This window comes from Aythya marila, assembly GCF_965140915.1.
Source record: "Aythya marila genome assembly, chromosome: 17".
In the NCBI taxonomy this organism is placed as follows: domain Eukaryota; kingdom Metazoa; phylum Chordata; class Aves; order Anseriformes; family Anatidae; genus Aythya; species Aythya marila.
In genome coordinates this window covers 8,027,735-8,145,779 of record NC_139058.1, presented here as the reverse complement: position 1 = coordinate 8,145,779, position 118,045 = coordinate 8,027,735, and the positions used below count along the sequence as shown (strand labels likewise).

At 48.2% G+C, this 118,045-nt stretch overlaps 4 protein-coding genes across 10 annotated transcripts; 1 reads left to right on the top strand and 3 right to left on the bottom strand.

The window, feature by feature from the left end:
• Positions 1-452: 452 nt before the first annotated feature.
• SPPL3 (signal peptide peptidase like 3) lies at positions 453-62,206 on the top strand. Of its 6 annotated transcripts, none has more exons than XM_082774192.1 (14): positions 453-771; positions 33,088-33,165; positions 39,775-39,869; positions 42,831-42,950; positions 46,161-46,239; positions 46,998-47,110; positions 52,266-52,372; positions 53,315-53,478; positions 54,756-54,955; positions 56,035-56,144; positions 56,893-58,760; positions 59,520-59,580; positions 60,492-61,700; positions 62,077-62,206. In XM_082774192.1, exons 1-11 carry the CDS (start codon positions 749-751, stop codon positions 56,962-56,964), a joined length of 1,161 nt encoding a protein of 386 aa, XP_082630318.1. In that variant the 5' UTR covers positions 453-748; the 3' UTR covers positions 56,965-58,760; positions 59,520-59,580; positions 60,492-61,700; positions 62,077-62,206. The 6 variants fall into 6 exon arrangements, with proteins under 6 accessions (XP_082630318.1, XP_082630317.1, XP_082630316.1 ...); XM_082774191.1 differs by having other exon boundaries at positions 62,074-62,203; XM_082774190.1 differs by lacking the exon at positions 62,077-62,206 and having other exon boundaries at positions 56,893-58,526; positions 58,681-58,760; positions 60,492-60,611.
• Positions 62,207-63,612: 1,406 nt separating this feature from the next.
• On the bottom strand, positions 63,613-76,402 carry ACADS (acyl-CoA dehydrogenase short chain). Of its 2 annotated transcripts, XM_082774188.1 has the most exons (13): positions 76,154-76,402; positions 75,667-75,780; positions 75,041-75,152; positions 74,641-74,813; positions 69,516-69,658; positions 67,874-68,023; positions 67,554-67,665; positions 66,996-67,147; positions 66,556-66,726; positions 65,915-66,052; positions 65,547-65,642; positions 65,284-65,340; positions 63,613-64,922 (listed from the first exon to the last, which is right to left on the bottom strand). In XM_082774188.1, the coding sequence occupies exons 1-13, from the start codon at positions 76,362-76,364 to the stop codon at positions 64,770-64,772; spliced, it is 1,782 nt and encodes a 593-aa protein (XP_082630314.1). In that variant the 5' UTR covers positions 76,365-76,402; the 3' UTR covers positions 63,613-64,769. The 2 variants fall into 2 exon arrangements, with proteins under 2 accessions (XP_082630314.1, XP_082630313.1); XM_082774187.1 differs by lacking the exons at positions 74,641-74,813; positions 75,041-75,152; positions 75,667-75,780; positions 76,154-76,402 and adding an exon at positions 69,837-69,948 and having other exon boundaries at positions 63,625-64,922.
• A 3,365-nt stretch (positions 76,403-79,767) lies between these two features.
• On the bottom strand, positions 79,768-88,242 carry MLEC (malectin). Its single transcript, XM_082773867.1, has 5 exons — positions 88,034-88,242; positions 86,029-86,207; positions 84,481-84,657; positions 84,258-84,315; positions 79,768-83,552 (listed from the first exon to the last, which is right to left on the bottom strand). The coding sequence occupies exons 1-5, from the start codon at positions 88,233-88,235 to the stop codon at positions 83,323-83,325; spliced, it is 846 nt and encodes a 281-aa protein (XP_082629993.1). The 5' UTR covers positions 88,236-88,242; the 3' UTR covers positions 79,768-83,322.
• A 3,152-nt stretch (positions 88,243-91,394) lies between these two features.
• On the bottom strand, positions 91,395-116,573 carry CABP1 (calcium binding protein 1; the record flags this gene model as incomplete). Its single annotated transcript, XM_082773834.1, has 6 exons — positions 91,395-91,501; positions 93,249-93,396; positions 93,802-93,911; positions 95,152-95,295; positions 95,960-95,990; positions 115,962-116,573. The coding sequence occupies 6 exons, from the start codon at positions 116,571-116,573 to the stop codon at positions 91,476-91,478; spliced, it is 1,071 nt and encodes a 356-aa protein (XP_082629960.1). The 3' UTR covers positions 91,395-91,475.
• Positions 116,574-118,045: the final 1,472 nt, after the last annotated feature.

The window sequence follows — 118,045 nt, the reverse complement described above, 5'->3', positions numbered from 1 at the left end:
GGGGGCAGGGCCCCGATCCCGGTGCCCCCGGGGGAGCGAACCCAGGCTGTTACCGTCCCGGCACAGCTTTCGCTGCTCGGCAGCTGACACAGCCCGGACGAACCAGGCTCCCCCGGCACCCCCACCGCAAGGGGGACACCCGGACCCTCACCGTCCCTCACCCCGACCCTGCGGGACCCCCCCCCCCAAAATCCGCCCGCCCGCCCGGTGTCGGTGCGGCCGGGCCCGCCAAGCAGCGCCCCCTCGCCCTGCCGCACGCATGCGCGCTGCCCGAGGGAGGCGGCGGCACGTGAGCGTGTTGTGGGCACGTGACGCCGCGCGGCCCCGCCCCCGCCGTGCGCGAGCGCGGGTTCGCGGCGAGGCCCGGCCCGGACCCCCCCCCCCCCTCCCTTCAGCCTCTCCCCCCCCTCCTCCTCCTTCCCCTCACGCCTCGCCCGTCCCCGTCCCGCCCCTCCCCGCCGCCGCCGCCGCCTCCCCGCCGGCCATGAGGCCCCGGCGGCTCCTCAGCGCGGCCCCGCGGCGCGGCTGCTGAGCGTCCTCCTCCTCCTCCCGCCGCCATCGCCCTCCCCGCCCGGGCGGGGACCCCCCCCCCCGCTCCCCTCCCTCGCTCCTCACAGCCGCCGCCATGTTGGGCCGCCAGCCGCAGCGGGGCCGCCGCTGAGCCCCGGAGCCTGCGGGCGGCCAGGAGGAGGAGGAGGAGGAGGAGGAGGAGGAGGAGGAGCCCGGGGCCGGCCGGCCTGCCGCAGCCATGGCGGAGCAGACCTACTCCTGGTGAGGCGCCGGGCCGCGCTGCGGGCCGCGGGGGGGGGGGGGGTGATGGGGGGTGTGAGGGGAGATCTGTGAGGGGATCGGTGTGAGGGGATCTGTGAGGGGAGATCTGATGTGAGGGGATCTGGGGGGGGGGGGATCCTGTATGTGTGAGGGGATCTGTGTGAGGAGGGATCTGTGAGGGGAGATCTGTGAGGGGGGGGGATCTGTGTGTGTGAGGGGATCCGCTGTGAGGGGGGGGATCCGGTATGTGTGAGGGGATCTGTGTGTGTGAGGAGATCTGTGTGAGGGGGGGGGGATCCTGTGTGTGAGGCGATTTGTGTGTGAGGAGCGATCCTGTGTGAGGGGGGGGATCCCTGCGTGTGAAGGGATCCTGTGTTTGTGTCTGCGTGTGTGTGAGGGGATCTGTACATGAGGAGGGATCCTGTGTTTGCAAGGGGATCCTCTGTGAGGAAGGATCCTGTGTGTGGGGTGCTCTGTGTGTGTGTGTGTGTGTGTGGGGTGTGGTGTAGGGCTGGGGTGCTGTGGGGGGAGGGTTGGGGTGCCCTATGTGTGGAGGGTGGCAGTGCTGTGTGTGGGGCTGGGGTGTGCTGGGTGTTTGGGGTGCTGTTAACGTGTGTGTGGGGCTGGGGTGTTTGTGTGTGTGGCATTGGGGTGCTCTGGGTGTGTTGGGGTGCTGTGTGTGGGGTTGGGATGGGGTTGGGTTGCTGTGTGTGGGGCTGGGGTGCTGTGTGCCCAGCTTCTCTCCTGGCCCTGGTGCCTCACGGCAGTGCTGGGGCTGCCTGGAGCAGAGGATCTCCTCCGGCCTCACCGTCCTGGGGCTCCTCGGGTCCCCGGGGGCTGCCCGGAGCTCAGCACCTGCCCTCCCCGGCTGTGTAGGGCTGGCTGGGCCCTGTGTGTGTGCGCGGGGGGGCTCGCCCGGTGACAATGGGCTTGTTCTGTGTACAGGAAATAGAACGAGGAGGAAGAGACCAGTTCCTGTGGGAAGACATCAAGTATAGCAAATCAAAGCAGAGGGCATTTTTTTCGGCGTCCTGACACTGTGTTGGGCCTAGCCGGCGGTGGGTTGAGGAGCCGGGGGCTGTTTTCTTCGTGTAATGCTGGATTTTTGGTATTGTCGAGGATCGCAGCCGAAATACATCAAATGATTTTCGAGTGCATCCGCTCTCTTGACCTGGCCACTGCAGAGATTTGATTGTGATGCTCTCGCTGCATTTAAAATTCATTCTAGTGAGAACATCCAGGGTTGTTTCTTGCGGATTTTTTTTTTTTAAGAGTTATGATATTCTTATTAAAAAAGGAGTTAGATCTCAACTTTTGACCTTGGAGTGTGCTGGATGTGTAGATGGGATTTCTATTCTAAATAGTTCTGGAAATCTTTCCTATTACTTTTAAAACTTGGGAGCCAGCGGGGATTTCTGTCCTGCCACATGTTGAGACTTTGACAACCCCCACTCCTGTGTTCTGTCACTTCTCTCTCAAGAACCAGTGGATGTATGGGGCTTTTGCTTCTGGCTAGGAAGAGGATTAACTCTTCTTTAGGTCAGGTTCATTAGGGAAATGAAGCTGGGATTTAAGTTTTTCTGTGTTGCTTGTTAGACGGATCCCAAGAGCAGCAGCTCTTTGTTGCAGATCAGGTTTGTAGCAGAGCAAGGATGTGAGGCTAACATCTCAAAACACTGTAATTTTGTCGTGTCTGTATTCACTGACGTGTCCTCCTATTTTTGAGGTTTCTGTCACTTCCCATTTAGCCCTGTGATCAGTATTATCTGGAGGCTGCAGAAAGATCAAAATCCAGTTTCATCCTAAGGAATCCTGCCCTGTAACTTGCGCGCTCTTGTCTGCGTACGTGTTTAATTACTTACACTTCTAGCAACACTCTCGCATTTGCTTATTTTTAATTATGGCAATACAGCTCTGCATAAAATTGGCTGGTGCTTTAGGGCTTTTAGGAAAAGTGGGCATGTTAAGTTGTCGGCTAAGGAAACCGATAGCTCTATAAAGGAATTGTGCAGAACTGTGTCCAGTAATTCGTGCTGCTGTACAGTTTGGAAGTTGGCAGGTTTCATCCTGTCCATTTGCTGGACCCAGTCCTTTTTGTGTGTTGCAAAGGCTGCTTTCTCAGAACGAGCACTTTTTGTGTTCCTCGGTGTCGTGGGTAGCTGCTGTCAAGATTAAGTGTTTTCAGAGATGTCAGATCAGGTATTTGACATCAAGAAAAATCCTTTCACGTACCTACCTTTGGACAGATGTAAATTGAGAGTGAGGAAATGGGTTCCTGGCCTCAGCAGTGCTTCCCTTTTGTCCAGAAATCTGAAGCTTGATTGCCCCTTGTAGTGCAAAGCTATCAACATTCATCATCAAATCACTGCAGGTTCATAATAAAGTTGTTGCTTTCCTTTTCTGAATTGTCTCTGATGTGTTAGAAATACCTCATAAAATGTACTTTCACGCTATGATTGCTGGACATCAACACTGCAAACATTTACACAAAATAGGCCTGCTGACATCTGCTAGCGATGGTATTTTGAAGAGATGAGAACTGATTCTGTTTTTGCTATTGTTTTCTATGTAAAATTCTGAGATGTTAAGGTGGGTTTATATCGTTAATTACTAAGTGAAATTGATTGCAAGTATTTTCTTATATTAAGTTATTGTAAGAAGGAGGTACCTGTACTTTTCCCCCATGCCTCTCACAATTTCAAATAGATAAATTGTCTTCTGGCACTACTCTTGTGCATTGCTTTTTGCAACAACCTCTTTTGTTTCCTTTTTTTCCGCAGTAATGCCCACACCTATAACCATCCGTACTTGTACTTAGCTCCTTTTTAAATCTCTTGCCAGGATCTCAGATACAGATGTGTTCTCCCTGACAAGAGGAACTACTGAGAATTTTGCCACTGAGTGCTGTCACCCTGAAAAAACTAATTTTAACATGAAATGCGGGATAAATGCCAGATGGAAATGCTCTCTCAAAGGATATGCGCTCCTTTTTAAAGAGAAGGTGTTTGAATAGAATGCCTGTCAGTAGTGAATAGAGACTTTTTCTTTGGCAAGTACCTGCAATAATAGAAGGAAGTTAGGAGAGCTGCGTATGGTGCTGCTATTACTCAAATGTGTAAGCCACAGAGAAACATGACTGCTGCATCATAGGGTTGCTCATGATTTTCTATGTTAAATGAGAGCTGAAATGAGTTTTCTGCAAGTGGAATGGATTGGGAGAGGAAGGAGGTCATGGAATACCCACCTGCCTTCTGTGTCCTGTGGGTTCCAGCAAGGAGACGGGGCTGGGTAGTGACAAAAGTTCCTGCTGCAACACGGGAGGGGGGAATAATGGGGGCAGAGTTACTTGCCCAGTACCGATGTGGATGTGTGTGGGTAAGAGGTTTGTAAATGGCAAGGATTTGATTTTCAGGCACCCGCTGTTGGAAATATTACAACAGGTGAATCTGATCTAGATCACGACCCCGTGCAAACCTTGTTGCTCCTTGATGTCCAGTGCCTCATGGTGATGTTTTTGCAGTCGATGCCATTTAGAGAGCACAGCAGCACATGTATCTTGTTTGCCTTCAGTCAGTAGGTGTTCAGTGTTCTTCAAGGCCTGATGTAACACCCCGTCCCTTTTCACTGTTGCCCAGTCTGGCAATAGAGATTGCTTTGTGTTTTTTGTTTTGCCCTTTGAATGCACAAAAGATTTTCACAGCTTCTTTCATATGTGCGGAGAGGAGAATGAAAATTCTCCAGAACCAAATATATTTTTAATTTGTCCTTTCCCAGAGTGTTGCCTAAGAGCAATACGGGTTGCAGCACATGCAAACCCATCGGGGTAACGATCGGGGAGAGACGGGGAGGCTCGGCTAAGAGAAAAGGGAGCTGCTGTGTTGAGTCAGTAATCTCAGAACCGACTGAACTCCCTCTTAAACGTTTTAACCAGTGGAATGATTCTTGTGTTAGCCATCAATTGTTTGATGACTGAAATGGTGATATATTTGGAAACTTCTCTACGTAATGCAAAGGGTGTGGGAAATTAAATGTAATGATGTGTCAGAGTAATCCATAAAGCTCCCGGGTGCTGGGCTAAGTGTAGATGCACAATGCCATCTTTGTTCCTGGGAGAACTCCTATCGGTTGTTGCTAAATGTCTTTCTAGGTTCAGAGCTCTGAGAATTCGTTTTCCTTGCGTTTAATGCACAACTGCTGTGAATTAAAATGCGATCTCCTCCAGAAGACTGGGGGTTAGTGCTTCGAAGGCTTCGCTGGCTGGCTCAGAGGTGTATGTGGGAGGGCAGGGAGTAAGGGGAGCTGCAGCTTGTTCACAGAACTTGTCAAGCACTAGTAAAATCATTTTATGCATTCAGGTTTTTTACTTGCCTTGCGCTGTTCGGGTTGAGAGGCCCTAGCTGTCTAATTAAGGTGTTTTGAGGCAGGGAAGCAGCTTACATCACAAACAAACCAAACTGTTCCCCTGAATTTTCCAAGTGTTGCACTTCTTAGGAAAAGAACTGCAGAGAGCACAGACGAAGTTCTGTTGGGTGTGCTGCCTAAGATCTTTTCTGAGAGCTTGGCATCCAACCCCAGAGGTTGGCCTTCAGTTTTACCTTTTTCAGGGGCTGGCTGCGTCCCGTTGTAAGGCTTGTCAGAAGCCTCCTGAGGACAGGGATGTCCATTTAAGGCATCAGAGAAGTGACTTAACCGCGGTAAATTTGAGGATGTCGGATTTATGGTGAGTGCATTTGTCTTTCAGTACCAGGCTCGCTTCACTTGTTTGTTCTCCTCCCTCCAGCTTTTGATAGCTCAGACGGTACTTTGTGTGGGCAGGGACTGTCTGCAATGCTGGACTGAAAGACAAACAAAGCAAAGAGCGTGAGATTAGCTGCAGTTTACAGTTACTCGAATGTCCGTGTATGTACAGTGAGTGATTAGCGAAGGAAGATTCTTGCTACATCAATACAAAGGCTGCATTTGGTAATCTAGTAATCATTCTTCAAGAAACATCTAAAAGTGGAGACCATAAACCGATGTTTTCTTGGTGCTGGAGTGCATTCTGCGTTTTAGTTCAGAATTACATGGGTTCTGCCTTTTTGGAGCATTGTGGCAGTGGAAGTTACTGGTTCCTTGCTTTTCCCCAGTGATTTCTGAACTTGGCCAGGACACAGGAGATCAGTTCTGTCCCTGAGCGTTTTGGAGCTTGCATCCCTCACCTTGTGAGCGAGTGCTCATCACCAAACTGTGGCATTCAGAGGCTGAACTTTGTGTGTCCTTCGTGGACGTGTGCTGGGCTGGGAAGCAGGCATCGGACTTAATGGTTAAAAAATTGATTTGGGATTGCCAGGGATATAGGCTCCCCTTCCTGCCTTGATAAAATTGTAGGTTGAAAGAGGGAAGGGGCTGTATTCCAGGGGGTAGCTAGGTTGCTGCTCTTGAGATGAAGCTTTGGATTCCCACTAGTAGAAGGCAAGGCGGAGATGATTTCCTGAGTCATAGGTAAGTGAGCTGGTAGCTGTGTTAGGGGCCTACCGCAGTCACTGCTTCTCTTCTGGTTTTGTTTTTGTCAGGCTAGATGAAGCCTGGGAGCTTCTCTTTCTTTTACTGAAGGATATGATCCGAAGTAATTGCTTTTCTGTGAACTTTGGGATTTTGGTCTGTGTTAAGCAACCTGATGCTGTTGGAATTCGAGGGATTGTGGGGGGGATATTAGATAGGGCAAATTAATTGAGGATATTAATTTTGACAAAACACATCTAATCTCAGAAGAATGACACAGTTTTAAATATTAGATTTAGGTCCTGAAATCTGTCATTAATTGTCACTGAAACGCAGTGCCAAACAAATGTATTTTGAACTATGTTTTTTAAAATACAGTGATGCAGACTTCCTGAAATTTGGAAGAAGAGCAGAACCAATTCTGTTCAGATACTTTATTTCATTGTTTTAGTGATGTGATGTATCATCATCTTCTGCATAAGTGCCACCTTTGTTATTATCTTTATTGCCCTTTGGCATTTTACGATGGTGATAAACATTATAATATACTCCAAAGCAAATAATTGACACAAGCCATTGACACCAGTAACTGATTTAATTCCGGTGACATCTGAGTAAAGTTTCCAGGAAGAACCAAGGCTGAAATTGGTTAAAAGAGAAATTGTTGTGCACATTTTCTTTTTGCAGCTACATTGCTTTAGTGTAACTGATGAGGATTAAAATTGGGAATGATTCGGTCAGTTACATGGGCTGAGCGAAGCAGAGTGAAACACAAGTTAGTGCGCCAGCTGAACTGGATCAAGGCAATCAAACTGACTTTGAAAGGTGATGATTTAATAAGATTAATGGGGCATATGTGTCATTACAGCCCTTCCTGATCCCCTTTCTCCCTCTCTAATTCTTCCAAGGATGCTAACATTGGTGATCTTTTCTCCTGCCCTTTTCACAAGTGGTGTCTATGCTTGAAATGCTTTGATCTGCCACGTCTCCTCTCTACAGGAACGCTGCTCTCGTGACACAGCAAGTGTCCTTCTGTCCACCAGAAGCGCCACGATGAGATTATCCTGGAACTGACTAATTGTGTAGCTCTTGTGCTGTCATCTTCATTATCAGATTCTGTTGAGGGTTTCTTTTCAGGGCCAGCTCTGCACCTCAGGTCCTAACTTCACTTGGATAGCCTCTGTGGCTGCATGTGACATTAAATGGTGTGGAATACACAGGAGTGTGAGAAAGTAAGGGTGGTCAGCTGCCTTTTTGGAAGGCTATTGGGTAACTGATAATTTACAAGTTAGAACAGAAGATTTTTTAATAACCCATGACAATTATGCTAAAGTAATACATGTATTAAACGGGGCTAGCCGTGTACTGTGCTTGTGGAGATGGGGACTAGGGATGGAGTGACTTACTTTTTCAGGATGTCAGAACAGAGATTCCTTAAAATCATCACAGCCGGCCTCCTCAAGCCGAGAACACACTAAGAAATGATTTGCTATTGCACAGCCTTGTGCTCAACATGCCTCCCTTGTTCCTGAAGTTGCCCACGTAGAAGCTGGTGAGAGAGAATCATATCTTACAGTTTATGTATGTTAGCATTTTTCCCTAACCAGCGGAATCTGAAGGAAAATGATGGTGTTGGACTCACATTTTCTCTCCTTCTGCCTTCTGAAAATAGTATTTTCGTTTGTTTCTCTGCCTGCTCTGTATGTTCTTTCTTTCCTTTCCATAGCTAGTTCAAAGGTTTTTACCCAGGAAGGTATTTCCTTGTGCAGCATGGCTATGGAGCTGAACTGTGGAATGACTCCTTTCCATTTTTACGCCGTAGCTGCCTTTCTGCAGAGGTGGCGTGGGGGAAGCGGGAGGGACCCACGGGGTTGCACCCTCTGTTCACACACAGTCTCTGACTTTAGGCATGAGCTGGCAAGCTTATCTGAAGGAATAGGCTTGAATCTAGGTTGGTCTTCAGTTCAGCTGCTAAAAGAAGAAACTGGGCTGTGCACTGGAAGCCACTGTTTTTTCCAGCCCCCAGTCCTCTACTGCTACCCGTTAGTTCTGCCCTGCCAGGCCTTTTCTGCTTGCTGTTTTTTGTCTTGAAAGCCCAGATTTATTCCTTCACTCCTATGGACTCTGCTGTATTGGGACAAAGGTATCTTTAAAAATTCTTTTGTTATCTGGTAACTAGTCATAAGATGACTTCTAGTAAGCTCACACTGATTTTTCCTAACTCCACGCACCATTTTAAATAGCTTTAAAAATTTGGCAGAAGTTCACAGAGATGGTTGCTAGTGTTCCACTGAATCACAGAGTTTGGCAATTCGTGGCACGTGCCATTTTCCCATATCAATGTATTCCCAACTACTGCCACAGACAGCAGCTTCAAACTATAAGAGCAGGAGCACTGCACAAATGGATTCCCAGCACAGCCTCGTTTTGGATGGTGCCAGAAAACCGAGTGCTCTCACCCATGCGTTTGCTGCGCCCATCTCCACGGTGCTGGTGCACAGGTAACGTTGCAGGGGGGTTTCGTGCAACTCCAGCTGGCAGCAGGTGGCTTCATTTTCATTTCAGTAGATACTTGAATTAGTAAGTTCACTTGACTCCAGTTTAAAGCTTGAATTAAATCTTTGGTAACTTCTAGGGCAGTTAGAAATTCAACGTGAATTCTGAATTGTGGTTGGAATAAGCTGGTAGGACTTCCTACCCATAAAAACTTCGCCAGCTGGTGGTGCAGATATGGTGGACATAGGAGAGCAGAGCTCGGTGGTAGTGGTTATACAAAGGGCCGTTTTTACTAGTCCAATTTTCCTGCTTACAGGGCTACAGTGGTGGTTTATCTCAGCAGCATCTGTGTCAGACCCATTTGGCGAGATAAAATAGGTGTAACATGACTTCAGCCCGGTTAGTCATTGGGAAGTGCATTCTGCAGGTGACTGTTAGCTAAAGGTGAGGTTGGCGAAACAGCAGTAGGCAAACAGAGCTGGGCTGGATGGATTTCTGCGGCCAGTACTGCCGGCTGGTGAGGTGAGCGTGTCTTGCTTTCGAGGTTTGAAGGCACGAGGTCGTTCTGGTCCTTTTTGGACGTTCAGATTGGTGGTTGTTTGCTGGAGGGAAGATCGTCTGCTCTGTGAACCCTTTTCTTGAGATGGCTGATCCTGTGCCTTCACTTGAATTGCTGCTCCGAGAAGTTAATCACAAAGGGCTAAAAGCTCTCGTGGGGAATATTACGAGCTCTGTACGGTTTTGAAGATGAAGAGTAGAATCTAATTAAGCTTTTTGGCTGAACATAGTTTAAAGAGCTTTATTTTTTTCTTGAAAAAGGAAACTTTAAAGCTAAATAGCGAAGAGCTTTTTTTAAAAAAAAAATGCTATGAACTTGCCTACTTTTTAGGCAGATGCAGCTGTAAGCAGTTACAGATGGTACAGAACAGAAGGAACCTCTTTATCATACTTAAGTGCCTTACAAGACCCCCAGTGTTAGTTTTCCAACTAGTTATCTTTCTCTTTATTTTTTCATGGTTTTGCAGATGGAGCATGGAAAAAAAAAAAAAAAAGCTACCTTATAGCTAAATCAAAAGATGAAAAGTCTGCCATAAAAGAGAAATACTTCTCTGCAGGGTGCTTCTCTGCAAGAAGTTTCATAAGAATCCCAGAGCACCATCTCTAAAGAGTGCTCCTACTTGTTGTTGTTGCAAGCAAAGTTTTTTAGATATTGGGCTAGAATTTGTTGAAAGCCGTCTCCATCTGCTCTCCTGCTGCCTATTCCTTGCACGTGTGACCGAAGCCTGACAGGCAGTGTGTTAGTGCACCGTGCTGCTCTGGCATTTGGGCTGTAGGGCAGGGATCGGGCCTGGGCCAGTCCTACCACTGGACAACTCCTCTCATGCACGTGGTGTGTGTGTCTGTAAACTGGCCACATTTGCCCCTCATGAGAATTTTTAGTTTTTAAGTCAGCCTCTCTCCTCATTGGGAGCAGCAGGACCAGGGTGCCTGTTTTGGTGGGCTGGTGCTTTGTATTCCCATGGCAGCCGAAGCCCCTCTCTCTGCAGGTTGCGGGTGGTCTCGTTGACTGCCCTCTCCCCAGCCGCTGTCTGATATCGGTTTTTCTTGGTGCAGGCCTGGTACCAGGAAGGCTCCCGGCTTCATCTAGGCATGCTTGGGCTACGCTGCAGCTCTAACTTGTGCAGGAACGTGCCGTCAGCATTGTTGCTGAAGGTTCATGGCTTGGTGTTGGTGGTGTCAAGTCATTCTTTTATGGATTTCTTTATGAAAATAGTGTTTAATTCTACCCATAATCCTGTACTGTGTGGGTAAGTGAGCTCATCAGCAGTACACAGAGCTGCTCATGCTGTATGACAAGGTCGTATTGATCGATTTGACTTTGATTTTGGCTTGTTGATTCTAAGACCTAATTGGTAAACACTTAGATTGAATGGTTGGCTGGCTTTACTATTCCTTAGTACTCCTTAGTGCTCTTTAAATTTTATTTGATTTTGGTTACTGTTTGTCTCCAATACTGTTTCAGTTTTCCTAGGTGACAGCAGACTGCTGGTGTTCCTTTCTGTTCTGCTGCGTAATCTGAGCAGTGTTGAACCTGAAGACTCTTTGCCTAGCAATAAAACAGTGGTGGTAGGGACTATGGGGCTGTTCCTGGTGTCTAGGTGGGAGTAGCACAGCAGCATGTCTTGGCTTTATACTCCAATGTGCAGTTCTGCAACCATCAGGGATACAAACATGAAGAAAAATCAGAATCCTTTAGGCTATTTTAGTACCCTACGTCTCCTTCCCTTTGTTTCTCCGTGCCTCTGGGAAATTAGTTCCTCCCAGTGGTGCTGCAGATGTATGTCACACGTTTCTGTAGCAGTCGTTACCAAAATATCAATGTTTCATGGAGAAACCAGATGTAAGGTTCTGGTACACATACTCCTGCGTTTTCCCAGTCTCTGGACCGCTGTGAAGTGTTGGTTGTTGCACTTCCTTTCCGTGCACTCAGTGACTTACATAGAGGTGGGACCTGCAGCGTGCTCTGTTGTCAGAGTTCAGCTCTGTTCGATCGGCTCTATCACTTCCAGAAAGAAGCGTTATGAACATGCACGAACACCTGTTTGATTGGGCTTTGGCTCCAAGGAGTGTTAAAGGAGTGTTATGTGATCAAGGCTGGTGGCCGGGTACCTGCACTGCTGCCCCTGGGTGTGTTGGCAGTTACAGAGTCCACGACTGGGTACAGATTTACAGTGGCCCGGGGCTGCTGACTCTCCTGGATTGAAGCAGGACCTTGGGCTGCCCGTGCAAGACGAGGAGCAGTGCTAGAATGGGAGCCCAGCGACACAGGATGGAGCTCAGGAGGGAAGCTGGGTATATGGAAACAGGCACAGGACGTTTTTAGGTGGGAACTCTGAGAGTGAGTTAGGCCGCTCAAAATGTACTCCCTTGTACAATGTATGCCTTGAGCAAAGCTGTACAGGTAGAAGAGGACCAGCTTAATCTTTTGGCTCCTGATGAGATCAGATATATCATTCGGTAGTGGTATTCCTTTGTACGTGTGTGATGAAACCTGCATTTTTAATGTGTTCTTGTCTGTTGCTTCAGATGGGGATACTCCCTTCCTTAAGTCTGACCTTTGCTTTGGTCTGTTACCTGGCTCTCTGGGTCCCATAAGAAATCAGATTAAAGGTGTGTTAGGGAGTTTATTGTCTTAAATACTTAGATATTATTTTTGTTCAGTGTCTTGTTCCCTGTCCAAGCACAGCTGCCAAAATGAGTATCTATTTATCTTAAAATGCTTTTCAATAAGATTTTCAAGGTGAGGTCATTTATTAGGTCCTCAGAGGCAGGACGGGCTGTCCCGTGTAGTGCTGGGTGATTTGTGCTTAGCAGCAGAGGAGTGCCTGGCTAGCTCTTGCTGTACCCAACCAAGACTCACCCCGATCCACGTAATTAAGCCACGGAGCAGGTGCCTGACTGCTGTGGCCACGCTAAATCCTCACGGTGTGGATGGGCTGAGGACAGGCTCAGCACAGAGGTTCTGGTGTGGAGCTCTGCTCTTCGCCTTGGGATTTCTTTTGCAGGCTAGCAGAGGTCCAGGAATTTCCTTGAATATCCTGAGTCCCCTCTTTTTGTCACGTAATTAACCTGTTTTCTTTTGTCAGTGCCCTTTAACTGCTTGCTGGCACCGTGACAGCCGTGGCCGTGTTGATAAACACGGCTGGGACGATGCGCAGTGCGTCAGCCGCGTGGTCAGTGAACTTAGCCCTGGATCTTCGGAGGAAGTTGGGTGTTTGGGTCCTCACGGCGTAAAAGGAACAAGAGGAGGAAGGTGAAATGGAACTAGCGGTTGTATAGGATATTTATCTTGAACAGCCTTCTTCGGAAGAATGCCGTTTTGGTACTTGGGTGACTGACAGCCTCCGAGACGAGGCTGAATTGCATTACTAGAAGACAGGCTGTGCTTTCTGATGTGGAAGACTCAATTTTCTGGAACCTTGTTCAAATAACTTACTGCTTCAATTTTGGAAAACATTAATACGGTTTCTTTTCATCATGGTAAAGCATGAACATTTGTTATCCCTTGTTACTAATAGTAGCCATGAATTTGCTATTTATAGCTGAACTGTTGCGGGGCTGATTTTTTTTTTTTTTTTGTAATGGAAGTTTTCAGTGCTATTAGGAGACCTGCTGTTGAATATCCTGTATCCTGGTAATGCAAAGGAAATGGATAGCTTTGGATGAAGAGGGTTCCAGAACTCCATGGCAATTTATTAATAGGCTCTAGATGAAGAATGTGGAAAGGCTGCAGTGCCACAGTCTTTCAAAATTGAGACTTGCTTGTTGAAGTGAGATACTGGAATCTTCTGACCCCTCTGGACATCAAATAAATTCTCCAGTCATCTGAAGGGGTCCAACATAGTCTCCTTTTCTCTGCCTTACTAATTCTTTTACTGGCAATTTGTGCAAGAGAAAGAAAGAAAGGAAGTAATTTAAAAATAGTTGTAGGGAACTACCTGAACTTATGATTCTTAGGAAGTGTGGTGCCTTGTCATGGGAGTGGATGTCCCATAATTTTTCCGTGCAAGTTAGACTCTGCAAAATGCCCAACTAATAGAAAGCCATGGTGTTTGTTGGAAAAAAAAAAAAAAAAAAAAAAAAAAAAGGTTGCTTTGAGTAGTAGATGTTTTATAACTAAAAGTCTTGGGTCTTAATATGTTGACATATTTTTAGAAGTCAATGCCAAATGGACTTTTTCTTGATGATACGATGAACTTTTCAGTTAAATGTTGAGCACATGGCTAACAAAATATTTTTATTAGTCTTGGGATACTAAATTTAAAGGCCTTCTACCCCCATTTCTGATACAAGGCAAGTAGGGACCATAAGGCTAAGTAGTAATAAAAGGTCTGCATAGCTCTGTAATACCATTTGCAATTCTCGTAACAAAGCTCCTCTTTTCAGATCTTTTTGTTGGGGTATAAAGACACCAGATGTGTGTCCAGAACCTGCTTGTCACTTAGCAGTTAGGGCAGTGACCAGCTTTTGTCAGACTGGGGCCCTCTCTCCCCAGGAGGCCAGGTCCTAGGAACATGAAGGCATGCGGGTGAGGTTCAAGAAGTGTGCTGTGTTTCTGCTGGCATGTGGTTAGCTGCAGTTCCTAGTTCTTCTTAGGGTGTTGCTCCATTTTCTGTCAGCTACAAAACCTTGCTACTTATACCTGCTGTGCCCTACCCAGAGGGGAGTTGCAAAAACTCTCTAAATTTCTCCAAGAAACCCTTTACTTAACTGTTTTGGTTGGCTTTAAGGTCTGTGTTGTTTTTGTGATATTAAGAGATGGGAAGTCTGTGATCTGAGCAGAATTTAATAGCAAGGTAATCAATCAGTTACCTGCTTTGCTAATTGACCAAGCCATTGCATTCTGCACCACGTGTAATTGTCACCTTCAGGCCTGTTCGTTGCTATAGGTAAAACCATACGCTGTGTTTTGTAGAGGAATTGTTTCACTCAGCGCAGTAGTCTAGGCCTAGAAATGCTCTGTTTTTTCTTTGTCCTTTTGCTAATAAATTCTCAGGTGGTGTATTTCTAGCCAGTGCCTTCTGTTTGAACTTTCAGGGAAATCATCATTCTGTGCATTCATTCCCCTATTACCATGGCAAATAATTCATGCTGCTAATTATGACACTGTTACAATGGCACAGGAAAATGGGCAGGGAAAGAATACAGCCTAATTATACTCACAATTTATCTGTCTTATAAATTTGTAGAATTCATGCCAAGGTAGCTCCCAGCTTACAGATAAAATACAACCTTCTGACATGTGATATCTGCGTACTGAAGGTAGAAGAGAAGAGTCCCGTATTTTGAAGTGTCCCCTTTTGCCTGGTACACAAGGAGAGATGCGGTAAGGATGTGTTGTGCCCTGAACCAGATTCATGTTCCACCAGGGGAAAACAAGTTCAGAGAGACCCTTCTGTTTAGTGCTGAGGGCCTGAAACTGGGGAGGCCGTGAGTTCCCTAAATAGCTGCCTGCTGGCAGTTTAATGCTGGGCAGAGTTTACCATGCAGGGCTCAAAAACCACAAAGAACCGTTTCTGTAGTTGTGAGCTGAATGGGAAGGCATTGCAATGTCTGGAAGTAGATGATAAATCCTATTTTTGTGTTAGTTGGAGTTCAGAGAGCTGAGGAGGCCTAATTAAGGTATGTGCTAAGCACCTGAGAAGCAGCAGCAGTGAGGAAAACTGATAGTATCTTCACGGTCCACACCTAATACTGGAGACTCCAAAACTAATGGTAGCTCTGTTTTGTGTTGGGACTGCATATTGCAAAGCAGATAGCCTCTTTTCTTATCCTCCTGCTGTAAGTGTTGTGGATTCAGTTCCATCTTGTCTGAATAGTGATGGATAATTTGTCTCCTCTTTCCCATCTTCATATAATGTTATTTGTAATTAATTTTTTAATTTAAATTTGAAGATCATCAGCATTGCTAACGCCCCAGAGTCTAAGATGTCCTCAGTGTAGGAGTTCGCACTGCCCAGGATCTTCTACTGGGTAGTGCTGCCCCGTGCAAACTGCCTGGTGCAGGAGAAAATACGATGCCTGATGTTAAAGGACGTGCTTTTCTAGTCTGTCTTCTTAATAAAAGATGTTTTCTTTTGTTGAGGACCTATGTGATTAGATATTTATCCTCTTTCATTCCCAGGAGAGTGGACACTGTGGTTCATACTTTTTTAGTCCCTGTGTGTGAAACTTGATTTCATACAGATGATTACATTTCTGGAATCTCTGCAGCTCTCTTCCTAAGAGGAATTGATAAGCAAATTGGCTTTCTGAAACATGAAAGAAGCTTAGAGCAAACACTTCATCATCACATTCCTGATCATGTCCAGCATTTGCCTTTTGCAGAGTTCCTGGTATTTAGTAATGTCTGTGGTTTCCCATGGGGCTGCTTAGCTGAACATAGGAATTGAGAGCTGATCAGAGGGAAGAGAATGGAGAATGACTTCACCATAAGTTAAACTGGGTGAAAACTGTTTTGGATTGTGTGTATGTTTGTATTTAGTCTTCCAAAATCATGCTAGCGTTGACCCGTATGTTTCTTACTTTCACAGTAAGTTACTCATCAGAGAAAGAAAATACCAACTAGCATACAAAGTTTATGTAGATCAATTGAATTATTACTCATATCTGTTTCAGAAATTATTCACATCATCTAATTTTAGACTCCAAATTTAGGACTGTATAAATACCTGAACTGAATGGAGAAGCCAGAGGATAACACAAAACCCTTGGTAGCAGAATGCCTCTCTGCACTGACTTGGGGAACTGAAATGGTGAATGAAACACTGAAGACGCTCTTTGTAGGAGGACTTGAGCATCCATTTTTCGCCTCTATCCATTTGCCACAACTCCATTTGAGTGAACATCTCAAATAAGTTCATAGAGAATATGACAGTTGGGGAAAAAAAAAAGGTCAAGTTTTCCCCTTTGTGCAGTGAGGTGTCAGCAGGTACTAATTAGTCTGGAAACCTTGCCCCGATTTGCACAAATGCAGTAATTTAGGCATCTCTTGTAGGGTCACAAATAAATGTGAGCCCTTGTCAGAAGAGGGATGAAAATGTGCTGAGAGTTGTAGTGCTGTAGTAATTCCTGGAGAGATTAGAGGAAAACAGTTGAACAAACCAGCGTTATGTCCTGGATAAAGAAAAGTTCTCTTCAGTTTTTCATCCAGAAATCCTATCTGCAGCCTTTTTGTCACTATATCACATTAAGATGTCTCCCAACTTTATTCCTTTCACAGAAAGATTTGGTTTTTCTTGCATTTCAGATACCTTGATTTAGATCTGTTTTAAAATACGAGAAATGAAACAGGCAGGAAAAGTATCTTAAGCTTTGTGCTGGTGGATTTCAAACTGCTTGAGCCTGTGCTTTGCCTCATGTGACGTGCTGGAGCAGCTCGTGCCTTGGTGGCAGCCTCTGCTGGGCTCCAGGCTGTTAGAGAAGCCTAAAGGGAAAGTCTTTGTGTGTGTGTGCTTCTTTCCAGATACAGTGCCATGGGATTTCAGTTGTGGTTTGCGCCAGCACTTCGGGAAGCTTTTCCAGCCCCGCTTTAGGCCGCCCCTGGACTAGCATCACTTTAATCTTCATTTACTGCTCCTGGCAAAAATCTGGCCTGAGCGATCTGGGATCTCTGGTCTAATTCTCAAGTGGTCACTTGGATCTGGGGAGAAATAATGCCCAGTGGAGATAAATGCCAAAGCGCCTTCTGCTTCTCATGCAGAGGCTTCTGTGTTGTCATACAGCAGCTCAGCACTAGTGGCAGTTAAATGGTTGTCTAGTACCTATCAACTAGTAACTGAGTGGTTGTCTAGTACCTCTTAGTACTCGGAAGGAGACTGAATCACGCTTTCCATTGTTTTGGTTTGTTTTTTTCTCCAGCTTGGGATGAAGTTGTGCAGAGCTGATTTTTATTTTTCTACCTTCTTGATAATTTAATTTAGCATGAGTTTGTTCTAGCTAGATACTACTTATAAATTTTAAATGTTAAAATTATTTTTGAAGGTCGAGAAGCGTCAGCACATTTCTTCTACTGTGTTCTGCATCTTTGCTGCTGTAAACTTTTGGAATTGGTGTGTGTGGATGAGATGTATTTAATTTGCTTTTCTGTCTCTGATTGTAGTATTTGATTTATAACTTCAGGCATGGCTGATGAAAGTTAATCACTTACATATTGATGAAGGTCATTTTCTCTTCTTGTATTTCAAAAATAGCAAATTCTGTTGCTCATGTATAGACTCTTGTAACTTTTGTTGAGCTGAGGTTATCTTCCTGTAGTTCTGAGCTGAGCACTTCTGCCTGGGGGGCACACTTAGAGTCAAAGAGCGTTCCTGGGGTGAATTGTGTTATTTTTAGGAAGGTTAAACGTCTGGATGTTTACTACAAAGCCTTTCCAGGAAAGCATTTTGTTCCTGAGCAAGAAATATCAGCAGATATATAAACGTAGTACAACAGCGTGTAATCTCTGGCTTCCCAGGGGACCCCAGTGTTTTCAGAACAGACTGTTGCTTAAAGTAACTGAGGATTACTGAAGGATATCGGGAGGATTTACCTCTGTAGTATTTTTGTAGGTGGCTTTGAGACCTGGCAATCCAGACCAGCTATGAAACTGAGCTGAGGTGCCAAGTGGGATGGGAAGGGCTGGGTACAGGAGACACACAAAATCCGTTTGTAATGTTTCTGAGACTCCAGGTGTCTGCATTCTGGCTGACAAAGGTAGATTTTGACTGAGATAGGTTGAAAAATGTCCTTCATCTGTTTTCTGGATTCAGAAAATAGGTATGGTGTAGGACTGGGGAGGGAAGTCATAGAATAACAGGACCACAGAACGGCTCGGGTTGGCAGGACCTTAAAGCCCCCTGCCTTGGGCACAATGCCTTCCCCAGCCCAGCCTGCCCAAAGGCCCATCCAGCCTACCCTAAAAGCTTACCTGGCTCTCCAGTTGTGTGTTAGCTGGTCCACTGGGAGGTTGTTCCTCCCCACAGATATCTGCCTGCCTGCATTGTGACGGCACCAGACTGTTCCTGAGTTGTGTAGTTGTATTGTAGGTATTTTCTTTCACAAGGCAGTTATGTTTATTCGTCTTGTTAAAACCTGGTCACTTTTTTTTTTTTCTTTTTTACTACATATACTTAAAGAAAATGTACATTTAAATTCCTGCTGAAGGATCAGCATTTAGGTTTCCAGCAGGTAAATTTTCCTGGAAAGCTGAGTCCTCTATTACAGTGTCTGCAGCACGTCTTCCAAACCAGGCAGTATTTGTTCTACAGCAGCTCCCAGATGCCAACCATACATTACATCCTTCCGAGCCTGCTGGTACATGGACAGCCGTACCAAGCCCAGTGGTTCTGTATTTTTCCTAATAGTATCGAGCTGTTATTTTCCTAATCTATAACTACTGTAAAAAGCAGAAACTGCATTGTTTCAGTGGGCTTCAAGATTCATGCAAAAGTGCCAGCTTGCACTTTTCAAAGCAATTCTGTTAAAGATGGGAAAAATAGAAGTTAACCCGACTTGTATTTGTAAATTTTCCTTGCCCTTGTGGTTGGGTGTGTCACAATTTTTAATAACACCTGAAAATCTGATATGTCTGCTCCTAGAACTGCTGGGTTAGCCTTCTGTCTGGTTAGGGTTCCGTTGGTGGAGATTTTATCTGACTGCTGGAACATTTAATGAATACATAAGCAAAAAATGGTTTTGGAAGTGGCGCACTGCTCTGATGTGTTCCAGTTTGTCTAGCACACAACACCCATTCAATTACAATAATTTGAATAAATGAAGTAAAAGGAAAGTTACACTAACAGGCAGATGCGGAAAGAGGTTACCATCTCTGGTGCTTTTGCGTCTTTTCTGGTTTGGGATGACCACTGCAAGTTCAGAGATGACCTCTGAATGGAAGAGAACTTGCTGCCTTGTGTAATGTTACCTGGGTGCCCTTTAATAGAAGTTTGCCTTTAAAAAGATGAGCAACAATGTGAACCTGGTCTCCTTTGAAGTTCCTAGGAGATTTTGAGCCAGTTACCCCTCAGCTTGCAAAAATATTACAGGCTCACCCTCTGTGTTGTCCGACTGGATTTGGTGTGGACATTTCAGTTGTGCTTGCAGAAGACTGGAAGGTACTGAGATGAGGATATCACTGATAAAACTAGGTAAAATTGCAGGTGGCTGTAGTAATGGTCACGTTCAAATTTCACTTGGTCCTGTACATGAAGATCCACGTACTTCGATCTGTCCAAAAAGGTGATGTGATGTAATATTGCAGACCGCTGTTTTACAAAAGTTTGCTGTTGGTAAGCATTGCAGCTTTCAGAGGGCCAGGTTAAAGCTGAACATGTGAGTTTCCCCTGATAATCCACCCAAACATTATTGCTTCATTAGACCTCTATACTAGTTAGAAGAAGTGGGTGCAAAAGAGCAGTAGGGCATGTTCTCCTCCTCCTTGTTTCTCAGGATGGAAAAAACAAACTGGGTAATATGCTTGGAATGGGTCCAGGTGATTTTTTTTTTTCTTTTTTTTTCCTTCCCTCAGAAAGCACAATGCACAGAACTGGAAAAACTGCCGTCTCCTGTGTTGCCACTAGTGCTCATGGGACTACGGAGATGTTAATCTGAAAATTAACTCGAATTTGATGGGGTGGGGGGAATTGTTCAACTGGATCAGCACATTGGTTGGTGTCAGGAAAGAGGGTGAGTTCCCCTATTGCTCGTAGCACGATTTGGGGTCATTCTAATCCAGTAGTTGCCACACTTAGTGTTCCCTTTTGCATGCGCGCCCACTTGTCCTCTTACTGTGTATTTTTCTAGGCTAAACAAACTCCGTGCTTATCTCTCCTAATCATCTTAGTAACTCTTTTCTGCACTCGGTCCAGTGGCAGGCTGATAATTCTGCTCTCAGGAAAGCTATACTCGCTGAAGTACCACTGTCTGCCTTCCCCTCCCTAGCCCTCTTTCCTTCCTGTGCTGTCTTCATTGTTTGCTCTTATGAAACGGGATTAAAAAGAGAGATGACGACGAGAGAACACCTCAGGAACAATGTGAGCGCAGAAGTGTCTATGCAAAATACTAACATTAGGTTCCGTGATATGGAGAAATAGTAATGCTGCTAAGTTAAAACTGCATTGACTTCTGGACTGAATCATATGCAGCGTTAACGAGTTAATTGCATTAGAGTCTGTTCAGATGCATTTAGTGCCATACCAACAATTCAAGCCCATGTTCTGTTTTCTAGCTTTATGCCACACCGAGTCACTGAGCCTTCGGTGCAGGTACCTTGGAGATGTGCTGCACTAATTGCTTGTGTTTCTTTGTGGTGTATTGTGCTGGTGCTTTATGCTCAGAAATGGTCTTGCTGTAATAAATATACATAGCCCTCTGATTCACCTGCTTCTGTGTTATTTCTGTACTAAGTAAAGTAGTCATTTGTTCTCTTTGTGGCATCTTGTGTGCTTGTGGGTGTGAGAATTTTATCTCCAGTTAGTTGAGAGTCAATGACTTGCATCAGAACAAGAGCAAAGTTCCAGCTTTAAGCTTAATTTCCCCCACACACCTCAATTGTAACTGAACTAATCCTGGGAATCCGTGTGTGTTGAGGTGCAGCTTTGGAGGGGATCCATTCACTGGCAGAAGACTGCTCTTTGACATACTGGTGATGTAGATCCTGATGGTATTTCATGCCTGATTTTTTTTTTCCATTTAAAGTAATTTATTCTTTGTAAAGGGTTGCCTTACATTTGCTTTTTGAAATATGTATAGAAATAAGGAGTTATACTTCTGATTTTGTGGGCAGCAGAGCATTATTTCTCCACAACGCAGGGGGACCATGTAATATTACCATTACAGAACAAGGGTGTTATTCTCAGCCAATGCTTTTGCTTCAGTGGATGAATTAAACATACCTTAAATTTTCCGTATTCAATTGCTGGTTGTTTCTTGACTCACTTATGGCTCATTTTTTCTGTCTAGCACTTTCTTCTTGTATTATCAGGAGCAATGATGATACTTTCTGCTTATATCGATACAGCTTTTGATCATACTGGTATGTTTGGAGAAAAGATTGATTCATCTTCAGTGTTTGATATTTGCACGTGTGTGTGTCCCCATGTCTACCGAAGTCCTTTGATGCTGTTGGAGAGCTTTCAGTCTCTTACAGACCCAGGGGGCTTCTTACTGTTCTTGAGCTGGACAAGCGTGGAGCTGTCTTACTATCACCTACTTTCCTAAATTTAGAAAAATGTAAAGCATGAATGGCACAGTTTTACAGTACTCAAAGGTAAAGCTAGTGCAGCATGATCAATTATGTGAGCTTATTTTTGATGCACAGGGAATTGTTGATTCTTTGAATGCGTGGGAGGCGAGGTTTGCTATTTATTGTTATAATTTTAGGCAGCCATGGCTTCCCTAATACGTTGTTTAAGCTTTTTTTTTTTTGTTTTGTTTCAGTGAAGACATACCTTAATTATTTTTTTGTTCAAGACACTTTTACAGTTCATATTATAGTTAGAAGCTGTATGCTAATTCTTTGGCAGTAGCTTGAGAAATCAATGTGAATCTCTTAACGGGGAGACAAACATGAGATATTTGCTTGCCACCCTCTTCTCAATCCAGATAGAGCAGTAGTGAAGATTCAGACAAATACTTGCCTTCCAATAACAAAAACTCCCGTTTTCTTAGCTGAGACAGCTTCTAGTTACAGTTTGGCTCCTCTGAGATGCTGGTGGCTGGAAAGCTCCGACTCCTGCTGCAGCACGCATTGTGTCAGCAGCGCTAGGTCAAGCCCCAGCCTAGCTGTCAGTGTTGTCGCTGCTGCAGCAGCTTTTGCCCTGCTCTGAGGTCTTCCTGCTCTGGTGGAGCAAAACACCCCGCTGCTCTGCGTTGTGGCCATCTCGCTGTGCTGCCGAGGACCAGACTTTGTGAACAGCCGGCAGTTCTTGCAGGAGAGACCTGGCCTTTGAGCAGCGAGTGGATTTTCCTCCAGACAAAGGAGGAATCATCCTCGTGTTTTAGGTGAGTTACTGTTAATGAGCTTCTCTGTTAAGTGGAAAAAGGCTTACAGAGGTCAAAACGTACAACGTGGGAGCCAATGCTGAAGACTTTGAGGAAGTTTTTATCTTTTTATTACTAGAATAAAATTAAATCTAACTCTGCACGGTCTTATGGCTAATGCAGAGCTGTGCTACCAAGCGACTGAAAACTCCAGCTCGCATATGTGACAAGGATATAAATGGATACCTCTATAGCCCCCAACAGTCTCAGCTGTCAAAATTCCAGAAGACTTTCCTGCACTGGGGATCACCATTAACATCTCCAGCAGCTCCTCCTGGAAGCGCAGTGTTGCTTGGATCATGGTGAGGCTGTCTAGCATAAAAGCGTAGGCAGTCTGCACAGTGGTTCTCTGTTGATTTAAATTACAGTAACCACACCCTTGATTTGCCTTTTTTTCTGATGTAAAAAAAGGCTATTTATGGAAAATTCATACAGTTGCAAGTGGTAATTTAGATAGAAGAGCTGTTTCAGCAAAGCTTCGGGGTAGGCTAAATATTGGACTGACCTTTGCAGAGTTCACTGCTCTGGTGGAATCTGAAAATTTACATAAAGAAATATGCTTGTGGCTGTGATGAGAAGGGATTGTGCGTAACAGATCCTGATTTGACCTCTTCCCCCTCCTTCCAGTCCTTCTTTTGATTATTTGTGGAAAATGGAAACAGCTCCACAGGAGGAAAGTCTTCCTGTGCGGATTGTGCAACTTCACTTCATTCTTGTGGTCGAGCCATAACCATCTTGCTTTGTCAGACAGATCATGCATACGTGTATGTATGTTTTCATCTTTATATGTTTACTTCTTGTCCTGATACTTGCTGGTTTTCTCCTTTCCCTGAAAGCACTATCTTCCTGGTTTGGTTTGGCTGTCTGTGTGAAGTGAAGGCAACACTGAATCTGTCCTGCAGCACGCTGAACTCTTCTATAAATCAATAGATGTGAAGACAATTACAGGCCGTACAAGTGCTCCACTTATTCAGAGATCAGCAAATGAGTCTAATCTCTTTCATTCTCATAAACACTTTTTTTTTTTTTAACATACTGATGGTTTGGCCTTTGCAATGCAGCGTGGTTACCTTTCATATCCCACTGTATACTCTGTGTGCCGGTGATGCCCAGGTTGACCTGGTGGTCTCCTTGCTGGGTGGCCGGCACCTCAGGGTGCTGTGCTGTGGCAGGACCCTGCAGCTGCAGCAAACGGATCTGGAGAGCTGGGCATTGGAAGCCTCTGCATGCTCAGAGGGCTTGTGTGGACAGATAATTTTATTAAGGCTTTCAAGAGAAAAATGGATGCTGCTGCACAGTGCAGCTGTAGGGTTTACTAGTGAGAACAAATGGGAAAGGCTGCCGAACCCAGGCTGTTCCGAAGTGCCATAGGTTGCAGGAACCTCAGTACCTGAAGTCTGTTTTGAAAGCTAACTTAATTGAAGCAGTGTTAGCTTCTGCGTAGGCAAATAGGAGTAGGCAGGTTAGTTTTGTTTAATTGACTTAGCTCCAGTACCGCTTGGGTTACAGATGTGTGTGTTACAGTGTGCTTAATCACACCTAACTGCGAGTTGCTCCTGGAGGAGTTTCAGTCCCACCTCGTCCCCGGCCACGCTGACTCCTTTCGTCTTTGTTTCCCGTCGAGTAATTGTGCAGCTGCTGGCCGGAACGAAAACCTTCACAGGAGCGATAAGCTGTCAGGGCGCCTTGCTGTTCTGCTGGTGTCATTTTTCTACCTTTGTCATTTCCTTTCCATGAGCAAAGTAAGTTTTTCTAGAGAAAGGGCAAAGATGTGAAAAGGGGGTTTTGTTGGCAAAGCTCTCTTAATGCTCTGAAGTCAGAGGTGAGCTAACCTAAGGCAGCAGAAATCTACAGCGCAGGGCTGCCTCTGAGCCTCCTTTGCCTCAGACATCTGATTTTCAGGCCAACACAACCCAATCCTGTCCTGAGCAGGAGTCCTTTGCAGCAAGTGTCAAGAAGGGGAAGAAGTACTGCTTGCTCTCACTTGGAGCTGTCTGGGCTCAGCCATGTGCTGGGGCTGCTCTGCAGTCAGGAGCCAGCACCCTGGGACAAGTTAGGTGATCTGGGGCAGCTCAACGGGAATAAACCTGACACTGGAAATACAGAGTTGAGTAAAACACGCACTGTTATCAGGCTGTGTGTTTTGTTATCAGATGTGTTTTTCCATATGTTCTTGTTTGGCTTAACACATTGAACAATGCTGTCTATTTTCTTTGATAGGAATCCATTATTGCAGACATTGTACGGATGTTTTGCTTACTTTTTCCAAAAAATGTTTGCAGTCATTTATACCTGTGACACAGCTGTAAAATCTTTTGTTGGAGAGGCTTCCCTGCCTTGTGGTGACATATATCTGGCAGTAGAAACATGCCCTGTTAATCAGGACATCTTTTCTCTTTCTTTGAGAAAGGAAGAAGGGAAGATTCCCTGTTCTGTTTTCATTTGTCCATTTTGCAGCAAAAATCAGATCAACCAACCAACCGGCCCTCCTTAATAAAACAACCTCACAAAAGTGGATTATCTTTATGTTTAGGGAAGGGGTGAAAGTCCCCCCATTTAGTCTATAAATACATAATATGAAACAACAAAAGCCTGTATTTTCTATTGCAGCAATGTGAAGGGCATTCAGTGTCTCCTGGATGTTTATTTGGCTGCTGGATTCTCACACAAACACGTACGCCCAGTACAAATTATTTGAAGATGCAGTTTTTCTCCCAAGTTTGGTGGGGCATCACCGGGGAGGTCAGCAGCTGACGGTATTAGCATGCTTTTGGGGTGCAGGGCTGCTGCTCTGTGCTGCTTGGAAATAATGCTCTTTTTAATGAGTATTCTTAGGCGTTCGCACAGCGAGTGGAAGTTGTGCTCTCATTCCTGCCTGGAAGTGAGTGCTCCAAGCTGAATGTGAAATCTGGAAATCTTCCAGTTGCTGTGATTCTTAAACACTGTGAAACATATAATTCTTTGTTCTGTTGGCAAACAGTCTGCTGAACCAAAAGGGTTGCTCAGATAATGTTTTTAACAGAAAATGTGTTTTTGCAAGATCGCCTCTCCTGATGCCTTTCTGAATGTACACTTCAGTTTCGTGTCACAGTGAGCTCAGAGCAGTTTCCTCTTAGCAATTTAGTCGGGAGCTCGGCATTTGTTTGGAGGGGGAGAGTTTCAGAAAAGCAGCTTTCTGTAAAGGATAGAAGAGGGAATTGATTTTTTTTAATTGGATGTGTAAAGACATAGGTTTGGTACCTAATAATGTGAAAATGTTCTGAGATCTGTGTGTGATAACCAGCAGGATTATCTCGTCTGATAACTTAGAAATGCCTGCCTGCGACCTAGCTGGGCCCGCATAGGAAAATATGGCTTAGTGGGATGTCTCACGTTACTTGTTTTCACTTCAGACTCGCTTTAATTATTTTTTTTTTCCCCTGATAGGAGTTTCAGTAAATTACTCAGACTTAGCAGAGCTTATCTGTACATGACAATGAGATGAAATGGTAAGCTTACTTTAGAAAACAAGCTAGTCCTTTAACATAAGTGAAGCCGTAGCAATTTGCTTATTTTTCCTATGAATCATCCTAAAGAATGGAATAGTGTTGAGATATGTTTACAGCTGTGGGTGCCATGACTTCACGCTTAAAATTATACTTTTAACTGTTACACTCAGATTTAACTTTGGTTTGGCGTCAGGCCTAATGGAGGCTCTTAAATATGTATATATCTTGCACATGTAAGGCGGTTGAAAGAGGCTTTTTAGTTATACCTTCGACCTGGAATCCAGCAAAGGAAAAAAGCTGTGTTGGCTTTGCCTACGGAGGGAGTCCGCCCCCGAGCAAAGTGAATATTTGCACAATGAACTGTAAACGGGCTCGGTGCAGCGATGGAGCTCTTCTTGAAGGTGCCCCAGGGCTCTGCTCGGGAGCCCTTGAGTTTGCTGTGCTCCTCTTAATAAATTAAGGATTAATAATTATTAAAATAATTAAGTGTTGCAGGGACTGTGCACCAGTGACTTGTGCTGTAGCTTGGAAAATGAATTGCTTTCAACAATGAGCTGTCCTGATCACTCTATTCTCTTGTCCTTCTTTTAAGGAATAGAATAGTAGAATGGTTGACAAATGTTGAGACAAAGAAACAGAAAAAACACCACGTTTCCTCTGTGAGTAGCATACTTCTGTATGGTCAAAGGTGCAGGATCGCTGCAGCCAGGTGAGGTGCAGGTGCAGGCTGATTGCTGCCGGCAGCTGGTGGCTCCCAAACCAGGGGTGGGGCAGGGGAAGCGCGTTGTGAAATGTTCTGCTTCTTGCCTGGGATTTACCAACGAGTATTTCTTGACTTTCTGTTCACGTTTTCTCTGTTACAATAGCAATCACTGATGCAATAAGCGCATTAAATGGCTTTTGAAATAGATGAAACCCGTGGAGGAGGGGAGGGGGATGGGAACTTTTCCCATCCTTGATATTATCACTGGACACCAGCTTTCCAGCAAATCTTTGTTTCCTGGTTCTCTTTGAGAGAACTGACAGTCTGCTGAGACAGGACACCCAAACTGAATGCTGGCATTCAGCAGGTTTTGAAAATGAGTGATGAATGATAGGGCAGGGAAGGAGATGCTTCGTGGCTGCCCTTTCCGTGCTGGTACCCACCTCCGAGGAGTTCCCTTTGGAAGAGAATGGAAATTGGAAAAGGAGGATAGATGTTTTGATGGGCATGGGTTATTACCACTTACCTGGCGAGGAGACAGTGGGCATTTGATAGAGAAGTCATATTTTAAGCCTGGATGAAAAGTACCGTGTTGATTGAATAAATAGTTGTGGCTTTTCATGTGGGCTGGAGAGCCTGTGAAGCTTTGTGTGGCCACTTCTCAGGCAGCCACATCTTTCAGAAGCCAAAGCATGCAGATGAACTCATGGCTGGAACCTGCTTACCCCAGTTGTGTCTGGTGTGACACGGCCCCCAGGAGTGCTGAAGGACTTTTGTGGAGGATAAAAAGTTTGGACTGGAGCTGCAGTCAGAAGGACTTCCATTAGGTGTCAAGACAAGCCCTGTAATTTCACTGGTGGGTGGTTTCAAACAAGAGGTGAGATAAGTCATGACGGATCGATTGTCTTCCCCCAAAGTAAGATCAAATTATAACTCGAATTAAATGATCTGACATTCCTATCAGTGCCAGTTTTTGTGATTCTATCACAGATGCCTCCAAGTTGTAGATTTGGACCCTTTAAACAACGCAAAAGCTCTGTCAGATTTTAATCCATCCTTACACCAGCCTGTCTAGTACATTTACCTTCCTTTTGTAGTTTTGTTTTCCTTAATCTTGAAAGCGCCTGGACATTATGATCACTGCCAAAGGAAAGTACCTGATGTGATGCAATCTTTGGTCTCCATGCAGCCTGGGGTGAAGTTGGTCCATGTGCACTTCTCAAGTTGGTGTGAGTTATTTGCTGCTCTGGTGTATGTACAGGAAATGCAGAAGTTTATCTTGCTGCTGTTACAACAACTTTTGTGTGAGGATGATTCACGTCCAAGGCCCTCGGTGTGCATTGCTATGGAAACTTCTCCCTCCGCCTCAGCAGAATTTTTCACAATGATTTCTTGCACCTGGAACTCGGAGGAACGGCTTTTGCTCCTGAAACATTGTCTGAGGGACTGAATTTATTTGATTCTACATGGAATTGACATCTTGTGCAAACAAAAAGAAGGTTTTGTTTCAATTACACAAAACTTTTCCTGATCTCTGAGGAGTTTTGGGGCACTTAAGTCAATGTTGCTGCTGAAAAAATTTTCCTCCTTGATTTGTATGTCCAGCAACATGCCAGATTAGGAATCTGAAGCATTTGAGAAAACTTTCCCATCCTTTCCATTACTATTCAAGCAGACAAGTCCCTGATCTAGTTTTCCATGTAGTTTTGCAAACGGCTGTGCTAGCAAAGGTTGATGATGGAGCCGAGATGACTGGAGAAAGCTGAAAATAAGCTGCTTTTGCAACAGCAGTGCTGTGGCTTGTAGTCACATCAGGCTGGCCCAGGACAGGCAGGTTACGCAGCAGGTAGTGCCCTGCGCTGTCATCAGGACACATGGGGTTCCTACTTCTCTCTTTTTCTGGCTCACGGCTAAACAAATGCTCAGTGCTCAGCACAGGGCAAAAAGGTCCCTGGCTTTGCCTTCGGAAAGGCTGGTGGGACTCTTGGAAGAGTCTCGCCAACTCTAATCTTTTGCTGGTAAAGGAGATCTGCAAAGTGAAACCCCAATATTTTAATATATTAAATTCCTCAGCAGCCAGCTGGCAGAGCCCCCGCAAGGTGAAGGCTCACAGGCAGGGAAAAGCCAGGTGGTGTTGGATCTGGGGCTGCAGGGCTAAGAGAGCTCGTGAGTGTCTGTAAGCCACTGCTGCTGTCATTGCTGCTTGTATGAGCTGGTCACCGTCCTGCAGAGCTGGGACTGAAGCGGGTCTCTGTTCCCCTGGGCATACAGAGGTTCTTCTCTGCGTCCCACAGAAGGGCGAGGGCTGCGTGGCACGCCAGCTGTGCCGGGGGATGTTTTGCGCGGCCGCTGGGCAGCGGTGGCGTGGCTGGGTGTCCCTGGGAGCCTCTGTAGGTAAAGGCCCATGGAGCGGCCCGTGCCAGGCTGGGGAGCTCGCTGCTTGGATTGTTGTGGGGACAATGCTGGCACTGTGGAGCTGCGAGGCTGACCCGCGGAATATGTTGCAGAACAGTGCTTGCTGTGTCTCTGTCTTGGCACGCCTTAGCAGGCTCTGTGCTGGAAGCACTGCCCGTGGAGCTGCCAGGAATAGTCCCCACTGGCAGGGAAGTCACTACAATCACGCTCAGCCTCAGCCTTGGAAAGGTGCGGGGTCAGTGTGGGGTCTGGAGCCCTGGAGCAGGTCTTTGGGAAGTCCCCTCCCTGTCCTTGGCCAGTGTAAGGAGCTTATGGAGAAAAGTTCACCACCAGTGTGCTTGGTTTTATAATGTCCTTGGCCTGACGGTTGGTTTAGTTATTAGTTGCTTCACCAATGTAGCAAGAATCTGCCCAATAGCCCGATTAAATGACTTACTTCTAAACCAGCTTCCTCACAGGGATGTCGAATTGTGGGTGGGCTAGTCTGAGAACTGTGAAATGTTCTCAGCTGGGAAAGCCAGCGGTGTCTTCATATTCTGAGCAGTTCTGCATATGTAATAGAGCTTAGAAATGGGTTGGTGGTTCTCATATTATGGCACGCAGATGAACTGCATGAAAATAAGTCCTTCAGAAGACAGCAGCCCTTAGCATAGTCTTAGCCAGGATTAATTTTCAGAACAAGAATGAAGAATAACTGTCATTTCTTTGTATAGTAAGTACCAAGAATTGCTTTTAAAAGCACTATTTAAGTCAAAGGACAACTTCTATGCACAGGCATGCCATGGGCATTTTCTATGCATGCTTCCGTTAGTTCTGAGAACAAATTCTTAATTTTATAAAAGTACTGTAAAGGAGGAAAATGGTTTCATTTTTATATGCACAGTGAAAGGCAGGTAAAATGTTAATGCATAAAGTACACTCCAGCTCCCCCAAAAATTTCCAAAGTGTGGGGATTTTGTTTTGGTTTTGGCTGATACCATTTGCAAAGAACATGGCACTGGCGCCGTGCTCAGCAGTGGAAGTACGCAACTTGCGTATTTGAAATGTGTTTTAGGAGAATCCAGTTTTATGTGTATGGAATCCATTGGATGGTTGAGCTGTAGATAATCACTCAAATTTCAGTTAAAAATGCAAATGGGTGTGCAGATTACTGTCTGGCATTTTGCATTATATTCAGTACGTTGAAGTAATCTTCTTTCTCAAACTTCCACGTGATTCTGTCACCTGCTGATTGTCTCGAGTCCAGATTAATGCGTTAGGAAGTGTTTACTTGGAAGCTAGGTGTTCAGGCTGCTCGTGAACTGTCCAGTGCCAGATTCGAGGAAGCAGTTCTATTTTATGCAATGCCTTTTATAGTTTAGGGAGGCAAAATATTAAAAACCCCAGGATTTTATTACGACGAGACCCACTTCATCACTACGAACTTATTCCTGGAGTTTGCTTGAGGGCTGCCTGTGTGGGACACGTAGGATGGGAGCTGGATGTTCCTGAGTTGCTTGGTTCAGTCCCACATCGCAGGTACTCCTGGGCTTGCCGTGCTGGCCGCTTTGCATTGCTCTTCTTCCAGCTGCATCCCGAGGAAGGGAAGTATGAATATTTGCTGCCTTGACAATGAGCAGGAGCTTTCCCAGGCCGTATCTGTGACACCAACAGTGAGATTTTAGGATATCCTGCTGCAGATATCTTGAGAAGTCAGGAAATATCACTGGGTCTGCAGTGGGCAGATCAGTACCCTATTGCACTTCTCTCGTGTAGAACGAGAGGACTTGAATTCTGGCTTCTCCCTTGCACAGAAGCAGCAGATAGCTGCCCTAATCACTGCTGCAGCGTATCAGTAGGGTTATGTTGGGTCATGGTGTAGAATGGGTTTACATATATTTGATTTCTTTTGTTTTGTCTAAGGGCCTTCATTTTTTAATAAAAAAAACTCCATGGATTATTCCAGGGCTGATCCACATATCATCATTGTTTTATCTGTTTTACCATTCTTTCTAACACTTACAACCTTGTTTTGACTACTGTTTAGTAATTAGGATGAAATGTAATTGTAATTATCATAGCTTCCAAAGTTGCTACTGAGTGGTGACTTACTTGTACAGAAAACGTTGTTCTTCTCAGAAGCATGTGCCGATTTATGGATATAGGATTTTATGAACATCAGTTCATAAGTGTAGTGCATAACCCTGGACGTGTTTACACCCAGCTGAAATTCCATTCCCTCATTTCGCTTTTCTTACACGTTTGGCGTTCCTGAGGATTCTGTTAAGGGAGAAGTTCCACTATTAATTCTCAAATCCAAACAGGACACGAAGTTTCCTTTGCCTGTAGCTCAGAGTTGGGTGAGGCAGTGTTTTGCCCTGAAACTGAAGCTAGTAACAGGACATAGACCTAGTGCATTCATCCGTCTGCTGTTTCTTCTGTCTGCTTACATGCAGTCATTAGCTAAAGCTAATGTGCTCTGATCTATGTTGTCTACCACCTGAAGGCCATTTATATAAACTAATTGTAAGTGCTTATTTACATGGCATATTTGCAATTAACTGTTTTCATCTTTCTGGATGCTTTTAAAGCTTCTGATGCACAGCCTTGAAACTAAAGGTCAAACAAGACTGAAATCAATATAAAGATGATTTTAAGCTTTATAGATATATGTGTTGGTCTACTACGAGCAAATACGACTTCTGTTTTTCACTCTTACTGGGGGGTAACATTGAAGTTATTCATGGTAATTAACAAAAGCAGTTGGTTTCCCATTTCTTAAAAGCTTACTGCACAAGCATACAATTTAATCTAGAAGAGCAGTCTTTTTCAGTGATGTTTAATATTAAATTTCTTTAGTAGAAGATCATATTTGTGTTTATATATTAAAAAATATTTTTATGCGTCTGTCAAGTAGTACAATTTTCTCTAAATGGCTTCTAGATTGGCAGTGGAATTGTGTGATTCTCTGTCTTGTATCGTTAGTTTTTATTTGCTGACATACATTTACTTTGGAACTATCACATCATTCAGCTGTCTTTGTTCCATATCAATAATCTTGTTGAAATTAGGCCTTTTAATTGGCTTTCAGAAAAGCTTAGTGATCTTTTTTTGTAGTACAAGACTAATGCAGTTAACATTGTTCCTTATTCTTTTCCATTACTTCAGCACAAGTGGCTGTAAAACTGCTGGGAGTTGGGCTGTGGCTCCTGAGCCTCTCCTGTCACGTTGTACCCTGAGAGTCTTGGTGGTTCTCTGCTTGGCTCTCTCCAGTTACTGGGGCTTTCTCTTTTGGGGCCCCCAAAACTCTAGATACAGTTTCATGAGTGCTGAGTAGAGGGTGAGATCATTTCTCCTGACTTACAGGCTGCGTTCTTGTTGCTTTGCTCCTCAAGGTCCCCTCTTAATGATTTCTCTGTCCTCAAGTATGTCAGCCCCGCTTGTGCCAGCTGAGAACTTGCTGAGGTTGCTTCTCTCCCATTGTACGGGGCAAAGAAAGTTTTGGTGTAAGCTACGGAGTACGGTTTGGTCTGTCAAGGGTAGGAAAAAAGGGGAAAACTAGTATTTACATTTCTGTGCTTTAAACATGGAAGTATGTTATATTGGGAAATCCATCTAAATAAAGGTGGGTTTTAGTTCTCCTGCTGAAATTTTTATCAGAAATCCTCTATCTAGTGATGTGCAAGATGTAATAGAGAAGTAACTGCGTGTGGTTTAATAAATGCAGATTGCGGCTTATTTTGTTTGTTTTTTTCTGTACTGAGTGAACCTTGACTTCAACTGCCATATTGCAATTTAACTATTATCAGCTAAGGCATAGGAAAAACAGAGATTAGTGTTATTAACATGCAAGATGGCATGCTGAAAGCAATTCCACATGTTTGTGGAAAAAGGAATCTCAATGCAGTGAGTTGAGAACAAATCTCTACAAGGCTTTTTGAGCTGTTCATTGACTGTTGTACAGATTTTGTATGCTGCAGTCTTGAATATAAAAAGTTAATTTACAAGCTATGTATTTTATATTCCTAAATGATATAACAGCTTTAGAAATAGCTGTCATAAAGATGTCATTCCGTTCTCTGTTTGTATAATGCTAAGAAAAAGAATTCACAAATGGTACTGGAGAAATGGACACTCAGGATAACACACCTGCCTTCTCTCTTCCCATTCCAGGGCATATTCCCTCGTGGACTCCAGTCAAGTGTCTACTTTCCTGATTTCTATTCTCCTCATAGTCTATGGCAGTTTCAGGTAAGATTTTTCTTTAAGGCTTATGGATCTTTTCTTTTTCAAATAAAAATGTGACTACAAGTGACAGTTTATAGTTTATGCCTTTTGTTTTTGTTGTATCTTTGTTAGAATGACAGCTGAGGTAAATGCAGTATTTCTTGGTTCTGAAAAGGAAATAGAGACGGAAGAAAAAGAAGCCAGTTGAGGTTTCTGAAAGACATAATTGTATGACAAGTTGCAAGCACATATAAGATAGCTGTGAAGTCAATCCTTGAAGACAGTTCTGTAAAATTGTGTTTTGGAGGGTATAAAGGACCTGTTGAGAGATATATGGACGTAATGTTGTCAATAGTAGGCTTTTAGATACAGTGTTTCAGTGTTTGATTCAGAGCATTCTTACTCTGATTGCAACCAAATCTCGTAAAATAGATATTCCTGAGTGTAACAGCACAACAGAGAAGTGAGAAACACATCAGTGCTGAATTCTAGCAGTGCCTCAGACCAACTGCTGATTAGGTTTGAATCTTCAAAAACCAAATTTGCCCCACTTCAGGGGACTTGAGTATGTTTAGAGAAAACTTTGTTGTCCTGCTAAGCTTGCATCTTGTATCATACCCAGCTTTTAATGTAATGGCATATAAGGAAAGAGGTTCATACTGACATATCAAAAACAATTTACAACTTGGAAATATTATTTCTTTGAAACTTAAGTTCAGGATGTTTTTCTTCTCCCCTCCTTTTTTTTTTTTTTTTTCTTTGAAGAACATTGCTTCGTTTAACAAGTCTATGATAAAAAGCCATCCATATAGTATGAATTCTCTGCACCACATTGAATATTCCTGAAATAGATGATAACCATGGTCATAAGTATGATGTAAGCTGCAGCTATTAGGATAAGAGGCTTTAAATCCCAGTCATAAGTTAAGGAAATCATAAAATGAAAGAGCCAATTTTTGGTAAGAGCTGTCTGTTTTTGCTAGTGAGTATTAGGTAAGAGCACTGCTGCTTAAATTAAAAAAGAAAGCTTTAGGAAGACAAAATCTAGAGAAACTGCAATTAAATAAAAGGTTGCATTTGAATACCAATTAACAGTGTTTTTTTCTTTTCTTAAAGTTCTGAGTCAGTCTAGCATATAGTTGAGGGGCTACTTCAGTCTTTAATTTAATTCATGCAGTTCAGTAAAAAGGAACTATGCATATGGCTGCAAGACCTGTAGCTTTTATTAAAACCAAAATTAAATTGAGAAAACATAATTCAATATGGAACAGCAGGAGTGCTTGAACGTAAATTGCCTCTCCTTCTCAGAGCTTCTAAGCTTTTAAGAATTTTCCCTTGCTCTTTCCTGTCCTGTTGCTATATACGCGTGTTCTTTTACCATCTTATCCTGTGATTACATTTAGAACCGCTCATTACAAGGACTGAGCTAGGACTGACTTAAATTCAAAAGAATCTAACCTATTGGATGACATGGTAGAATGACGATGGATACAAATCAGTTGAGGAAATGCCCTCTTCTAGCCTACTTCTGCATGTGTCCTAAGGACTCCAAGACATAAGCTATTGCAGACCAAAATAGGGCCTGATAGTTTTGAAACTGTTTTCTAATGAACTGCCTACATTTAGCTTCTTTAGTAGATGCCTGAGCCGAAACCCACAGTTTCGATGATGACTTGGGTAAACTTCCAAGCTGTTTGGTCAACGAGTGAGGTTAAAAAGCAGTTATTTACAGAAGATTGTGAAGTGCTGTTAACAACAGCGCCCAAGATGCAATTCAGATTTGTAAGAAATTTAAGTGTGGTGCTAAGTTGCAAAATGATGCTTATCTGGAAATTCCCGTAGTAAAATAAAAACTTCTGGCAGTGGGTGGATTTCCTTAGAATAGCAACTTGCCGGAAAGACAAAAGTTACTGCTTAGGGTGCTCATTCTCAAATGAAAACAACATCTTCATCTAGATTTGAGTGCTTCATCTCAAATGGAGCCGTGGTAAGGCAAAAAGAAAATGGCACTCCTCACATAACCTTCTTGTTGTAGAAAGTGGGCATGGTTTCCAATTTCAGCCTGAAAAGAAACAAGTAGTTATTGTAGAGTTATTGTGATACTGCTGGCAAGTGACATAAACAGAAGTTCAATAATAGGATCAGAAAGAATTGGGTGGGTGAGTCATTAGGATAAAATCCTTGTGTGTGGTGGATCTAATCTAATGCAGGAGGTTTCAGGGGAACAAAGGAAAGCCTGGTCCAGTGTCCTTAGTCATACAAGTAGCATTTGTCCAATGACAAATAAATAAATAAAAACCATACCAAGGAACAAACAAAAAACACCAAAATACTCAGAAGAATGTCTAATAGATCCTGGGAAAAGTCTGTCTCCAGAATGAAGAACAGTTTATGCATTTGAGATCTCACTTCTCTTACTGTGGCTGGAAGAGCATTTCCTTCCTGCATTTGTGCAGGGTCAGGAATTTTATCTTCAAGCCCTTCTAAACATCTCCCATAAATGTTCTTACCGTCTCTCAGCCCTTGTACTTGATACGCTTTGTTGTTGGCTGTCAGAGAGGCAAGTATAATCTTTCAAACAGTTACAAGATGTACACAGCAGCATGCAAATGTTTGTTCTAGTTATGGATTTTTAAAGAGGTGAGCTTAGCTGGAAATGGGTTGTTTTCTGGGGGTTCTTCCCATACAGTCACCTATTGTCCAGGTGCTTTGCTGGGACAGAAGTGCTGGAGTTACTTTGTATGCATGTAGCAGCTAAATCTTTTTCTATCCTATCACATACTCAAACATGGTTATGTAAAGCCTGATTTAACCCATACTCTACCTGTTCCAGTTCCTGCTTTTAAGCTAAACTGTTACTGGATCCTCCTCGATCGGAATGAAGCCCAGTTTTGTTTTGAAAGTACTTGCAGAGGATTGTTTGCCCTGCTTTTAAATAGTTTTTGTTTGTTTGTTTTCAGTGCTGCAATATTTACTGTTTATAAGGTGGTTTGCTCTCCACTACAGAAACAGGGACTGCAGGTCCTCACAGATCCTTGCTGTCTTCATTAGTTAATGCAGAACTCAGGTGCAAGCTTTATCTCCTGCCTGCAGATGAAGACTGACCTTCCCATACCAAAGAATCTCCGGTCTTCCCATATTAAGTATTGCATGCTTGAGAGCCCTCGAGACTATAGAATATATCGTGGTACTCAAGAACAATGCGTATTGTTTTTATTTTCCTATTTTTCCCCACTCTGTCTTGCTTGTTTAAGTTGTAAGTTTGGTAGGAAAAGGTCCTTCTCTTTGGTGGTTCGTAAACAGTGCCAACAGCCATGATGAGTCCACCTTAGTTAGTTAGCAGGGTGTCGTGCATGTGTGTTTGAGCTGAATGTGAAATTTCAAAGTAGGTGTAAGAACCCTAGATTTATCTCTATGGCAGTGGCTCGAAATGCTCAAGTAAAACGTGTGACTAATTCTGGTAATAGTGTGTGGAGTAATAAAAATAGCTTCTCACTAAGAGAAAGGGTGTGCCTGGAGTTCACAAGCATCTGTAGCCACAGCACTGGCAGGGCAGACAAGGGGTCTGGAGAGCCAGAAAGATACCTGCACGTGTGTGAAGCGCCTGCTGGAGGTGAGATGCTCGCATCAGGGCTCTGGGACTTTGGCATGTGTGGCTCTGCAGGCATAGTCAGGAGCCGGTACTCCATCTAGTCAGTGAGAATATTTTTCCATGGACTTTTTGCTACTGTTTCCCCTGTTCTTATTCCTACTCCAGACCTTGCATTGCAACTTGTCGTTTAATCTCACAGGAACACTTTATAAGCCACTGTGGCAATGTTAGATCGTGTAACATGTTCTAGCCTCTCTCTCCATAATACGCATGGAGATTTGATTCATTTGAATTAAACTATCTGAGCTCAGTGTCTGACTGTAATTTTTTATGTAGAGCAGTTGAAATCTGGCAATTCTCACAGTCCCAGAGCTGTTCATAAGGGTGACTGTCTTCACTGAGCAAAGCGAGAAGGAACTTCTCAATATATTGCCTCTCCTGCTGACTCTTTAGAGATATGCTTGCTTTCAAATTTCTTCCTTTGTTTCATAAGAATATTTTCCTGCAGGGTTTCCCCGAAGCATTATTGCAATGGAAGTGATCCATAGCTGAATCTGAACTTTCATGATAATAATGTGCCAGCAGCTTACTCATTGCTTTGGCCTCAGCGTAACCCTACTGAGTGCTTCCCTGTGGGAGGCTTGCTTTGAACCACTGTGCTAGAAATCCTACCAGCTTGAACTGCTGGGGCCCCCAGAAGAGACAACTGTAGTTTATTGCCTGACAGGAGATGCTGAGTGAATGCTGCTTTTGGAATCCAGGCGCAAACTTGAACAAAAGAGCAAATGCTTCTCAACTTGCTGTTTCTTTCCAGCACAGTAATTTTCAGTATGTCTTGTTTTAAAAATACAGTTTTTAACTTTCACGGAAGATGTTCTAGTGATCACTTCTCAATTTTTATCATGTTAGTGATAATTTGCAGCAGAGGTAAGGGCCAAATCATAAAATGGGTGCTGATGATTCAGAAGTTGGTTTGGCTCACCAACTGTGTTGCTAAGTGACCGTAATTTCATGGTTTATGCTTAATTTTGAAGTGAGGATGTTTACAGGTGATAATGTAGTAATTGCTGATTCTATTGAAATGAAAGCAAATGGGCTGAAGTTGTTTGTGAGCAGTAGGAATAATAGTTTATTTTCAGTTTCTTTTGCTGATAGCTCCTTAAATTATGAGGAGTTCCCCATTGCCACAGTCAGGATGATGGTGTGATGCTCTTGCTAAGTTGAACTAATTTACAGAAGAATGAAATGCTGCTCTGAGGAGAAAAAAAAGAAAAAAAAAAAAAAAAGCTTGTTTGGCTGAATCTTGGATCCAGCCCTGGAGGGTTGTCAACCCTTTCTTGAATTTTTATATCTTGAGAGGAAAATTTTAGGGCTTAATGGGGTTTAATGGGGAAAAAGGAAATGTGAATGAAAGATAAAAGATGACAGACATCTTTAGAACAGATCTGTTTGTTAGAAGCTGTGTTCTCTGTTGCCTGTTTGAATCTTAGATAACTTTTCAGCTGACACCCAGGTTCTGCATAGCAGGTCTGTAAGTCCAAGCTTAAAGCTTCCTCGTATTTTATCTGAGTCCAAAACCGGTTTTAACTTCATACTGGGAGCATGTGCATAATAGAAGCAGAACAACAACATAATTTTAAACTGGAAAGCTTTTTTTTCTTTTTAATTTTATACAGCAAAACTACTCAACCTCACTTTCTTTAATATACCGTATCTGCCTAGATACTGCAGACCCAAATGTGCTTGATTTCAGGCTGTATGACTGTGACACAGAACTGCTTACCTCTGCGTTGCAGTAGTACACACTAAAATGAAATAACTTTGATACAATCTTTTATACAATTCTGTAGGTGTTTTATTTTTTCCTTGTCTGTCAAATTAATAGAATTTGCTTACTTTTCATAGTGCAATCGCTTGCAGCTCAACTTGGAAAACAACAAAAATAAAAGTTGAATGCCTGTTGACCTGGAAGTTGTATCAAAATACGTGGTATTTGCTGCTGCTGCAGTCTGAAGGGAAGAGCCATACTGTGCTTCTGATGGTTCTCTGTAGCTTATTTGAGCAAATAAATCTGCAGAGAAGTCATGGACAACGTGCATGCATGTTATGATAATGAGAAACTATCATGGTAATCTTGATTGCTAATATTTTTATATAAAACAACATCGCATTTTTGCGATGTTGTTTTATATAAAACCAGCATAGAATCACTTTTGCCACAGCTCATCACTTTGATGCAACTTCTAAATTACATTCTAGCAAATTTTGATTAACTTTCTGAATTTCATTTAGGATCTGTTTTGGACAGCAATTATTTTTATGATTAAATTCTGTGTTATTTTGGAGTCTTTTCGGTATATATATCAAAATGAAAAGACAAAGAGGTGGGTACACTGGGAAATGTCAGCTGCTATGGATGAATTAATTTGTACTATTTATTCAGAGCTTCCTCTAGATATCTGAAATGCCTATATGGTTATTTTCTAGGCTTTGCTGAAGCTATTTCAATTAAATAAGAACTTGTATTCAGCAGGGAATTACTTACAGGCAAATTTTGGTCATCATTCATTACAAGAGTTAGAGGAAGGAAACAATGAATATAGTTTTAAACATGAAACCAAATAGTTAAATTTGAATGAAAAGGATCAAAATGATAACTTGGAAAGAGTTCAAATACATCAGAGAATTTAAACTTTTACTGTATTTCCATCATGTTCTACACTTCCAAGCAACACAGATAAGTATCTTCGTTGTGGTTTGTTGTCAACACTTAGCAGTTCAGACAGTACAGTGAGTAGTCTCAGTATTGGACCAAGTGTGATTCTGTGCCTTGTCTCTAACGGTGGGTGTTGTTTTTTTTAATTTCTGGCACATGTTTTTTTTTTTCTGTTTTGTTTTGTTTTTTAATAACCAGCACATAAAAAACAAGACTTTTCCAGGGAGAGAGTGCTGTAGCAGTAGAATGGTAATGAGACCGTAGCTGATAAACCTAAATAGGAGTTTGAAATTTGCCTATTAAGTTTGCTTTTTTTTTCCTGCAGGTCTCTTAACATGGACTTTGAGAATCAAGACAAAGAGAAAGACAATAGCAGCGCAGCTGGGTCTTTTAATGGCAACAGCACCAATAACAGTAAGGGTTAGCTTTACTCCTTATCTTTCTTTCATCACTTCAGTGTGTTGCATCTTCTTTTGTTTCATCCGGTCATGTGTTTCATGCTTTGTAGATTCACCTGATATAATTGAACTGTTTAGTCTAGGCACTTGACATTTTGCTTTGCACTAATACTGCTATCTAGTTCATGCTCATGGAAGCTAAATTTAAAACATCAGTGTAGTGTTTCCATAATGCATAGAAATTGCATGCTGCGCAATTTGTCAGGTCTTCCTGGAAACAGAAACTACCTTATTTTTAAAAATACAGTTATGGAAGGGAATGTAATTTCTCTTTGTCTGCTGGTTGTCACTATGACATGACGTATTAGCCTGCCTGTAGACAACTAAAGGTTTAATCTCATGGTATGCTAATGAGTCTATACGGATGATTCAGCTTTATCAACACAGAAATTGAAGTATAGATTTCATGTGGCTTTGGGTGACTCATTTAAAATGGACAACAAAGTATGTGTCTACACACAGTCTATTCAGAGTGGGGATTAACTTGTCAGCTCTTATGCGGTGATTGTCCCCTCTCTTACTGTAAAAATAGATTCCAGACAGCTTGGCCATTTGAGATGCACTTTTTTGCAAGCAAAAGCATGCATGTGAACAGTTGGAGTGGACTGTGTTGTACACAATGTGCTGTAAATTCATGCCTGAGTTTAATTTACAGTAATTTATGTGGCTATACTCTGAGACTAGGAGTCTAGAATGAAGTTTCAGCGTTTTCAGAAAACAAGACTGGGACATGCGGGCAGCCCTGCACACAAAACCTTGAATGCTAAGGTTGCTTTGTTTAAAATGAGAAATACAGCTTAAAAATTACTACACAATAATTTACAGGGTGTTGAATGTGTCATGCATTTTTTGCTTTTTGTTTTTAATTCACTATCTTGCAACTTACATTGTTGTCAGATGACCGTTTCCGTTGACAGCACAGTTACAGAAAGAGGTGGTTAGTGATTCAGCAATGAACAGTTGAGGCTTTGGGAATCTGGGAAGTAAGAGAAGACAGTCTGGGGTTGGGGAACAAGCACATTAATGGGATTAGCTGTCAAAATGATCAGAAATAAAATGAGGAACTTTGACATTTTACATTGCACGCACTAATTCCCATATGCTAGGGTGGTTTGTAATATGTCATTTCTTGTTTTTCTCTTGGGAAATTGAAGGGCATGTGAATAAATTTTCTTTCTTAAAGCAGGAGGAACTAGATTTAAGACACAGATTAGAACATAGGAATTTCTGTCTTAACACTGTTATCTCTGGGCTGTCTATATTTTACCATTTTGTGTCACACCTCAGTAACAGAGATACATGTACGATGACTTGACCGTGACTTGCGTTCTTCTGCTTCTTATTTTTAAAATTTATTGTGCTACTTATGTTTGAAAGTAAGTTCTTGATCAGAAATAGTAAATAACCATGCAGTGTAAGCAATGTGTCCATGCTCATTGTTCAAGTTCTCTTGTTTATAAAAATAGTGGAATACATATGGCAGAAATTAGTGAGTGTATTTTGCTTGTGTTTGAGGGTTTTTGACATCCTTAGATACCCTGATAACGGTGATTTGTAAGTAACCCATTACCTAGACAACTTGCCACTCTTCTCCAGGAAAAGATAAACACACATTTTTATACACATACACACATGCTTACAGCTTGTGTGTATGAGTATACTTGTGTATGTTTGTGTATATGTTCATCCATACATATATAAATATTCTGCTTAATAACGTAAAAGCTTATTCTTAAAATCCTGTAACTGGTAAAACACTGCTTCATACAGCAAGGCCTGATTACTTTGGGGTAATACAGTGATATTAGGCTGGTTTTAGGTCTCACTTGGTTCTGAGTCTTGTACTAATTTTGTCATTAGAGGCACTTTGGATACTAATCGAGTGACTGGTCCAGATGTTATGTGTCATTTTAATGCTGTACAGGTATAAGTATGTCCTGTATGGTTCCTCCTGCCCTGTCACAATCAAATGTAAATACAGCTACAAATACTGGTTAAGTATCAGTATGATTTTGGAGGATAGATGGGCTTTCAAAGCCTGATCTTTAGTTAGTAATTCTAAAAACTTCTAGTGAATTATAGTAAAAAGTGGCCTGTCCCATTGTCAGTAAACCTGTGTAGCGACTCTGCATGGTTGATTTGGGGGAAATAACCAGAATAAAATCCTTTAGTATCTCTGCACTCTTTAAAACTGCTTCTAGCTCTTAAATGTAGGCATGATTTTTTGTTGTTTTTTAGGATAAAAGGTGATTACAGTGCATGCTGATCTGACTTAGCAGTTTCATAAACAGGTAGATGACTTCGGTGTTTTTCAAAAAGTGCCCTATGTTGGTAGGCTCGATGGTATCTGGTGATTGCAATCGGTGATACAATTTCAGTGCATCACCCAAGCAGAGTTTGGAGCTGTAGCACCCTTTGCATGAGCTAGGTCAGCCTAATGCTCTGCAGCTCTGCTGCTGATCAGGCTCTTGTCCTCATGCTGAGTGGTTAAACCGAACCTTTGGATGCTCTCTTCAACATGTACGTGTGGCTTAGGGTAAAACATGGCACATAGATCATGTGCTGCATGATTCACAGTCCCTAGCTAATGTTAATTTTAACTTCTTATCCACTCTGTCATTGGCACAATGGCACAAAAACCTGAGATCTGTTTTCAACTTGCCGTTCTTGAATTGCCGCGAAGCCGGCGTGTTGGTGTACACACCCAGCTGCTGCCAAAGTGCTGCTTGGCTGTAGTAATTTCGTGCTGGCTGCAGTGCCTGGGTGTGGCAGTGCACAAGGCTCTCAGGGTCAATTTCTATTGCACCAGCACTGAAGTGAAGTCTATTGTTAAGGGCCTGAATTAACATTGGTGAGGACAGGCTTTCAGAATGTGTGTGGTAAGAAGTAGCCCAAATTAAATGTCACATTCTTTCCTCCACAGGTATTCAAACCATTGATTCTACCCAGGCATTGTTCCTGCCGATCGGAGCATCTGTGTCTCTCCTAGTTATGTTCTTCTTCTTCGACTCAGTTCAAGTTGTCTTTACAATATGCACAGCAGGTGACTAAGTTTTCTTCTCTTTATAATAATTTCAATAGAACAGAAAGCACTGATGTGATTAATTGTTGGTGATAATTATAATGCATGTCATAGTACGTATTAAGCAAATTAATTAGGTTTCATGATCGTTTTTTCATGTCTCTTTAGCTATGAATAGAGTGACAAATACTATTCGAGAAGTATTTTCCACTTAAAAATTTGCTAAATATAATGAACTATAAATCGCAGGAGTTTTGAAAGATGCTGGATGTGTTATTTTAAGTAAATAGTTCACTTGTTATAAGTCAGTACTCAAAACTGTTCATGCTATTTCATAACGCAGGTACTTTGTAGGATCATAGCATAATTCAGGTTGGAAGGAAGCTCTGGAGATCATATCCAGACATCTTTTCCTAGTTTAATTTTGGATTTTGCACTTATACAGATTTTCTTAGTTTCAAGGATACTTCATGTCTCCCTATCATTTTCAGTATTATTCTCTTGCACTGCTTGAATTTAGAACAAAAATGAGATGATTGTCTGCAAATAAATTGCAAGTCCTCTGATTCAGTTTATTATTATTTACATTTTGTCATTTAAGTAAATATCACAACTTTGATTTTTGGAAAATTTTAGCCTTTTGATCTTTCTGCAGTTTTTCAAGAGACCAGTGCTGTTCAGGGAAACAAGATTCTTTTTAACTGCTCCAAATGTGTAGGAGCTTTTAAAAGTTGTCCTCAGTCCACACGCTGAATCTGTGAAGACTTTTAAACCCTTAAATACTTCTCTTCTGCTATCTCATGTATACACAATGCATGCTTTTCCCTCGTTTTTTAACTCCTGAACTCTACATCCTCTCCAGCCTCTGAAACAGGACTGATGGCGAGGGGTGAAATCAAATCTCTCCTCTGGAAATGAATCTTGAGACTTCAGCTCTAATTGTAGTGGCACGCTCCTGCTGGTACTGCTCTTACAGCTTCGGCCTCTGTCACATGCATTCTTCCCTACTGAAAGTAGATCATTACTTCAAATAAATTCTAACATGCACTAGATACAGGTGATAAGGGAAACTTTATGATGAGAAAAAAATGTTAATGTCAAGCTCATTGCTGCCTGTATTTCCAGAATGACCCTGACATTTGTAACTTTCTTTGTGACGCTGGTGGCATGTGGTGCGACTGCGTTGTGTCAGCTGGGGCATGCTCCAGGTTTAAGAGGATTGTGCCTACTTGCACTAGTGCCCTGGGGTATCTTTATTCTGCAGGCTGTGTTTATGATACTGTTTCTCTGATCTTGCATATGAGGGTGTCATTAAGCACGGGGGACCTTGGCCCCAGGAGCTCTGAACTTTGTGACTTTAGAGGCTACAGAGCTGGGCTGGGGAACTGGGGCTGGGGGCTTGGCCCCTCTGAAGCTGCAGTGGTTCTATTTGGCATCCTCCTTTTTGTAGATTTTAGAGGCTGATGTGGGTGTGTGCTTTTGAATTATAGCTGGTGTCTGGTTTCTTAAACCACTCATAAATCTGCCTGCCTCAAAGGTTTGCCTTTGGGGAACAGTCGAGAGCAAGGGAGGACCCGCAGGCAGGCTGAGGTGCAAGGAGCAGGCAGAGCTGGAGAGCTGGTGGCTGCCTGCAGACGGGAATTAAGCCGAGGGATTCCCAGTTGAATGATGGGTGCTGAGGCTGAAGGGAAACAGAAACACCCAGCTGGAAGCCTGAACAGTAAGGAGTGAGATCGGGTACTCCCAGACAAATGTGTCCTGGTGTAATTACATCTGAATTCATGTCCACTCCAGGAGAGCCCGGCTGCAGGCTGCGGTGGCTGTGGATGCCGGGACAGGAGGTGCAGGGTCCCCTGATGAGCAGAGCCTGGGGGGAGGAGGGGGAAAAGACAGATTTCAAGGCCAAAGAGGGTCAGTTCAGCTGTGATGGAGGCTGAGTGGGGAGCAGGGCAGGCAGGCAATGGGGATGTGGGATGCGGGGCAGCAGGAGCACAGGTTTTACTCTTGGCCAAGCACTTCTGAGAAGGGTCCTAGGCAAACCCATGCAGAGTTCTGCACTCTTCATTCTTTCTCTACCCGTTCTGCCTTTTTTTATATTTCCTTTCTGAAATATTGATAGAACTGTGAGTTTCCACGGTACTGTTTGCTGACACTTTTTTTTGGCGTGAATTTATTTGTTTATTTTATCTTCCTCGTACCAGAAGGGACAGAACCGAGAGGTGGAAAGATGTGGTTTGAACAAACCAAATTTTCTCCAGTTGACTCAGGCTGTGTAATAAAGAGACTCCCTATCATCTTAGCTTGAGAAAATAAAAAAAAAAAATTCCTTCTAAAAAGCAAAAACTAACACAAGTTTTTAAGGAACGAGTAGAGAACAGCATCCAGAAAATGTCAAACGATCCTTCTGTTTTCATGTTGGTCTGTTCTTGCTACAGCAGTTCTGGATGCTGTGTGAGTGCTGCTGACAAGTCCGTTTCTCCAAGTCCTCAGTCTTTTAAACAGCCCTTAATACAAGTTCACTGCTATTATTAAAAAAAAAAAAAAAAAAAAAAAGGAAAGAATGATTATAAATACCAGCACTTACTAAACGCTTTTACAGATGTTTGGCTGGAATAAATATGCTTCTTGGAAAAAAAAAAAAAGTATTTATGGAAATAACCTTTTTGCTTATTTGTGTGATTTTATCATTTTTCCTGTTTTCAAAAACTTAAGAATTGGTAAAATATGCAGTGCTTTAAGTTGTAATATATTTCAGTAGTCAATAAACAGTTATGAGTAAAAAGGGAGAATAAAGTGACTGAGTTGAAAAGCCAGAGAACCCCTTTATTACGCTGCCTTAATCTGTCATATGTTAAATAATTTTAGAAGAATCTCACAAACAGTTTGTAGCAAGTTCTGATGTTTTTGTTGACTCCTAGAATATTTGGAAACTGTTTTTCTTGCAGACATTATCATGAACAGCTTTGAGTCTGACTTTTTTTTTTTTTTTCTTTTTACACTTGGAGATAGGAGCATTTAATTTCTTTGAGAGCTTTTATTTTGATTACAGTTTGAAAGCAATAGAAGTTCTGCAGAAAACCTTGGAGTCTTTAACTGCTCTTGCTTCAATAATACTGCAGCATATGATAATAGGACATTGTTCCAAGAGCTTTTTCAAATTGGTGAAGCTTGTTTGTGTACTGTAGAAATCAGGTCTGAATGTACTAATATTACCTTTTCTTCCTTTTCTAGTCCTTGCAACAATAGCTTTTGCTTTCCTTCTGCTCCCGATGTGCCAGTACTTAACACGGCCTTGTTCGCCTCAAAACAAGTAAGGACTTGAGAAATGTTTTGTTCCTCTTCTCGTATGCTGTATTCATTTCTTTTAATGAGGATTCTTTAACAGAGTCTTTGGTTATGAGCATTAACCTCGGGGCTGAAGTTCGTGCATATTTTTTGTGTGTGTGAACGCTGTGTTTCCACTTTGAAACTAGGAAGCACAATTTCTGCAAGTCACGCATGCTTGGCAGCCTGGGGAATACAACACAATTGCGGGAGACTAGATTTCCCAACAGCAGCATTTAAGAAGTTTGGGTTATTTTGGCTGAGAATTCAGTTTCAGAATTAGTACTGGGTTTTAATGTTTGTTAACATTAAACTCTGGATGATAATGCTGTTTTTTCAGGGATTGTGGTTATGCTAGTGAAAATGACGATTGTTCGAGCCATGTTTTGAAACTAATTCTTTCCTTACCTTGTGACTGGAGTTCATGCTCCAAAAAGCACTATCATAGATGGTACTAGGAAATAGCATTCATACTAACAATTTTAAGAGACATGCCAGGATTTACAGGTTTTTATTATTTTTTTTTTCCATCTTCGTAGTTCAGGCTTTACACACATGATTTGAATGTGAGGAAAGCTTGTATTTTGTTGCTGTTTTGGTACCTACTTGTGGCAAAGGAGCTTCCCCTCAGTTGTTCTTGGCGTCTTTCATCAGCAGTTGAGCTCTGTTCCGGTAGCATCCATTTTCTGTTCTTTAAATGGAAACATAAAAGTCTTGCAGCTTATGTTTACATGTTGTTCCTAGGATTTCCTTTGGCTGCTGCGGGCGTTTCACTGCTGCTGAGTTGCTCTCATTTTCTCTGTCTGTGATGCTTGTACTTATCTGGGTCCTCACTGGCCACTGGCTCCTTATGGACGGTGAGTATGTGAATCAAGGGATTTGACTACAAGTTTGTGCCTGTTCTGACACATCCAGTCACCTGGTGATGATCGGTGAAATTTGCTGTTATTAATGCCTTGCTGGATTGTAATGTTTGTGGTAGACTCCCTGAGAACAAGCCCTGTCAGAAACACGCCGGGGTAATGTTCGGGACACCTGTTTTTCTGGTTTGGAAAAGCTTCCGAGGAATTGCCAGAACATCCATGAGAGATGATCTGCACTCGTGTGGTGTAGGGTGAATTGCCAGTTTTAGTTAAAGATGTGTGGAGACAGCAGTTACTTATGAATCATAACTTGGTCTCAACAATCTGGTTAATTTTTGCTGTGTGTCATGTTGGGTTTTGGTTCAGATGATCAAATAATTTGTTGTGAGACAGTTCACAGTAGCTAGCTGTCTTTGATCTCTTTGATGCATGCCAGTTAGGGTGGTGAGATGGGTGAAGCTGGCAGGCGTCCAGTTGGCTTGAAGGGGTGATTTATTTATTTTTTTTCCTTCTGGTTGAACTGAATTTACAGCTTGCTGTTCCTACAAAGAGCTTTCCTCCTTCCCTCCTGCCTTACAAATCTCTTGGGCTAGCTCTGGCATTCGTTTAATCACAGGGCAAACTGATTCAGCTCACTAGAATGGCAGGGTACTCTTTTGCCAGGCTATTTTTCTGCTGCTTGCAGTGAGGTGAATTGGATTGTTGTGCAGTCAGGTATGTGCTAAATTTGGCAAAAGGTAAGCGGTGAGAGGACGGAGTGGATACGATAGCAAAGGGATGAAGGGGTAGCCAGGAGCAGGACCTCTGCTCCTCAGCAGTGTCAGGCAGCTAAATTGGCTGAAGACATCTCGTGAAGTGGCACCCTGAGGTGGTGATTGCTTGCGGAAAAATAGCTGGAACAGCATTACCTACCCTCGAATTTGCTTCTTGTGATAAAAAAGCCTACATCCCATCAGCTTTCTAGCTCCTCCTAAATGAGATGGCAGCAGCAAGTCCTTAGCACTGGAAGCTGCCATGGCACCTTGAGTGTTTCTCTTGTATATGGGGATTATGTTTCATTCATGTTTTTTGCTGCTGTAAAAGTTCCACCTGTTACATACTAGGGTGTACCTTATAAAATACTCAAATAAAAAATACTCAAAAAAAAAAAGAAAAATGTGGGTGGTGTTTGGTTTGTTCAAAGCAGACTGGCCCACCATGAAATCAAGGGTGCTTGTCACTCTGCAGTAGCTACGCAGGTAAATGTAACTTCAAGCGTGGATTTTGACACAATCTGAAAAGACTTGTCTACCCTGAGAAGCTGACAGAAGCATTTACTTAAAATGGTTATTTTTGTGAGCACTTCACTCTGAAATAGCGGGCTGTGAGATAATTGCAGAGTACTGAACTGGCACAGAGTGGCTTCTGGGGTTTATTTCCCTGTGGTTGTTTATGATTTACGTGTAGCTTTGGAGTATTTTATGTATTTTATATTAAGTGAGATTGTACAATACAGGTAAGCCTCCTTTAGTTTGTTTAAATGCAATTACACCGACATCTGTCAGTGACATTGAGCAGAGAACAGCATTTATTGGCATTCATCAGAGGACCGAGTCGGTTTACTCCTCGTGCTGTACTGCTGCAAGCGGGATCACGTCATCTCTGCCTTTACCCTTCTCCTCTCTGTAGCTGCATACTTGAGACCCCAATTCACCTTGTTTGGAGCGAAGCGTGGGCAGGAGGTGGTGCTGGGTAGCACAGGCAGGCGGAGCGCTCGCTAGCCTTTGAGGCTGCGTCTGCTCGCGGTGCTGCGATCCAGCTCCTCCCCTGCGCGTTGATCTTTGGGTTCGCTGTCAGCAGAAGCGAAGCAGATGTTGTGAATGTGCCTCGCATCGCCCGGGCTGCTGGCTGGAGGGAGAAGTGGGGCAGGGCTCGTTGTGCGGTTGGCTCTTTAGGAGAGAGTATCTCTACTTCAGGGCTAAGTAAAAAGGAAGAGAAATACTTACTGGCCTTTTCCATTTCCTGCAGAATCGAGGTAGAGTGCTTCCTGTCAGAACAGCCTTCATTGTGCAAATACCACAGTTCCCTCATCTCTCCAGCAGCTGGTCAAACTGTTTCTAAAATCTAGGGATGTTATCAGATAGAATGAGGAGACGTTGTCTCCAGCGGGTTGCTGTGGCCTGTGCTGATGTACCTTCATGGGTCTTGAAATGCTGGTTCTCAGGGGGGACGGGCTGGTGACAGAATCATCTAGAGTCATCGCTGTCAGCTGGTAAAACTCGCTTAGAAGCTTTCCTAAATAGTAGAAATACCCAGAGATGAAGAATGGGAAAGCAGTAGATTTATGCATATCCACCCATAGCTATGGGGCGAACTGAAGAGGCTGGGATGCCCTGCGAACTGCTACAGGCCTTAACGGCTGCAGCAGCTGGGCAGAAGCTGCTTCATGATGCGTGCTCGTATTTCTGCTTTTTAAAATACACTTTGAGGGTTTTGTAGATACGCAATTAGATCAGAACTTCAGCACCTATTTGTTTCAAAGGTCAACTGGTGGCTTGTGGGGAAAGTTTAACCCCTGCCAGTTTGCATAATGCTTTGTAAGTGAGAAACCACAGCAGCAGAACCTCGGTAGTTTCATCTGTTCTGGCTGCACTATCGCAATAAGACTGAACAATACACTGCGGCTGAGTCTCATCACATACGCAAGAGTATTGTTAATCCTCAGAATATCCTTGTTCCATAAGAGTGTGCTTGCAAGGACTTAGAAGTCAATCCATTCACTTGATCGAAGGTTAACTGTTTCAGTTAATGCTTTCACATTCAGCTCTGAGGAGCAGTGCAGCAGCGCTTCCAGCTGAGCTGCCGTTTGCACAGTGTGCTCCCCTTCTTTCTGCCTCTTTAATTTAGAGTGCATTTCAATGGAAATTGGCCTTACATAGTTTGTCAGCACCATGCACAAACTTGGGTATTGTTGACGTGGTTTCTCGTGTGATGTCTGAATTTTTTCATTGGAGAAGGAAGCTGGCTTCATTTTACAGAAGCACATTGGTGGCTTGGCTGCACTTCGGCCTGTATTACTAGCACTTGCTCTTGGGCATTCTGGCTTCCTTTTTGTTTTTTAAACTTACCAATATTTCTTAAAGCAGTTGCAAAACTGCATGATTATTAGTGTGTGCGTTTCACTCTGATGTAAAGGAGTTTTTTCCATTCCCTTTTAAATCCAGTACTTGCTTAGTATGATGGAAGCGTGTTGCATATGTGTGCCTGTGTTTGTTTCAGTGGCACAGAAATTGAGTGTGTGAACAATAGCTAAAACTCCACATTGGTTAAAATATTCCCTCTTCTAGTTAATTATAACCTGGAAATCCTCTCTTGAATATAGGCTAACTTGAGCTATTATTAGCATTGGCTTTAGAGAAATCTCTTTGATTTAAGACAGACTGTTCCCTTGTATTTGCTCCTCTGCCAGACGAAGCCTGTAACTGAAGGCTCTATTGAATTACTGAGAGCAGTTCTTTTTCTTGCTGCTTTGCTGTGTCAAATTCTTTAAACCTCGATAATTTGCTTATGTTTTATATCGAGTTGCAATTATGCAGCGTGATTTAGGGTACATTTTTATCTGAATAATCCTATTACTTCATTAAAACTAGCAGCTGTGCCACTTAGAGTTATGTTAAGCTTGTCAATTCTCAAAAGGTAAGGTGGGTTTGACCAAGTCCTGGCCAGGATGCAACCCCTGGGCATTGCAGGCGGCCACCTTGGCAATTGCTTCGTGTCAGCTTTTTCTCTCGAATCTGCACTGAAATGTTTCCATAGTGTTTTGATGGAAGAACTCCACATCTTACAGATGAAATGCAAGCATAAAACATTTTTACAGTTCCATAATTATAGCGTTACAGTGTTAACTCGTGAGCTTGGCGGCTCAAGCTGTTAGGCTGGTGGGCTTGTACTTAATGACTATTTTCCCTAGGGTTTCACTTGGTCAAAATAGGATCTGATTTTTTTTTTTTTTTATGAATTCTGTGGCATGTTAAATGAGTGCATTTTTTTTTTTTTTTTAGAATTGTCTGCGTACTTAACTGAAATCTGGTCCCAACAGGGCTCTGTTATTCCTCGTAAACAGCAGAGATGAAAGATTTTGGTTTGGTTTGTTTTTTTCTCTAGGGATTTACTTGTAACCAGTTGAAATGTATTTATAGTCCGCTGAGTGTCTTTGGCATCTAAGGTTAGACTCAAAGAAGCAGGAAATCACAAATATGAGAAAACTGGGATTTTTTTTTTAGTGTGACATCTTAGTTTTCTACTGTGCCAAAATATATAGGGAATTTGATTAAAACTGCAGAGAAAGGGCTCCCCCCCCCTCCCCTATCTGAACATGCAAGTTACATTTAAGGTTTAATTTTGCATTGCATGTGTCTGATCGTGGAAGAGAACTGACAACGCTGAGCGTGCAGCAGCACTCAGGTCAGCTTGTCAGTCTGACTGAAAGCTAGGCCTTGGGAGAGAATTTAGAAGACTTGCCTGCATTTTTTTTCCCATTGTTGGGTAGGCTTTCACATTTATTAATTGTTACTGGGAAATCCCTGTGTAGCTAAACAATTGTACCCCATAGTGTTTGGGCAGCCTTGCACAAGCTTGTTCAAGTAGCGGATTGGTTTGAGTGGTTTCTTTGGCCGTATCATGTCATACTACCATGCTGATTTCTGAATTAAGAGCCAAGCATTTTATTTACTTATTTTACACGTTTACTGTATAACCTCCTGGCAGTGTAAAAGTAGAGTTCTCTGTTTGGTGTTTGTTGTTCTCAAGTGGCTTTCACAGAGGAGATGTCTCTGGGATGCTTGTCATGAAAATGTTTCTTTGTAGTAGATGGTAGGAGTGGAGTGCAATGGGTAGTTGTGTCTGAAGAGGTATTTCTCTTTGTACAGGGACGTGTTCACAGATGGCTACATTCCTGAATGTATTTTGTCTTTTCTTAACTCTGCTAAGAATTTCACTTTCTGGAAATACTAGAAAATATACTGGAAAATAATCTGGTGCTTGCAGTGTTGCACAGTTGCAAACTTTTTTTTTGAGGGGGAGGGAGTGTTGGTTTGGTTTTGTCATTGTTGCCTTTTTTTTTTTTTTTTTTTTTCTCTTTAATGTACTAATTATGTACTTGCATTTGTAGCTCTGGCTATGGGCCTGTGTGTTGCAATGATAGCCTTTGTCCGGCTGCCCAGCCTGAAGGTTTCCTGCTTGCTACTCTCCGGGTTACTAATTTATGATGTCTTTTGGGTAAGTGTTTTGTTTTGTTTTGCTAAAACTGTTCTCATCCTTTGGATTTGTAGTTGGCTTTGGGCCATTTTTACACGAGATGTACTAGTATGAAATCGATGAGCTTCATTGCTCCGTTCCGAGAAGTTAAAGTCTGCAGCAGAATACAAAATGATCTCCTCCCTAATTACTTAACAAAAGCGGGAACATGATCAGAATATTTCAACTTTGGCATATTGTAAGAAAAAGTTAGACCTCAAATTTTGAAACCTTGGCTGCGGATCAGAATAAGTGTTTCCAAGTAAATGGGAAGCCTTATCCACGCTCGTGCAGGACGTGCATGCCAACTTCTGATTAGCAGTGGAATCTGCAAAATAGAAATGCAAACTGATTTACAGCCAGTCAAGTTGGCATAAAATCTTACAGCAGTTTTACAAGAAACCTGACAGAATGATGTCCTTTGTAATACTGAAAGGATTTGGTTTTACCTTTGCATAACAGCGAGCACTGATTCAGGAAGGCACTTGTCGACAGCTCTGGCATTGAGTCAGTTTCCCAGCACGATGAGCTGTAGTGTAAAGGCCTATTTGAAATAAGTGTTGCATCATGCATTTTATGAGTGAGCACTGTACTCTCTTCTCTCTTCCAGCTTTCTCATATTTTCAGTGCCCTATTACCTGCCTTTGCTGGTGTTTGTAATCTGTTGATCGGTATCTTGGCATCATACAGTATATTCCAGTTATTCTACAGGATTAATAGTGTAAAAAACTTCATCTGATTGTTTTTAAAATACATTTTGTTTTTTATTATCAAACGTAGAATGTTTGTGTCTGGAAAAGTAGATCCTTTCTTTTCTTGAATAAATGAAGCAAAAAGGAAAAAAAAAAAAAAAAAAAAAGCAAGCCACTTTGAATTGCTGTGCAATTGCAGTTTGTCATTTTTAATGATTTCCTTCTTCTGTAGGTCTTTTTTTCTGCCTACATCTTTAACAGCAATGTTATGGTGAAAGTGGCCACGCAACCAGCTGATAATCCCCTTGATGTTTTATCCCGGAAACTTCACCTGGGACCAAATGTGGGTAGAGATGTTCCCCGCCTGTCGCTGCCTGGTAAACTTGTGTTTCCAAGGTAAAATCAGCAGTTCTTTTACAGTACTATATAAGAAAAGTATTTCCTGACTATACTTTTTATTAGCACTAACTCTTGGAAAATACCAGCTTAGTTCCCTGTTTAGTCACTCCTCCTTCATGATGAAGATCTGTAAAATAATGAGTTGTAAGGATTGGACGCTTTGCATTTGCTGTCTCATAGCACACAGATATGATGCTAATTGGGGTAAAAGAAGTGGCCAGTTCGGACCAGGATATTTTTTTGACATAAATGTGAGTTCTACCATTTAGTGGTCACTGTTGTAGTATGACCTAATGCTTAAAAGCAAAAAGAGCGTAAGTTTACTATAATGTTAGTCTTGATTAATGCATACTTGTGGGATGGGAGTTAGAAACTGATCTAAGCAACAAAGGTTACTGGGTTAAATGCTATGTTGAAGGGAGATTATTCCACATCTATCTGCTGTGGGGGTTCCTTGATGTTTCAGATTTTGAGCTAGTTACACGTAGGCCTGATACAGCAATAAACTCAAGCACTTCAGAAGTCGTGCAGTAGGCTAAGTTGGCTAATTTACTCTGTTCTTGTTTCTTTAGAAGCTGGGGTTCTAAAATTGCAGGGATTAGGAAATCGTTCTCTGCAATGATAAAAACAAAACTGTTTGGTTCATTCTGTGACAAATTAATTTGATATCATTTCATGAAAAAGATCCTGGGTTTAAGATACTGGCTGGTTTTAGTTCGTAATCTGCTTAGCGGTTGGCTCTTTTCTGGGAATCTGATAAAGCTGTAGGTTTATGTGCATTTTGTCCGAATTAAGCCAAAGATCATAAATCCATAAACTGACTTACTGTCACATATTAGAAGTGATCTACGTACACTAGAATGGAGGTGCAGTGTCCATCAGCGACGGTCAAATAGTTTGGTGAAATTGTTGGCTGGTACCTACCTCCCAGTCACGTTTAGGAGAGAGATGACTGAAATACCGAGCTGATGGATCTGTTACATCGAGTGACTTAGAAGAAAGAAGTTTAAACACTGCTGGTAGAAATAAACAGGTTTGGAGCAAAGTGTTATTAGTGTCAAAATAGGTAACGTTTAAAACTGAGCTGGAATGGTGATGATGTCACGTGAGGAAAAACCGTTAGTAGCAGGTATTTATGTAGGAGCTTCTACTACATAAAAGCTGGCCAGTTGAAAGTCCAGCCTGTGCAAAATGAAGCTCAAAAACAAAGTGGAGGAGTCTAGAGCTTGTCACCCTCTGTACTGGGCACAGACCCAATTTCAGTTGCTCTCCAGTTCCACAGGCAGCCACTTCTCCATGCTGGGGATCGGAGATATTGTGATGCCAGGTCTTCTGCTCTGCTTTGTCCTGCGTTATGATAACTACAAAAAACAAGCCAACAGTGACTCCTGTGGTGCCCCAGGACCAGGGAACATCTCTGGACGTATGCAGAAGGTCTCTTACTTTCACTGCACACTTATTGGATATTTTGTAGGTGAGTAATTGGTTTAATATGGATAGCTGCTTAGTTAGCAGGAGTGGGATTATTGTAGTAGGTTTAAAAGATGATGAAACAAAGGGTAAAGAGGCTTTGGGAGACTGCTTGGTTATGTTCTTTTTTGATCTTCCTCTCTCCATTTTCATTGGCATGGTCTAGGGAGAACAACTCTTCTAGAGTTCTGTTTTAAATTATTTTTGGTGTATTTTATTTAGAGGATGAAAGAGATTATCAGTGTATTTCTGTGAGAACTTTTTATACCTTGCTTTACTAGTACTGAAGGTGTCCTAGCTCACAGCTGGGTTGCACAGAAAAATATGGGAGTTTCTAGATGGGTTGTGCTGTGCAATAGTACATCCTGAGAATTAATTTTATAGATTCCCGCCATTTTTGTATTCTAATGTTAATTCTTATGATCCTGTGACATTTTAGCTCATGCAGAAAATTGTAAATAGCCACAACTAGAATCTGTTTATAATTTGATGTAGCCATTCCTTTCCTCACTAACACAAAATAGATTTTCCCCGAAGGTCAGGATATGTGTGTGCATATCCGGAACCTGTGTAGTCCTTTAGAAGATGAAAAGGAAAGATTGTCTCCTGCTTGCCTCCCCCCCCGTCGCCCCCTGCCTTTCCCCCATATGTTCCTTTTGGGCACGTATCCAGGAAAAGCATTCCTGGTGTGTACAATCCTTCCTTGCAGCCCCTCGTTTCTCAGGCGAGAGGCCTCAGACCAACAGTCTCGAGAGGTACCGGTGCTGGAGGAGCACATAAACCAATTTGGTGTGTGCTTTCAGCTTCCTCCCCTTTGCCTTTTATTATGTTTGTGTTGTGTTATTATTAGCTTAGTTTTTGAGATTTAAAACCGAAGCAAGTGGCTCAACAGAGCCTAATACTAAAATAGAGCAACTTCCCTTTTTGCTTGTTTTGTATCTCTTCAGGGAAAGCTAAGCACAAGCAGGTAACTTTTCCGTAGACTGTCTTAAAATGGTGGGGAAGGAAACCACCTGTGGATGAAATGATAGAGAACATCCATGAGCTACTAAAGATATTTATAGGCACTTTTTTCTTTTACAGGTCTATTAACTGCAACAGTAGCTTCTCGTATTCACCGGGCAGCCCAGCCTGCCCTCCTGTATTTGGTACCTTTTACTTTATTGCCGCTCCTCACCATGGCCTATTTAAAGGTAAGATAGGATTATATATTCCTGTCAGGAAAGTGGGGATCAGCTGGAAGCGAGATCAGTGCTCGTGCACTGGGCACCGGTTCTCACAAGGATGCTGCATGCCCTTGCTCCTCCTTAACAGCCGCAGCCAAGAACTGAGGTACTGCTGCTGCTGGGGTGGATCCTCATTTTGGAGGACTAAGTAACAGACTTGTTCCTGAACTAGAAAATAATCTATGCATGTAATACTTCTGAACTTGTTTAGTTTACGTTTGCTGGTACTTTAAGTGCTGTTTAAATTAAATAAATGAATTTCTCCTCACCCAGCTGGTTGTGAAAGAAAGCATTTGCGCAAAAGCTGGATAGAGAGAGGAGAGGCAGATCCTTATTTACCTATTTCCAGTCACCTGTTCTGAAGTCAAATTTCAAAATGTAACCTTTACTGTTTCAGGGCTATTGTTGAAACACACATCTAGCACTCTAGACTGAAGCATAAAACAGGGCAAAATTTTCCACCCACATAAAATGTTTTTCTGATGGGAAGGAAATACTGAGGTCAATCTGTCACAAAAATAAGGCATTTCGACATGTTGTGGGAAGGATGTATTTTATGGTCTTTATTGTAATCTGCAAAACAGGTGGAGAATAGATTTGCTTTAAGATATGCTTACGTGCATTTTACGTATATACATGTATTTTTAAATCTGGATTCTAAATGGGCTTTATGGTTTCTGAGTGAATGGTCCTCTGCTGTTTCACTGCTGTTTAGGGCGATCTACGTCGCATGTGGTCTGAGCCTTTCCACTCCAAGTCCAGCAGCTCCCGTTTCCTGGAAGTATGATGGAACAGATAGAAAGTGACCTGAACTTCTGCCTTGGTCCTTTTCACTTTGACTTGTGGCTTTGTCATCGCCGAAAGCTGGACAGGCTGGTACTTGGGAAGGTACCAATTACAGGACTTGTATGAAAGGACTTTGCATTGAAAGGAGGAAAAAGAAAACAAGCTAAGGTTCTGGAGCTCCATGCGACTCCGTATCTCCCTGCAGATGTGGAACTGGGGACCCTTTGTGCAACTGCAGCCACTTTCCTCTTTTCCTCGCTCTAACGGATTAGTACCAGACTATTACCTATGTGAGAGAGGAAGAGACAGACTAGAAACTGAAAACGGCTTGAAGTCGTTCAAAAACTTGTGAACACTAAAAGAAAAACGGTTAGGCAAACTGAAGCTTCTTCAGCAAACGCTCATATACATTGGGACCAGTTTCCTGTTGGACTTCGGTTTTGAAAAGAACTGAGACAGAAGGTCTTCTGTCACAATATTTTTTTTGTTGTTTTTGGTTTTTTTTGATTTATTAAATATTTCCTGTGGTGTGAGGTTACTTATTAAATCCACAGACATTGAGTGACTTCTTGCAGTAAACATATAAAAATTTGTTGTAACAAGTTACGTTTCCACCCAGATGTCATGTTGCAGTGAAAAAGGGCACGATTTTTATACATATATATATACACACATATAGATATATATATGAATAAATAAAAAAGAAAACCTGCTAAGATCATGCTATGTAGCAGACAGGGGCTTGCTGTAATTTTTAGCATGTAGAGCAGTTTACTCTGGCTTTCTTGTATATGAATCTACAATGAGCTGCTGTTTTTTCTCCCCCCTCCTGAAACTGAACCTGCAGTTTAAAAACAAGTGTAGTATTTGTATTGGTTGTACTCACGGACTTTAGGGGATATTTGATTTTGATCAATGTAGCAAACTAGGGAAGAAAAAAGTTGAAACCCACCCCTGTTGGTTTGAGGGGGGAGGGGATGGGAAGGGTGTCTTTTTTTTCTTTTTTTTTTTTTCAGTTTTTTTACAAACAGCTCCCTTGCAGGTTTTTAGTAGATCCTTCTTGACCCAGTGCATGTATTATAGCAGCAATTGTCTTTGTGCTTTCTGATCATAGTAATGTATCACTTGTAAATACATTTTTTCTATTTTCTATTTTTTTGTATTTTTTTGCATTTTGTTTCATTAGTGTGCTGTATTTTTTCCATGCCCCTGCCCCTTAAAGAAAAAAAAAAAAAGAAAAAGAAAACTGTCCTTTACTGTTGTGACTGGTCAGAGTTTGTGTGTTGACTGCTTTGTACCTGACAGCCTGTTAAAATGTGTTGTGCTGTTTTCTTAAGCCAGCAGTTCCAGTTAGGTTAATTTATTAACTGAAAGGCCACCCTGAGATAACCAGAACTTTCGTCCATTAAAATATTTTACCAAATTGTGTTTGGGGGGCAGCTCTGCTAAACTTGTACCTCTTGTTAGTCTGATGCTGATAAGTAGCTAGCTGAGCAGAAGGAAAGCAGGATGAAACCTGACTGAGCAGCGAGCTCCCTCGGGGTATCGCTGCTTTGCAAACAGGTAAGGGAGCTTCGGTGGAACGTCTGACCCTTTCTGCTCTGTCCGTTCTTACAAGAAGAGCAAATTCAGCCTGGTAGAAAATATCGTCTGGCCATGCTTCGCAATGCAGCTGTCTGGCCTGTTTCTAATTAACGTGCTCCTCTCTCCTCCTCAGGCAGGTCTGTCACGGCTCACGGGCCGTGGGGCTGAAGTGGCCGAGTGGCCTCTGAACCAGCTGTGAGTGCTCTGACACAGGTAGGGCACGAAAAAACGTTGGAAAGCAGCACGGCAGTTCGGGTGGGGGGGCTCTAAGGTTTTCAAGTGAGTGGGTGGCAGGGGGGATGTTGTGTTTTTATTTTTTCCCCCAATTCCTATCTTTAAGTCAGTTGAAAACATTTCATTATCAGCTCAGTTTTATTGAAGTAAATCTTTTTAAATTAAAACTTTGCATTTACAGTTAATAGCAGGTGTAAGAGCCCGGACTTGCAGTCAGCTTGGGCCAAAAGGAGGGTGTTGTTTTTTTATCTGCACACCTCAATCTTAAATTGAACAAAATATTGATAAGGGTGTTCAGAAAGAAAAAACACTTTTTTTTTAGTGGTAGCAAGCAGTGGGATAACATTTCTAGATCCAGTATCCAACTGGTAGCAATGCACATCTCAAGTGCTTGCTGTTTCTTGGGAGCATCTTCCTGCCTTTAGAATTAAAATAAGCGGTCTTTCTCTGGTTTTGCGATGGCATTTTCTAGTCCGTTCCAGGAAGCATGCCTGTGAGTTTTCTACACTTTCTACATTTTCTACACTTAAAAGGCATTCTGGAGAAAGTTCTAGAAGTGTCAAGTGACAAATGCTTAATGAGAATTAATCTAGCTTTCCAGAAGAGTCTTGGCCTTCCTCTTTTAAGCTGTATTGCCCTGTGACACCGTGTAAATCTGACTTGCACCAAGATTGCAAGCCACTTTCTCTTTACAACCAGTTGGGTTGTAAACGCAGCCGTTTGTTTCTGAACTTACAGGTGGTATCTGCTGCTCCGAAATGAGCCCCTGGCTTCCCAGGTGGACACCTGCAGCTGCCAGGTGAGCAAAACTGAACTGACAGATGCTTGCTGCCCCTTCAGCGTGGAACAGCAGCCCACCGCTGGTAGGAAAAGGATTTGGTGCTTTGGAGGGGTTAACTGAGGCATGACTGTTCTAAATGCAAAGCTGTTATATTTGCAGAGGCACAAAAACATTCTCCTGTTATTTATTTAAGTTAAAGCTGTAAAACTTTGTCCTACAGCTCTCCTGTCAACAACACCTCAACTTTTGGGGCGGATTAGAACAGGTTCCTACCTCAGCACGTAGCTGCTGGCACCCTGAGCAGACACACGTACCTTCTGGCCTTGTTTCTTCAGCGTGGCCAACTGCACATTTTCTCAGATCAAGGATGAAACTGTACAAAGTGCTGGGTCCTTTGGCTTTCTGAGGGTGCTCTAGGGCCTAGATTCCCTGTCCCTGTTAGGTCCTGTTCATGCCTTCTTGGTTTTACATTTTGTTACACTCCTTCATTAAATACTTGATACAAATTTGTGCATTGTAATCTCCAGCCATCTGCTCTTTCTTGTGAAAAGTTGTCAGAAGAAATATTCTAGAAAGTATTCGACTAATAAAAGCTTTTATGTAGGAGGTTAAAAGGATACTGGCAATAAAAAGTGATTGACGCGTGTGTGTTTATAGCAAAGTTAGGACAGGGACCAGAATTGTGAAATGCAAAGCTGTTAAAAGTTCTGGATCCGGTTTTCTGCTGTGCCTTTAGGAACAGTCAGCTTAGAAATGTCACTGTTCGTCTCTTGAAGTTTCCCCTAAGGTCACACCCTTAGTCTAGAAAAAGATTCTGAGTTCAGAAAAGACCTGGAACAGTTTTGCCAGCCAGTGCAGATGAAGTATTTTACAGCACTTCTATACTTTTACAATACAGGCTGCTAATTCTGTCTGTGTTGGCCCAGCAGGTACAACCTGTGAAGCCTCGAATCCGTGCCCGGACCTCTGCAATATTGCACGGCGCTGCCTGCACAGGCTGAGGAGCACATCGGGGTGCCAGCGCTGTGGTTTCCATCGCCTCACACAGAAGCCGTTTGTGGAGATGAATGTTTCCTGTCTTGAGCGTGGAGGTACGGTGTGTTCTCAGAGAGAAGGGGAAGGAGTCACTGAAGCAATGAGGAAACACAAACTGACTGTTGGGTGGCTTCCCCAGCTTAGGGTTGACCCCCGTTGGAGGGGGAAGTGCATGCGCAGCTCCCAGGTATTTTTCTTTTTGTACAAGTAGTGAACGTGTAGAATTTGTTATTAATATTTAGCTAAACAGCAGTAAGCTGCATTTTCATTCAAGTTGTAACACTGCCAGATTTTCTTATCTCGGTTCCATTTATTTTTGTTATTCTTACAAGTATTTTGCCTTTTAACTTCAGCCAGTCTTTCACATTTGTTATTTTTTAAGCCGTCCGTGATCACTAACAAAACCAGAATGTGTGACTACGTTGTCTGTGCTATTTTATGAAGGCTCTCCAGTTAGGCAGAACAAAATCTAATTTAAAAGCAAAATCATTTGTCCTATTTTTCTTAACAGTAAAGCTGACAGAAAAGACCAGTAGAGGAGAAAAGTGTTCTGGTGTGAAAGCAATACTGTGCTAACTTCAGCTGAGCCCCAGCAAAACCTTTCATACACTGCTTAAACACGAAAGACTGAGGGCATTGCTTGGGTTTGTGTCTAAGAGGTGTGAAGCTGACAGAGGTGAGCCCCATCCCTGTGCTGGTAGGAATGGAGAAGTCAGAGAGGGCTCCAGGCTCCAGCAGCTCCTCGGTGCCACACCGAGCGGCAAGGCCGGGCCAGGAAGGATGTGGCTAACGCCTGCGCTCCCCAGGAAGAGATCTGTGCTTCTCCCCTGTGTGTGCTCAGCTGTGACAGCCCAGAACAGCTCGTCTTCTCCTTTAGTCTGCTGAGAACTCATGGAGGGATTGTGAGCCACATATATGTGGTATGAAGTGTGTCAATTCTAACTGGTGGGTGAGGGGAAAGCAGCTCCCCAGTCCTGGAACTGTGTTTCTTCTGCTGAAGGATTTGTTAGGGCTCCACAGGAACTGCTGGAGCAGGAAATGCCAAATAGACCTGCTGCCATCGTGTGATCAGTCCTCCTGCCCTGGAAACTGGTCTTGAACTGGTGAGTTTACCTCCAGATGGAAACACTTCCAAGGTTTCTCCTGCTTCATTCCCTGCAGTCTGTTGTAACCGATCTAATGTATGTTTAGACCATTTGGGGGCAAAAGTGTCCTTGAAAAGTGCAGCTGTGCCTTTTTTTTCCCACTCTTAACTTTCATGTGACCTGATTTTCACATCTTGGTGCCTTAACTTTGCAACCTTTGCCCAGTTTGTAAACTGACAAAAACGTTCAGCTTCAACCTGAAATAGAGCCTTTCCTGAAAGGAAGCCTGGCCCTGCCCACCCTTACCAGGGGAGCGCTCTGTCTGGGGGTGGCTCTTTGTAAGAGCTCTCTATTTAATGCTGCAAAACTTGTTTGTGTTTTGCTCTCTCAGCAGTTCTCTTCTGTAACAGCCCCGAGGAACAGACGTTCATGTGTTAAAGCCAAAATTACCTGACAGCAGCAGAGAGGAGTCGGGTCTCAGCATCCTGCTCAGGAGAAAGCCAGCTCTTTGCTCTGGGAGCTCTGTGGAGGTCTTTGTGTGTGACTGTGCTGTTTAACCCAAAATATTGCTGAGAACAGTGCTCTGAGACAGGTTACAGATCCCTGCCTGAATCTGGCAGCAAGGAAGGTATTGGAAAAGCTTTTGTTTGAAAGACTTTGCACCCTTGCAGCATGGTGGTTTTTTTGTTTGTGTTAGTAATAGCAAAAGGGAACTCTGTAAGAGGCTCTGAGCACATTCCTAGGCTCCTGAAGCTGATTGTAATGCTGTACCTAGACCAGTGATTTTTGACCAGCTGCACCCTTGCTGTAATTCAATGCTGTGCAGTGTAATATGATTACAGACTATGGCAGAGGTGCAGCACTCAGCAAATTGGCATCAACTCTGCAGCTGGTAGCCTCAGTTAATATGTTGGCTAGGTCAGCTGTCGCGCTGATGTCAGAGCCAGCAGGCAGCTTGTTAACAGGCACGCAGCACACTCTCAGCAAGTTCCCAAAGGTGGGCTGTGGGCACAGGTGCAGCAGCAGGGCTCCCCAGGAGCAGGCAATTACTTGATGCTGCCCCTGCGTTCTCTGCAGAAGGGCCACACGGGATGCTGGTGCATCCATTTGTAGTTTGTAGCAGGGTGCTGTTGGCTGAGATGCTCACAGTTGGACTCCCGCTTTGTGAGCGTGCGGGGCAGCTCCACTCTGCTCTGAAGAGAAGCAGCAGTCATTTAATGGGGTTAAGTGAGGGGGCGTGAGGGGGAAGAGGCACAGGCTGAAAGCAATGAAGGTGTGGGAAAGCAGATCTAAGAGAAGCAGCGAGATGAGAGGGAAAACAGCAGCAGGTGTGCCCTAAGAGTGACTGTTCTGGTTCACTGCAGCTGCAGCTGGACCTCAGTGGCTGAGACCAGAGAAGTCCAGCACTGAACAGTCATGGTGCGGTCCCAACGTCTTCCCTTTCTTGCAGCAGCCAGACCTGCAGCACCTGCTGCAGCAGAGGAGAAAAAGTCTTGTGTAAATAATCTCTTGCCCCTCCACAGCCATGCAAACAAGCCTTCCAGTGGTACAGGCAGAAAGCAAGCCAGAGGAGTGTCTCATGGCTAGAAGCCTTTCATAATTTACAACACAGCTGAAATCACTGCCTGGCTGTTTCTGGTAATTGTTGGGTCTGTGAGACCAGCAAGGAGAAATGTGACGCTTTGCCCCAACGTGCCATTGCCCTCTAGTGCCCAGCAGAGGTATTTGTGTTACAGGGACCTGTGCACGAGCAGACACCCCCTGCAGCTCCAAGTGGCGTAACGTGTGGGCAGGCCAGGGTGGTTTACGCCTCGACCTCGTGGGACTGGAAGAAACTACTCTACATGAACTCACCTTTGAACTAAAAAACAAAGTGTGGAGTAGAGGTGCTTTAAAAAAATCAGGTTTTATTTGTCTTCTGTGTTCTCTTTTATGTAATAGAATTGTGCTGGTTTTTGGCCTTTTTTTTTTTAATTTGCCACACAAATGACACCCCAGGAACATAACCATTTACATCTAGTGTATGCATTCTTTGGACAAGGGTGTGGGCCACACAGGTTTTAGTCTTAGTCCTGGCCCTCTTTTCCTGATTTTAGAGCTTCTTGTTTGGCTGTTTCATTGTCTAAAAGTTTTTTTTGGCCAAGGATAAGTGGTTGAGGATATGTGCTACTGCCAAAACTTCCTGGTAAGGTTTTCTGTATCACCTGCGCGTTTCCTAGATGTTGCCCAAAATACATTATAGACTAAAGGCTGTTACTGCCACTTCATTCACTTTCTTTCCTGTTAGATAGTTGTTCGTGTAATAAAAGCAGTTTGGGGGACATTTATTCTCAGTGTCTCAGCTATTGCAGCTTTTCTGTCCTTTGCTTTTACAACTACATCCATAATGGCCTGAGCAAGCAGGGTGGGGGCTGTGTTGTGCAAGATGGGTTTTCATTTTCCTTACCTTTGTTTTTCCATCCACACGCACCATCACAGCCTGTGTCAGAGCCCTTTGTGTGCAGGCAGTACCTGTGGCCTCCCCTCTAGCTCCACTGCTGCTGGCAGTGGGGAGCAGTGCGCTGCTGCTGCACTTCTTGGTATGGCCTGTGCTGCACAGGGAGCCCACCACAGAGCAGCCCACACCTGAAATTCCTGAATCCAGCAGCCAAGGCAGCGTAACCTGCAGCTTGGGACAGCACAGGGGGCACATCCCCGTGCCTCAAACCGTGGCACTGAATATCACATAGTGCTCGTGACAAAGCCTCACAAAGGAAGCCACAGGGAAATGCACAAGAAGGCAGCTGACTTTACTGCACAGCAGGGTCACTCGCTGTGCTACCACAGAAAAATGCTCTGCTAGGAAAAGGCCTGTGCTCACCTACACCCACAGGGTGCCTCCTCCCTCCTGCATTCAGGCCATTGCTTACAAACCAAAGTATGGTCCATGCACCATACTTTGTCCGAAGAAGAATCAGCACATTTCAAAAAGAAGGGCAGTTAATCACTGGTGAGGAAAACTTCCATCATTGTCCTCGTTCACAAGACTGGATCGCTGTTGTGCACCGCTAGGAGGTACTTTGGGGCACCGTGGTGCTCTGACATTCTTCAGCCACGGTAAGCCTTCAGCAGTTGACCTGCTATCACCAGTCTTTGGATCTCGCTGGTCCCCTCGTAGATCTCAGTGATACGAGCATCGCGGTAGTGACGTTCTGCAGGCATCTCTGTCACATAACCCATCCCACCCAAGATCTGGATGGCCTGAAACGAAGGTAGCAGGTTACAAAGGCAGCAGGTCAGTCCCAGGACTTTGTTCTCCACAGCCGCCATAAAAAGAGTTAATCGTACTGCGTGCACACCTGGAGGGGGCACACAGGGGAATTACAATTGCCGAGTAAACAGGATTAGAGCTGGTTGTAACAGCAATATCGACATCCCAGGCAGCAAACAAACTACTTCAGGGGTATTTGTTAGTTCTTCCATGGTCAACTCTTTTTTTTATATGATATATTCTAGCAAAGATTAAATTCCACTCCCCCCCCTTTCCCTAGGAGCTTTCCTCAGCTTGCTGTGTGAAACGGGGAAGTACCACAACCCGGCTTCCAGCATGCTGTGTAGTTACCTGATGAGCGATGCTTGTTGCAGCCTCTGATGCCGCCAGCTTGGCCATTGCCGCTTCCTTTGGGGAAGGAAAACATCACTGAGGATGCAGCGATCACAAAGAAGGAACGCCCCATTTGGACATTGAACCCACTTGGTGGTTAAACACCAGCAGCAGGGGCTGGGCATGAGCTGAGTGCAGCACTGCCGTACGTCACAGGGGTTTCTTGCCTCCTGCCTGTGCCCAGAGCTGTCGCTGCTAGACAGACAGAAGGGTGTCAGTACCTTCGTGAAGGGCTTCCCATTGTCTTTCAGCATCGCAGCTCTCCAGGTCAGCAAGCGCGCCCCCTCCAAGGCCACAGCCATATCTGCTAGCTTAAACTGCAACGACAAACACTGCCTTTGGCCAAGGTGGCTGCCTCTGACTGCACAAGCACATACACCCGAGTGTCCCACCTCTGAGGCCAATACCGCTGGAAAAGGAGCGGCTCCACCCTAAGAGTCTAACTGTTTGAAAACATAAACAATTACCTCGCGTGCCCCAGTCAGTGCTGAGTGCACACTGTGCCCCTGGAGCCAAGTCCCAGTGCCCACGTGCACCTTTCTGCCAACCCCAGCAACATGTGCACCTGACGGGGCAGGCAAGCGCGTACCTGGATGGCCTGCAGCTTGGTGATGGGCGACCCAAAGGCCGTCCTCTTCTCAGCATAATCCACCGCACAGTCCAGGGCTGCCTGCGCTATTCCCAGTGCCTGGGAGGCGATGCCGATCCGGCCTGCATCCAGTGTTTGCTGAGCAAGACAAAGTATGTGTTAAATCAGGTTGTAACTGATCAAATGGTACACACTGACACACGCACACAGACATGCGCATGCGCCCTGTCTGATTTCATCCACCTTTAGAGATGACCCAGGACAGCTCTCCTTGGCCAAAGTGTTTAGGGAAAATGCAAGGTTTTCCCTCAATCTACAGGTACAAAATGGAAGGCTAGAACATTGGGAGATGAAAAAAAAAAATAATAAAAAAATAAAACCGTTCCTGCTCACACCATGCCTCAGCATCATCCCTCAATCAGAGAACTGCCACACTGGGTCTATGAAAAAAACACTGTCATTCACCAAGCTCTGTGACCGTGGTCTCACGTGCTGCCCAGAAGGGGCTCTGCACTAATACTACAGCTCACACTGGCAGCTCTCACCAACGTTATCCTAAGTCTGAAAATGGATTTGGAAGTGGCCAGCTGGGGAACTACTGCGTCACACGGCCACAGCTGCAGCGCTGAGCTGCCTCTTACCATGGCGATTTTGAAGCCCATTCCCAGCTGCCCCAGCAGGTTGGCCTTGGGTATCCGACAGTCCTCGAAGATCAGGTTGGCCGTGGAAGAGGCGCGGATGCCCAGCTTGTCTTCCTTCTTCCCCAGTGACAGCCCCGGGGTTGGCATGGGAACGAGGAACGCGCTAATGCCCTGCAACAGGAGCCAGACTCCTAGGAATGGTGACGACCTCCCACCCACCTGGGTGCCAGCAGGCTTCCTGCAGATGCTTTTCACAGGAGCCGTGCGACCAGAAAGAAGGGGAGGGCTGAGGCAGAACAATAAAGCCTGCACACATCAGCCCTGCTCTGCAACGCCTGCACAGCTTGAAATACCCTGCATGGTCCCCCCAGGGCTCCTTCAGAGCGGTGCTCCCGTCACTTCCTTTACTCCCACTCCTTTTCCCGACTCGCGGAACACACCCTGTGCTTCAGGGCTTTATCTGTAGTAGCAAACACCACGGCGGCCGAGGCATCCCAGGCATTGGTGATCCAGGCCTTGGTGCCGTTCAGGACCCACTCGTCACCATCCAGGCGTGCCACTGTGGTTGCTGCTCCCGCATCGCTGCCATTTCCTGCGCAAAGCAGCACAAAAACCATTCAGGTGGTCAGCGGCAGCTGATGGTGCAAAGCCAGCGCCTGCCTGCAGCCCTGCTGTCAGCTCGTGGCACCACCTGGAGCTGCATGGTGTCACCACTGTCACCACCGTCCCTCCCACAGTGGCTCCACACAGGAAGGGGAAAAGTCAGTGGCAGAGCTGCCATCTCCAGGGCTCTGCTGGCACAGAAGGGATGAAACTTTTCAGCACGGGCCGCATGGTGCCACGCGTACCTTGGGCGCTGAGACTTCATTTAAATGAAGCGCTATAACCCAGCTGTCTGCAAACTGTTAGTTTGACAGACCTAAAGTCTGTTCTAAACCCGACTAAGGAAAACAGGTTACCCTGTGCCCTTTGCAACTGAACGGGAACAGTCACATCACCTGGCTCACTGAGAGCAAAACATCCGATTTTCTCCCCGCTGGTGAAGGGAGTGATCCACTGGTGCTTCTGTTCCTCAGAACCAAACTTGAGTATTGGCCCTAAATACAGAGACTTTGAGAACGGAGAGCTGAGTTAATGCCTGCTGAAGGCACGAGCAACCCACAAACCCCTGAATACCTCAGTGCTCCCCAGCACACCAGAACCCACCCCAGGAACAGCTCCTATTTCTCCGTTTCTCCCGTACGCCCCTCTCCTACCACCACCCTGGTGCCAGGCTCGGTTCAGGCCTGTTCCCCTGGCGCATCCCCAAGGCACTTACATTGTTGACGCTGACGATGACGCCCGTGGACGCGCAGCCCCTGCTGATCTCCTCCACCGCGATGGAATAGGCCAGGTAGTCCAGGCCTGCGCCTTTGTACTCCTCCGGCACGTCCATGGCCAGCAGCCCCAAGTCCCCCATCTTCTTCACCTGCACGGGGAATGGAGCAGTAGGGCGCTCTGCTCCCCCAGCGTCCCAGCACACACATCATGCAGACACACGGTGATACAGGACAGCTCATGGCAGGGCTGCACACAGGTGAAGATGTGCCTGACTCCTGGTGAAATGGGAATGTGGCTGAGCAAACTGGTAGGTGACCCCAGTGGCTTCGACAAGAGCTGTACATGGTCACTGCTGCCTGGGATGAGCTCCTGCTCAAAGGAGGGAGCCCTCTGAAGGCGAGACAGGCAGCTACACCCTCACCAGAATTACCTCAGCCTCCCACTGTTCTCCCCTCACAGTGCCCCTGTGGGTTGGAAGCCCTGCATGGGAAATCTAGCTGATAAAAATGTCAGAACTTTACCTTCCAGTCTGCTGTGGTTCAGCCTAGGACTGCACAAGGAAAGAATTTTACAGAATGAGTGACCCACAGAACACCGCATGAAGGCAATTTTTCATTCCCATTAGAGCCAGGTCTTGCTTTCCTGAGAATTTAATGGCTGGTCACGTTCCAAATTATTCCAACCTTCAAATTATACCCCACCTTCCTCAGCTGGACCCCAGCTTAATTCAGAGCACTGCCTTGCTCTACATCTCTTATTAATACCTGGCAATATACAAGGGAAAAAACAAGCTGTCCTCTATTTTTATATTTAAAATGCAATATAACAAATTTAGCCCAAGCTTTTTCTGTTGCAGAAGCAAGTGTATTACCAGGCTCTGCTTGCTTTAATAGGACCTGTGAATTTTAACATTTTTCCATCCTGTACAGACACCCCAAACACTCACCCTTCTCTTCAAATCCAGAGGATGAATGAAGGACAGCAGCTAGTTCTACACATGTTGCTTTACATTAATAAATATTGTTTACAATTTGAGTTTTCCCCTACACATTCATGTGAAAATATTCAACAATCAAATGTAAAAATCTCAGGTAAGACCAGTGAAGTAAGACAGAAGCTGTTTCTTCCTTAGAACAGGTGTGCCTTTCCTGGCTATCTTCCTTACTCCTGAATAGGAAGGAGGAATGTAATATAAGGAATAGAATAAAAGGAATATAACAAAACTTGCATGCCTCTGACACTGCTTGCTTGGAGCCTCTTGGCTAATGGTGTAACTGTTTATTTTTCTTGGGCTTAGTATTTCACCACAATGACACCGGTGCAGCAGCCTGCTCCCCACGGCACAGACTGGCTGCAGTGATTTGCACAAGGCCTGAGCAGCGCCTCCACTTCCTCACAGCCCTGGGGGTGCCCATCAGCTGCCTCCCGACCTTCACACAGCCAGAACCGTGCCCAGCTCTCCTGGGGCTCCTCACTGCAGACCACGTTCAGGTTATGTGCGTGCAATAAGAGTTTCAGCGCCTTGAGAAGTCAGTGCTGTTACAGCCCCCGGGGCAGTCACTCAGGGAACTTAAAGAGCCCGGAGGGTCCCTGAGCGCCCGGCACCGACACGGGCGGCGGCGCTGCCGATAACCACGCACCTGCTGCGCGGGGAAGCGGTGCTCCCTGTCCAGCTGGGCCGCCAGCGGCATCAGCTCCTTCTCGGCGAAGTCGCGGCAGGTCTGGCGCAGCATCAGGTGCGTCTGCGGCAGCTCCGCGCTCTGGTACACGGTGTGCAGCCGCGCTGCGGGCGGGGCAGGCGTCAGGACGGCGGCGACGGCGGCCCCGGGGTCACCCCGACACGGACCGGCCCCGGGCGGCGCCGCAGGGCCCGGGCCCGACCCCCCCAGTCCCGAAGGGCCCCGCACCCCCCCCGCGGCCCCAGTGCCCCCCCCCCGGCCCCTCCCCGCCCCCGGCCTCACCCCGGGGCGCGCCGCGGGACAGCGCCAGGGCCAGGGGCAGGGAGCGGGACAGCGCCGCAGCCATGGCCGCTGCCGTGCCTCAGGGCAGCGCGCACCGCGCATGCGCCACGTGCCGAGGGCGGGGCCGGCTTTGAGAGACACCCCGCCCCCACAGCGCCACGGCCCCGCCCCCCGCATGGCCCCGCCCCCCGCGGGCAGCACCGGGCACCCGCAGCGGCCCAGGGCGCGGGCCCGAGCTGGGCGCTCAGCGCCCCCGGCCAGCACCGCCGCGACACCGCCACCTCCCGCAGTCACCTCTAGCTCGAAACCACTTTATTCGTCCCCAGCCCTCAGGCAAGCAGGTGAACGTCCTCGAGCACGGAGGGCAGGCTGCTGCCGGTGCTCCCCGGCAGTGAGGAGCCTTGAAAATCCCAAGGAGAGCACGCAGAGGAAGGCGGTTCCCAGAGAAAGCGGGGGACAGGGACAGCAGCGCCCAGCCCGGGACCAGGGACGCCTTCCTTCACGAGCTGCGACATGGACATGTATTCCTCAGTCAGTCCCCAAACAGCTGTCCAGGAAGTTCACTGGCATGAGTCCAAAGCACTCACTTCAGAAGTGTGAAAAAGAGGTAAAAGAGGTCCTGGTCCTAAGAGGACAAACACTGGAAAGATTCAGGATGCGTGGGGTTGGTCCCTTTGTTAGCGCACAGCACGATCCCAGCCCTCTTCCAGCTCGGCACAAGGGACCTATGAAGCTGCCTGTGCAGGTTCCTGTCCTCGTGCTCAAGCTCTGCCTGGCACTAAAGCATTTCCCCTGCTGTCAGTGCCCAGCTGGGGCTGTTCACCTGACAAGGGGGAGATGCCAGCAGAATCCCTTCCTAGCTCACGGGCGTGAGCACCTTTGCTCCATCGTTACAGCATCAGAGCGCACGGAACCGAAGGAAGCTGCTGTTAGATCTGTTAGATCACTTCACCAAGGACATCACCCCGCCTCAGGGATGAGTGCAGAAGTCCCTGACCTTTTGGATTACAATCAACTTTTTCAGTGCTGGGTTGCCCTCTTGTAGGGCCTTATTTCTGCAGCATGCTTTTTGGGCAAAGACCTTCTGATCCGGCAAAGCAAGCATCCAGCTAGAAACTGAGGGATGCCAGCGCTGCCTGCAAGCCTCCTGGTTTTCCTCCAGCTTTCCTTCCCTTATTGCTGAGTAGATGATACATTCACCAGTGGGAAAGCCACTGCCTCGGTGCTTTTTTCTCATCACGGCTGAGGTAATGACTGCTTAAGACAGGAATCAGCTTTCCTCCAAGCGCCCACGCTGTACGTACCAGCAGGGTGCTCAGGCTGGCCCGCGGCACTTCGCAAGGCAGCGGCCAGATGGCAGCCGCGGCCCGAGCAACGCTCCCGGCCCCGCAGAGCCGCCCGCAGCCGCCCGCAGCTCGCACCCGTCGGCACTCACCCGTGCAGTGACTGCTGCTGCTCGCTCCGGTCTGCCTTCCCCTAAGTATCTGTACTCGGGGACACGGAAAGCAGGCAGGAAACGTCACACCCATAAGAAAAACAGTTCGCTTCATACAGAAAACGAGATAAAAGGAACGTTGAAAGGCACCTGGATTTATACTACATAAAAATTCAGCTCAATAAGCTAAAACACCCTGGGAACAGCTAGCGGCCTTCTCTGACCCTACCTGAGCAGCTTCGAATGCTTTGGGGTGGAAAGCACACCTCTGGGCAGCTCTGCAAACATTCTTCCAGCAGAACAAAAGTTTCCCATCTCAACAGCGTGACATGAGGCTGCCCAAAGGGCTGCTGCAGGAGGCACCTCGAGCTCCACCTGTACTAACCCTGAAATAACTAACCAAGATCCCCTCGGTGCCTTTGGAGATGCTGGCGGGGAGCGATGGCAGCACAACTGTTCTTCATCTTTCAGCCACGCAGACCTCACCCCTCCACATTCCCAAGGCATTTGTTGTGGTTGCTCATGATTAATGCTCCACCCAGAACAGGTCATTTGTTGTGGTTAATCGTAATTAAAAATCCTTCCCAAGAGCTGGAGATTCTTTCGTGACTGCCCCCCCACATACTCTCACTGCTTACGCTGCTGCTCGCTGATCCTCTACGCCAAGGCTCCCATCATTAATCTGTGAGGGAAAGGCAGCGGCTTCCTAGTGCTGTCTACGCACGAACACGCTGTGATGCCCGCCCCAATTAATCCTGCTCACACACAACCTATGCAAATCAGCCTTAATACAGCAGGTATCCGACTGCATCTGCCAAGGGGTTAGGTTTCAGCTATCCCAGGGAACGAGTAGGACTAACACCAGCAAGTGTCTCTAGCCCAGACACAGTTTAACTCCCCCGCCCAGCAGGCAGGGCTGACCAGCCCAGAACGACCAGACTTGAACCAAGCAAGCAGAGAAGGGTTCTGCTCGCTGGGGTTCTGCATGGTCAGGAGCTGGGCACCAGCGCAGCTGCTGGGAAGGCAGAGCTCTCTGCTACTTCCTATCGCCAGATCCCAAACGCTGCTGTGAAGACACCCTCTGGTCTGGCAGTCGCTAACTCAGCAGGAGACTTCCTCAAATATAAATAAGCAGCCAAGTAAGCAAAGCAATGATGGGAACTCCGACAATTACAAAGAGAATGTCAGTTCTCACGTTTTGGTCATTAAAGATCCCCCTCTGTAACACTGAATAATTTGACCTGGGTTTTTTAGCTGCTAGCACCTCAGCTGAAACAAAGCAAATGGTAACAGCACCATCCCTCCTTCCAGCACCTCCGATATTCAGGTTTAAAAGGTTTTAAAGTATCCAGAGATTGAAGCCTAGGAAGCTTTGCTTCCTAAGTGATTTTCCCCATTCTCCCTTTCTCCTCTAAGCCCCACTAAACCGACACCTCCCCTGCACCCCAGCTAGACTGACAGTGTGCCATTGGTCCAAAACCAATACATTCTGTAGCAAGAGCTAAAAATCCTACACAAGGGGAATCAAGAGGAACGATAAATATACCGAGATTAAATTCAGCTCTAAGGTTGACCCTTGAGCTCCAAAATTCAGCAATTTGCTTGCAAAAGCTCAGACAGAAATGCTGTCAGACTGACTCAATGACCAAACTGGATAAAGCCTCTTTTTCCCCTCATCTCTTCTCCCTAGTGACATCTCTGGTAAAATACAGATCGAGCCATTCCCAGGGGGCTGCTCAGACCCCTGGAGACAGAAAGAAGATTCCTGCATCACTCAGAAGCTGAATTAGTCTCTTATTTTATCTTTCCCACTGGAGAATATCGGGATGCACCCTAAAAAGCAACCTCAGCCACGCTACAAACTAAACCACTATGCACGGAAGAGATGATCTATCCAAGTGAAGAAGAGATCTGCTCTTCAGGTGTCAGTGGTACCCGAAGGGGGCAAATTGTCCTGCTAAGAAATAGCTTACCCGAATAATCTGACCTCTTGAAAGAGGGTATTCACCCAATAGGTGAAACATCAGAAGCACTAAAAGTGCAACCTAAGCTATAAAAACTGTAACAGCAATAGTTTTCTAACAGTGCCTCTGATCCATAACCTAACCAGGGTACCAGAAGGTATCCAGAAATGGAGAATGACAGAGGCTGGATATGTTAAGAATGGTGGATAGTGAAGCATTGCAGGGAGAGTTCCTTTACTTTTGGGAGCTGTCTTCGTTGCTTCGTGTGTTCACCCTCACGCAAGGAAAAAAGGTTTGACGAGAAGTCTTGTTGCATGAGACGACAACTCCAGTCTGGTCCTGGACATCTGGAATGGTAACGGCAGCACGGCATCCACGGACACACACGGTTACTGTCCTCCATTGTACGCGTAATCGGCCTTGTTGTGCATTATCAACTTGTTGTCCACAAAGTAAAAGCTGTCTGAGCGGGTCTCATATGGATTTTCAACCATCAGGCGGACTGTGAAAGAGAAAGCTCAATTACATTCAACAGCCTGCCACACTCCGGTGGGCAGCACGAAGTCAGAATAAGAAGGGCCCTGCCGCTCTGCTGGATTTACCAGGCTGATGCTCTGCCCTACCCAAGTAAGAGAAGCAAACCACTCTGCTGGGCACGCTTCAAAGGCTCCGGCCTGCCCTTCCTATTCACAGGACAAGCACTGCCAAAAGCAAACAAACAGGGGTGGAGTAATCTCTCACAAGGCATGGAAACTGTCAGAGCCTCCGCTAAGGCAATCAGTAATCATCGTCTGTAGGCAGAGAGGCTGCAATCTGCAAATAAAAGCAAGGGGCTGCACTCCCCATGTGTACACAGAGGAGGTGCAAACACTGCGCCTCCTCCTGCAGCCACAGAAGGGCCCACGCCACACGCCCCTGCTCTATCCACCCCCTGAGGTCAAACATACCCCGCACAATGTGTATTTGCAGAGATTTGGGCGGCTCAAAAACACACCTCTCAGAGAAAAGCCAGATCTGTTCCAAAGCTGGAGGCTCAAGCTGTAACAAGCAAGCGCTGAAAACAGCCGTCTGACTACTGGGAGAACCCTTCTTCAAGGCTTCCTTACCTTCTGGACTATTCTGTTAGGCATTAGGCACAGAAGCCCTGTAACTGACCAGTTCTTCTTGCAGTCTGTGACTTGACAGTACAGGTTGTCTTAGGCTTTCATTCCAAAGGTGGAGAATTTGCAGCATAAACGTGTGACTCAGGATTAAACACAGCCTAAATGAGGAACGTGTATCTACCTATCCCTGTCCCTTCATCCCAGTCACAACTCTGCACAAGCAGAGAGAAAACAAGAGGGAAAAAATCAGCATATATGCATACAAAAACACAACAGCTCAGTATGGAGAGGGAGGTACTTACTAAGGTCTTCTGAGAGCTGAGGGAACTCATAGATGTGTTCGCATGTGTTCCTGCTACTGGGGATGCAGAAGCCAAAATCAAAGTCAAAGTTCTTCAGCAAGCGATCTCGGAAGTAATGTCTCTCGATCATTCGAAAGTTTGACACTGGCTTTTCTCCCACTGTAAATTCCACTCTGTAAGCCAAAAGTAGGAAAAAAAACAGCTAAGAGAACCTTCCTCTCTTCCTACTGAGAAGAGCCTTTGACCCAAGACTACACAAGAATCCAACAGATTGTTCCAGGAAGAGATGCTTAGATATTCTAAGTGCAAGAAGGGTTCTCTCTAGCCTTTGACTCTAGTTACAAACCGCCAGTGACACTGTATAAACATCTCATTCTCCCCTCTATGAACTCTTACTCACGTTGCACCGACAGTCCGAAGACGAAGAAACGCCGGGGTGAACTGGTAACGAACAAAGCGGCCTGCACTAGCGTCAAGTTCACTGTTGTCATCTTCATCGTCATCGTCTTGCTCTAGAAAATGCACCAGCTCAGAGTTACTCTGCCAACAGCATGCATGTAAAGTAATACCGGCTAGCAGGAATATCAGGACAGCCTTGCTAGTACTTAGGCATTGAACGTGAAGGTATTTAACAAACGGTTTGAGACGCACACTAGCATTAAGAACTACAGAGAAGATCTGATAAGACAGCTGGCTCAGCCTTGGTGGTTCCGGAGCTAAAACCGCCCTCAATCTCACAGGATATCCCCCCTAGTAATTGCCAAAACACATGTAAGAAACTCTGTGCCCTGCCCAGCCAAGAAGGGAAGATTCGCAGCTGATAATATTTCCCCCATCACACTACAATCACATTTTTATGGCAAAGCTAGGAAACTCCACAGCAGAGGAAAACTCAGTGTTGAGGTAAAGCAAAGGGATTTAGACACCAGGGATACTGAAAGCCCTTTCTGCTTAGCATGAGCCCTGCACTGCAGCTTCTCAGTTCCCGAATCCCTCTAGCCTCTTTGCAATGTTAGGATAACATACCTGAAGCAGAAGGCTTTGCAATTTCAAACAGCACTGTTCCAGTCTCGAGGTCTCGGATCTTGAACCTGGTGAAGTCGATGTTGTAAATGTTGTCCTCAGGTTTGCATAAATAATCTAGAATAAAGAGAAAACACATAGTAGCATTTCAAATGATCTCTGAGTAACTAGTAAAGGAATCTGTGTTCCTTGTTTTTCTTTTTTTTTCTTTTTAACTAGCCTCTTAAGATACATACTGCAAATTGCTTTTCAGAAGCTTCAGGCAAGCAGGACAAAACTGAGGCTAGAAGAAACAAAAGCACGCTAGGTGCCAGGGAGCAGAGCAAGAAAGGAATCCGGAGAGAAAGGCAGAGAGCGGCATCCCAGAACAAAACCAACAAAAAAAACCCACACAACTTTCTGAAAGTTGTAAGAGGAGCGGCGTGAGGGGGGCCCAGAGCGCTGCCCCTCAGCCCCCTCAGCGCCCGCAGCCCCCTCAGCCCTCACTCACTCTCCGTCACCCGGCACAGCCCCAGGACGTGCTCGGGCCGGACGGTCTCCAGCGCCAGCAGCTCGGATTCAGTCCACAGCGCCCCCGGCCGCGTCGCCCCGTCCCCCGAGCCTCGGCGGCCCCGCAGGCGGCTGAGGGCTCCCCCGGTGCCCGGCGGCGGCTTCTTCTCCGGCCCCGCCGCCGCCGCCGCCCTCGCCTTGGAGCCGCTCATCGCCCCGCCGCCGCCGCCAAGATGGCCGCCGCCGCCCGCGGTAGCTATGGGAGCGGCGGGCGGCGCTGCGCGGGTCAGAGGGCGCGGGCGCTGCCTAGCAACGCCGAGGGGGCGTGAAGCTAAGCAGGGCCCGCCGCGTGCGCGGCCCGGAGGGGAGACCGAGTGGGGCTGTGTGTAACCCCCGCCTCGCCGCCGTTTGGCACCGTGTACCCGCCCCAGGCAGTCCCGGCCCCGGTCCCGGTTCCCCGGTCCCGGTTTCCCACCTGCTGGGCGGCCTCGGCCCAGTACGGCCCAGCTCGGGGTGCCTGCCCCTGTGCTGGGAGCCCCTCCATCCCGGGGCAGTGGGGCATGCCTCACGGAAAAGCCTGGAGTTACCTAGGGAAATAAAAATTATCTGGGGAAATAAAACCCAACCGAGTGGGAAAATAAAGCCACCGAGCAGGCAGCACGGCCCCGGTTCCCTGGCACAGGGCCAGCAGCACCACAAGCCAGCCCCCACAAAGCGGCTCCCAGGCCTCACCGTGAGGGAAGCCACATCTCGTTAATTGAATCAGGGCCCGAATCCCGCAGGGCTGCGGGTTAATTACAGGGAACGGGAGGCCTCTGTCCTCCAGGGAGCCCTGCTCCTTCTAGGAAGCAGCAGCACGCACTGTGCTGTGTGCCAAGGCTGCGGGGCAGCAGGGACTCCGAGCCCACAGAGCCCAACGCTGAATGCATGTGGGGTGACTGGAAACATGCTTAGAGCAGCAGGTACTGATGGCTGCTGCTGCTGCTCATAAGCAGCTATTGCCAACAAAGTGCTCTTTCTGGAGCCTGCCCGTGTTGGTGCTCCCAAATCCTCCTGGCTGAGGTGGGTTCAGTCCCTCCCAGCCACAGGCAGTGCCTCAGAAAAGGCACAGGACCAATGTCCCTCGTGCTCCAGAGCAGCTGGGATCGGGCACCCAGGGCAGGAACGTGCCACGTTCCCTCTGCTCCACCTACAGCCCCTTCCAACTGCCATCATCTCAAGCCAAGAGTGGGACAGCTCACAGGCAGATGGCATCTCTGGCACTCCTGAGGTGAACAAGGGGCGAGGAGGGCAGCAGCAGTGCTGTCGGGAGGATGTTGTGCAGCACAGGTCACGGTCTATTGCCCCGACCAGCCGGGGAGGTGGCAGCAGGGCGGTGTGGGACAAGGAGCAGCAGGGACAGGGGCTCAGCTGCAGGCTCAGGGCTGCAGTGGTGCTGGGGGGCAGGGTCCCCCCTTTCCCCAGCATGACAGAAAACCAACCATCTTGTCCAAGTGACAATATAATTCTGTTTATTTTCCTTTAGCACACTGCTGGTTAAAACTGCCAGACAGTAGATTTCAGAACGTTCCCTCAACCAAACATCCTGGGGAAATTAAAAAATAAAACAGCTACTGTGTACCAAAAATAAAATAACCCACCCCCACACCCATCTTTTCCCCAAAACAAGTCTCTGCAAAGCCAATGCAATCAGAAATAGACATCTGTGCTTTTCACCCAGGGCCCAAGCTTGCTGCAAAACAAACTAAAAAAAAAAAAAATGTCACTGCAAGTTGTTATAACACAAAGCAATGGACAGTAAAATAAAAAAAATCCTCCTCCAAAATCCTTTGTACTGGTGACAAGCGCAGGTGGGGATCCCTCCCCACGCTGCTTCAGCCTTTACAGACAGCTCAGACCTACAGCTTCGAGTAGTTTGCGATGTGCCCTCGATGCCATGGGCACAGGTCATGGGGCCAGCTTCCAACATTAAGGATGCAACACCCACAGCACCCCAACGTTACCGCTGAACCAGGCCAGCAGCTCACTGTCCTGGCCACTGCTTCCCGGCACGAGGAGCAGATCCTGCCTCTGCTCTTCCTTTCTCCAGGGCCGCTTCACCGAGCAGGCTGGTTTCAGAGTGGGAAAGCCCTGAATGCCCGTGAAAGCCCCAAAACAGCAGTCCAAATTCAGAGAGTTTCCGGATGATGTTTCGCTCCAGCATTGGAGCCAAGAGCTGTTACCGTGTGACAAACGGCCGCGGTAGGACAGGCGAGCACATCCTCCCTGCATGCGACTACAAACAACTCCGGGGCAGGGATCTCGTGTTTCCGAGACGCACTCGCCCCAGTTAAACTGGTTCAAGCCGTACTTTGCCCCTTGCCTTGAAACCTCCATCGCACAAACTCTTTAGCAGAGACCTTTGATGTTTGCAAAAGATTATTCACATTTTCTAATCAGCCAGCACTGTTTCTAGGAGGGAGGAAAGCACTTCTGTTCGTTTTTTTTTTTTCCTTATTTTTTTTTATTATTTTTAAATAAAGCACTTTTTGGGAAAAAAAATCAAAACCTATCAATAACCTGCAGTAGCGTCCCACTGATCAGCGAAGGGACAGCGCTGCCACATCCCTCCCCCTCCCGCACCTTCCCCCCAATCTCCAAAAATAGTATTTAATATACAGCAATAAACTCTGAGCAAGCCAGAGTCCCGGAAGACATGGACCTGCTTTCACCTCTCCCACCCAGCCCAGCACCATTCCCACGTGCTTGCTACGACGCTCCTGGGACGAATCCCTTCAGATCCAGGGTGATGCACGTGCCCCAGCCCCGCTGGGCCAGCACGTGGAGCAGAGCTGCAGCACAGGAGGCCTCTTCCACACAACCTCGTCTGAGCCTTCGCAGCCCCAGCCCAGCGTTGTTTGTGCCGCTGAGAACCCTCGGCCGAGCCTGCATGGGACTAGCCAGTGAAGCCAGACTGGTGCAACCAGGCTGACGTTAAAAAAAGCATCCTTGAATTGTATTAGACTTTGGCATTTGTTGCGGAGATGCAGAAGCGCCAGTAGGTAAATTAGCTCAGCGCTGGCCCAGCTCCCATTTCCCTTGGACTCTCAGCAAGGATATTTCCTTCCCTACCACATAAGTGCACGGAGCAGACAGAGCTCTCCCACATTTAGGCACCAAACAGAGCCTGAAACACTCGGTACTTTGCAGCTGCTCAGAACCTGGCTCACATCAAGGGCTGAAGCTGCTCTGCTGCTCCTCTCCCCTCCTCCTGCATCAACAAAAGGCCTGTTCAGCCCCGGCTTCCAACACCAACACATCTCCCTGGCTGTTGCAATTTCAACTTAAAGGAAGACCAAAGGACAAAGCGCAGGTTCCTGCTCCCTGTTCAGACTCCAACGGTGCAGGGGAAGCCCTTGGCAGGCGAGTTTTGGGAGCAGGACCCCCAGCCACGCTCAGCACACAGCAGCCCTACACAGCCCACGACTACCAGGACCCAGCTGTGACTCACCCTGCTCCCAGCTGCACAGACACGCAGGCACCAGGCTGTCTGCAATTCTCCGTCCTGCCTTCAGGAGATGCCTGGGGGAGACCAGACCTGAAGGAGCCCTTCCAGTTCTTCTGTTCCCTGCAATGTTTTTGTTTTTTTTCCCACTGGCCCCAAGGGCTGGCACCAAAGATACTCGCTTGCAGTTCTGTGCTTCAGCTGTGACCTCCGGAGCTGGCACCAAGGGACAGTGAGACAGTCCCCAGCTGATCACAGGGGCAGGGAACGCCTGTCCCTTGGGGGGATAAAACAAACAAAACAAAACAAAAAAACACAACACAAAAACTCAGAAGCTCCTTAAAAAGAGAAGCTTCTTCAAATGGACTTTTATTCAAAGCCCGACACAAAGGCACCAAAAAGACGGGAATTCATTTGGCTTTCTGCTCCCTGCCACCTGGGATACTCAGAAGGGTCAGAGCTGTTGTTTCAGCCTCGCACACAGACGTGGACAATGGCCTGGCCTAAAGACATGGAAGCTGAGAGCACAGACTGTGAGACAACTGCCAGCTGCGCCCCTGCACGCCCGGGGGGGAACGCAGGGGCTGATGAAGGGGAAATTAAAGCAGCACTGCCCTGAGGCTGGATCCAGGCTCAGAACATGACCGACAGCGTTGCCTCCCCTTTACTGAAGGGAAGCTTTATTCACATTGCCCTACCTGCCCCTCTCTACACAAGTGCTCCAAGCACTGAGCTGGGCTCTGTCCTGACCCAGGGACTCGCACTTCAGCCGCCTGCTGCTGGCTGGAGGCAACAAAGCACGGCCAGGCTCATCTCTAACTGGCTTCAGCTAAACACTGCCTCGGATATTCCCTCAAACACCCGCGCTGGAAGCTCACAGCCAACACAAATGCCTACTTTAAGAGCCAGGTACCTCCTTCCACCCATCTGGCCGCCTTGCAGGTGCCAGGCAGATGATGAGGGCAGCCAGCCTGAGCACACCGCTCCCAGCGAGGTGCTGACGGGTTATCCTGCGCCCTCCTGGGTACCTACGGGCTTTGTTTGAAGGCTCCTCCCGAGTCAAACCTGGCAGGGGGGACAAAGAAAACTGCTCACAGCACCATCACGGGGGCAGGAATGCCCCAGTCACCCAGAGAGCTAGCATCAGCTTTGCAGCAGTGACAAAAACGCAAAAATCAGAGCCAAAACGACTAAACCGAAGCCAAGACTGAACTATTTCTCCTCCCTATTCTTATTCAAATGAGACAAATTCATCTGAACTGAGAAACTAGAAGGCAACAGACCAAACCCTGCACAGCTTCGCCTCAGGGTGCTGGTGGCACCAAGGAGGTGCCCTGGATGCCGGGAGAGGCAGGCAGAAGCCACCCTAGAAGACTTGGACACCTCCACGCACACCCCTTCTCTCATGCTGTGCAAGCTGTGGAGATTACTGGGTAAGCCACAAGAAGCTGAGTGATTCCTTGCTTTGAGGATGCTCAAAAAAAAAAAAAAAAGGCAACCTAAAAAGCCTGGAGGAGAACACCTCCTCACAGAGGAGCCTGCTTTCAAAGCCAGGTTCTTTGCTTAACAAAGTAGGGCAGTTTATGCTTCTCAAACTGATAAAGATCTACATGTCTCTGTGCTCCAGTTAGAGTAACCCAAAAAACACCGGGGAGATCTTTGCAGGCACCGTCACTAAACAACACGTAGCTCATGCTGAAGGCTTCTGTAAGCACCTGGATTTTAACAGCAGCTGGAAGATGAAGCAGACAAGCTCAAGCCTTTTCATCCTAGGGTTTGTTCTTAAGATCTGCTCTCTAAAACTTGCCTTTTCCTTCCAGCATGGCAGGGACTCACTTCTCCCAAACCCTGGCTGTTAGTACTCGTGTAATTGCAGAGAAGCTAATTAAGGTTCAACAGCTTGCTTTTTAGCTCCCTCAGAATTATGGCCAGGCCCAGAGCAGCGATGAATGCTATCAGAAGGCTCAGTGCCACTGCTGCAGATACGAGCACGGTGACACCTCCCCTAGCTCCTGTTTCAGGACCCGTGAGCCCTGCTTGTATCTGAGCCCTGCTCATATCGCGGCTCGAGGGTTAGGGAGAAACAAAGGCTTCAGCTGCTGGGCCCAGCAGAGCAGGAAGGCTCTGCTCAAATGCTGCCAACCACTCTCAGCTCAAAGAAAGGCTGAGCTGCTGCAGAACAAACCCAAGAACAACCCCTAGGAAAGTCAGGTGCAGGGAGGAGCAGCAGCACCAGGTGAAAAGAACACTTGTGAGATCCAGCCAGCACGAGGTAAAGCTCACCAGGACTGAAGCTGACCCTACCTGGGCCAAATCCTTCTCCCTGCCGCCAGCCAGGAGCGCTCAGCACAGCAGCACGGGAAGGCAGCTCCTCGGAAGGTACCGCGAGGGCTCTCAGGGCTCTGCTCAGCCTCTGCATGTGAAAACAGAAACCTCCTGCAGAAATCTTCCCCAGGGGACAGCGGGTGACCCGGCTGGCCAGCCTGTCACCAGGCAACCGGGGAAACCGAAGGCAAACCGAAGGGCCTCGTCTGCAGCGCTCTGCCTGCCTCAGGGTCTCCAGAGAGCCACAAAGCAGCTCGCGCCACAGCACTGAAATGTCAGATACCTGCCCCTCCATAATGCACAATCACGCGGACTCTGATGGCTCTGCACCTCTCACCACCGCAGGCAGGTCTGGTGGGACCAGCAGGGAGCGAGAGCTCGCAGGAGCAGCCACCGAGCTGCCCCTCTCTGCACGGGGCAGGGAGGGGACCTGACGGGCAGGGAGCTCAAGGACCAAGAAGCTCCTCTTTAGGCCTTCTGCTTCTCAGCTTCTTCGGAAGGACAGGTCGCTTGCTAAAAAGGGCAAAACAAGGAACTGGGCTTAAAACGAACCTTTGAAAAGAAAAAGATACTAAAGGAAACAAAAGCCATAATCAATACAGAAAACAAGTGCATCTGATCAGACGCAGGCGCCAGCCTCCTGCAGGCTACATCGGAATCCCTCAGCCACGGCTCTAACATTACAAGGCTAGGAAAGTCTCTCCCAGCTGGTGCAGCACATCAGGCCAGATAAATCCCTCTGCTCCCGGCACAGCTTGCACCCTCAGGAAGGGAAAGGTCCCCCCAGAGGCTGAGCAGCCAGCTGGAGTCTCGGTGTCTTTATGCAGGCGAGTACCATACATCGTGCTGCACGTTCAGGGAGATGCTGAAGAACCAGCCTCTATCCTCCACGGTCGTCGGTCACCCAACGGCACCACAACACCTCCAGGCTCCCGGACAAGATGTGCACCCAGGCCTCGTTTCACGAGCTGCGTCCCTGCTTAGAGAACCGTGTTCCACCCAGCGACGCAGAGATCTCGCAGCACATGGCTTTCTTTCAGCGTGGGACATGGCCCAGGACCGCTAGCATCAGCTTCCAGTAGCCCAGTACACAGCCAGGACTCAGTTTGCTCTTGGATGCCCCAGGGAGGATCAGAGGCTGCACATGGCGAAGGGGAAGGTGAGGGCCTCACTGCTTGCTGGCAGGGGGAAGGTAAGCTTCCTCTTACCCGAACCTGCTATTCATTCCAAATGAATCACCTTTTTTTTTTTTGTTTTTTTTTCCTTAAATTATGAACAGTATGGAGAAATTGAAAGCAACCGTGTTTGGTCCAACTCCTTCCCTCCCAGCCCCTCGGCTGATGCTCTGTGGGGCTTTGCTCTCACAACCGGCAGAGGCAGAAGAGGGTAGGAATAAAGACACCAAAGGCCACCAATATAGGGAACATGAGGCTGCTGTTGTCCGAGGCATAGGGGTTTGGTGTGCGTGGGCCTGACTGAACCCGGTTCTTATTTGCCTGTTTTTTAACGCTGGAGCCATCGTCGTATTCATCCTCGTCGTCGTCGTCCTCTTTTTTCTCCAGACCTGGGTGTGGCTGTAGCTTTGGAACATCTGGTGAACAAGACCAAAGGTTGCAGGATTAACCCAGGAAATAACCCCAGCAGCCCCGTTCCCAACCACCACACACACACCAGGTACAGAGCACTCAGCGATCCCTGAGCACTGCTAAGGAAAACTGAAACACCAGTCACAGGGATCCTCAAACTCCCCTGTTCAGGAGCTAGAGGGGCTCCAACTCCAGCACAGACTTGCAGAGAGGTTGAAAGAGCGAGGACTGTGCTACCAGAGGAACTGAGATCTGAGAAAAAAACAACACTGCCTCGTCTTCAGAGCTGAGGAAGCAAAACAAAGCTCCAGGTAAGAAACACAACTACCAGCTAGAAGAGCTCCATAAATTACTTGTCTGCAGGGCCACTGCTGACATCTGAGGCCAGAGGGAATTCATCTGCAGCTATAACCCAAGACTGACCAGACATGCTCCCTTCTCTACCCCGTACTCAGGAAGCCCTGAACCAAATTCACAGTACTCATTCTGCCAACGACGCAGCTTTGTGCGCTTACAGGGTAGGAAAACACTGACACCTATCTCATTCTGCAACTGCACCCTGTGGGAACTTGCTGAAAAAGAAACAGTTTTGGCAGAGGTGGGTCAGCAGGAACTATGATCTCATGGTCTGAGAAGCAACAGGCTGCTCTCCAAGGGGAAGGAGCCCTCTCCAAGGGGAAGGAGCCTTCTGGCTCAGGAATGAAGCTCACCTTCCACTGTTCCTTGCAGAATGTACAGGGCACAGATTTTCGGATTGTCATAGTAGCCCTAGAGAAAGTGAAGAAGGAAATCAGTGAGCACATGAAATAATGACAGAAGAAATGATCTCCCCACCTCCCATCACCTCTCCTCCCCCAGCACACAGCCACATCGCACGGCTGGGGATGAAGGGGAAAAGGAATCTCGGGGCTCTGACCAGCAAAGCCTTGTTACCTTTACAAACTCAATGTGGAGCTTTCCTGTGAACGTGGAAACCTCTCCCTGGACACTCAGCTTCCCCTTTTTGATGCTCATGGGAATGATCTCATCGTGAGCCGTGCTGTGTCCAACTCTGTCAAAAATGTCCAAGTCCTTCACCACTACGTGGCCATTCAAGCGAACATCAAAAACCTTTGGGGCAGAAGGAATGACACTGTCAGAACGGATTCAGGCAGGCAGCAGTTGAAAGGGGAACAGAAGAGGAAAGGTCTCTGCTTGTTCTGCATCCAGAACAAGAGAGCACTGCAACATACACTGTACCACCACGCATGCTCCACTCCCTTGGGGAGGATTCAGAGGCCAGAAGCAGCCAGAAAAGGACACTGAAGCATTAAGGTTGCTTTCAAATACCCTGAAATTCGCCTCGTACCTTCAACATAATTCCCAGAGGACAGACCAATTCTGCTGTTTTATTTGTGCTTTTCTTTCACAACTTTACACCTACTGGCTGAGGGCCTGCTCCTACCACCCCGGGGAGGATGCGGCACACCACAGCGAGGGAGTTGGGCCGTTTCTAACAAACTGCCTGAAGCAAAGCAGGGAACAGGAAGCACTCAGTGAAGCTATTGACAGGATGCAGGGGCTGAAGGAGGTAAAATGCTGAACTGCTAACCACATCTGAATTCAAAGTGAAAGTCCTCCTCGGGGCCATAATGACTCAAACTTCGCTCAGCACCTGGGGAATCCCAGCAGAACCACATGAAGAAGAACTCGGCCAAAGATGCCTCAGCTCTTCAGCCTAATCTGCGGTTGTTTTTTTGCATCCCATCTGTAAGCCAGCCCCACCAGTTCTGTTCCCAGAAGTACTTCTCTGGCAGGAAGGTGGCACCCTGTTTAAGAAGCAGGGCTCTAAAGCAGCTGACTGAGGGGGGGAAAGCCAGACCAAACCACACACCACTTCTCTCCCAATTTATCACAGGGCTTTGGGTTCTTTGTTCTGCTGCTTCCATGTCTGTACAGGAAGGATTTCAAAAGTAGGCAAGGATTATTTATCTCCAAAGAGCTATAATGAGGGTTGAATTTAACTCTATGCTTCCACGGTCAGTTTGAACCATTATCAAGTTTTATTACATTTGTAAAGATTGTTTTGAGTAGTTTATTTTACCCAGACCACTTCCCTGACTCAGTGTGTGCAATACTTGCTCTGGCACAGGCATGCAGTTGCATCAGGAGCCAGTGGCCAAGAGAAAGGTAAGAACATTTCTCAAACACAGCACAGCCTAAACAGATCCTAAGACTTTAATGCAAGTCATGCAGAGGTGCCTGTGTTTGTTTGTGTGAACACTCCTTTGTAATGCAGTTTTCCAAGCCAAATGTGTGTTTGTAATGTGAAAGAGAGCTCCACGTTCCAGACCTCCCTCTTCAGAGCTCTGTGAAGCTGACCACTGGTGCCTCACCTCACACCTCTCTATGCAAAGCAGCAGAGGCAGCCTGAGCACGCAGGCTCAGCCAGGAATTTGCATCAGAGTCAGTAAAACTCAGTGGCACGGAGCTGTTGCTTACCTTCTGCTGAGACTGTGCAAAATACACTTCTGCAAACTTCAAGACCAGCACATAGTCACCCTCCTCCTTGATGGGAACTTCGTAGCCAAAGGTTTCCTCGTTGTAACGCTCCGTCTGATACAGAATCTGATCTTCCGCATTGGACCGCAAGATCGGCAGCTTCATGCCATAGTCGGAAGCTGGATTTCAAGCACAAAACAGCGAGAGGAACGGTTAATTGGTGAGGCACAAGGAAGAGACACTTGAGTTACTCTTACACGCTTAACTCCCGCTGTGGCCTTAGCACTTGCTGCCCCAGTAAGACCCCTCTGCCTCCCTGGGTCAGACCAGGAGGAGGCACTACTGGAGGAGCAGAGGTAGCCAAAATCCCAGAACCTGGGTCTTGTAGAAAAGCAGGTCTGGGCCTGCTGCAGCCTAAGAGAGAGCAAACTCACTCGCACCATTTTAAAAAGAAGACTTGGTTTCACAAACAGGGCACAGAGCCAACGGACTTGGCCCTGGACTCCTGCTTCAAAGAGGAAAAACGCCTGGAATATTTTTACAACGTTTCCAAAGTACAAACTCTGAGTGCGAAACCAAAGCAGTCACTTCAGGACTGACTGGACTCATTCATTCAGCACATCTGAAGTCAGGAGGCAACGGCATTGGGTTTTAGAGACGTGTGCTCCTTCAGCGAAAACCTGGGGGGTGGCAGAAGGGAGAAAAGCATTGCACAGATCTTACGAAACCCTTTCTTCTCACCACAGCCACGCAGTAAGCATCGGCTGGAAGACAGGAAAAGAATGCAGGAGGGTACACGAGGGTTTCAGGAGCACCAGCAGCTCCATCAGCCATCTGCAGGTACCTGTAGAGCCCCCAAGAAGGGCCCAAGCAGTACAACCAAACAGGTTTTTCTTTTTTTTTGTGATTTCTGTTATTTTCTCAGGTGTTGTCCCTTCTTGCTCACTAATTTGCCACCTCTCAAGCAGCCCTCAGAAGGTCTAACCCTGCCGTGGCATCCTGTTGTGTCAGGGTTACTGCCCAAGTGCAAACCGCTGCGTGCCCTGAGGGCTCAGGATCCATCCCCCACCAAGCAGGGGCAGCGAACACCCTCTGCCCACCGGCACTCCACTCAGAAGCTGATCCCGACCAAGTTCTCCGCTGACACTTGCCATTTCCACCCCTATTTCCATGGGAACAGACACGGCACCGGCCAAGACAAAGCAGGAACCACCAACCCGGCACACATTGCCGAAGATGGAGCCAACGCAAACGAGCAAGAGGAAATTAATACCAGCTCTCAGTCTCCTGTTTCACACACAGCTGCTCTTTACCACTCAAACCAGGGCACAGAGACCGGAGGCTGTGATCAGCAGAAACACAGAGGGCGAGGAGCTGAACCTGGCCTCCCACCCGCACATTTCGGGTCAGATCATAGTGATAACAAGCCCGAGGCTCCACGAAAGTCAGCTCCTGTCAGAGGGAAGCCTGAGTACGGAGAGAGTCCATGAATAGCCACGGAGGTAACAGGAGAGGAAGAGCCGGCGGCCACGTAGCAGAGGCTGCTGGCAGAGCTGTGGCAGCGAGCTGGGCTCACAGCACGGGGTGTGCGCGGGGCGGCTGAGCGGGGCCAAGCCGTACCCACCGCATGCACACAGCCCCCAGCCGTGCTCTGTGCCCTATGGGGCCTATAGGGCTGAGGCTCCAGCAGCCCAGAGCAGCGGCGTGCTCCCAGGCAGCCACCCCACAGCTGCCTCCCAGCCAGGAGCAGGGCAAAGGGGCGATAAAAGCCCAGGGGGGGAGGCACGGCCCCGAGGGGTGAAGCCCCCTCCGTGTGCCCGGCCCCGCGGGCTGCCCGGGGGGGGCTGCACCCAAAGGGGGCATCGCAGCGTGCCGGGGGGGGGCCCTGCTCCCTGCCCGGTTCCCGGCTGAGCTCCACAGCCACACCGGGAAGGGACGAGCCCCGTGGGCAGCGGTCCCCCCGCCCGGTCCCCCCGCCCGGTCCCTCCGCCCCGGTTGCCCTCACCTCGGCCCACGCGGCCCTCGAGCGGGTCCTTGCGGAAGTGGATGCCGTTCACGTCCACATGGGCGTCCCCGCCGGCGTTCACGGCCCACACGACGCTGTCGGCCAGGCCGCCCGCCGCGCCCCGCACGCGCCCCGCCGCCAGCAGCAGCAGCAGCGGCAGCAGCGGCCCCGACAGCGGCAGCGGCGCCCCCGCGCCCCCCATCCCGGGCTCCCGGCGCCGCGCCCGCCGCCCGCCCGCCCCTTCCTGCCGCCGCCAGGGGGCGCCCGGCTCCGGTCCCGCCGCCGGGGAGGGCCGCGTCTCAGCCAATGGGAGCGCGCCGCCGTGAATATCTTAACGCCCCGCCCGCGCGGGATTGGGCGGAGGAGGGGTGTGTTTGCATATTCATGAGGCGGCAGCCAATGGGAGGGGGGGGAGGCAGAGCGGCCGCGGGGACGGCGGGAAGGGGGCGAGGCTCCTCCGCCGAGCCGCGGCGCGGAGAGCCCCGCCCACACGGTGCGGGAGCCCCGCCCACCCGGGGCGCTCCGCCAATCGGGGAGCTCCAGCGCGGCCGGCGCGCGGAGCAGGGTGGGATGGCGGCGGGAAGCGGGGAGCCGGGCGGGTTGCCGGGGCAACGGGCGGGGGGGCGGGGCGGGCTGAGGGGGGCGGGGGGGAGGGGGGGGCCCGGCCGCTGCCTCAGGGGCGGCCCCGGGGCTGTGCCCGGGTCCCCGTCAGGGGCTGGGGGAGACCTCCCAGATCCAGCCTCTGAGCTGCCACCTACCAGTCCTCCCCACAGCACTGAGCCCTACATCTAAACGGCTTCTCAAGCCCTCCAGGGATGGTGACTCCACCACGTCCCTGGGCAGCCCGTCCCAGTGTCTCACAGCCCTCTCAGTAAGGTTCTTCCCAACTTCCAACCCAAACCTCCCCTGGTGCAACTTCAGCCCCTTCTCCCTCGTCCTGCCCCAGGTGAGGGTTCCCCCGCAGTGCCCAAAGCACCCACAGGTTGGACACCCGCTCCCTGTCACCGACCCGCTGAGCCACCCAGCTGAAGGCCCCATCTGCACCAGTAACCAGCCCCAGTAACCAGTAACCCGCTGCTTACAGTAACCAGTAACCCACCGCTGGAAGGCTCGGGGCTGTCTTCCCACCCCCTGGGCCAGCTCCTGACCCCACAGGGCTGTGGGGCCCGGCTCCTGGCCGCCCCGCTCTGCTTTGCTGCCTGGAGCTCTTTGGAAGCCTCCCTGGTAGGGGTTTGAAGAGGAGAGCAAAAGGATTATCTCTGGAATTAGATTATTTAGATTGGAACTCTAATCTCTGACCCTGCCAGCACAAGAAAGTAGTAAAACTCCCTGGGATTACTCGGGTTTTCTTATGCAAATAAAGCCAGGCTTGCAGCAAGAGCTTCTGCTGGAGGAAAAAACAGAGCTGGGAGATCTGCCCTGTGTGACCTGCTCAGTGTCACCGCAGAAACTGGCAGAAAGCAGCCAGGGGTCATTTGGCACAGGCTCAGCTTTCCTTGAAAGCAGCTGTGGCTCCAGGGCTGCCTCTGATATGGCACCAAGGTGCCCTGTGGCCGCCCGTCCCCTAACACCGGCGTCCCCGTTTCTTGGACAAACACGGTTCTGCCAGGCTGCAAACACAGGGAGCATGGATGGGAAAAGGGCAGCCCCTGCTCGGCTGTAGGCAGAGCAGTTGGTGTGCAAGCACTGCCTGCTCCAACAGGTCCTGCTCCCTCCCCGGGGTGAGCACAGGCAGCTCACCCGTAAATACAGAGAGCTGTAAATACACATTTTCCAATTTCTTGGCTCTACGAGTGGGCCAGCTACACAAGGAGAGGCGCAGAGCCCGCATGCACCCAACTTGCAAATAAACCCTGCTGCTGCTGCGCTCACAGGTACCTACCTGCGCTCCCTGCCTTCACGTGTGCACACACAGACCTTGCCCAGCGCACACGGCTGTGCAAACACAGCTACACACACACACAAACAGAACCACAGTTTTCCCACTGCTGGGATATCAGTCACTGCTGCAGCTGCGCTGGCTGGCACAGCAACAGCAAAGCAGAAGAGAAAATCCTTGTTGGGGACACGGATTTGTGGGACCAGAGAATGTGAGAGGAACCTGGGAAGTGAGAGATCTGAGATGAAGGAAGCAGAAGGATATCGGTCCCTAATCTCTGAGTTGAAGGAAGAAGGCAACTGAGAGGAAAACAACTCCCATTTACACCGAGGAACCCACAGAAACGCTGAAGCCCTTTGAGGCAGAGCAGAAATTAGTTCTGGTGACTTGTGACTGGGACTGCATAGGGAAAAGGGACAACTGCAAGTCCGGCAGGGTAGGGGAAGGGAGTGGGAGGTTGTGAGCATCCTGGTGAAAGGGGGGACTGTGTCTGGAACCAGCACGTAGGGCATGGACACTGCTGCCCTGCTCGCTGCTGCAGACAGGTGCAGCACTGTCTGGTGGGATGGAGCCGCAGCGTTACAGCACAGAGCCCGCAGCACGGCCCTGCTCTGTGCATACGCTGACAGCGGTGTTTGAAATGGTCTGGAAAGGGAGGTTTGGCTGTTGCTGCCTGTCCCCCTCCCACCCAGCCCCACTCCACGCCATTCCTCCCACTGCTCCTTACCCTAGGTCCACAGGGGTGGGGAGGAGGGGTGGGGGCCCTCCACGCTGCCCTCACCTCCAGGCCCCTCAGCACGGGGCCAGCAGAAGGCATGGCAGAGCCCAGCTGCAGGCTTCATGGCCAGCTTCGTTCCCATGTCCTGCACCATGGACTCGTCCCCGGACCCCGGTAGATGCCCCGGTATCCATCTGGCCCAGCCCCTCTCCCCCAGCCCCGCCGCCTCTCACACGGACACCCAGGCTCCACCTCGTTTCAGCGTGCAGATTTATCGCTTTCCCCCCGCAAGACATGTATTTGAATTTTCTCTTGGTAAACATAACCACAGGAGATGCGAATATGTGCCGAGGAAGCATAAATAACCCCACACAGATAGACACACACACAGACAGCAAACACAGACACGGTTCACCAAGGGAAACCAAGAAGTGCAGAGCACGCCCTGAGGCCGCCACCAGTCCCAATGGCTTTGTTCTCATCCACCCAGCCACCAGGATTTCTCCCGCTCTCGCTTTGCAGCAGCTGGTGGGAGAATAAAGCTGGGGAGGAGGAGTCTGAAGTTGCAAATATCCCATGAAAGCATCATGGCAAGTCCCGGCTCTGCGGTTTCCTGCAATCATCTTGAAGGAATGGTTCCAGTTGTAGGAAGTTGCAAGTCTTTCACAGTGTGAAAGGGTGGAGGGGCATGGGGACCACCGTGAGGAAGGAGCAGCAGGTCATCTTGCAATGTCCCAGTTGCAGCCAGCCGATTAACCTTCGTGTGGGAACATCGGGGCTAGATGCTCCATCTAGGTCCTCTTCTGCCCTCTCTAAGGTGCTGATTCGTTAGCTGAGAATAACCTTCAACGGGACATCATGCGAACAAACTCTGCAACCGACAAGAAAAGACAGCCCTGAAGCGGAAGGTCCCCACCCCAGCTCTCACCCCCTGGAGACAGCATGCAGCCGGGGTGGAATTGGGGAAACCGAGTCCACACAGCAGGTCTGTGCTGCTCTGGGAGCAGCCCTGGAGAGCCCCCACACACGAGGGGCTCTGATCCTTACGTTAGGTACAGCCACACAACCCTGCCAGCAGGGCAGCGCATTGCTCCGACTCCTTCCCAGCCAGCCTACACGCAGGCAGGCTTGTTTGTACAAGCAGCCCCTTGCAAGACATCGTGGCAAGTGTCGCCTCCCTTCGCCGTAATTTCAGGGAACATTGATTTAGAGCCTTGGGAGCACGGCAGGTTCTTAGTGAGTTTGCCAGCTGAAGGAAACACCGGTGTTGGAAAGTGTTTTGGTAGGTACCGGTGCTCTGGCAGAGAAAAGTTTACTTTGATGGATTCCTTGCTTTGGAAGATACAGGTTAGCGGTAAGGACACCCTGGATCTATTTCTTCACCACCCTGCAGCTTGTGGAGTCAATTACACTTGTTAAAATTGAGTGTGGATGCCATCAAATAGAAATGCGTTTTCACTCTGCGCTTGAATTGCCCAGAAATTAATAACTCTGCAAAGAGGAGGGCAGTGGAAATTACCCCCTTGACTTCTCTTTTTCCGTTGATGGAGCTGTCCTTTGACAACTAAAGCAGCAGTTCACAGAGAAAATGATACTGGGCTAGCATTTCATGTATTTTAGCTGTCTAACATAATTTAGCTGTGGGAAACAAGGAGAGCTACTGTCAGGTAATCAGCCAGTGCATTAGAACTGCTGCAGCTACCCGATGCTTTCTAGGGAGGCATTTCCAGTTTTTAGCATTTCCAAAGCCCTCAGAAACTTCAGGACTGAGACTCCTTGCCATGCAGGAGATCCAGGAATGCCTCTGAGCCAAAAAATTACATGCATTTTATTTTAATTCTGTCGTTACTGTGCTTCACCCTGATTGCAAAGGGTTGCACCAGGAAAACAAGCAGCCTGCCACGCTCTCACACCTTCCAGCTCTATTATCCTCTTAGTTGTCTGATGATATCAACTGCTTCCCTTGCCAGGAATCCTGAGCTCTATCAACATCACTCCTGCCACGGCTAATGGCTAGGATAGTAGCCGAACTGCTTGTATTTTTTCCGACTCCTTCTGGCACGGAAAGTGAAAGAAGAAATGAATTATCTGTGGGATTTAACATGACACATCTAGATTAGATATATACAGTGCTACTGAGCACATCTGGCATGTGACCATCTCCTGGCATAACAGTGCAGAAACAAATTCTCTATAAACCCAGATAATAAGGTGAGACAGAAGAAATGGAAGGTGTAATGTTTTTTTTCCAAACAAATACAGCCTTCTCACAGCTCTTGCAATAGATTTAATGGAAAGGAAAATGCCCTGTAAAAAGAAGTCTGATGCTGCACGGGTTTAGCAGAAGCTGTTTCTCTGTGGCAGGGCATCTCCCTTTCCATGTGAGAACTATGGAGACCTGGCTGAAATTGAGGTGCAACAAGATAAGATACACAAATGAACACTTCAGCTGAAGAATTGTATTTGTTTTTGTTAGTTAGTTAGTTAGTTTGTTTGTTTGTCCACATTTTGGATCCCTGGGCCCAGAGCATGCAAATCTTCCCTTCTGCTTCCGCCTCCGAGCTGAAACTCTGACTCACACTAGAGCAGCTGCACAGGGAGCACTCATCCCCTCTCACCTTCAAAATCAACACGCCCATCGCCGTTCAGGTCCACGTCCCGGATGATCTCTTCGATATCCCGATGCCCCACCTGCTGCCCTAGAAGCTTCTTCATGGCTTCTCGCAGCTCACTGGTGCTGATCTCCCCATCGCCGTTGGTGTCAAACTGCAACCACATGAAAAATACCAGCCGGGGAAATACAGTTAATGGAAATGGATCTTTCTCTGGGTTGGACTTTGTACTGTCCTGCTCCTGAGTGCCCTATTTTTTCTGCATTCCTTTGCATCCCTCCTTTTTCTCTTTCGGGCTCCTTTTGGTCTGGATCCAGCCTGTCTTTTGTCCTCAGAAACCCCTCATTACTGCTCTGACTGCATCCATTTCCTCTTCCTTGCCTCAAGGGCTCCCTTATCTTAGTGACTTTCTCTGCTCCTCCCTCATTTCATGTCTGGCTTGACTCTTAGTCTTCCACTGTGCTGCTCTCTCCTCCTCTTCTCTTCCCCAGTGAGTCTTCTCTCTTTCCTGTCTCCTGTTGCTCACCTCTTTGAGGGGCACACGGTGGGGAGCACTCACCTCTCGGAAGGCATCACGGAGCTCTTTTACACCAATCATGTCTGCAGTTTCTGCCAGCAGCTTTGGTCCCATCAGCTCAACAAAATCTTCAAAATCCACATGGCCACCCACTTGGGATAAGACGAAAGATTGCGTGTAAGAACTCCATACATTAGCCAAGCCCAGTGCTCACTTTGCACTTCTGTGTGCCTGGAGGGCTTGGTTCTCCAGGAAAGCAAAGCACAGAAGGTGCAGGAGAGTGGAAGGAAAAGCAGAGGTAGTTTTACACTGCCTGTTGTATTTCCTGGATTGTGGGATATGCAGAATGAGCCCAAGCTACTCCAGCCTGTGTTGCCATGGACTGCTACATCCTTATGGCATCACGTACTGAGTGTTAGAGGCTTGGTCCCACTAGAGCTTATAGCAACCCTCTGCTGCACTTGTGCCAAAAGAAATGGCGAGGGCACTGCGTGATGTTCCTGCATGCCCTGGCAGTGCCCTGCAGCAGTGGTGGAGTCTTGGTTCATTAGCAGTGGCCAATGTATGTCCAACTGTTTAATTTTCATATTTATCCCTTTTCTTGTTTGTCCCCCATCTGACAGCTGGCAATAACACTCTCAAATTCCTAACTCCTTGTGTGCCGTGGTTATCAGCTGTTTTTATGCGCGAGCGGTTGTGTATGTCACAACTCCTTCCATTTCCCTGTCCAGGTAACTCGTCTTTCCTACATCAGCCTATGTCAGAAACAACATGCACTGAGTTTCCCTTCTCCCACCTGGCTGAGGGCTAATACCCCGCTCTGTCATGGACAAGTCGTGACAAAAACGACGGTGAAAGACAAGAGGCACAAGCACAGTGACTCCAGCAGCTGCCCCCCACCCGGCGCTGCCAGCACAGCTTGCTTGCAGCCTACCCGCAGGGGCACAGCAGATCACAGACACCCACAGCAGTGAGCAGCCCATCCGCCTCCCACTCTGACCCAAACATCTCCATCTTCCAGTCGTCGCCTTCAGTCCGACATCATCTGACACCAGCCTCAGCATGATGATGTCCACGAGCTGAACACCAAGGTCTAACTGCCCACATCGAGGGCAGTTTTACACCTGGCAGCATAAGCAGGGAGGACAACTCTTCCACATGCTGCTCCCATACGGCACGGTCCACACAACCCATTCATCTGATAAGCAATAAAAAGGGCATCAACTGCTAAGGGCTACGAATGAGCAGAGGGATGAGAGGGAGCTAAAATGACAACCAAAAATGAGAGGGAAAGGAACACCAAGTAACAGAGACAGCAGGAAACAAACAGCCCAAAGCAGCAGCGCGGGCACGGCAGCCACAGAGAGGTTCAGCAAGGTGGGCGTTACTCACGGTTCATGTTGATCTGCTGGGAGAGTTCTATCAGCTCCATCTCAGTAGGCATGTAGCCCATGGTTCGCATGCAGTTCCCCAGGTCCCTGCAGTTAATAAACCCATCCTTGTCTTTATCAAACTCCTTAAAGGCTTCTCTTAATTCTGTGGGAGTGGATCCAAAAAGAACAATGTTGTCAGAGACGGCTTGAAACACCAAGAAACCTCCCCAGTGCCAGCAGCACTTTATGAGGCCGGTCTCTGAGATCCTGCAGGTGTTCCCAGCAGATCTCGCTGTGAAGAAGCAACGACTGCAGCAGTGTCAAGCTCTTCTAGCAGCAGCACTGCTGACCCATCCCTTACAGGAAAGCGTGCTGTGACTACAGAGGCTTTGAAGTACCACAAAGTGATTTTTCCTGAACTGCACTCCTTAAAGGCACTGGAAGCAGTGAGTTTTCCCAACTTTTACCCCTACACGATATTCCATAGCCATCACTGTAGGGGTTAGCAGGTAAAACAGCTTCCCTACAGCCATCCTTTACAACGCTTTCCATGGGAGCTGGGGTGTACAGCAGTTCTCTGGCAGCCCATATGCCGTTACCTCACTCATCCTCCCACCTTGAAGAAGCTGCATTAGATGCAAATTCCTCCACAGCCAGCACTCTTGCAGTTTTACATACTATTTCTTTTGCTTGGGCTGCCAGGAATTATTCCAGTAATCACCTCCCTTGATTTGCCACAGATTATTTTACCACCCCTTGGGGGCCAACCTGGAAATGGCCAGCCTGGACAGGGAGAAAGGTGACACAGAAGGAGCGACAAGTTTTACCTTCGATTTCTTCTGGGCGCAGTTCTCTATCCTGCAAAAAGAGAACACACTGTGTTAAAGTCTTTGGCTTGCCGCAGCTGCAGTTTCAGAACAGCACTCGGTGGTGCAAACAGTTCTGGGACGAGCCAGAAAGTGAGAGAAGAAACAAGAAGGCGATGACATGTTTAATACCATCTACCTAGCAAGGCTTCCCAGCTCTCCTCCCCACCAGGGCGGGTTTCAGCCTGCACACTTCCCCGTGGAAGCCCCTCTCCTTGTCTGCTGGACGGGGGGTGACAGATGCTCCCCCGGGACAGAAGGAACCTGGGCCAGCACAGGCCCTGCGTGTGGGCTCCCCACCTCTCAGGGCTCCTGCATCGCTCCCCAGCACCGAGTCCTGGAGCAGAGACCGGCGCTGCAGCAGCTGCTCTATGGCTGTGACTGCATCCTCCTGAGCTCCTGCTGAAACGGCCAGATCAAACCAGCTGGAAGCTGCTCCTGTAGCCAGAAGCTCTGTAACATCATCTGCCTGTGTCCCTGCTTGATTCCTGTCCTGCTGGCAGGACAGGGACAGCCAGGAGCTCTCTTGCAGCCCACGTCCCAGTGCCATCTCCTGCAGTCCCCCCAAGAAGGGAGGGACTTGCCCCTTCCCCCCAGCCTCGGCTCCCCATACAGGCATTCTGAAACCAGGCATGAAGGCAGACACACGACAGGTACATCGTCAAGGTCATCTACAAACGAAACAGGACGAGGATTCACCATGTTCAGGAAACACTGCAACTTCAAACATCCAATTTCAATTTCGTGGAAGGAGGGGGAGGATATAAAAGAGCATAGGAAAATTCCACCACTGCACCAAGAAGAAGAGATGAGCATGGAAATGCACTGCTTTCGGGTTTAAACGCCCTTCCTAATTCCTCTCATCGCTCCCAGGCAAATCCAAAGCATCTGAGAATTTGGAAACACAGAAACGCCATCTCTTTTGTCGGCTGACTCTCGGCTTTTCCCCTCAACCGTGGGGACTTTCTCCTTGCCTTCCAGGTGTCCTGCAGCCTCCCCACACGGCCCCGGAGCCAGTGTCCTTGCTGGGTTTGAGAAGGATGATCCTTTGCTATTTAACCACGGGCTCCTCTGGCAACTAATGGCGGCTGCTCGGAGCGCACAGCAAACTAGGACACCCGCTGCTTTACGTCTGTGCAGAGGGGGCTGTGCCAGAGAAGTGACCAGCTCGCCGCTCATAACCTTCCCAGAGGCATCTCTGTGCTGGATGGAGCTGCCGGAGCGCGCTGCCTCCGCGGCTTCATCCCTCACAGACCTGGTATTTTCAAACATGTCATCCCATTTGTTCTGCTTCCATCAGCGCCAAGAAATAAAACGGCTCCCCCCCAACACCTGGGGCCGGGCGCAGGAGGCCTTACCGCCCTCCCACCCCGTTGCAGCAGGTGACCGACGGTCCCGACATCTCCAGCGCAGCCGTCACGAGAGCGTCCTCCTCCCCGCTCACCGAAGGCCACGTTGCGACCGACACGCGTCGGGAACGGGGGCTCCAGCACCGGCTCGGGTGTCGCACCCCAGGGCATTGGCGCCGGCGGGGCTCTGCGCATATCCTCGCACGCGCGGCTTCGAGCGTCACGGAGCCGCGGGCTGCGAACGCAGGAGGAGGGGGAGGGTTTTCTGTCCCTCCAAAAATGTGACTCAAGCGGGAACTAACGTCACGGAGAGGTTTTCTGGTTTAACTTTGAAAAAAAAAAAAAAAAGATCCCCTAAAATGATTAAGGAGGAAAAGCGCTCGGGAAGAAATGGGCTGAATCACTCTAAGGCTCTTGGAGAACATATGGAAAGAGGAACAAAACTGTTCAGAACCTAGATATGAGCAGAGGTGACCCTCAGAGAGTCATGGTACGTCATGGCCTTACTCTCACTTATTTCTGCTCTATGCACAGTAAGTCCTGCTGCTCTACAGCCAGTAGAAGTAAAGCTGTTGATCAGGTACACTTATGCTACACCAGGGTAGAGACATCACTGATCTCATTTTGGAAACTCTTTGGGGTACGGTGAGTTCCCAGGGCCTGAACAGGATGGATTCTGTCAGCATGAGCCTTCCACTGGAAGCTGGACCCGTGTCCTGTGGTGGGGAGCCAGCACCAGTAGGTGCACTGGTGTGAGAACACCATGCCCTGTGGGTCAGTGAAGTGGCTCAAGGCATGCGTGATCACTTAGCGGCTGAAGGTTAACAAGAACAAAGGCCCTGTGATCAATAATGACTGACGGATCCTTTTTAGGTTGATGGTTGAAGATGAGGTTTCAGAAATCAAGCTCTAGGTGTCTCCTATGGCTGCAGATAACCGTGTCCATGCAGAGGGATATGAGACATTTCTTATGGGGGCGAGAAAGCCCTGACTCTCAGGAAACTGGGGTGAGCTTTGTTTCACCAGAGGATATGGAGTGCACTGGATTAATGTAAAACAACACATGTCCACTTACGCATATCCATAAAACGTGTGTTAATGATTCCTTTGCGTAAGTCTTTACGTTCATGTTACTGTAGAAATTTAATGTATATGTGCAGAAAATATGCTCTACTGCTTATAAAGACACTGAATTTACGTGAAAATACCTACTTTCTTTGCTTATATATAAACATTTACATCAGAAGCATATGAGCACAGTTACAAGGAGGTGTGACGGAGTGGACAGATGTGGTTCTCTGTTTATTCGTGTGTGCAGGGACAATAGCATTTGGTAGCCTGGCACTATTTGCAAATATGAGGCCAGACTGATGTTCTTTGATTTATTTGGCTAGGATGGCTGCAGTGTCAGGCTGTGCATGAAAGCGTACAAAAGACTGCATTTGGGCTTCTGTGAGGAGGCAGATGCATGCTCATTTCTGCTTGTATTAGCGTGCTCACTGGGAGCTGACAGGAACAGTAACAAATACGGGCATCTCTGTGGGACAGCTTGTTCCCAATATGGATACTCTGATTTGCATCTAAGTGGCTACTTAGGCCCTAAATGCTAATTTGAGCCTCTGGGAATGAGATGTGAATGTCTTGTTGGAATAACAGCTTTGAACACTGGACTCCTCCAGAGTCCATCTGATTATACAAGTCCCGGGGTCTTAAGTCCTTCTCTTGAATCCATGTGACTACATCTACTCGAGTGTAGGCTTGGATCTATCTTCCATAGCTGCATTTTTTTTTGTTTAAATCATCCTTTCTTGCCATTTAGGCACAGGGACCTCTCTGCACATGCTTCAGCTTTGACCTTTGCCTGTGACTGCGTTAGCTGGAGCCGGGATGCTCCAGGACCCAGGGCTGGGGGTTACGGAGCTCCACGCACAGGGAGCACGCGGGCAGCTCCGCGTCCCCGGCTCGCGTCCACACGGCTTTGTGCGTGTCTCGCCCGGCTGGGTGTAACTTACGTACAGGCTGCCTGTTTTCTGCGAAGCCCTTCCTCAGGAAGATGCATGCTGGCCCCAGCAGGTTGTGCATGACGGCGCAGTTCTGGGCCAGCACCATGAGCGGACCCTGGTACTCGCAGGCCGACGGCCCCTCTTCGCTCGTCTGGACAGCCTTATAGCACGTCTTCTCCTCATGGCGGATCTTCCCAGCCAACCAGCAGCAAGCAAACAACACAACAGAGGATGTTACCTCCCCGTCTCGCCCAGCCTCGCCTCTGAAGTTTTACTGAACCGCCTCGCAGAGCCATTATTGCTAAATTTCCTTCATCTGCTTCACGCCGCGTCCCCCCCGCTGACCTCTTACGCTTTGTGTGGAAGCCGTAAATCCGGGAGTTCACTTTCAAAAGCCGACAGAAGTACGGCCAGCCCGGGGAATTTCGCTTTGAACCGACATCAAACCCTCCACGAGCTGCTCACGTCTACCCAGAAACAGCCCAAAGGGCCGCGCTCCCGCTACCAGCCCCGCAGTTCAGGATTCCTCGAGCAAGTGTGCCCCACGGCACCGTACGCGTGCCCAGGGCCACGCTGCTGATGGCTGCAGTGGCCGGAGCCTCCCCAGGAGGCGAAATGGAGGCTGCACAGAGGCAGCACGTTGGGCTCCAGGCTGCATGGCAGCAGCACGGCTGGGTGACGCTACCACGAGGCCGCTGGCAGCATGGGGTGGCTCTGCCAGCTGCGGCACGCATCGTGCTCCACTGGAACTAGCTGCGTCCTCGGGGTCTCGGGCACTCAGCGCGCTGCCCTCTCCTAAATCGCTTGCGGTTCGGGGCGGAGGTCAGGCACGAGCACGGTTGGGTCTGTTTGCCTTTGCACGTTTCTGTGAGTGCACACGGCTTGCTAAGCTGGGGCTCCAGAACGCGCTCCAGCACTGGATTTTATAAGGAGGCACTGCTTTCCTTTTATAGAAATGCATTTCCCTGGCTCTGCAAGAAAAGTCTTATCCTGATATTCCCATGCAGCTATAAAAAGCCAGCACAACCCACAGGACCCTTGGTTTTATAGAATAAACATTAATCATGCATCAGATTCCTCTTCAGGAACAATTCTACTTTTACAGCCGGTGTTCCCAGGGGTGATCAGAGAAGCTCTGTCAATTGTCATCGGCTCCTTTATTAACTCTTTCCTTAAAGCCTGAGGTGCTTTTTCAGGCTAAAGCACCAGACGCGCAGGCACACCCCAGGCACACTTGTCCAAAGCTATCGCATCTCCTCGCTGTGCCTGCCATGTGCTATTACCTTGTGCACACAGTCTGCGTTTCAGACAGCCTTACCCCAACCTGCTCGTGTATAACGTCATGTGGATATCAAGCACCAAAACAAACAGAACCCAAAAAGCAAGCCACGAAGAAAGAAAATGATGGAGCAGAAAAGCACTTTTGTCGCAGTCATAGCTGAGGAGGAAATCTGTCTCTGATTCAGCGTGACACATCGGACACTTGTCCTTAAAAACCTGAGAGATGAGCATCCGTCCGCAAATGGCATATTACTAGCTCAGCTAAATGTCAGGGCATCTGTGTTGAACTGCATAGCTTCATGACATCAGTGCAAAGTATTTGCAAAAATTACCAGCTTTTTTTTTTCTTGGCACATTTTTGAGTTTAATATACCAAATAATGTGACTCACTGAAAATAGCCCACATCAGTTCTGCATTGAATTCCAGCAAAGAGACACGAAAGCTTAAAGGTCCCATAGCCTCCACCTAATCCTTGCCTGCTGACCCTTCCAGGCAATTTCTTACCTAGCCACACTGCAGCACCAGAGCACGGTCATGCCGTTATTTTTCTGTGTGGATAAAGATCACCAGCTCGATCAAACAGCTGCCCAGAGCCACAGAAGGTGGCTGCCTTACTGAGAGACCGATGGGGGCTCCCTGTCCTGCAGCTCCAGGCAGGATTTACAGCAGGCGATGCTCCCTCTGCCCAGCAGCCTCCAGGTTTCTCCTGCAAGCACCCCCAAAAATGTCCTCCAGCACACTCCTTTATCCAGACAGAGCCGGGAAGGGAGCTGCGATACGGGTACAGGGCAGAGCAACGCCAGGTGCCTGCTACAGGGGAAACAGCGGCATGCACAGCACAGAAACACAAGGAAAGGACAGGGGGGCTCAGGCTTTCTCCATCTCTTGCAGGAGCAAAGGGGCACTACCATGCCTGGCTGGGTCAGGCCAGATCTTGGAGGGCCTCTTTGAGGGAAAGGCCACCAAGGCTGGCCACCAGGGGCACCGGGGGAAAGCGAAGCTGCCAGCAGCCAGCACTGGGGAAAAAGGACCGAGCGTTGTCACCTGGACAGGCAAGGAACCAGCCCCTGGCTGGGCCAGCCAGCGCCTGGAAGTGGTTCCCAACCTCCCGGTTGATATCACGCATTGGAGGGATCACACCTCCCATCACCCAGGTTCAGCTCCCACCCCCACATCGCCTACAGCCCCTCCTCACCACTTCAGCAAAACTCAAGGAAACCATAAGCAGGCAATGTCCATCCGCCAAGCTCCCTGGGGAATGGGCATCAGGTACAAAAGGCCTTCACATTGCCGAGCCGTGCCCCTCATCACCTCAACCCTGCTCCCACTCGCTGCGGCAGGGCCACACAGTGGAGACGAGAGCAGGAGGAAAGCTGTGCCTGCCCTTCTGGCTCAGTAGCGCTCAGATGCGGGCAGCTCCTCAGCCCCAGGACATTCACACTCAGAGGAGCTTTGTGGAGGCAGGGATGGGGTGAGGACAGGGACGAGCAGCAGGCAGAGAGCGAGCGCTTCCTCCCTCTGTAACTTGGTACCACCCAGGGCCCAGCTCCTCATCCTCCAAACTGAGTTTCCTCTGAGCTTGCCCCAGGTAAAATCTGGGAAAAAAAAAAGACCAGGGTCACAAAGCAGCCAAGTGAAGCTGTGTGGTGTAAGGCTGAAGTATCCCCATAGCCACAAGTGTTGTGATCCAGAGGTCAGCACAGCCCCACAGGAGTGGTGCCCGAGGCTAGACCGGAGTTGGAGAAATCCTCTAGTTCAGCTCTGCAACTTCCTCTCTTTAGTCCTGCCAACCCAGGCCTTCTAACGAGGCACAAAGTGCATCTTCTGAAGCAGTTTTTAGGAATGAAAGCATAAATTACCTAAAAAAGACTGACCACACAGAGTTTACAACTTCTTCAGTCCATTGCAATTCAAGCAGCCTGGCCACATTTCAGGCTTTAATTGCAATCTCCTTGATCGTGCTGAGCACAGCTGCAGCCAACTCCTTTTATTGCAAGTTGGAGACGACCTAGGAATAGCCAAATTGTTTTTTGTTTTTTTTAACCTGTGATGTTTGGGTAAACCTCAGCTACTCCTGCCCCTTCCTGGGGGTCACCCTGCCACAGGACTGGTCTCGGCACTGTCCAACTGCTCGATGATAAATTCTCTCCTCGTCTATCCCAGCACTCCTGCAGCAGCACCGAGCCTTGTTAATAGGAGCCAAAATAACAAGGAAACTGTTTACGAGGTAAATCTGAGGCCAGAAGAAACTCCCTGCTAGGACACCCTCTCCACAGCAGATTTTCCTGAGGGCAAGGCCTCCTGGTGGCACAGCCCCATGGCAGCGCCTTCACTGCCAGCAGGGTCTCCCCAGAGCCAGCTCTCCATCGCTGTGCTGGGGATGCTCAGCGAAACTTCATCATTCCCGAGGAGTGAATCGAACAGCTTTCTGCTGAGTTATCAGATTTTCAGCAGTGCCAAGTGAGATCCGTGGGGCTGACAGGTACACGGTGCTGCTACACCTCCCGCAGCCAGGCAGGAAACGGTACTGGGGCGAATCGTTCCCGCCTGTCCCTGTCAGCAGAACGGTTCCTGAATCTGATCAGTCCTGGGGTTGTTTTCAAAACCTCAGCTGTCTGGGGATTGCAGCCTCACAGACACAGAGCAGGGCCAGGCCCAGGCCCCCGTGCACATGGGCCGTGCTGCCAGGCACGCGCTGGATGCACACACACACGCGAGGGATGCACACAGGGGTTAGGCCCAGCGTGTCCCCTCACAGGGCACGGCCAGACGGGTCACAGAACATGCTGCTGTGCCCGAGTACATACATCCAGATGAGATGTGTGCGTGCGGAAGGATGGGAGTACACAAAGCCACATGCAGACTGCTGTGAAGAGGCACCCCAGCACCCGGACCATGCGCGTGCAAGCAGGGAGAAGTGTGTGAAGCACACGGCGAGCACCACGCGCCTGCTCACAGCCCTCCGGATGGGTGTGTAGAGGCACAGACAGCTGCGGACACCTAGCACAGCTCGGATCCTGAGGTCACACACACACACACACACACACACACACACACACACACACACACGGCCACTCGTGCACAGGAACATGTCCCTGCAGGAATGACACACGTGGCTGGGCTCGTGCAGACACCCTCGACTGAAGCACATGCACACCCGTACACAAGCTCACGTGCATACACATACCTGAAGCTGCCTGCACAGACGACGTGTGCCAGTGTATCGAGCACATCAACGAGCACAAGCGTGCATGGACGCAGTGGGCACGCACCCACGGAGCAGGACACACGCCTGCTGATGTATACACACGTTTATTTACACACACGTGGTGGCGTTCAGCATCCCGGGCTCTAGTGGCTGCCCTTGCACGAGCAGCTCTTACAAAAAAGACTTGTGAAGAGAGCTGAGCCCCTCGCACGCACTGCTGCGGCTCTCCCACCTCCCTTGCCCGTCTGCCCACGACGTTGCCCGTCCCAAGAAGCAGGGCTGGAAAAGCACAATTCACTTTGATTTAGGGAACATACCTTTTTTGAGAGGTTTCTCAGTGGAGACTTCACACAGTTGCCCATAATATGTTGAGTCTGCCTTTCCGGTGAACTTGGTTATAAAGGAACTGAAGCAAATGATCCCATTAAAGGTATTCCTTGGGAGCAAAGCAAGAAAGGCAGCGCCAGGCAAATCCAAACAGCTACTGGCTGCTGGGGCTTCCCTCTTCGGGGAGCTTTTTCTCTCTCTGCCTCTCTCTCTCCGTGTTTTTACTTTATGTTCACTTTCTTGAAGAGATGAAGCAGGAAGGAGAGGGAGGGGAGAGAAACAGACAGAAAGAGGGAGAGAGAGGGAGTGAGAAGGGGAGAGAGAGGGAGGCGGATGTATAATCTACATCAGATTAATGTTCAAATCCCTCCCACCCCCCTCAATCTGCAGGCAAGATTGTTTCACTCATGGGAGAGAGCTGATTCAGGGAGAATTAAAACAGAGAGGCACCGCAAGAAGCGATTTTAGTGATGAGTTCAGTGAATCCAGCTAGTTTGGGTCCACACAGCCTCCGAACACTGCAGCCCTGCCCACCCCCCTCCTACCTCCTCTCAGCTTTTCAATCACCAGAGAGCAAGGCTGGCCAGAAGGCAATCCACTTAGGGGCTTGGGGCAGAGTCCAGTGCTCGTTTTGGAGCAGAAAGGGACCATTTAGCTGGGTGGGACCTGTTTCAGCTTATAAAGACTAGCAGACCTGCAAGTCCCTCATTCTTTTCCTGCCACAGTGGAAGCAAGCCCGGAGGCAGCAGTGCAGGGTCCCTGCAATGCTCTCAACCCCAGGACAGAATTTTTTAACCACAAGGGAGAGACCTTGAGCCAGTCTTAAAGTTTTTTTCCACCTTTCTGCGAGTAGAAACCAACCAGAGGTTTTCCTGTACAAGTCTGCCAAAGATGGGCTCGCCCCTGAATCCTAAATCCAAACAGCCCCAGGCTGGGTAATGTGAAAGCAAGAATTTGGGCATCAGACCCAACCACCTGAGTCCGGGGATAAATAAGGGGCTCCTAAGCCCAGCCCCAGCTCCGAATTCTGAGCTTCAGGCCTGCTGAATCATTTCTGAAAGAAAGGGGATGAGTCCCCAGTACTTCCTCTGTTCTCAGGCTGCACATAAGAGCATTCAGCTTGAAAGGAGATTTAAATTGCATAAAAACTCACCATCAGCCCGGGCAACAGGACCTGAGCAGGGCAGGGAATGCATCCCCAGCCACAAAGCCACCACCGTGGCAGCAGCTCAGGGAGGTAAGAAGCCACGGCATGAGGAGCTACCTCCTGCAAGGGATGCGAAGGCCAAGCTGGCACTGATCCTACACCTGTCCATGTACAGAGAAGATGAACTGTCTGTATCACAGCAAAGCAGGGCTTTCTCTGCTTCCACCCAGATGGTGCTGTGGCAAACTCAGCATGACTGTAAGGTGAACCACCAGCTGCTTTAGAGCCTGGAGGCTTCTTCCACCTGAGGAGATTAGTTTAGGAGGCCAACCATGACAAGAGTCAAGAGCTTCTCCAGTTCCAGACACAGCCAGAAGCGCACGGCAATGTGGGGTAGTGTTTCTTGCTCTTCCTCGTAGCAGCCACTTTCCAGGAGTGCAAGCAGTGGAACAGCCTCCTCTCCTCTCCTCTTCTGTCAGATCTGCTCGGTGCCTTCCTCACCGCACGGGCTGGGAGGAGCTGCACGAAGTCCCACAGTTCCCCCAAAGTGGGAAGCTGCGGTAGCAGGCACTGGAAGATGCCCGTTGTACCCAGAGCAAACAGACCGGGGGACAGAGGGGATGGGGAAACTCTGGTCTGGAAGGTCTCCGTATCGGAGCACACCCATGGGGCTGGGAAGGAAACCTTCCCTAAGCTGGCCCTACCACCTCTTGTCACGGTTGGGGGATCCCTGACAGAGGGGAAATACACGGTCAGCCCTTGGGGCAGGCACAGCCCGGGGCCCCTGCAGCAGGAGGATGCCAAAACTCCCAGCTCCTCTCGAGGCTGCCATCTTTGGCTCTATTTCTCTTTCCCTTCTTAAAGCAGCTCATGGGAGGCTGATCTACCCTTGGCCGAAGTGCTGGTCGTTAATAACGTCCTCTGTCAGCTGGAGCCATTCCCCAGGCTCCTTGTTTATTGACGAAGTGCTTGTCTCCCTTGAGCAGAAGCTGCCATACAGCGAGCGAGGCGCCTGGACTCCCTCCCGAGACAAATGACTCCAATTCCGGAGCAGAGAGGAGAGAGAGCATCACCTCCCTGCCGAGCATAAATCTCCCCTTGGCAGGCAGCGCGGAGGCCAGGAACGCCCCGCAACTGAGAAGTGCCCGTCTCGAAAATCCATCGCAGCTCCAAAATGCCAGGGGGCTGTAAAGGACAGGCAGGGAGCACGGCTGGCAGGCCTCTCAGTGCCCCTCAGCAGGAGTTGAGGTGGTCACCCCTAACCGGGAGCTTGCACAGGGCGTCGGGAGCCAGCTAGCACGACACACAGCTGCGTTTCCCTGCTCTCCTACTTCTCTTCCCTGCAGTCGCAGCAGTCGCAGAAAACGCGCAGGGCAGAGAGAGAGCGCTGGAATCGGCTGCCAGGTTCGGGAGGGAGTTCACAATCCGGGAAGGGAAGGGAAGGAAGAGGCAATGGGTGGGAGCCCACTCGCAGCAGGTTCGCAGCACAGTCAGCCCTCGGGCTCTGCAGGAGCGCTGGCAGAGCCGCAGCGGGCCTGAGAGATGTGGCCGTGAACAGTTTCTTTATCCCCTTATTTACCCTGAATCTCTTAAGAGCAATCGGGCAGCACATCGCAATCTAGCAGGCAGACCCTGCTGACCTTCCAGGAGGAAAATCACTTGGACATTGGGATCTTGTTCATCGCCACCAAGGGCAGCTTAGAGAGACGCAGGGGAGTGGGGTTGGTGGAGAGGTCATTAGAAGATTAGGTTAGAAGGAGCACATTTTCTCCCTTCCTCCAAACGAGGCTGCTGTAAGAGAACAGGATGCTGAGAATAAGTGTGTCAAAAGCATTTGTGTGTAGGTGCTGATCTGTGGGTATGCCTATATCTGGGGTAGTCAGGGTGCGTGTGGGAGGGCTGCACATGCATGTATACCGGCTTTCCCACACTGTTCTTTGTGGCAATCACACTGTTCTTTTAAGGCCTGGGGCTCTGTTGTAAACTTTCTAAAAATCAGGAGGAATTTTGCGAAATGCACGCCTTGCCGTTGTGCCTGCATCCCCCCCTTTTCCCTGAAACCCACAGAGGAGAGCAGAGACCTTCACGGATGCAGTTTGGCACAGGGTGAGCTCCGCTCCCAGGCAAGGAGCTTGGCACATGGACTGACCTGGGCGAGGAGCAGGGAGGAGGCTGGATGGCTTGGCATTGCCAGGGAGTGATTTAGGTGGCTTCATGCGCTTGGATTCTTTAAAAAGCAGCAGTGCTTTGTTCAGGCTGGCACCACGGGTTCGAATATTTATTCCATAGGAAAGGGTTGGACCCCAGCACGGCTAATCACTCGGTAGCTGTAACAGACTTCATCCAGTGACAGCAAATACCCGACCGCTCCAACAGAAAGGACAAAAATCAATCCAAAATGTGGGACTGCAGGTTTGCTTGGCAAACATTTCCCGTGGAAGTACAGAGCTGTACAGGAAGACTGCTCGGATGCCAGGCCCGTTTCAGTACATGGACCTTCACTTGCTGGAACATCAGATCAGGTCATTGCTCGTAACGTAGCGCTGCAAAGGGCACCCTCAGCACCTGGGGGTGGGGTAGTCTCTGAGGAGAGCACATGGCACAGCATTCCTAGCATCTCTTCATTGAAATCCACAGTTTTCCCTAAGAACTCGCTTCATGCTTGGAAGATTTAGTATCCTAAAATACGCCGCCTTATTTAATTTCCCCTAGCAGGCTAAGAATTTTTCATCTATTTTTTCTATGCCGGAGCAGAGAGTGCACATACTGCTTATTAGCTTTCAAATCTGCTCCCAGCCAGCCTTCAGCTGATGCCTATAGATCTGTGTTTTACAAAAAACAGCCCTGTCTTGTTTACTGGATGACCTCAGATGAGCCTTAGCATTTGGATTTATTAACATCCTTCCTCTGCCAGTGCTGTCAAGGGCCTTGCTTCAAAGCTCCCAGCCACTGGAACAGGCACTGGCACTGCAAACCTCTGTGCCTGGCTTCCCCTTCATCTGTGTCAGGCTCCCGAGTGCTTTTCCTGCATCCTGAGTTATCTAACCTTGGGTGAACCTGGGATGGTTCCACGCTGCCATCAGGCAAGGACAGGTCCGTCTCAAGCAGAGGCACCAGCAAGCACTGGCAGATGCAGCCCATCCCCTCAGCTGGGAGGAGGAATATTTCTGCAGAGAGTTTGGGAACTTTCTTTGCTGTCAGCTGTTCCAGAAAGAAAGTGTTGCTGACTCATGCTGTGCATAATATTCTCCTCCATTAGAGCAATTGGATCATATTCAGTCCCAAACAACAGAAAGGTTATTAAAAAACCAAGGATGCTTTCCATCCCTCTCAAGGTAACAAACCCTGAAGAGCCAGCTTCCGTCTCACACAGCTTTGTCTGTAATTAGCTAGCTTTATTCCGTGTTTGATGAAAAGAGATGGGAACGTGCCACCTCCTGACACCTTCCATGCAGATCTGGTACTCGCATTTTGCACTGACCCAACAGGAGATGTGCTGGAGGAGCACTACGTGCCAGGGGTATTTTCTGCTTTTAAAGACCCTCCATGGGCTACAGAAGGACAAGCAGCAGCTTGACAGCCCACAAGTTGCTAGAGCAGTTTGCCAGGTATATGCAGTATGAAGAGGGTTTAAAACCAACCTCAGAGGGTCCCTTCCCTTCATTCAGACGTACGAGAACTGTGAATCGCTCTCTGTCAGGGCAGCTGGTGCAGCCCTGGGTGTCTCACCTCTTCCAAAGGAAAAAGGGGCAGGGGCTCAGCACCCGCTGGCACGCTGCGGTGCTGCCGGTGTGGCTGACTAGTGGGTGGGCAGAGCCCTAGGAACCATACCAACCCCATACTCCAATCCAGTCCTGCAGCAATAGACGAGATACAGCATAAAACTGAGGTCTGCCCCATTTCTGTTCTGAGCAGGGACCTGACAGCACCTTCAGAAGGACCAAACTGCATATCCCAGATGAGCGCTCTGGCTCGATCTCAGTGCAGCTGGTCACAAACTACCTACACTCTTTTTTTTTTCTGTTATTTCAGCAGAATACAGGGGGGTTGTTGGCCATTTTCTGCTTCCTGCCCTCAACTGTTGTGACACAATACCTCACAGAGGTACACGGCTGCTTGTTTCCTTCCAAGAGCAGGGAGCGTATTTCATCTGAGTGGGCTGAAGCAATGCTATGTGTTCTTTCCAAAGGTGGTTGCAAGGTGCAAAGTACTCTAAAGGAGGAATGGACAGAAGAGAGATTAGAATACTGCAAATGACTTCATTTAGACATTGTATTGAGCTCATGGTCTTATGCCAGTGCAGAGGGCTACTGAAAAACTCAGTGTGACTGTATGAGCCACGACAGCTGTTTGTCTTTATTTCGAAGAGGGGCATTTGACTGAAATTGAAGGATTGCTCGAGCTCATGGGCACTGCTGCTGCTCTGTAAGGTCACAGGAATGTCAGAGGATTATTGAAAGGGAGCCCAAAGTTAGCTAAGCGCCTTTTACTGGCTGCACACCACATAGCTGCTTGTTATTGGAGATCAATACCACTCATGGACTCATCAGGGAAAGCCATCTCCTGAAGCTGCAATGCTAGAAAGAACCACAACGAATTCAGCTGCCAAACCTGCAGCCCTTCCACTACATCTCCGGCTAAACTCCTCCCTGACACTTTGTTCAAAGCCAACATTGCATCAAACAAAAACCAAGGCAGTATAGGGTGGTGGAACACACAGAGGGCTAATTTAGATGATGGCTAATTCATTATTGAAAGATTTTATTCTCTCACAAGCTAAGCTGAACCCAACCAGAAGGGCTGCGCGTTTCAGTGCATCAGCTCATGTTGCTGTATATTTCATGAGCTGAATATTTAATGAATGTTCCTTTAGCTTGGTTTTATTTTGATGCCTTTCCATATCCTTTTAAAACAGATTTGTTTAAAAGTAAATCACTGACAAAGATTAATGTTTGCTGGCAGACCTGCTGCAGGCAGCAAGCTTATCCACTGCCCCTCAGTGATTCTGTGTGTCTGGCTGCCATCCCTCAAGCTTTTTAGAAGCAATAAATGTGATATTTTTTTTCTCCAAGCTGAGCAACGGGGAGGCTGGGTGGATGTGCTCGAGTGGAACACTGTTCCTCTGTATTTGTGCCCGTCACATACAGAAAACACATGAGCTACACCTCATACAGCAGGGTCTCAGCAGGCAGGGACGTCCCTACGCGCCGAGTATTTAAGCACAGGACCGCGTGTGTGCACAGAGGTGCTTGCACAGCCACACCGAAGATCTAGCAGGGGCTGCACACCACAGGCTCTATGTCTGCAGGCACGGCGTTTACGTGGAGGCTCTTTACGTCAGGCTGCATGAGTGGACGTGGGCTGTGCCAGCACGCAGGGCAGGAAGCACGGAGGCTGTATGAGACGCACGCAGGTACCCGGACTGCTGTGAGTAGGTGCCCGGCCATCAGCACGACGGGTGCTTCCCCACTCAGACCACGCTCCTGGCACCAGGACACCCGCAGGCTCCCCAGGCACAGCCAGACTCAGGGCCCCAAGGGGCCTGCGGGGTCCCTGCCGGGCCAGGGAAGGGGCTTTTGGGGGCAGGAGCCAGGCCCTCAGGCTGGTTCCTCCTTGCCCTGCTGCAACCAGCAGAGCAGGCCAGTCCCATGCAGGGCCATGCAGTGGAGAAGGAGGATTTGTGAGCGAAGCTGAAGCACTGCAGCCCTGGGACCGTGTGTCCTGAGCACCACTGCAGGGCCCAGCAGCAGCCCGTGCCCGCCTTCCCTTTACGGGCACCTTGAGGATGCTCCGGGGGGTCAGAGCAAGCTCTCAGAGATGTCCGAAAAAGAGGAAGCAAAGCAGAAAGAGGGAATGCAGAGTTTCTTTGGGGTTTGTCTCTTCTAACCTGTGTGCCTTCAGTAGCTGTAAGCTACAGCTACACAGCATGGCCAGCATCCTTGTAACGCTGGTCGTTTTGAGCTACAGGAAAAATCCGGTTACCCCAAGTCACTGTGCTGATTTCACACTGTAAAAGAACAGCTGAGAAACTGCCCTTGGTTCGCCGTGACCCTGACTCACCAGCGCTGCCTCTGCCTTACAGCACGGGGCAGCACAGCACACGAGACCCTGCAAGCCAAGACATTTCACCTTCACCTCCGCTACCCCGCAGCGCTGCATCCCACATGCAGCAGCCTCCTCGCTGGCACACGGGGCAGCCAAAAACTTCCATCACAGGGCCATTAGCGGTGCCCCCCTGGGCTGTGCAGGGCTGCCAGGCTCTCTGCTGGCAGAGCTCCACGTGCGGTCCTGCCGCAGCATCTGCTCTTAGGCAAAATCCCATTAGAGTCGGCTGGAGTCGAAGCCACTCGAGGGAACAAGGTCGTCCTGCGGGTGAGGAGACCAGCCAGGCTGTGAGGCTGGGTGAGGCGCGTTGTCCTTACCCAAAAGGATGCCTTTTGCACCTGCTTCCCACACAGGCAGCCTGGGGACACGTCCTGCCCCAAAACAGGGCCGCTTCTGACATTCTGGTTTGCTCCAAGGTCCATTAAAACCTGTTAATATTAACTAAAAGCTCTGAGTAAAGGAAGATCAAGCGGTACCAGAAAAGGAAAATGGGAGATGTAAAAAGATTCCTTCCCTATTTTAATGGTAATTCGGATACTGAAATTAAAATGGGACCAGGAGATGGTGCAGATAGGAGTGGCTTTTAACTGCCTGTACAAATAGAAATACAAAAGCCCCTTTGGCCACAGTGCTAACAGCAGCAGCCCGTAAATATTTAATGATTCCCTGTGGCATTATTTGACCCCCCTGATCCCCACGCTACCAGAAGCAATTGACAGAAAACTGTTGGGGAATCACTTCGCTGAAAAATTTAACAGGCAGGCAGGGTGTGAAAGCTAAACGGCTCTGAAAACGGTCAGGTCTCACATGGCAGGATCGCTTGCAAATGAATATTGCATAGCAAAGGCCACAAAAAGCTCTCCTCAAGGTGCCAGCCAGGCTGACCCCGGGGCACAGGAGTGAAGTGCAGAGAACCGGCGGGCTGCGTGCCGCAGGACCTGCGCTGCGAGCCCAGGGCCAAGCTGTAGGTGCTGCTGTAGGTGCTGCCACATCACTGCTGCCCCACAGCTTTGCATCGCGGTCCCTGTTGGTACCACACTGCTGTCCCAGCCTCTGAGCTGCTCTTGCTGCTGCTGTCACATCAATAACTCACCTGCTGCCACTGCACTGCTATCCTAGTGGCCGAGGTAGCGCTGCTCCTCTGCTGTTAGGGGTGTGCTCCTGCTTGGGACGGCACCACTGCTCCCCTGCGTCCTGCAGCCACCCCACGGGACCCTCCAAGGGGTGACAGCACGCTCCTTCTTCCTACACCACACTCCTTCGCTTCTCGGCCACTCCAGCACTCCCCTGCTACGGGCCAGAACGACGCCACCGCCCTCCCCACGCTCCCTCTTTGCGCCACTTTCCCACGTTGCTGCACGATCGCACGTTATCCTTGCCAGCTCCACGGTGAGTCAGTGCCCAGCTCTCGCTGCTGGATGGAGCAGCCGCCACTGCAGCGCCGCCTGCAAACACGGCAGCCCGCTGCCCCTCGCGTGGGGCACTGCCGGCCGTGCTCCCGCAGTCACCGCCTCGCTCGGCGGCGCTGCCTTCGTGCCAAGTCCCGGCCGCGCGACCGAGACAGCATCCCGGCGATAACACCTCGCTCGCTGCCTCCTGTGCAGCGGGGTGGTGCTGTCACGCCGGCACAACCCCTTGCTAACAGCACGCCCGAAGTAATCACTGCTGCACGCGATAGCTCCCACCTGGAGTATTGCAGAGCCCCCCCGAGTGACAGGGTGCCTCCCTGCAGCCGCCTCCCCGACCCGCTGTGGGGACGGGTCGTTACCCCAGGACGGCTCCTGGCTCCCACTGAGGCACCGTTACGCTCCCCTGCGTTCCGTAATTCGTGTAACGCTCGGTTACAGAACGGCCCGAGGTCCTAAGGAGAGTATTACTGTGGTTTTTATATCACGGCATCACTGCACCAATATAGCACGAGGCTAATTAATAAAATATCACTGCATCCTGCATCCCGGCGGTCTCTTAGCATTCTCCCGGAGTACACAGGCAGAGCGCTCCACATCGCTGTGCCGGTTATGTAAAGGCGGCACTTCTGCCTTCGCTCTTTTTTTCCTGCACAGCTACAAATCTGCCTCCCTCAGACACAATCCTCCAGTCCTGGACTGCTCCTTTCGCTCTGACTGCAGTAACGACGTCCCCCTGTGAAGTCAGCCCTGCAATGTTTTTGGCGGATCTGATCTGGTGTCTGCATCCGCGGCCACGCACCGCGCCGCGAGGGGAGCGGGATGGAGCCCGGCGGGTGCGCAGCCGGCACAGGACGTACCGGTGCCGCCGGACCTCAGGGCGCTGCCGCTGCAGATACGCATCACCAGGCTCCCCTCCTTGCACGTGCTGCAAAATGACTGTCTGAACTGTTTCACAGTGGGCCGTGTGGGCTGGAAAGAAGTTCTTGGATTAAATAAATTGCCTGCTGAGCTGTTGCTGGCTCCTAATTGCGAGGTGCAGACCGGTGGCACAGCACCTGCAGCTTTACGCTGCAGTCCTGGACACTTCTGCGCCAGCGACCACGGCTCAGCCCAGGCTGCAACTTGTGCTCCCGCAGGTTTAAATCCTTCTCTGTCTCAAGATATTTTTACACAACGCTTAGCATCTATGTCTTCACTCGCAGAAACAAAATTTCCATCATTCCTTTCCGTTACAGAATTTCCTGGTTCTTATCCTAAGACCCGTATCCATCCCAGGATTTTGAGATCACTACAAGAAATCTCCACGTCTCTCCTCCCGCATACAGCCCTTCGCATAGCCCATATTGTAGTTCCCCTTTATGCCCATGAAACCCTGTACTGCCCTGCTCCTAAAACCTCCCCTAGATGGTCGTTTTCTCATGGTTACTTCAGAGAAAGCAAGGCAGAGCTGAGTACAGAGAAACGGGAATAAATAATATTATGCTTCTAAAAAGAGATGCTGGTGGTTGCTGTTTCTCAGCCCTGGTGCTATGCACCGAGCGCAAGAAGGAAAAGCAGAGCTGTGCCTGTCCCTGTTCTGTAAGCAGCACGGTTCTGCGCTGGAATTCAATTTTGCTAAGTTTGCGGCATTTGGGAGCGGGTCACAGCACTGGAACGCAGCACAGCGGGTGCAATGAAGGTGCTGCTCGGGTAAGGACCGAGCTCGAAACCAGAGAGGTCTCTGCGAGCAGGAGCCCTGACACAGGTTTGTTTGTACTTCGGCACTGGGGACGCAGCTCCACAGACTTAAAATCCGTTCTCAGACGCGTCTTCATCTTCCTCAGAACCATGGAGACAGCACCAGCCAGAGCTGAGCCCACGGATTTCAGTCTGCAGATTTTCAAAGAATACCGATTGTGCGACCCAGCTGAGCACCCAGCCACTCACTAGGCCCTTCCTTAGTGCTGCTACAAAATGTTAATCTAGGCTCCTGGTCCCTCATGGGCACGGGGAGGGTAATATCTGTCCTGAGTTCAACACAACGGTGACACTCATAAATAATGGACTGGTAGCAAGGATGCAAAATTGCTGAGGAAAGCAGAGGAGGTCTGATTTTTCTCATGAGAAGTGAGGATGAACAGAAGTAGACAACACTTCCTGAGAGCAGAGCAAACAGGTACAGGTGTATCACATCCTTCCCCTCAAATCACAGAAATTCTTGTTACCTCCATAACCTCAATTTCAGTGGGCATCCTGCAGAGTCTCCCAATCCCGCTTTAAAACGAGACATACACACAACAAAAAAATCATGAAACAACAAACAACAAAACCCCCAAGTCATAATTCTGGGTTAATCGATCACTCCCGGGCTGGAACTCAGCCACCCAGGCTGCTGGTTTATACCTATAATTGTGCTTCTGGGAGATTGCAGTTACATTAATCTTCCTGGAGATTACATCTCCCAGTAACATCCCTAAATGGCTCTAAAAGAAAATTTCAAGCCGGTCTTCCCTCTGCCTTTTCATTTTTAAAGGGTAGCCCTGTTGGGTAATTTCACTACCAGAGGCAGCTAAAAATGACAGTTTTGTACCCAAAGCGCTCGCAAACACCGAAAGCATCTGTTCCACCCTAACACAGTGACTGGGAAGGCTTCGGAATTGGGTCAGGATTTTTTTGTCGTCCTCCCCGCTACCTTCCCCTGACAGCTTCTGCCATCAGAAATGATTCATATGCTGATCGCACAGAAATGTACCATAAGGAGATGTAAACAAATACAGCGAAGCAAGGCGGGGAGCCAGAGAGATGGCACCTAATAAGTAAATATATAGAGAGAGATGTTTAAAATAAATAAATAAATCGCTTCCCTGACACTCACCCTCACCAGGCAGAGCCACAACTTCCCCCGGCTCCAAGGGTTTTTCCCCCTCCGGCGAGCCCTGGAGCGCCCTCCGCAGCGGCCCCGGGGGTCGCGGCCGTGCCCGGGGGGGGCACCGAGCCCCCGGCCCCGCTCGGAGCCGGCTCCGCAGCGCCCCGGCGGTGCCGCAGCGCTCGGGGAAGTTTGGCCCCGTTGGGCAGGAGGAAGCAGTGCATTTGCAGCCCCGGAGCAGCAGAAGGGGATGCAGGGGGCGGCGGGGGGGGGCGCCTGGCTCCTTACCTGGCCGAAGACCGAGCTGAGCATGGGGTGCAGCTGGTGGAAGAGGGGGTCGGCTTCCAGCGGCCGCTCGCCGCCGCCGGACTTGGCGGAGCACTTGCTGCCGGCTCTGGACGGAGGCGAAGCGTTTTCGGAGAGCTTTAGGGACTCTCTGCTGGCCCTCTGCCTGTGCCCGAAGAAAAAGTCCTCCTCCTCCTCCACCTCCTCCTCCTCCTCCTGCCCATCCCTGGCCGCGAGCTGCTGCTGCTGCTGCTCCGGGGGGTGCCCGTGGCTGCCGTGCGGCGGGAGGTGGCGGTGCCGGTGCCTGGCTCCCCTGCCTCCTCCTTCCACGGGCTCCTGCTGCCCGTCCCCCCCGGCGGCCGGCAGCCTCCCCGCTCCCCTGGCCCCGTCCTCGCGGGCAGGGGGCTGGCACAGCGGCCTGCGGGCGCTGGGCTCCCCGGGGAGCGCCTCGGGGCTCGGCTCCCTCCCCGCCTGCCCTCTGCCGGCCCGGGCGCGGCCCCCGCGGGGTTGGGGTTGGGATTGGGGTTGGGGGGATCCTCCCGGAGCCCTCCTGCTCCCCGCCGCCCTGAGCAGCGAAGTGCGGGACTCGCTTTTCGCCATGGAGGAGCCGCTCATCGCGGGGCCGCTACCGCCGCATCCCCGGCCGGGCGGAGCGCTGCCGCTGCGGGCACGGAGGGCTGCGGCGCGCCGCTCCCGGCATGTCCTGCGGAGCCCCCGCTTAAATCCCGCACCCGGCCCATGTGACAGCGCCACAAAGGCCGCGGAAGGGGCTGGCGGGCACCGCTGTCCCCCCCCCCGGTCCCTGTCCCCGTCCCCGTCCCTCCCCAGGTGAGCCGGGCGGCGCTCCCGCAGCGCTGCGGGGAGGGGACGCGGGGTAGGGGAGGGGGCTCAGCTGCCGTCCCCCCCTCCCCCCCTCCGAGCATCGCCCCCGGTGGGTGGCACCCGGGGGTGGGACCCCCCCAAAAAAAGAAAAAGGGTTGCCCGTGGAAGGGGTGGCCCCGCAGAAGGAGCTCCCCCCTCCCCAGGTCGCAGCCCCCCGGGGAGCGCTGCCCCGCGCCCAGCCCCGGTGACCCCGGGAGGGCTGGGACCCCCCCAGGGCTCTGCTTTGGGGCTGGGACCCCCCCCCCGGGGCTCTGCCTTGGGACCAGCTCTAGGTCTGAACCCTGGGGCCTCATCCGTACTGCACCGGGGGTGCAGAGCCCCCCGGCACACAGCCCGGGCTGCCCCAAGTTCAGGAGCTCAGTGCTCAGCCCCTGCCCACCCCAGGGATGAAGCTCGGGAAGTTCTCATCCAGCCTCGGAAACGGGCACAGAGGTTTCCTTAGGGCACGGCAGAAAAGGATAGGAAACCGAAGGAGTTTGTACAAAAAAAAGCAGCTTATTTAACGTCTTTGTGTTCCGACGCAGGTAATTAAGCAGCAACAGGCGGTTCAATAATGACGCTCTGTTTAAAAACAGAACAGGATGGCGGTGGCAGCTCCGACGTGTTCCCACCGAGGAGAGGACCCCGCTCCTTCTCGCTCAGCTGCAGGCAGCGACTGTGCCTCGCCGCCAGCCCTGGGCACCTCGGCAGTGCGTGCACCCAGCAGGACAGAGGTGTGATTTCCGCACCAGGAGCTCGCTCACGCTCGCTGGCACGTGCCCAGCAGTTACTACGCGATGGCACAGGCTCCGGTGCAACGACCAAAGGGCATCTCCCCTGCTACCCGGGCTGTAAATCTCTGCACCAGGGCCCCACATCCATCCTCAGGATGGCAGAGAGGAAAGGCTGGGGGTCCCTCTGCATCATCCCCACTCTGGATGCTTGGCAGCAGCTCTTGTGGTGCCTAAAAGGGTTGAGTTGCAATGTCCTGTTCATACATGCAGCATCAATTCAGCTCCTAATCGCAAGCAAGATGCACTTACCGATTTATTTTTCAGAACAGGCTGCTCCTCTTTGGTATCACCAGCCCAGAACCACAGCTCGGGGGCAGCCCGGCTGGATGAGCACCAGCTTTCACTGCTGCGGTGCTGGATCCAGGGCTGCCAAAGGGGTCCTTTGGCCGGGAAGCTCAGAGGGAGCAGGAGGCTGAAACAAAACTTTCTGAC

Excerpts from the sequence above, each read along its gene's own strand:
- SPPL3 (XM_082774192.1), top strand. The coding sequence starts at position 749 with ATGGCGGAGCAGACCTACTCCTG. Across the intron at positions 46,240-46,997 it reads CCTTGTTCGCCTCAAAACAA|GATTTCCTTTGGCTGCTGCG; the intron begins GTAAGGACTTGA and ends TGTTGTTCCTAG. Across the intron at positions 52,373-53,314 it reads TAATTTATGATGTCTTTTGG|GTCTTTTTTTCTGCCTACAT; the intron begins GTAAGTGTTTTG and ends CTTCTTCTGTAG.
- ACADS (XM_082774188.1), bottom strand. The coding sequence starts at position 76,364 with ATGAGCGGCTCCAAGGCGAGGGCGGCGGCGGCGGCGGGGCCGGAGAAG. Across the intron at positions 67,666-67,873 it reads TCATCGTCAGCGTCAACAAT|TCTCTGTATTTAGGGCCAAT; the intron begins GTAAGTGCCTTG and ends CCGTTCTCAAAG. Across the intron at positions 66,053-66,555 it reads TGGGCTTCAAAATCGCCATG|CAAACACTGGATGCAGGCCG; the intron begins GTAAGAGGCAGC and ends TGTCTTGCTCAG.
- MLEC (XM_082773867.1), bottom strand. The coding sequence starts at position 88,235 with ATGGGGGGCGCGGGGGCGCCGCTGCCGCTGTCGGGGCCGCTGCTGCCG. Across the intron at positions 86,208-88,033 it reads CGAGGGCCGCGTGGGCCGAG|CTTCCGACTATGGCATGAAG; the intron begins GTGAGGGCAACC and ends CTTGAAATCCAG. Across the intron at positions 83,553-84,257 it reads TCTGCAAGGAACAGTGGAAG|ATGTTCCAAAGCTACAGCCA; the intron begins GTGAGCTTCATT and ends CTTGTTCACCAG.